Source organism: Ammospiza caudacuta, chromosome Z (genome assembly GCF_027887145.1).
Source record: "Ammospiza caudacuta isolate bAmmCau1 chromosome Z, bAmmCau1.pri, whole genome shotgun sequence".
Lineage (NCBI taxonomy): Eukaryota > Metazoa > Chordata > Aves > Passeriformes > Passerellidae > Ammospiza > Ammospiza caudacuta.
In genome coordinates this window covers 71,678,963-71,793,886 of record NC_080632.1, presented here as the reverse complement: position 1 = coordinate 71,793,886, position 114,924 = coordinate 71,678,963, and the positions used below count along the sequence as shown (strand labels likewise).

Here is a 114,924-nt window from a genome sequence, read left to right as displayed (position 1 = left end):
GGGATCCTTTTTATTTTAACACACTCATAATTTTGGATACTGATACTTTATCTCTGTTTCTACCTATTCTATACTTATTATGACCAAATTCTGCATGTGTTTACTTGTGCCTGATGCTTGGTGAATACGTACTGCTGTGTTTTCTTTAACATACTTACCCATAGCATAATAGGAAATCACAATGCACAGTCAGGCCATGAATAGAACATCTCATTTTAGGGATGAAAAATGTAGTGATTTCTGAGCTTGATATAAAAACAGGCTGTATGATTCCTTTGAGGAGAGTCTGAGAGAGCTGGGGCTGTTCAGCCTGGATTTCCAAGAAGGCTCAGGGGGATCCTATTAAGGTGTGCAAGTACCTGAAGGACTGCACACAGAGCAGGGAGCAAGACTCTTTCCATACAAGCCCAGTGCGAGGGCCACAGATGATGGGCACACACTGAAACACAGACAATTCCCTACAAACAGCAGGAAACCCTTTATCACTGTGAAGAAGCCTTGGCACAGGTTGCTCAAGAAGACTCTGGAGACGCCATCCCTGAAGATATTCAGAAGTCATCATGGTCCTGGGGCATCTGGTTCTGGGTGGCCCTGAATGAGCAGGGGTTTGAACCAGATGGCCAACACAAGTCCCTTTCAGCCTCAGTCTATGGTTCTGTCATTCTGTGCATGCCTTTCCTAGAGTCTCCAATTAAACTGAGCTCAAGTCACTCATGCTTTGTTTTACAGACTGATTTTTACATTATAGAGGTATCCATAATTGCCATTTCAAATTTTGATGAGGTATCATAATCTATTATGAAATAGATAAGACAAGTTTTCAAGTGAAAAGCATAGACGTCAAATTGAAAATTAACAGTAGCACCAAAGGAAACTATAGCAAATAAACAGAATTGTCAAGTGAGTTGATTGTAAATCTTGTATGATTAAGCAGCTGTAAATACGAAGTTACTGAATTACAAAAATTACTAGGGTCTATTGACTTGGGCATTGTTAAATGGTCCCTATGGTCATCTAACATAGTTTAGCCTCTGGTGGTTGTATGAAAGAAACTTGTCATTCAGCATTATTCTCCATCTGCTTTTGCTCACAGTTGCTACTGTTGTGGCACAACTTTCTTTTGCAAGCTTAAAATTCTCTGTTACAACTGAAATAACATAATTTTCATATTTGTTCAAAAGCCAGTCTGAGTTTTCTTGCAAAGAGCAAAATTTGCCAGCTGATATAACAAGGGATTATATATACCTAAGATTGTGAGTCATGAGAAAAAGCTGCAGTTCATGCTTGGATTTCTTTGTTCTTGCAGTCAGCTGCATCTTCTGGCTCTGCTGACCTGTAGAGGTTATACCTTCCTGCCCAGCCTACTACTTTGTATTCCTCTAACAGTTTTATTTCACTCTGCGTGTTCCTTGCAATCTCATGGCCTTGAAATCACTGACCAATATATGGTCACACCACAGAGGTGTTCAAAATGCCTGGTGAACAAAGATGCATGCTGTTTCTTCCACCTCCCAGAAACAACACAGCTCATCCCTTTGCCTTAAGTGATGAACTCTCTACTCCATGTGGGAGAGGGTTTGTGACACGATTCGGTGTCATTGTGTCTATGTCACCATCCCTTTGGGGCACCTCAGCTTGCAGTACTGTGGTAGGTTCTCAAGGTTCTGAAATTCTTCCTTGGCTTATAACTGTCTCACAAGCAAGCATGGAGTTTCCTTTCTCCCTGCCTTTTTCTGACTGGCACCAAAACAGAGCTCAGACATAACATATACTTTCAGGGTTACTTAAGACTGAAACAAAATGGTTTCCACAAAAGGAGTTACTAGGGAAAACTAAAGAAGTAATTTGCTATAGTGCTCCATTATTCCCTGGCATTCTTTGCTGTTTCCATCTAAAGCCTAGTAATTACACAGGTCTTTGGATTAAGCTTCAGAAAAGATCACAGCTTCTTGTTTCTTGGTTACAGAAAGGACTGTATTCGTAAAGGACTGGATATCAGAAGATGAAATAGAAGTTAAAATGAGATTATTTTTTTCACCCTCTCTTTTGGAATTCATAATTTAAGTTGCAAGCACCCACTACCATTTAATTATCTATTGCAGCTTGGGGATCAAACAGCTGGAATTGGATCTATGTGCATTTGCAGAGTCTCACTGCACTTATCTTGGTGTTCTGCGATGGATGGAAATGTACTCACATGGCTGGAGTGCTGTGATGGATGGAAACAGATTCTTTAGGAAGGACAGGCTGGGTGAGTGAGGAGATGGAGCTGCCCTTTGTACAGAGGAGCAGCAGGAGTGCATGGAGCACAATCCTGCAATGGCTGGCACACATGAGTGGTCTTGAAAAAGGTCTCTTCTACAGGAGACATGCTTAGGAAAAGAAGATCTGCTTCAGAGAAGACCTTCAGATCTTCAGATAAGGTCTTCAGAAGATCTTCAGACAAAGTCTTCAGACGGCTGGAAGACACTTCACTTTCACTTGCCCTCAGGAGATTCTTCAGTTCTTCAACTCTATCTGCTGCAGAGTTAATGCAGTAGAGCACAACTCAGGAATTTTCCGGACTCCACTCAAGATGATTTCCTGACATTGGTGACTGAAAATCTAAAGAAGTTCTGTTGTTTCTGTTAATTTCACAGAAAAAAAAATTGGTTGGTAATGTGAATATTGGGAGGAGCCATGACTGCAGTTAGCACAAGACAGTGTAGTTCACTGTGTGCAAATACCTGATGAGGGGCATAAAGAAGATAAAGCCAGACTCTTCTAATGGCACCCGGTGACAGGATATGAGACAAAAGGGAAATATGAGGAGACAAAAGAGAAATATGAAGAGAAAAAAGAGAAATATGGGAAATTCTATTTAAAGAGAAGAAAAAAATTTTTTGGTGTTTGGACAGTTAAACAGTACATCCAGTGTCTTAGACAGGTGATGGAGTCTCTATTCTTGGAGATATTAGAAACCTGGTTGAACAACAGCCCTGGTAAACTTCTTGTAGCTGATAGTGCTTGAGCAGGGGTTTTGACTAAGGGACTTCCAGAGATACCTGCCAACCTCTGAGATTCTGTGACGTGGGTCTGTGATAAAAATAGATTCCAAAGCGCATATCATGGTAAATTTTAGAAAAGCTTATTCATAGAGAAATTACAGGGAGGAATTCCAGCTGACAAAGTGCTCTTCCTTTAAAAACTCAGGAGCATCAGATTTCTTTAGTCTGTTATGCACAATGCCATACAAGTAGCAGCAGAACATACTCCTATTTATTCTCCCATACAGCTTCTGTGGCCCTTTGAGCCCATGGCTTCACTGCTGTGTAGAAGGTGAGCTAAGTGTCACAGTCATCTGTCATATAACTGGGACTAATGGGCACCATCAATTAATACTATTATTCACAAGCTGTCAGCTGGGGTGATGACTTGCAAACCATCAGCCAAGTATGAAGGAAATCAGTACAAAGTTAATCAGGAGATTAAGTGTTGACAATGCCCAGCTCTCCCTTCTCATAAGGCTAGGTCTGGACAAAGGAGTGAGAAGCCTGGTGCTTAGGGCAGGTGGAACAGTGATGAGCAGTGGCCCAGTCAGTCTGAGGAAGCCGATGAAGTTGTTGCTATGTCACGGTGATAGATGTAAGATGTGTGTGGGAGCCCTGCCCTGGAGCTCTGCTCAGACCAGTTCTTGTTGGCCCACCTGTAACTGAGCACCTCAACCCTTATTCTGGTTTGTTCTCTAGGTGGCTATAGATATTGGCACAATATAATCATAAACCTCTCTGTGAGAGTTCACCTTGGAAAAAAACAGCTTAGGCACTCCTGCACGTCTCAGAACAAGCAACAATTGACATCTAGAAACTTCTGGAAACAGGGTATCTGGCAGCTTGCTAGTTATTGGACCCATCTTATGATGCTAGAACTAAAAATGGAGTGTTCCTAAGTAGAAGAGAACACAACTCTAAACATATACATATATTGTGTAAGTCAGTCACAGGGCCCCGTCCATGACTGCACATTGTTGTGGAAACCTCATATCCAGTGTCATTAATTATTAGTCATTTCCCCCCCTTGGACCTTGCCATATACTGTAATCCTCACTCACTGCTTTTGTCTCTACATGGTTGCAAGAAAGCCACAAAATTGTAACTTGGTTGACAAATGAATTTTGCTTGTTTACCATGATGTGCAGCTTTTGGTGCAAAGACCACTACTGGCTCATCTGGTATGAGGTTGCCAGGGTGCACAGATTGTTGGAGACATTGACCACATCAGCTGACAGGGCAAAACCACAGCCACAAGAAGGGGTGTAATTTTGGCTTTTCTTTTTGTGCCTAAGTAAAAAACTTTAGAAGAAATAACCTCATCTGTTTGTTAGTTTTAAAAACAGGAAGAAGAACTTCTAAAGTTTCTAGATTTAATTTTTTTCTTTAGAGATTATCAGTGTGAGTCAGTCATTCCTTCTGCCAATCTGGAAGCATTCATAATGTCCAACAGTCCCTAATAATTCCTAGGGAACAAATATTTTAACCTGTGGAAGACACTTTTGTCCCTGCAGATTGTCAAATTGACAAGGCTTTTTGGTTGAAAATCAAATCAAGAATGACAAAGTGATGCTCTCTCTTTCACGAAAATTGGCTTCTGAAATACACAGTATACAGGGATTTTTCTGTACCTCCCAGGTTTGCATTCTTTGTGTTCATTATTTGGGTCCTATACTCCCTTAACTTGGCTTACATAACATCTCAGTTTGAGAAGCCACACTCTTCCCACAACAACCCCAGGGCAAACGAGGAAGAAGTAGACTGAATGATAAAATTGGGATGTGAGATGCCAACTAGGCCTTAACTGTTCAAATAACACAAAATAGATAAACACCTGAGCTTATTAGCATGCTGCCCTCTTGCTGAGGAATGAAATGGATGATTCTAAACAATAAACAACCACCCTGTTCATCTCCCTCATCTCCCATCTTTCTTGGTCCAGCAATTTCCCTTCTCCTACCACTGTAATAAATGCTGCACTAAAGATTTTCAACAACTGCTTGAGTGCCACAACATTTACAGATGAAAACCAAATTGGTGTAGCAGGGAAAAGATTGGCCAGTTTTTCCCATGAAATAGGGTTTAAGTCAGATCAATTGGCAATGCAGGAGCACTGTGGAGCTGCCATTCAGGTTTTTCATCAGGTAGCTAACAAGTTATGACCTGTAATCAAAGTAAGCAATACATTACAGAGATTCTTCTTTGTTGTATGTAATCTGTTGAAATGCTGGCATTTAACATGAGTGGGCTGGGGTACCCTGTGGCAACACCTGCCTGCGCAGCTTTAAATATATATTCATCTTATAGCCCATATATTTATGCTATATATCAAATAGAAAATCGATAAGCAGCTGGAGCTGCCTCTTTGGAGGGTTGTAAAAGTGGAGATATACTTCTTGTGATACTCAGCAATCTCTAGCGTTCAGTGAGTGTCCTGATTTCCTTTGCAGTTGTTGTAAAATAAAGAGTATTCTTCTCTTTGTTATGAATTTGTAAAACTGCAGCCATAGTTTCTTCAGGCAAAAATGCCATATGTATGTCAGCTCTTTTGTTTCTGTGGTGGTTGGTTTGTTGGCTGGTTGTTTTTTGTTTTTTGTTTTTTTTTTTTTTTTTGTTTTTGTTTTTGTTTTGTTTTGTTTTGTTTTTTAATCTCATACACTTCCTATTTGATGTTGCAACTGGGACTGCTATTGCTGTCAGCATGTCTTTCATTTATGTACATATGTACATGCACTTGCTCTACTCAGCATGTTTCAACAGAAGAGATGGTTCCAGTGCTGGCAAAGAGAAAGGTCTGACACAGGCAGGAGGAATACCCAGCTAAGAGGTGAAGTACTGCATGCCTTCAAGCCACACAAAATTCCAGCCCAGCAGCCAGGTGAGTGCAGTAACCTGCAGCTGTAGGACCTCAGACCCCAAGGATACAATGCTGAGATGGTGTCTGCTAGCTCTTTGCTGACTCAGGAGACAGGAAAGGTCCTGACGCAGCTGAACTAATCCTGTGACAGATCTCTCTTAAAGAGGGCAACCCTTTTTTGCAGGATTTTGATAATTTTTGGGGCAGAAATTTTGCCCCTGACAGGGGGGTTCATGACCCTATTTCAGTCTCAAGAAGCCCCTGGAAAGCTACTTTATAGCGAGATAAGGCACATGCAGGTCCACTTCACTGAATTCTAAAATATAGGCACTAATGATTTTCAACAGCCCTGAATAAATCTTCCTTTTTTTGTCTCACTTCCTTCCCCCCCCCTCATTTTCCATCTCTACACATATCGTCATATTTGGCTTTGTCCTCTGTTTTCTACAAAGTTCTGCAAATGTAATGTCATCTGAGGAAGAAACTGTCTGCAGGGCATTTATTTATACACAAATAACATTTTACCATGGCAACCCTAATTTTTTTCATTGTGCAGTCCTCTGTATCATGAAATAGCTTTTGAACAGCTGGGCATTCCCCTGCTTCTTCTGCAGCTGATATCTCAGAGAAATCTTAAAAGTATATTGTTACAGGCACAGAACCAATAAACAAAAGGGACACCGTTGATAGAAAAGGTTTTCTGCAGTTGCCAGTGGCTTTTGTTCATGACAATAAGAAAGAGTTACTTATTTTAAAACAATCAGTGATATTAATTGGCTTATATTTGATGTTGTAGGCCTAATTGTATTTACTTTTATATGTATACTGTAGCATCTGGTACAAATTACTGTCCATGGTGTCTTGTTATTTCTGGATTAAAAATTTTTGTTTACAATTTCTTCTCTTACCTGATTCATTCCACAATGTCCAAAGAGGATAATGGCACTTGAATGCTTTTTGAGCAAAAAAGTACTTTCTATTTTCAGAGCTAAAATTTGCAGCAGAATATAGGTAGTCTGTACTGGAACGAACAGTTTACTTTGGCCAATTGGACACTGCTCCAATGTGGTCTTCAGATAACTCACCCTGACTTTAAACCAGGTACCTTTGTGGGGGATAAGACCTATTCATGATTCCAGATGCATTCTGAGTTACATCTTTTCCTGAGCCCAGCTGCCATCCCAGGTCTTTGGGCTTAGCAAGATCCTGCTGACACTTCAGCTCTGAGATCTTCGATTTCCCTGGCCCTAAACCAAATCCTAACTCTAGCTTTATGCAAAGCAAAACTTCTCCAGTTCAAAGTATACTCTGTCCTTATACTCTATCCTGTGACCATCTGGATTTTCCTGGAATTTTGTCTTCATGGGAAAACGTTGCAATTTACAAGCTAGAGTTACACTGGTACATCTTGTTTCAGAGTGCTGTGAATTCCCCCTTTTAAAATGAAAAATACACTTGTGTTGGAATTAATATTTAGGCTATAGTTTTGCAAGTAGTCCTTATTCTCCATTTCACAGAATGACAGAAGATGGTGAGTTGGAAGTGACCCACAAGGATCATGGAGTCCAGTTCCTCACCCTGCACAGGGCACCCCAAGGGTCACACCAGGTGTCTGTACTTATTGAAATTCATCTTTTCATGTTGACCAGCAAAGGGTGTTTTTTCATCTAGATATAACTGACCCTCAGTAACAGCACACTCACAGGACGGCTTTAATTGAAGCATTTCTTTTTGTTCTCACCAGAGTAGCTGAAATATTCACTAAATTGCCTGAATCTTTAAAAGTTCTGTGGGTTTGTCCAGGAACCAAAATCTCCTTGAATATTAGTCCCCAAAACCCAAAATATGGTAACATTTCTTCCTTCTTCTTCCCGAGTTCATTTCCCAACTGCTCATCCCTAGCAGAGTATCTGGGGAATTCTAGAGCTCAGCTTTGCCTTGAGAGGTCCTCACTTGTGGTGGTTCCTGTCTCTTGCTAGAGAAGCAAGGTGCTGTAGCTTGGACTTATTACAAGAAACTCCCCTACATGGCTGCATGTGGAAAGGCTACTTTTTACTACTACTTTTTTCATCTGTAGTTCTCATGGCTGTGAGATTGCTCATCTCCCTTTGGCTCTCCTGCTTTGCCAAGGATGGTGCTATTCCAGCTCCTACCTACTGGCTTCCTTTCCTCCACTAGGCTGACCAGCCTGAAGTGTGAAGCTGTAGAAGGCACTCTTGTAGAGCTGCATTCCCTAGGATGGATCAAGCTTGGGTATTCTTGTGACATTCCTGATCACTTATACCGACTGCAAAATCCGTGACTTGAGCACCCTCCGTTGACAGAAAAGGACAGAATTTGCAGCTAAAAGCAATATCCGGAGGCCTTCAGGAGCCATTATCTGGCCAGCAGGCCCATTCTCAACCTTGTAGTCAATGTTTAGATACTGCACAGTTCAGTCACAGAATCACAGAATAATAGAATGGTTGGGGTCGGAAAACACCTTTAAGATCATCCAACCACTAACCTAACACTGCCAGGTCCTTGACTAAACCATGTCCCTAAGTGCTACATCTACATGCCTTTTAAATTCCTCCAGGGATGATGAATCAACCATTTCCAATAATCTGCTAGTTGTCTGGTTTAAAAAAAAAAAAATCATTGAACTCAGATGTGAGAAGAATTGTAAAACGTTAATTAGCTATTAGACTGAGCATTTTGTGGCAAGCTATTTCTCTGGCACCTGAATGGTATCTCCTTTTTTCATTTGGTTTTTGAAAGAGGAAGTTGCTGTTTGCTGGTGCCAGCAGAGATTTAACAAAATGACAGGTCACTGGAACTTAACTCATTTAGTAATTTCATATGCAGGTGTCATTTTTAACTGTTCCTTTTACTCTTCTTCATGAAACCACAATGTGGTAAAGCAAGAGCCCACATCGTTCCAGCAGCTGGCTTTCCTTTACAGGGAATTAAACTAGGTTTGTAAAGGTAAAGTAAGGTCCTAGTAAAATAATATAGAAATTTTAAAAAGTAGCCTGATTATTTTAATATAAGAGAGTACTTATGATGTAAGAGAGCGTTCCTGAGGTCTCTTTGTTGCCCCTCACAAAGAGTCAGCTTTACTGAGCAGTGTCTGCATGCTCAGGTTTAACTTTCCTCAGATTGGCCTCCTGGTCTTTTCCCTGCTATGAGAACCCCACATACTACAGAATAATTGAATATTTTTTAAGGATTTCTCAGCTCAGTCACTAACTAAACTCTTTTCTGTAAGCACTACCTATAGATATACATGCATCTCATATATATATACTTATATACAGCAAATGCTGACTTCGCATCTAAAGCAGATCAAGCCCTCCTGTCTGTTGCTGTGGCTCTGTATCACAGCCCTCAGCAGCAGCCAATCCTGCCAAGCTCAGTTGCTGCAGAATTCCCTTCACTGAGCCTCAGCAGGTGACACAGCACTGCCCTGATTGCAATTTCCATTCACAAAGTCATGTGCTCGTTAAGATCAGCCACCCACCCTCAGCAAGCAGCAGAGAGCTCCATGAGTCTCCATGTGTAGTTTTCAGAACATCAGTTGGTAGATGCACCTTCAGTTCTCAGAAGAGTAAATACACAGAATTGAGACACAAAAAGTTGAAACAACATGACGAACACATGCATTCGTTAGGAGTAAACCATGTTGGGCTGTGCAGAGCAGGGCATTCCAAAGTGTTATACAGAAGCAGTTCAACAGAATGTAAATTAATTTCCTCTCTGAGCCATCCCCAAAAGCACGTAGGTGTCCCTGCTTTGCTGGTGAACACGTGGCTCATGCCAGAGACAGCAGTAGAAGAGCTTTCCCCAGAGCTCCAGCTGCAGCAGTTGCAGTTTGCTCCTAAGAGTACCATTTGATAGCAACCAGAAAAAAGAAATAATACTGCCAGGAGTTTTTCCTGCTCATCCCATGGGTACATTTCTTCTCTTACCCCACCCTCAAATGGTAAACCATATGGGAGCAGAAATGTCCAGCACAGCCACTGGCCGCTAGTACCTTCTACCTTTCCAGTGGAAGTATTCCTACAGCATGAAATACTTACAGAGAATGGAGAAGACAGCAGCTGCAGAAACTGGCTCATAGGCAAGATCAGAATTGTCTGAAATTGTGAATCACAGGACACGATGGGCAAAAGACATAAGAAATATGGATATGCCAAAGCAAAGTTAGATTAGATGAACTCAGCTCAAATGATTTGTATTTTTCTTATTGAAGATAAACACAAAAAGGAAAAGATGCCAGGACTTCTGCATAAGTACACTTATAAAGTGTCATGCATGATTATATTTCAATTAAAGCATATAAAGAATAATATAATAATATTAACACATGTATACGAGAAGACTGAAGTTTGAACACTGAAAGGTACTACAAGACCCCATTTCCTTTTCCAGTCCTGATATTCTTTTCCAACTGAGAACAGTACTGGTGTCCAATGTCTGAGAACAAGTGGAAAGTTTGGATGTGCCTGGGCATGCAAAGAGGGTTTTTTATTAAGTGTATTTTCCAGGATTTCAAAGCAAACACTGGAGAGGACAGTATCTGTAGAATTGAGGACAGAATCTGCAGAGAATTTGGAAAAGCTCAGACTTCAGTTGCTGCTCGTCTCCTTCTCTGGTACTGCCATTAATCTGCAAAAATGGAGCCAAATTAATAAAAGTCAAATGGTAGCCTGTGGATTAACTTTATACTCAAAGCAAGCTCACTTAGAAATAGGAGTAGACAGGAGGTGTAACTGGCCTCCTGCCTTATGCTAGATCTCTGCATTCCCTGTCTCAAAAGGCAGTAAGGACAAAGGTTGCTTACCCATTTCCTGCCTGGTCAGGAACAAACTGGGTAAGTGCTTATGGAGCTAAACTCAGCCATCTGCAGAAGCCTTTTGTACCTCTCAAATACTCCTATATAACAATTAATGGTGCTTCTAACATTTGTTTTCCCTTGCGAGGTTGCCTGGTTAGCATGGCCTTGATTATGTTACTCCCTGATATGAAGAGGACAACTTAATTAAATCAGCAGCAGGAAAGGATGGGGTGAGATTTCAGGAAACATGAGTGAATAAGGGGCAAAATGCTTTTAAAAATTCATTATTAAGGAGAATGTCTTCTATACAGTTCTTGGAAAGGAGTTTAGTGGGCCACTGAGGTTTTACACCAGTTTCAGCAATTTTAATGCCATCTCATTCACACACACCTGCTACTTCCTTGGCTGCAGGTGCCAGTTTTTATAACCAGTTTACACATGGTGCTGTAAACTTGGGTGGCTGACATGTGAAGCTAAGCCACCTCTGCTAAGAGGTGGAATACCTTGGAAACCAGCAAGGAAAAAAATGAGGGCACGAGTCACTTCAGCTGTTCTTAGTGAGTGCTTATATTGGTGAATCATCAGCATCCAAAGGCTATTTGTGCCATCAGCTTTCCAGAAGTGGTGTATTCTAGATAATGCACTAAACTCAATTCTGTGTAAAAATAGGCATGTGTCAAAGCTGCTGGAGAAATTTAGCTAATCAAGTAATGGAGATCTTGAAATTGGCCAGAATAAACTTTCTAACTCAATTTGAAGGATTAGAAAGCAAGCATTCTTTATCTGCACAGGACACACAGAGGATCAAACTCTTTTCATTCTGTGTGTGAGGTCAGACTTTTCAAGTGGAGGTTTATCCATCATAATCATACATGTTCATTAAAAGGTGTTTCTTATCTAACGCATAAATATCACTTCCCTAAATATAATTTATACACATCCACCTCCTGCTGGAAGTCCTTTTATGGTCCTGGAGGGTAACAAAAGGGGTCTCTGGTGGTCCTATTCACTGAATGCTTTGATATTAAAGCATGGTAATAAAATGGAAGTCTATATTTTAAATACTACTGTGTGCCACCAGTCAAATCTGAAAAGTATGCTATGTCTGCAGCTCTGATTAGACAAATAAATCAGAATTTCTGTATTTGCAATGCAACAAATTAAGTGATCTTAATCCCTTTAAGATGTGAGGTGAGAGAAGGCCACTGAGGCAGTTGGCCTGGACACCCTGTCCTGTGAGGAGAGGGTTCAGCTGCGAAGAGAGGCAACTTTGGCAATATCCAATAGCAGTCCTGGACAGGAGAGGGACAGAGGAAATGGATCATCAGGACTCATCAGGGTGGTGCAAGGTTGGAGAGTGAGAGGGAGTAGCACAGCTGAAGCAGTGGAAATTCAGAGCATTCTCAAGGAATGCTTTCCCCACTTTCCCCACAGAAACAGCCCAGGATTGGAGCCAGGCCCAGCCAGGCCAACCAGCCTTGGAGGTTATCTAACCCCAGCTGAGCAACCTCCAAGCTCAAAACTGGCTCTGCTTTGAGCAGAGTTTGGACTGAATGTCTCTTGTGGTCCAGTCCTGAGCTGCTCTGTAAACTGATGAACTACAGCACTTGGAGCATCTCAGCAGCTGCTGGACCATTCTTAGCTAAAAGTGCCAGGGTACCCTGCCATGGTCCTCTGAAGGTCCGGTTTAGTGGAAGGGAAGGACAGACAGGCAAGCTGTGCTAACACGGGAGCTCTGGTGCAGTGGGAGCCCCCTCATCCTCTGCAGATGTGTTTGAGTGGTGATCTTCCTGTTGTGCACAAACACCTGACAGGGACTGCGTCAGCCAGAGCCAAGCTCTTCGAGTGGTACCCAGCGATGGTAAAACAAGGACGGGAGCGATGCGCTGCGTACAAGCTGAAACGCGGGAAAACAACACTTAATCGTACGAAAGCACATTTTCCCCGCGCGGGGGGAGGGATACTCTTCCGCAGGCTGCCCGGAGAGGCGGCGGCAGCCCCCGCTCTGGAGGGCACTGCAGCCTCAGCCGCTCCGGCCCCGGGCCACCGTCGGGGCCAGCCCCGCTCGGCGACAGGAGCGGCACGGGCCGCCCCCCGCGCTGTCCGCGGTCCCTCCCCGTGCCTGCCCCGCCTGCCCGGCCGCTGCCCTGCCCTGCCCGCGCCCCGCCGGCCGGGGTGCCCAGGCCGCGCTCCCGCCGCTCTCCGCGCCCCGGGGAAGATGCCGCGGCTCTGCCTGCTCGCCGCGCTCGGTAAGCGGCGCCTCCCGCCCGCCCGGGCTCGGGGGCGGCGGCGGCCCCCGGGCCGGGCGCGCCGTGACCGCGGCTCGTTTTGTCCTTGCAGCTCTGCGGCTCGCCGGGGCGGCCTTGCTCTCGCCCGGGTCGTGCACCTTCGAGGACAGCGCCTGCGGCTACCAGTGGGACTACGCGCATCTGCCCTGGACGCTGCACGGCGAAGGTGAGAGCGCCGCCGCTCCGGGCGCAGCTCCCCGCTCACCTTCCCGCGGCGCTGCCCCGGCCCGCGGCCGCATCCCGGGTGCCGGCGGGGCCGCCCGGTGCTCGCGGGGAGCGGCCACCGTCGGGATCCTCGCTGTGCTCCCCCTGACAACGGGCAGGCCCTGCGGGGAGGCGTCTGCGCTCCCCCGGCACTGGTGTCTCCGCAGGTTTCTGCAGAATGCCTCAGAGGTCTCCTTGCTTTCTCTGTCTTTCACATTTTGTTGGGAAAAGGTGTCTTTTATAAGACCTCTTTCTAAAAAGACCAGTCACATCGGTCCCATTCCTTACGCATTATTTTCTTTGTGCGTTCCTCATGCATTATTTTCTTTCTAAATGTATTTTGTGTTCTACTCCAAAAGTGGATGCATTTCCAGGGCAAGAGACAGTCTTTGCCAAGAGTATCTTTGCACATGTTCAATTAAGACTTTTCTCTAATTTGTAGTATGTCCAGTTCAACAGAAAAAGTGAAGTCTTTCAGTAAGTTGTACTAGACTTTACAAGACTAAATGCTGTTGAATAGAATAATCAGTTACTGCACAATGACTGATGCAGCTCTGACTGCTTGGTAAGTTTTCAGTGTGGGCTCCAATATTTGACAGAATCTACATGAACAAAAGACTAAACAAAAATATACACAGCATAGTTGTAACTGGGTAGTAAAATAATTTAGTTTTGATTATGTGTTTACAAAATTGTCATTCGTGAAGTGAAAGCTGTGCTCACACAGAAAGAGAGACTATGTGTTTTTAAAGTTTTTAAGTCCAAAAACAAGTGCCAAGAACAATGAAGAGGTGAGTACAGATAAAAAGAGATAGACAGCTTCTCAGAAACCATTAATCAGTGCTCCATTCAAAACTGGCTGGTCCAGTTTTATATTCCACTTGTCTCTCATTTGAGAAAAACTATTTTTTCCCTCTGATTCATACCCAGTTCTCACCTATGCAAAATAAGTCACCTTCATTGTTACTTTTTAGTTTACTCAGTAGGCTTTGAGAATGTACAAAAAACCCTAACTCAGAAAAGCCTGCAAGGACGTAATAATTGAAATATGTGCTTTTTCTCTTATTTGATGTATATTTCTTAGTGTATTTATTTATTTAAATATACATAGATTTTCCTGTATTTTTGAAATTTCCTGTATTAGTAGAAATGTAGTTACCATCTTTTCTATGGTCCCAGCTATGCCTCCCAACACCATGCCCTCCTAGTCTGTCTGTCTGCAAAGCAGCACTTACTTCCTCCTTGTGATTTACAGGCAGCCGTATGGTAGTGGTATTGATTCAGCTCCAAGGGACTGGGAGCTGGTGGGAGCAAAACCTGCACGAGTGGGTGTGTATCATGTTGTGCACATCCACGCTGCAGTGTTCCAGGATATAAGGACCTTTGACCAGGGCTTTGGGTCAGCAGCAGCCTGCTTTTTTTGGTGCACAGAACACAATTTTAGTTACCGTAGTTTGATCTTTCTTTACAAACAAACAGACCAGCAGCTGCGTGGCTTCTGTTATTGCACATCTCATTTTCAGAGATACATAACTGAACTGCTGTACTCTGGGAGGATGTGTGGTATACCAGCTCTCATAATAGGCATAGTTCTGTCAGGATTTCCATTATAAACAGTTTTTGTGCAGTCTGTAATTTGATCATAGCAAGACATTCTGTGCAAACATTTGGCGCACAGGGTATTCTATTAGTCTCCTCAGAAATACATTCATAGAATCACAGCTAAACCTAGCTGAAAAGAATCCATTCTAATCTACACAGCAGGTGTGCAAAACTAACCTTCCTTAGACGCTCTTTCATTCTTTTGTCTTATAAAACCATGCCCCTTTTGGCAGCACTGTGTCCTGGTATTTGCTGGTCAGTGTATGTGCCTGTGGTGATTTACTGGGACAACAGAGGAGGTTGAGAACAGGAGACACAGCTTAGCTTTGAATTGTTCAGTTTCTCCTTGCATTGCTTCAAAGTTGCTTTATTATTTTAAAATGTTATTTGTGCTATAGAAATTGCACAAATAACATTTTAAAATAACAAAGCAACTTTGCATTCAGTGGGTCTTTAACAGGGATTATGTGACTTGCAGTGCAAGTTCTTGCATCTTATAAATGTCTCAATAGTGTAGTCTTGTGCCAAACTGTCAAGGTGATGTAAATATAACTAAAACCATGCCCAGAAAATTCCACTCCATACTTGAAAGTATTTTGCCCAGTTGCCAGGGAAGTCAGCATCTTCTGATGGGCCAGGCACACAGAAAGGAAGTATAAGTTTTGCTTTTGTTTGCAGCCACACAGTCCCACTTAAATGAATGTATTTCTAAGGTTCAGCTGCTGTTTTAAATGTTTCTGGTTTCTCTTTAGTGTTCCAGTAGTTCCAGCATACAATAATTTTTTTTGTTTAATTTTAGAATTTTCATAATTGAAAAAAAATTAATTTTTAAAGTTTCGATACCTGTAACTGGCATTTTAGGGCCTATTTTAATCAAGTGCAAATCAAAAGAAAATACTCAGTGCTACAAAGGATAGCTGTTTCACTGCTAAGTGCTTTACTCAAGACTGGCCAAGCCGGCCCTAGTGAAGTGGCTGTTTGTGGGAACAGCTATAAAGGAAACAATTCAGGCATCTGTCCAGTCAACCTGTGCTCCCATAAAACCTCTGCTTCAGTGAACCCCTCTGTCAGCCTCAAGCTCTCTTACATGACTCTGAATTCAGGAATAGGACCTTCAAGCATATCAAGGTGCTTTTTTTAACTGTCAGCTTTTTCAGTGACTGGCTAGCTCAGTGTTTGCTTTTAGAACTATGATGATTTTAGCAGACAAACACCATGCAAGGGAAAACATAACATACAGAAAAAGCTGGATATAAAGTGGATATAAATTTCTGGTGAGCCTTGGGGTGGTTTGGGAAGCACACCCAGCTGAGGTCATGGCCCAGGCTGGTTAAGCACAGCATCAGGCTTGAGACAGCATGATCCCTAAGGAGCCAGTTCTGTTTTCAGTGTAGCATGGGAAATTCCATGCAACACGTTCTGCTGTTCTCTAGGATACCGACTACACAAGAAACATTGTAATGTTGTTGCTTAGGAAGAGAGCATCATTATGTAATCCTGCTTCTGAAATGAGCGACAGATCAATTTGTATGTTACCAGTGATAAGATCTGAAAGCTTTGTGAGTTTCTGCTATGCATAAACAGAGGGGACAATGGTCCATTTTCATTTCCGTGGTGTAGGCATTCCCACAGAAATGTTACTGCATTCACGATGCTTCTGAACAGATAATTTTACTTTAAGTTCAGAATACAAGACAAAGATTATACTCTTGGACTCAACCAATGGATAGGAAATTTAGGAATCACATCTATATTCATCACTACTATAGTAGTTAGAGATAGTTGAGAAGCTTGAACACCATGCTGGTTCTACTAACACCTGCAGGTGTATGGAGCATGAGTTCATGTCCAGTTATTTTGGGGCATAGAGCTTTGCAGATGCAAAGCAGCTGATTTTCACAAGAATTCACTTTTTTGTCAGGAGCATATGTGTTTTCAAGAGAAATACCAGGTAATTCTAATACATGCTGTCAAACTGTGTAGGATAAGATTCATCAAATAATATTGAGATTTTCTTTAACCAAATTGCACAATTACTTTAGATGACAGACATGCTCTGGAAGTCCAAAATAGTCTTTGAAACAAAGGAAAATGTTGTGTGTGATAGGCAGTAATCCTCAGCTGAGTAATTAATAAAACCATGCAGACCCACTTGAAACAGCAGTAGGAAACACAGCCTTAGTTCAATTGTAGGCATTCTAAAATGTTAAGTTTGGGCATTTTTTGCCAAACCTTACACTTAGCCATGGCCAGCACAGAGCTGGCCATAACATGATGGTAAGAACATCCTGCTCACAAACATTATTAGAGATAAATTTCATTAAACGCAATAACAATGGCATGTCTTTTCTGTGACTCTGGGCAATGTTTACATTTTTGCTTAGAATATCTGTACAGCACTTTGTGTGAACTGTGGGTATGTTTTATTTTCCATTGCCATTCACTGTAACAGAGACTGGTTTAATACTGCTAAAAATAATGTGCATTTTGTCTTTCAGCTTAACTCTAATGGAGTTTGCTATGCTGCATCTGCTTGCCTGGATTGAAGCACTAGATAAGAAACTTGTCTATTATGACAGCAACCTATAAGGAAGAGTGATTTTATATTGGCAATGTGCTCCAAAAGCAAGAGATCATTGTTTCATGTGTCTAATGAGTTTTGTGGCACTGAAACACTAGAGCTGTCACTGGTAGTTAATACAGCTGAATGCACCTGGCTCTCATAGGATAATTGACAGCTTCAAATACCTATTTTTTGAGTGTTGCTTTCCTTCAGAAATTCTGGAAGCGTTTATTTCTTCATATCTCATGTCACCAAGGGTACATTTTAATAGCCCACATTTCAGGGGTTTAATAATGCTTTTCTTTCTGCAGTATTTTGAAGGAAAAGAGATAGATTTCACTCAGAAGAGTGATGTAATGGATTACATTACATACAAATATGGCCATTTTTTCTTATTCTTAAAGCATATGCCTATTTTTGCCTATTCCAAGATGCTGCTTCTGTGGTGCACTCCAAACAGTGCACCAGGTAACAATTTATAGAAAGCAAGCAACATCAATAACTGAACCAGTAGCTTCAGGAAACTGAAGTTTGTCTTTTGGAACAGATTTATCACATTGCTACACATAAAAATTTTTGGAAAATAATTTCAAGAGACAAGACAGCTATTGCAGGCCATCAGATAAGTCAGGCGTGAGAGCAGCAGCATAAGGAATCTCAAATCTAAACATTGCCTGCATACCATTTAAATAGCTTGTATTTACAGCTGTGCCATATGACTTAAAATTGACCTCTTTTGATCTGAGCTCTCTGATCTTGAATGTCACATCATGTGGTTGTAATATGCAGACTAATGAAGCAGGTGATAATTGGCAATCCTAGATTTTGTGACACAGCAAACACTGTTCATGTCTGATAAGTGCTCTGTCATGCTTCATTACAAACCTATTGGCAAATAAATTAGCACATTTGAAGACTTAGTTTTCTTTCCATCTATCTACAGTACTTTCTTGTATGTTTGGAAATACATAATTTGAAAATGTAAAGAAAACATGTAACATTGCTGGCTTTGTACAATTCTTGTACGAGACAAGTGGTCTCGTGTTTGTTGTGAAATCACTGTGTATTTGGGAGTCAAGGAGACTTGCACCAGCTTCTACCTAGCTGCAGCAGAACTGGGCTGGCATACCCCAGAGCTTGTTTGCTGGCAAGTTCTCAGTTGATGTGAATTCACCCTGCCACAGGAGCTTATTGGTTTTTGGATTTCCAAACCTGTAGCCACAGCATCTCTGCACTGAGTGCTGTTTGATGGAGGGTAGTGGCCCTTAGATTGGCATATGGTCTGTTTTGCCTTGATCTGATAATTAAAATGTTGGTGTTCCTGGCCAAAGTAATTGAATTTAGAGAGACAGCTGTCCTTACTGAGGAGCAGGGAAAGAAAAAAACTTCTTTTACACTTAGACTCTCATGTTCTTCTTGTTTTCATTTACTTCTGGTGCCATTTCTCCTGTACACTCTACTTTGACTACTCAGCCACCACTCTGGTGTTAGCAACTCCTTTCTTCATACTGTTTTCCTGTTCAGGCTGTCACTGGCAGTTTAATGGTAGTACCATGTCTGAGGAGCATTCCATTTTGCTCCAGCCTATCCCTTGTCTTGCTGATCCCAGATCCCAGAATCTTACATTTTACTTGCCCAGGTGTAACGTCCATCCTGGGCTCCTGGGTATTGGCATTTTTATTGAGCTATGCCCAAATTACAGTTATTAGTGTATTTTTCTCCATCTTCAGAGGCAGGTCTTGTGTGAAAAAAAAGACAGCCAAGGGCACTTTATGTCCATCAAGAGCTTCAGCAGCAGTTGCCTGTGCATGATGACACTTGTGATAAGTCTGGCCTTTCCATTTGCCGCAGGGGAGCAAACAAAGCCCAAGTTGTTGTCAGTGAGTCACTACATGAGAGATGAGTTTCAAAGCATTCCTCTTCTCCACAGAATGGTAACGTTCTCCTAAGTGTATTTTCACATACAGCTGTTACTGATTCAGCACTTACAGAGTCAACAACTGCTGTAGTGCATTTTGCACTGAGCCATAGAATCTGGCCGCAAGAGAGGGAGGATGGCTCCCAGAAAATTAATGTTTACTGAATATACCTTGCACTTCTGACAGTAGAATTTAGAAAAAAAAAAAAAAAAAAAAGAAAGAACTGTAGGAGGGCAAAAGAGAATTTGGGAGTTGTGATGGAGGTGAAATCACCTCAGTCAGAAAAATCACTTGCGTGTAACCCCTGGCCCTGCAGATGATCTTGAAGTTACCTAAAATTCAAGTGCAGACATGCAAATCACTGAAAACTGCTAGAAATATTTTCAGCTTTCTGAAAAAGAATGGAAGATGCAAATGAACTGATGTTAAGCTTCTTTCAGGAATTTCAAGATGCAGCATGGCATGAGCTCTTTTTATCAGTAAAATGCTGTTAGGCAATATTTTGTGGTTGTTACACCTATTACAATACATGCATAATAATTTTGAAAAAAGAAGAAGAAAGCCAATCATTTGCCAGTTCATTTTTTGGAGGGAAGGGAAGAAATTTTCACTATAAATTTTGGTCAAGATCCAGTGTGAGTCAAGATCTGTAGTGAGGAAAAGTAAGCTTGCACTTGTGCTGAAAGGATGATCACAGATACTCCATAAGCACTTCTACTAGTAAAGAAGATTTGTTCATCTTGCACACGGTCCAGACTGTTAAAACTTTAATAGAATCAGCCTGATTCTCATTATATAGGATGCTGTTCAGTAGAAATATTTGGAAGCTTATTGAAAAAGTAAGTCCAAACCAGTTACAACTAGCCGGTTTTGTTCACTTTTTTTGGAGCTCTCCCATGATGTTACTTTCTGAGACGTTTCGTCCCCAGCCACTGTGTGCAAGAGCAATGCAAGCAAAGCTATAATTACTGACAGATTAAATTTACCAAATAGGGCCAAATCTTCTGTGGTTACATCTCATGAAAATATACTTTAAATAATGGAGAGATTTTCCTTTAACGTTTGTGTTTTTACTGTCTTAACAATACTTTTTTTGTTGTTGTGCTACGGAAGGCCAGACAAAAGGCCACAGTCATCCATGTACTTTTATATAATGCTTTGATTGCTTAGAATGCTTTATATAATTTGAAGAGTTTTATTGCTCCCAAGGAAAAAAGTAAGCCTCTTTTGCCCCATCCTTCACTGTGTCTCCAGACAGCCAGAGATTAACGTGTGATTATTGTAGTCCTTCTTCACAGCACAATCAAGCCAAAGATTCCTACAATTTTACCTAACAGTATAGTGGTCTTTGATTAACAGTGTATTCTACACTATATGGCTGTTTCTTTCCTCCAACACATTTTCCTTTGCCAAATGTGGCTCAAGATCAGTATTTGAGACTATTCTTCAAGTGTGAGTAATTGTGTTGGTGTACTTTGAATGCTGTTTTGAATAGATATATTCTCTGACAGAGTGTGAGCTACATGTTACTAGCGCTTCTCTCTGTTCTGAAAACCTTGTAAGTCTAGTATGAAAATAACCATGAATCATGGTAATTAGATTTCCATTTGAAACATTAGCCAAAGTCTTTTAGGAAACAGAGTGTTCACAGTTTTCAATTAGCAAACTGTTAAAATGTTTTAAGAGGCACTCTTGTGATGTGCCAAGTTTCTTCAAAATTTCCTGGCCCGCAAAATGTATTTGATATTAAAAATGCATAAAGAACTACAGTAATGGAAGGGCAGTTTACAGCTGTTGTATACAAAACCATATTGAGATACAAAGCTATTAAAGGAGGTAATTATCCATATTTCAGATGATCTTATTTTTTGGATGTTACATCACTAACAATTGATCAATACTGTGAGACTGTTGCCTTGTCTGTCCCTCATGCTTCGGAAAGATTGGAGCAGGCTTCTGTGTGACAGTGAAGTCTAGGGAAATGCTAATGCATTTGCCGCAGAATTTTACACCTGGAGAGTAAGGAAGACAGACAATTGTACCTGATCATACCTGTGAATAACCAGATTTCCCTGTTTTCTAGTAATAACATTAAAGATCATGTTCTAAGGCACTAAACAAAATTTAGATTTACTCTGTAAACACTTCTCTTTGGTAAAATTTTTAAGTGCTCCAAAAAGAACTTTCCTCTTGCAGTAGAAATCCTCGGCAGTTACATAACATGGGGAACCTTAATTGTCCAATGAACTTAATAACTCATTTGTAGATCTGGCAATGAAAATATGACTCCCTTTGCCAGCCTCTTTCATGTTTGCTAAACAGTGTTTATTCCAGCCTGGAACATGGTTTTTTGCTTTTCAGAACATACCATGAACATGACTTGAGAAGGCCCTTGAAAAAGGCTGGAGTCAGCAGGTAGGATGAGTGCTTTCTCTGGGTTAGAGAACTGTGGAATGCAGCAAACACCACTTAACATCTGTCTGTTCATTCCAGGGTTAGATGATAAGGTTGGTGCCTGGCTATAAGAATCCAGCCAGGCTTATGGAGTTATAGGCACCTGTAAGGCAAAGTCACTTCTGAATTAAAATCTTTATGGATGCTGCAAGATCTGTGAGCACTGGAGGGTCTTTTGGGAAAAAATTCCATGTTTTTTATATTGTGGCCTAGTTATGAACAGCTCAGCAGAAAAGGCCCTGGAGGCTTTGGTGGGTATGAGGGCTGGACGCGAGCCAGCAATGTGTCCTTGTGGCAAGGGCAGCTCGTGGTGGCCTGGGCTGCATGAGCAGTGTTGCCAGCAGCTCAGGAGTGACCCTTTCCCTCTGTTCAGCACTGCTGGAGCCCTGTCTGGAGGTCTGTCCAGTTCTGGCCTTCCCAGTACAAGAGAGACATGGACATAGCTGAGAGAGCCCAGTGAAAGATTGCAAAGATGATTAAGAGACTGGAGCATCTCTAGTGTGAGAAAAGTCTGCAAGAGCTGGGACTGTTCAGTCTGGAGAAAAGAAGGCTTGAGGGGGAAGTTTATATTATAAATAAATAGATGGACCTGTAGGGAGGGTGCAAAGGGGACAGAGCCACGCTCTTTCTGGTGGTACCCATTGACAGGACCAGAGGCAATAGGCACACACTACAACACAGAATGTTCCCTCTGAACAACAAGAAGCCACTCTTTCACTGTGGGGGTGGCTGTGAGGCTGTGGGGTCTCCATTCCAGCTGATACTGAAAAGTTGTCTGGACATGGTCCTCAGCAACTGGCTGTAGGTGGCCCTGCTTGAGCAGGAGGGTCTGAACAGATGATTTCTGGTGGTGTCTTCCAACCTTAACTAGTCTGTGATTCTGTGGCATCTTTGTATTTTTGACTGAAAGTTTAAAAAGCCCTACTGCAGTGGCCTTTCAGAGATATCTTCATGCACAGGAAAAGAACATAAGAATTTCTGGTTCCTTTTAAAGTTAAGAATTAAACAGAATAGTCACATGCTATGTGTATGTATATATGAAATCTCTGATCCATTTGAATGTATGTATATATGAAATCTCTGCGCCCTCATGCAAGAGAAGAAATTAGTTTGTTGTAGATCCTGTTAGATTAATGACCTCTTAGTTGTAAGCAGGATATGGAGAACTTGCTGGTTACTGGTATCTTTGGAGCTTGACTGTCATGTAGCTAATGTTTCTAATGCTTATGGCTGCAGAATTTCATGGGAAGCAGATAGGTTAAAGTGTAGAGTGCTCTGATGCATTTTGTGACAGGATCTGTTCTTTATAATTTCCTACCTTTTTAGTAATTTCCTTTTGAAAGCCTGGCTTTGCTGTGTTCTGTTTAGACATGGTTGTTATCCTGAGGAAGTTTTAGCAAAATAGTTGTGCTCCATCTAATCTTGGCAGATCATTCTGCACGTGAACCTCCTTGACTGAGACCACGGTTTTGCAGCTGTTTGGCCAAAGTGAATTGAGTTCATTTTAGGCCATATGAGAGAGTTGATGGTAAGTGGCATCATTGTTTTCTGGAGCCAGCCGGGAAGCCGATGAATGAATGAACATTGACTCTGAGTTGCTCTCAGCTCACCACTATGTTCAAGCAGGTGATGAAGCAGATGTAGATGTCTGTGCTCCCTCCCTCGCATTCTGTTTGGGAAATAAGAGTCCTTAATTCGCCCAGGCCATGTATCTTCAAGCTGGCCTGCAGCTCATTATCAGTATTTATTGCTGTTGTCTGCTCCTAGCAAATCCCATCTTCTCTCCTTCTCCTGAGTGCCAGATGTACAGCAAGTTATATTCTCTGCCTTGGACATGTAAACACTTGTGGCAAACAATCACAGTCGTTTGTGGGCTCTAGGCACAAGCTGGAACCAGCAGACTGGGTACCTGGTGACACATTTCTTCATGCTTCACAATCTTCCTGAGATATTTTTTATCCCAGGAGAATCATATTTGTGTACCCAAGTGTCAGTTTTGTCCTGTATGATTACAGTAGCACAACAGTGAGAACTGGAGTAATGCCATTGTTGTTATATTTTGCCTCTACTCCATAGTCATTAATTTTCCATTATAGAGCCTGACAGTTTGGTGTCATCTTTAACTGTTCAATTCTGAAGTTTTACTCAATACAGGCTGCAAGAAAATGAGGAACTTCTAGTCCTTCTCTGGCTTTGAGCTACAGATTGGTTTACTCCCCTAGCTGAGAGCAAATTTGAATATGGTTTTCCATTGTGTAAACTACTTTTTGATTGTGTCAATTCCTGACCTCTTAAGGAAAATAAAGTCTGTCTTGAGTGCTAGAATACACAGAGATACCGAAACACAAACTGCAAGTGCAGCTATCCTGGTGCCTGGATTTTAAAAGCTAACAAATATAGCAGCAATAAATGTTTCAAGAAATCTAGATATATTAGATATTTTCTTCCCTTAGAAGTAGGCCTTAGCAACATGATAATGTGGGCACAAGCAGCTATAAAATCTGACACTGTACAGAATAAAGTGCATTTTCTAGTCTGTGTCATTATACAGGTTTGCTTAATATTTGCATCTGCAGCTTAATATTGAGCTTCACAGTGCTCACTGATCTTCACAGACAGCCTCAAAAACTCACATCTAGCTATAGAAATGCTTCATTTTAAGATGTTGTTTTATAGCATTTCAAGTAGAGTGACCTTTAACATTTTGAATATGCATTCATGTAGCCAGGCAGTGCTAATCTAAGCTGAGCTTTGCAGAAGTTTAGTTGAAGTTCACTAACAAGCAGAAGGAATTCAAATGAATGAGGCTTTTCTAGTTCCTACACAGTCATTGCTTTGCATTTGAATTCTTACAAGATCTTTCACAGAGAAATTTCTTTCCTGGCCAAGGATATTCTTGTGTGCTTGAGTGGAAACATGAGAAGCTTTATACCAATACCAGATTGTTCTCTAAATATAGCCACTTCTAGTTATTATTTTAAACTGAGTGTCAAACTGGAGAGTTATTAGGGCGGTAGCTGTGGTTTGTTTGAAAAAGAAGAGAGAACGTTGCACAGTGAAGTTGTCTTATATGGAAATAAGATGAGTGGTATGTGTAGTTTGGACTACCACTTGTAGGTAGAAACCTGAGAGCAGTAATCAGTGTTTGTTTTTATATAAATTTGGAGTGAGTATAAAGTGAATATAAATTCACAGCTGATGGATGTTGAAGCCAAAAATAGGGTTACATGATCAATCATCCCTTACTAGCATAGGAATGAGAATCTTTTCCTGTGCTGGGTCAGCTAGATAGTTTTCTGTTAGTTAAAAAAGTTCTCTTTTCATGGTTCTTTAGATTTTGTGCTGGTTTTCTGATTTGTTTTTCTATTTTTTTTTGAGAGAGACCATTTTGTGTTTTCTGTTAGCTATGCATCTAGAAGGAAGTTTTATTGCTATGCCTATGGTTGACCTGCAGGTTAGTCCACTGTGAGAAAGCTGAAGCCCAGAGCAGTAAGAAGTCTCGACAGAAGTCCACAGACTGAAAATATTTAAACAATTCTGTGAAAAGGCCAAAACCTCCTACTTTATCTTTGAAACTTGCTGGAAAATGGAATTTTTGCCTGCTGGACATCTGCACTTGCTGAATCATCCTCATAAGGTCTTTTCTAATGCAGTGGCTGTACCATCTGATTTTGTATGAGCTGCTTTGTCCTGCAGTGTACCCCCTGGCAGGGAAGGGTGGCAGACAGAAGGGGCCTCACAGGAATGTTTTGCTCTGGCCTGATGGAAGAAGGCAGCCTGGAATCTTTTGGGAAGATGTTTGCAGGCTTTACCTGGCCAGGGAGTCTGTGCATTTAAGCACAGGCTGCTGAGCAGGTTGCATGGTGTGCCCAGGGAAGCTGCTGCTGGGTTTCCATTAGTGCTGCTGTGGTCACTCTTGTCCCCTGAGGTGCCTGAAGGTGGCAAGAAAAAGCCCTGCAAAGGCATGGAGGAGAGCTTAGGAGTGGTAGATTGTCCAAAGCCATGAATGCATCAGATAGGTAGACCACAGCATATCTGTTGAAAAGGCTGCTGAAGGAGTCCAGGTCAAAAAGGAATTGATATGCAGCGTGGAATTTCAAAATTTAACCAGTAGTCATGGCTCTACTTTCCAATCACTTTATCTCTACCAGCTTCTTATATCAGTACATTGCCAAACAATAAATCCATTTTTTTCCAGAAAGCTGAGAGAATTATAAAAATTTTGAAATGTTGTGACCTCTGTCAGTCCTCTATCAACCACTTCTGCTGCCCATCATCTCTAACTAATGCCAGTAGTCTTGTGACAGCCACAGTCTGCAAGCATCCACAACCAAAGAGCCATAAGCTGTGAGGGAGGATGGACCACTACTGTGACAACTTCAGTGAGCATCAGAAATGAGCATGAGATGGATTGCTCAGTTCCAAACTTTTATTCATTTGATGATTCCCTGGTCAGATTAAATCAAACCGATTATATAAGTAATACTCCAGATAATTGTTTTTGCTCTTTTCTCCAGTTGCAACATATTTTTAATTTTCATCTAAAGCGATTAATTAAATTAATTGCTTTTAAAACACCAACTGTAATGAACTAGTCTATACTTACTGCTTTATTCTCCTATTTCACCAGCTTATTGCACAACTGCATAATATTTAATAATAATAATGTGGAGATAAGCACGACACATAATAATAATGTGGAGATAGGCACAGAATTGAGGGCGAGAAGTGGGTGTGGACTGTAGGGGGAAATGAAGACCACCGAAAACTATCAAAGCCCTCTGGACTGTTTCCATAAAGGTCTAAAAGAATGTACCATGTGTGGTAGCCGATTCACATAGAAGGCAAGAAACTTATTTCCAGGCAGGGGTAACTTACCTGTAGGAAGGTAGCTCTGCAAAGCCCAGATGCTTGGGCACTTCCAGGACCCTGGACACCCCAGCTGGTTCAATACTAGAGCCAGGACTGGTGACATCTTTTTCTTCCTTCCTTTCTCTCTTTCTCTCTCTCCTTCTTTGATTAACATCTCTCTCCCTCTTCTCTTTTACCCTACGCCTTTATCCAAAACCCACTGTTTTGTGTTCATATAGCAGGTCAGGAACAAACACACCAATTTCCCTGCAAGGGTATAATTTACTAACAAAACTTCACCAGCTTTTGCAGACCCTCTGACTTTTGTCATTCCTTTTGACCGGGAGCCTCGATGAATCTTACAGAATCTTTCAGAAAATTTAGTTACCTACTTGCAGGGTGTATTTTATTGACCCGCCCCATTATAATTTTTTTAAAATGGAAATAGTAAAATGCATATAGCAAAGTTCTTTGCAGCATTCTTGTGTCATTACATTTTCCGAAGTTCAGAATGTGAAGAGTTTTTGCCTTAGATAGTTTTTTTGTACTAGATCAGCTTCTATCAGCTTCTTGGTACCTTTAGAGACCAGGGTTTTGAAGACTGGTGTGTGAGTTCTTGTGCTTTCTTTCCTTCCTCAGAACACTGCAGCTGTAGGGCTCAGTATTTTGGGTTACTTCAGTATCATGCATTGAAAAGTTGTCTTTTCTGAGTTCCCAATGGTTATAAATATTCCCCTTGTTTTCCAAGATAAAACTTGGCAAGCATCTTCTCTTGTGCCCTAGTTTACTCTCAGCTTCTGAGGTGTGGAGGAGCAGCAGCTCTGGGAGTTTCCCTCTGCATGCTCTGAGTCTTTCTCCTGCTTCACAGCGGAGGGAGAGGCTGGGCACCATGTCAGAAGGTTGCACTGATACCACGTTTCATTGCAAATCTCGTGTGTGTGTGTGTGTGTGTGTGTTGTGAAGCAGCTGTTGATGCTATTTGAGTCTGTAGCTTGGAGCAGAGGCTGGAAAAGACATCGCTACACCTTTTTATTTTAAAGAGTTGCAATTTGAACCCAAAATAACAGTTGTCTAGTAAGTCTAATTGCTCATTAACATTTAATAAGAAATTAATTGTCTCTGTATTCCCAGAGATGTCCATTGATACTTCTTGGATGAGCACACCTGCAGATTTCTTCAGTAAACAATGAGCTTTCTCTGCAAGCAGCAGAAATTTCTGGCTCTGCAGGGTAACAGGCAAAGCTGGTGGGATCAGCTGCAGGGACAGGCTTGAAAATCTGTTTCTTGAATTGTTTCACTATAAGCAAAAGCACTGAGGCCCTGCCAGCGACCAGCAGACATGCCAGCACTCCTGACAGAGCTGTGAGCAGCGCATGGGAGCACTCACATGCGCCCCGTGTGAGCTCCTGGCTCCCATTTCCCCTCCAGGGACGCGTGCTTGCAGAAAATACTTTTGCAGCAGAGAATTTGCTCTTCCTGGGGAAGCTGCAGACACAGAGAACATGTGTTTGGGATCGGCACTGAATGTGTTTGTTGATGCCGTATGAACTTTGGTAACGCCTTCAAGCCTTGCAACATTTGCCTTGTCTCAACTTATGAGTTATACTTCATGGCAAATATGACACTAAAAAGCATTCTCAGAAGGCGTGGACTAAGGACTGTTTTTAGAAAGACCACACAAAGCTTGGCAGATAGAGCAGAGTTATTTCTGCAGGGTTTATTTTCTGTGTAGTTTGTTTTTATTCAGAATAACTGCGAGGCACATGCTGCTCAGTTAGGCTTGTGTGTTCACACAGTTGATAGCACAGCCTGCACAGGCAGACCTCCACGCTGAAAAGCAGCAGCAGGAGCTGGGAGGCAACAGGAGGGTAGTGCCACAGTGTGCTTATTCTATGCTTTATTCATACCTGGGCATCCATCTGAGACCACTCTTGGGTACTTACTAACAGCCAGCTGGGAGGAGGTGAGGTTGGATCTGCTGGCACATTTTGGGGTTCTTTAACTGCATTGTGAGCAATACTGAAATGTAGGGTGTACATTTGCAAGGGAACTACTCCTTTGGGGTAGTGCTAAGTGCCCAGTGAGATTTAGTACACTGAGTGTAAGTTAAACAGTGTTTTATGGATTTAAATAAACTTCATTGATGTCTATTTGATCACCCTAGGGTCACAGAATCACAGAATATGCTGAGTTGGAGAGGTCCCATCCAGATCATCGAGTCCAACTCCTGACCCTGCTTAGGACACCCCAGGAATCACACCATGTGCCTGAGAGCATTGTCCAAACTCTTTGGGAACTCTGTCAGGCTTGGTGCTGGGACCACTTGCCTGGGGAGCCTGTTTCAGTGCCCAGCCACCCTCAGGGTCAAGAACCTTTTGCTGATATCCAATCTAAACCTCCCCTGACACAGCTTCGTGCTGTTTTCTTGAGTCCTCTCACTGGTCTCAAGAGTGCAGAGACAGTGTCTGCCCTTCCACTTCCCCTCGTGAGGGTGTTGAAGAGCACAGTAAGTCCTTCCCTCAGCCTCCTCCTCTCTAGGCTATTTAGGATATAAAATAAGTGGAATAAGTTCTAATAGCCTCAGTGATCCCTTAGGGGAAATAATACTAATATAATAATAAAAATATCTAATAAGAGGCTATAAACTCAATTACTTTGGAAAGTTTTGACAAGCTTTTACTTTGACTTTGACTGTGAAACAGGAGTCGGTGAGGACATCTTGAAGAAAACAGTTTCATGAGCTGGCAGGGTCAGATTTTTTCAATGACTCATTTATATCTCAGGTTTTACTTTGGTCTTTATAAATGTGTCTTATAGCTCAAGTGGGATTTGCTGAATTCCTTTGTGAGCAATTGCCCAAGGATAATACTGGATATTCACTGGAATGACATTGCAGAAAATACTAAAATTCACCAACATTCTCAGGAGCTTTTCACTTCAAAAGTAATTTAGGAAAAAAAAATGGAAATATTTGAGGCTTTTGTTACCCATAAAGTCTTAGCATCTGTGGTGACAAATGTCCCAGGGCAGCTGGGGAGTACTTGAAGGGGATGCCTGTAGGAATTCATTTGTTGACTGTTGCCTAGCAAGGGGAAGCAGAGAGCCCACCACAATGTGACAGATGTATGAAGACTGGACTGGGACAGACAGATGGCAGAGCCCTGTGCCTGGTGACATCTGATGGCCTGAGGTGAATTTAGATGTGTTAGGTGGTTCACTGAGTTGGACAAAGAAGGGTTTGACAAGCTATTTTAATAAAAATAAAGCCTAGGGAAGATAAAATATATCAAACCACAATTGTTTACAATCAACAGTTAGATACGCCATAGAAATCCAAATACTGCTTCCTAAATCTCCTAAATGACTAAACAGTCATAGCATTGACTGGCATCTATCTCTTTCCGTCCCTTATATCAGAGTATGCTCAAGAAGTTGTCTTTTGCTTTTGATACTAAGCAATCCTCAATAATTTTGGATAGTTCAATTATCCTGCTTGGAGCAGAAGCTCCATGACTGAATCATCTTCCAGTGGTTCTAGGGACTGCGACTACTTAGGGACAGGGGAGAGAATCCTAGGACATCAGCCCCTCCCCACAGAGGCCCACAGCATCCTGTAAAACACTTTGTGAATTTTATGGATATTGAGATCTTCAGTAAATTCACCACTGTTCTAGAGATTAGAGTTATATATCCTGGCACTATTTTGATAAACGCTTCCCCAGTTTTGTGGATTCTGGCTCAGTCTGTCTGTACACCTCATACACACTTTCAGTTGCTACTAGCCCCTACCAAGCGGAAATGATGTACAGGACTGCAAGCCTAGAAGCATCCCTAATAAACTGAAGCAGTCTTTGAAATAGTTATTTGATGCATGCAATTGTGCAGAACTCTAGGAAATGTTAGGCATGGCCTGGTGGTTGTGATGTTCAACATGAGTAGATGTGTTCCTCGACTGAAGGTTTTGTGATTGTGCATGTTGAATCTTCTCCATTGCATGCCCCTGGTGCAGGATGCAGCTTGCAGGGGCAGAAGATGAGTCACTGCATCTGCTTTCTTTCAGTTTCTCAAGAGTGGCCACCAAGTGAGCAGAGCAGGAAATGAGGGGCTGCCCAACAGCAGCCAGTGACAGACTCATTAGAAGGCAGTGATCTCCAGCAGGTTTTGGAAACGGATGGTGTGGCTAAGCCAGTTCCCTCAGGTGACCTGTGACCAGGCTACTGCCCACACTCATCAGGATCTGATTAGCTCACCTGTAAGTTCTTTCTATAGCCAGCTGTTTCAGCTCATGTTTATAAATATGTGCCTCACCTGTCTGCAGCTTTGTTTGCATTTTATGATGTGAGATCATTGATCAGTCCACCATGAGCCTGCCAGTGATCCCAATGATTCTGGTATAAAAAAGAATATGAAACCACTAAGCTTATGTAAAGCAGGAAACTGAACTCATGGGAGTTCAACTTCTGATGTTAGTGAAACCAAATATGTATTTCAAGTTGTTTTTTTTTTTTTTTTTTTTCATCTGTGTAGGACTGGGAGTCCAGCTGGGTATCAGAATAAATGGAATTTCTACTACCTAAGTGGATCTGTAGTTTCTCTTGGAGAGACAAGTCTTGTGGACAGAGGTTCCATTTTAGTTGATCAGATGTAGCTGGGAGAGACAGACAAGTGTTTAGGCACATGAGCTGTTTTCCAGGGTAGTGCAGTAGGCCAAGTGATTTGGCAGATGCTGAGAGAGCAGATCCAGGCAGTAGAAAAGTTTAGCTTTTATAGTCATGCATTTAGTGCATCCACATGGTTTGCAGATGCACTCCAGAAGGCCACCAGCTGAGGCTTTTTTGCTTCCCCAAGGGAAAACCCGGTCCAGGACCTCCCATGCATGCTGTGACCCTAGTCTGTCATGAACCAAAGCCGAGTCATGACGGGCAGACTTGTTTCTGGCTCTTGCCAACTCCAAAGCTTACCTGCCCTCTCCCTCCCAGCACCACTACTTCCTGTGACCAGTCTGACTGCTTCCCTAAGCCCAGGATTGCTTCAGAGCTTGGCATGGATGTGAGCACCATGGGCTTTTAGTTTAACCACTTTGGAGTACACCAAGGACATGAACTTGACTCAGCCAAGAAATCTTTACTTTTGACATGCCTGATCTTTCAGATGATGGAAATCCAGACATGCAGAAACCAAAACAGTGTTGATTGTGTTGGAGTACCTCTTCTTCTCTTTCTTAAACTCCTACTCCCCATGGCTGTTCTTGTCACTCTGATCCAAGGAGGAATAAATGCCCCATTTTAAAACATAGCAAGAAGTCCCTTGTTTCATGGTCTGGCTCACCAAATTCCTTCTGCTGGCTCCCTGTGGAATGCTGGCCTACAGTTTGATGTGGATTGCAGTTTTGATAGTTTTTTCTTCCAAGATGTTCCCCCAAAACTGTGTGGACTACAGTTAGGCAGGTTTGCCTTGGCCAGGCTGAGATGTGCTCATACCAGAGAGCACATTTTGTGCATGTAATACAATATAGAGCAATACAATACAATATAATACAGAGGTTGTAATATGTCACCTGCATACTCCTCTACATCACATCACGTGCACCTATGTAAGCAACTAAAAGGAGTGATGAGCGAAGTAAATAGACAACATAATGCAAAAGGAATGAAATTTTGTATTTTTCTGCTGAAGGAGGGATGCACTGCACCAAGGCAAGCAGCTGTGCTGGAAGAAATGTCACAGTGCATTCCTTTGTGTGTTTGCTCCTGGTGGAATCATGATTAAGCAAAGAAATAGAGCTAGTAATGGAAGATATGAGAAATGTAAACAAATAGATGCTTGGTGATTTCTACTGTATCTACTTCTTATCTTTAGTATTCCCTATGCACTGGGGGCAATGGAAACTCATGTAGGATGCCAAAGAATAAAGGAAAAACTCTTTTCAATTATTTCCCATCCAGAAATTCACAGCAGAGAACCTTGTGTCTCCAAATATTGCCTATATTGGAGACACAAGATGTTGATGTATACCAGTTAACAGAAGTCATGGAGATGTCTTTTGGAAAGAGCTGTCTCAAGGAAAATCAGAGATACCCAATAAAAACTTGGCAGCCTTTGTGTCAGCAGATGAAAAGTTGTCGAAATTATGTGATGAGTAGCATGAAAATGAGAACTGAGTGATGTGAACAGCAGTTTCCTGAGACTGATGGGTCGGTTGAAACAAGAGAAACAAAATTTGAAAGTGCATGAAAATTGTTGAGGTCATTGTGAAAGGAAAAAACCACATGCTTGTGGCCCAGAACAAACAGGAGATCTGGTGCATGATGTAAGGATCTTGGGACTTGAAGGGGAACAAGGAGAGGAAGCATCCCCAGTGCAGTGGAGCAACTCCTCTAAATCAGAATCAGAAAACAGCAGCTCAGGCTGGACCCTTGCCAGACCTTCACAGGCAAGCTAATGGATGGAGGCTGGAAGAATTTTCCAGAGTGGTAGTAGCTGCACACAGATGCTGCAGTCACAGAGCATTTCAGGCTAATTGTATTGGTTTTGACAGTCTTTCTAACAGCTGTATTTCTGAACTTCCTGAGGGAACAAAGGCCAGGGCAGGAGGTGGAGCTGGTAGTTAATTCATAAAGCATCCTTTGGGAAAGGAGACTCGAAGATTTGCCAGCCCCAGGGCTGGCAAACAGTTCTCTGGCATGGTCTGGGTGAATGTGGCAAGAAAAAGATCAAATCAATAATCTCAGTTCCTGTAGGGAGACTCAGCTTGTAAAGTAAGGTGAGCTGGAAAGAAAGCTGCTGGATGAACTGCTGTTGCCAGGTTTGTCCATTTGACCAGAGGAAAGTGGGTGGCTACCTGGCTGAACTGCCTGTGTGTTCATCACACCAGGCTGTGCTTTTCTAAAAAAATTCTTCTTTTTTTTTAACATACTACTCAGCTTTGTGCGAGTTACCTGGAACCCTGTTGACTCCCTGAAGATGACTAGCACAGGAGCAGATCTGGTGGGGTATTCAGGTTCCCTCCCTGCCTGGAAGGGCAGCCAGGTGGAACCACAGGCTTTTTATGCAAAGAAATATCTTTGGGCTTGAAACTGCAGCTGCCCCTGTAGATACAGAAGAGAAAGCAAAACCTTCACAACAGCAGTCACTGCAGATAATAAACACAAAACACCCACCTCCTGCTTCTCCATCCCTCAGCTGCTTTCACAGAGCTGCTTTTAAGAAACCATGGAGGAGACAAGGAGGCTTAAAGAACAGAATGTTCTTTCAGTGATGACAACACAGATTAGTCCCAGGGTATACCACGTAGGTTGTCTGGTGTGAATCTAACAGCTTAACAGATATAAAATAGTCTGTGGCTTGATGGGAATGAAAACAGCAGTTATACCCTGCAGCATCAGGTAGCTGTAACCATGGCACCCCCTTGAATGTCTGGGACTGACACTCTACGTTCATTATGTGTGCCAGGCTTTTCCACTCAGCCCTGTGTGTATTGTGAGTGTATCCATCTGTTCAGGGGAAAAACTGCTGCTGCAAGTCTCCCACAGGCCAAGGGGAAGGGATTAAACACTGCTCTGGCAAAAGCGGATCAGTGCTTGTGTTCTTTTGAGACAATTTAATAAGTAACACTCTGAAATGAGCTACCTGCCCTTACAGTTTCAATCAATCCCTTTTTACCAATGAAGAGAAAGAAATAGGAGCACGTATAGGCGAAGAAAATGACACTTTACTAACAAAACAAAATAGCAGCAGGCAAAAATTAACACTAACAGTCACTAGTTACGAAGGTGCTGAAATCTCACCGGCTCTCGGGGAGCAAGGGGAAGCTCCAAATGGGGAAGTGAGGGTGCTCTCCTCAGGCACTGCATGGTCTGGGAGACACGAGGAGGACACAGACAAACTCTGTCCGGTGCAGCCTTCTCTCTCGATCAAAAAACCGGGAAGGCAGGAGCTTCCCAAGCAGTTGTGGTGGCAGAATTGCTGGTGTAGCAGAGGCGTCAGCCTTTGGTTCTCTGGGTGTTGGTGCTGGGGTCTTGCTGCCTCCTGCTGAACTCCGCCGGTGTTGGTGCTGCTGCTGCCAAGCTGCGGGTGTGTTGGGGGCAGAAAGGATCTCCCCAGCACTGAGGCAGCACCCTCCAGCCCCTCCAGCTCTTGCCCCACCCTGCAGAATTCACTCGGAAACAGGCTTTGATTGTGAAATGCATCTTCTCGCGTCGCTGCTGTTGTGGGTCCACAAACCTGCCCGAAACAGCCTCCTCTCTCTGAAGGCAAGAGAGAAACTAAAACACCCACCAAGGGGAGACTCAGGCTTGAGGCAGAGCTTGGAAGCAAGGGAGCTCTGTTTGGGGGACCCCGGCTTTAAAAAGACCCAGCACCTGCTGGCCCCCTGTTTCCTGGCACACTGCCAGGTCTTGGAGAGACACTAACAATGTTGGGCACAGGTAGATGTGGAATAAAATAACATTTTGGGTTATCCACCACACTGTTGCTGCATTTTCTTACCTGCAGGATACACTTCATTATTTTGTGCCTCTGGCTCTATTGTTAATATTTCCAACTATATTTTTCTGGAGAGGTAAGAAGACTTCATAGATCTCAGAAATGTACTGCTTTTCTACCCTTTTTTTTTTTTTGGAAGTAAAATACAAAAAGAAATCCCAAAACTAAAGCCAAGACCCAAAATTGAGATTCTGAGATTCCACAGAAGGCATCAGTAGATCAAGTTTCGTCCTAAGGAACCCTGGTAACATTCCTTCCTGTTTCTGTATGGGAAATACAGAGAAAAATTAAAACAGGACTTGCAAGTGTTAGACATTTCTTGCACGGTCTTCTGTATAAATGAGTATTTAATCAAATGTAGTTCTAAAATCTTCCTGCCTCATAGTTCCTTATTATTGTTTCTCTTGGAGCTTGCTGCTTATATTCAGTTTTTCTTGTAAAGCTGTACTGTGGCTGAACTAAGTGAACAGCTGTGTCAGACAAACTCTACCAAGAGCCAGAACAAATCTGTGGTTACCCTTCCAAATTTTTACAGAGGAAATGTAACATTGAACTGGTAATTTTTTTTTTTTATTTCAGTGGATATTTGGGGGCTTTTAAAAATTTTTCTCAATGCAATTTGTTTTAGTTTATTAGCCAGCATCTGGCTTTTTTGTCTTGTTTGTGCTATTTACAGTGGAAGCAATCAGTGTAGTTTCTGTGCTCTTTTTTGGAAAAAGCACAATTTCTGACCTCAGTAGCCCTTGTTCCTTAGCCATTGATGTAACCACTGCTGACAGATCTACTGATGCCCACCTTTATGTATATATTTTTGGAAAACTTGGGTGAATGACTCATGGAGTTAGTGCATCACCAACTGTAATTGAGAAGAGCTTTGTATAGAACTGCTTATTAGAGCAGCAAGATGACAGACATTGAAACAGGAGGATTTTAAATATCTAGTTTCATCGGTGCATAGTTGCACTGAGGAAGGATAGGCTTGAAACCCAGTGTCCTAATTCCCCCTGGACTCAATGTTTTGCTTGAACATGGAGGAATATAAAATGAACACATGCTTGGTTCTGTAAAGTTTGATTCAGTTGTCAAGCAGAAGACAGTCAAGTCACATGGTAGGTAAAACATCATCATAGAAATGTGAGTAGAAAGTGCGTTACTTACTAGCCTGAGTAGTGAGAGAGGGAAACACATCTGAGTCTCCTTTCTCCTGTCCCTTGTCCTGGCTGGAGGTGTTTGCCTTTACCAGGCATCTGCTGGCTGTCAGCTGTCAAAGGTAGTTAGCAATCCCTGGCTTTTGTCATGTCTGCAGAGGTTTGTCTTTGCTCAGGAGCGAACAGGCCTCATTGATAGAGATTTAAACTAGAGGTGTCAGGGAAGGAGACAGTGTCAGGTTTGCCCCTGACAAGCTGTGGGATGACATATGAAGGTTAAAGGGACTGGGTGCAGGTGAGGGTTCTCAGTCAGTGGACCTGAGACGTGCTGGCCACACTAGAGCACATTTGATGTCTTGTGGAGACAAGCCAGGGGCTCCTGAGGTAACAAAAGCCAAGAAACACCAGTGAAATATCTCAGTGAGATTAGAAAGTATTCCTCCAAGAGGGCAGCTCAGCTGAGGTGCCTTTGCACCTCACAAACAGAAGGAGGAGGAAGCCACTGTGCTGCTGCGAAGTTATAACCTCGTTGTCCTTACTGAAACTTGGTGGGACAAATCCCATGACTGGATCGCACCTATGGATGGCTACAGGCTGTTCCAGAAAAGTAAGGGTGGAGGGATTGCCCTCTGTTTCAGGAGGTGGATTGAGTGTAAAGTTCTGTCTCTGAAGAACAGGCATGAGCAGGCTGAACGCCTGTGGGTAAGAATCAGAGACAGCAAAGAGAACCTCATGGCTGGTGTGTTCCACAGGCTGCTCAAGCGAGGGGAGCCCGCTGACAAAGCAGCTGCGAGAGGCATTGTGCTGGCAGGCTCGTGTCTGGCCAGGGGCCTTGAACTCTGGGCAAGTAACAGGACGAGCTGTGGGCAGTCCAGGAGACTCCAGCAGTGCACAGAGGATAACTTCTTGTTATAGACAAGGTTATAGACAGCCCTACAGAGGGGGTGTGATACTGGACCCATGGGTTGCCAACACAAGTTAATTTGAGCTGTCAAGATTAGAGACAGCCTGGGCTTCAATGATCATGCACTGAAGGAGTTTGCAGTCCTGAGGGATATGGGTCAGATAAAGAGTAAAGTCAGAATGATGAAATTTAGAAAAGCAAAATTCTAGGTTGTCAAGGATGTAGTCAATAGGATCTTCTGCTCTGAGGGACAATAGGAAACTGCTCTGAGGGACAAGGGAGGAAAAGAATCCTGGTGGATCCTTAAGGTTGCTTTCTGTAGAGCACAAGTACTTGCAAAAGGAGGAAAAGTTCAGGCAAAGAAGGCAAAAGACTGCAATGGATTAGCTGGAACCTGCTGGTTGAACTAAAGTGTAAGAAAGAAATCCACAGTGAGTGGAAGCAAGGACAGATATCCAGGGGAGACTATGGAGTCACAACCCAGTTGTGTAGGAATGGGGTGAGGAAGGCAAAGGCAAAGCTGGAGCTGAATTTCAAAAAGGTCAAAAAGAAAAAATAAAGAGCATCTATATGTCTGTCAGCCAGAAAAGGAAGGTCAAAGAAAGCATTTGTCCCCTTGATGAGCAAGGCTGGCAAATTGGTAACTAAGATGAGGAGAAGGCTGAGGTGCTGAAAAGTTTTTTGCCTCAACTCTCACTGTCAGCCTCTCTCCCCATGCCTCTTGAGTGAATGGACTGTAAAATGTGGCTGGGGGAAGCCACGTCCCTCAGAAAGAATTAGGTTTGTGACCACCTGAGGAGTCTGAGCATACATAAGTCTGTGGGACCTGATGAGATGTATCCCAGAGTCCTGAGGGAGTTGACTCTACAGTTGCCAGGACCACTCTCCATGATGCTCAAAAAGTCAGGTCACTCAGAAAATTACTAAGAAAGTTCAGCTTTCCTGTATTTGCACAGGAAACTAAGGGCTGCATCTACCCCCCTGTGCAAGTAATTGCTGGAAATTGCATGCTTGTGTTTCTGTGTCATCAGGCTTTTCCTAGAGTTTTGTGATTACTCTCATCTGCCTTCCTGTGATTTTGAAGAGTAGCTCTCTCTTGATAACTCCTGAATGACTGCTATAAATTAACTGTCATGGGCATTTGCAGGAGGACTGTGGCCTGCTGCAAAATGGAGCTGCATGTTACATTTTTGAGAGGCTACACTGCTGTGCATTCATCAAATTCTCCACAGACTGGAAAATAACCTTCTATTACTCCCACAAACAAGTGTGGAAAGTTGTCTGCTTTAATCTAAGGACCCCCCCTTCGCCTTGCTTTGCTCTCACAATTGCTCTGTGTCAGTCCTTGAGGTCTGCATTGTGAGACCTTCCTTTCTGCACCAATGGCCACTGCTGTTACTGAAGCACAGTTTAGGGCAAAGGCTGTGTAGTCAATGCTGCCATTCATTTGGAAGAAATTTAATGTTGGCGTTTTCCATGCTTGGTACTGCCAAGTGCCACGCTCCCTGATCCTGATTAGCAAAGCATTTGAACCTACACATAAAGCTCTCTATCAGTGCTCACATTGATTTCAGCAAAGCCAATTACACATTTAAGTTTTCAAAAGAAGCTAAAAATTATTAGGTTGGGAGTGAGAGCACTCTCTTTCCGGAGAGTTAATGAGTATGTAAAATTAATCCTTTTAGAAAAAGCAACCAACCCCCATCCCCAGTTAAAAAGGGAGTTCATGATCTTTGCTCCCATACCTGAGGTGAATCAAACAAAAGTGGGAGCAAGTGCACAACACACAGACAGCAGAGTCAAATTTACACTGACATAATCATCCCGATTGGAAATTATAAGAGGCTTTCTTTGAAACCACTATTTTTGTAGAAGAAACCTTAGTCCATATACAATTAAGTTTTAAAACCTGGCAGCCATTTAAGCCTCATAGCTGGTAATTTGAGGTCTTCATGTGAAAGTATTTTCCTATGTCAATGCTGATTTATTTCTGAAAAAAAAAAAAGAAAAAGAAAAAAGATTACTATTATAAGAAGGATCTGTTTTCTATGGGGTTTCTCTTGAAGTACAGGCTAAAACAGGGCTGAAACTAAAATTGCCAGCCATGGATTCCAAATTGTAGGTTTCTTTGTCAGTAAAATGATCCAAGTTCAGGCCAGCCTAAAAACATAGATTCTTCATCTGAATAGGATATTATCAATTACATCAATGAAAACCAAATGTGCAAGAAGCATTTGACTTCTGATGGAGTCTCGGTGATTTCCCTCTATCTTCCTGTGAAAAGGCATGCGTACCTTGGGCAGGCATATGTCAGTAAATAAATGCTGTCTGTGCTAACTTGTGTGAGCTAACTGGATTAAAGCATGAAAGTGGTTGCTACAGACTTCCTTGTAACATAGTGTCAGATTAAGTATTTGGCACACACATTAAATGCCTATTTTTAAATATTTATTCATGCGTTTATTTTTCTTTCAAATACTGCTGCAGTAACAAGTTACTTGTACTTTACCAGTTATTTTGTATCTTTCCCCAGTAGACTAAAACCAAACAGCAGATATAAAGGGAAATCATGATAAGAGGCAAAAAAAAAAAAAAAAAAATCCCTAAAAAGGGAAAGAGAATGCAGCTTTTCTGTATTTGCACAGCCCCTTTCACTGCTTAGGGCTGCAGCTATCTCCTAGCAATAATTTATCTTACATCAGTTAAACAAAATGTGCAGTACAAATGTATTTCTGGGCACTGTGTCTGCAGGTGAGAAAGGGAGCAGATGCAGGGGGCTGCTGTAACATGCAGTTCCCAAAGAACGAGGTGTTGTCAGAGTGACTGTCTGCTCAGGACTTTGGGAGCCCCATAAAGCAGATCTGCACGTGTGCTTTGCCTTGATGGGGCGATGACCCTCTGTGCAGATGATTTTTCTCTTTCGGAGAGAATACTTTAAAAAAAGCAGCAAGGGAGCTTCTGAGAAGCAACCCCAGCATGTCTTGGTAGAGTGGGAGGGTTCACGCAGGATTTGGGAGGGGATTTTTGTGCCTCAAAGATAAGCAATGTATTTAACATCAGTGTAGCTGCTGACATTTCTGAGTTATTCAAGTATTTACATATGCATGGAAATTGACAAGCTCTGTGGTCAAGTGAGATGAGATTAAAGAACAAGTTTATTCCCTGGAAAGTGATGTGCTGCTAGGTAAAGGCCTAATTGGACACAGGCCCTGACAGCACTTTTAACTCATACTTGCTGCAAGTGATGAGAATTAGGTATCAGAAATGTGATTTGTCTAATGTACATTGACAAATGGTTAGAAGGATCCTTTTCCTGATAATCTGTGGGACAACATTTCGGACATGGGTGTCCTAGTTTGTCTTACTGTTTTGTTTTGTGGTGTTTTGGGCTTTTAAAATTTATTTTTAAGTTTTCATTTTTTGTATCACTTGTTTCTGGCATTGCATTTCAGATTTCTGTGGCTCTTGTAGTCCATTTAACTCTTGGTTTTGGTATCTTAGTAGAGCTTCCAGGACCATGCATATGCTTCACTATAATTCATTTGCTGTTGTCTCATTTTTCTACACATTGTTTCTTTTCCACTTTTTTTTTGCCTCCTCATGCACTTTTAGTTTGTCTTTGCACCCTTTTATTTTTATATGGAAGGCTGTTTTAGACTTTGTCCCAAGGAATAATTTTAAAATAATCTTGGACTACTGGTATGTTTAAATGTTGCTTTACATTCTGTAATTTTTTGAATCAGCAGACTTGAACATGTCAGTTTTACTAGAAGTGTCTTTCTAGTTTTGTTATTTGAAACCAGAAGTGCTTTGGGAGTTTTTAGCTGCAATGTCTCATTTTATGTGTTGATTTTAAGCCTACATGAAAATAAAAAGTTTTGATCTTTAAAACAACTAAATATTCCTGCAAAATATTTCTCTGTGGGCAAATTGTCTTGTCAATTAAATTGTCTATCTACAGCTATCAGTTCCAAAGGGTACTACATAATAATCTGCTTTACACAGATTAAATATCTTGTCTCAAAATTTCCCATAATTTAAAAATTGTTTTAAAAAAATATGGGAGACACATGAAGTCACATTTGGGAGAGTATAGCAGGATATCAAAAAGTTAAGTAACTTATCAGAGGAGTGGTAGTCTCAACCTCCTGACCTAGTCCCAGAACTACCATTCTTTCCTAAACAAGTACTCTCTCCAGGGATGCAAAAGCAAAGACTCTGACATTTGTTATTGTGGTGTGTGTCTGTTCCCAGGACATTACATTTCTGTGGATACGTCTTACGAGGGTGAGAAAGCAGTGCTGTCCAGCCCTGACCTGTACTCCGAGGAATGGAGCTGTGTCCGACTGATCTATCAGATAGCAACAACTTCAGACACCTCACCTGATCCTGCCAGGCTCAACCTGTACCTGAGGCAGGAGGGAGAAAGTTTTGATCGTTTGCTGTGGTCAGCCAAGGAGCCATCAGACAGCTGGCTCATAGCTAGCTTAGATTTAACCAACAGCACAAAGAAGTACAAGGTAAGCCCAGTTAAAGAAGATGCCACAGGCTTTCTGGTGCAGCCTCGTGCATATGCTGGACTGCACAAAGTTCTTTTTTTAATATATGCAGACTTTGAGCCCTGTTCTTGGCTTTCATGTCTAAGGCTGGCAGCACAGGTCAGCTGAGCCCTCTGTCCCTAGCACCCATGAGCAGGGCTGGCATGAGGCAGCGCTCTGACCAGCAGCTGCCTGGAGCAGCTCTGGGGACACACGGCCAGCCGAGGCCTGCCATGAGGATGCTTCATCTCCTGGTATCCCTGAGGAGCTGCTGGTGCCAATGGCAGATACAGGAACCCCCAGGTCCTCTGTCTGCAGCTGTGCTCACTTATTCCTGCCCTCTGTGTCTTTCTGGAAGGAGTCACATGCTGACAGAAGAGTATTTCTACCCAGAAACCATCATGTTGCATCATTCCCAATAATGTCTTGCATAACCACAGCTGAGGAATATAGAATTCCATACTCTTAAATGAAGTGTGAGAATTTTTTACCTTGTCTCATTGTCCTTCAGCATGTCTTCTGTGGTTAAAGAGGAACACGAGCTCCATCTTTAATGCCTTCTGCCAAGCTCTCTCAGCAAAAGCACACCTGACTGTAAGAGGATGATGGTTCCCCAAGAAACATTTAATTTGTTCTCTTGTTTATCCTGTTTAAATATTCAAGTTACTAATGAAATTCTAAAATTGACGGTTTGGTTTATATTGTGCAGCTGGTACTGGAAGGTGAAATGGGACGAGATAAATCCACCAGTATAGCAGTTTTTGAAATCAAAATAACTTCTGGATATTGTATTGGTAAGTACTCTTCTCTCAACCCTCATATTCTCTGCATGGAAGAGAATGCCTTGTTGGCAGTTTTAAAACTGGATGGAAGATCTGGCTTTAAAAAACAGACAATGGCTTTTTCCTAATTGAAAAGTACACTGCCATATTCAATACAGATAATTTTTAAACTAAGAGTGCACAAACTAGTAAGTGGGGTTTTTTCTCCTATCTCTGTGATATATATATACACAAATACACACGCACACACACATGCACACACACACAGATATATATACATATATGCATATTATATACAACAGTGTAATTCCAAATCTATTTATTGTTCAAGCAGGAACAACAGTTATATTTTAAAATGTTTGCACTGCTTCAAATATTAGGCATAACAGCTGCATGACTATTTCTGCTCTCTGCCTGCTCATGGCTTCCTTACAAGTATCATCTTGAGGCTACAGACAAAAAACTGTGCTGATATATATATATTTACACTTACTACCATTTCCTCATGATATTTGCTAAAAACTGCTAATGAAGTTCAAGAATTCCAGTGTCTAGGAGGCTGGGAGATCTTTACATTTCTCGAGAGCTCTGGTGAAGTCCAACCAAGTTGTCACAATTCTTTGGCTCTGTGAAGGAGACAAAGCAGTTGCATTACTGTTATAAAATATTATCCTGCTTTTCTTCTGGCCATCTCTGATTTACAAGGGAAAGTTCTGCTTTGACTATTTACTACAAGGAGGTGGTGTATTTAAATCTGCTTTGTTTGGTTCTAAATTACAGCAGTCCTATCCTGACAAATGGTGAAAATACAGATTGGTTCAAAGAGGATGGAAATGAAAATTTTATCAAAAAATCATCAAAAAATTTGGATAGGCTTGCTTCTGTTTATTATGAGCTCTCAAATGCTGTGTCCAGTTTTATAAATACAGGCATTATCTGCTCTGCCATATGTGAAGTGAGGCCAGTGCTTAGCAATTTGCTGTTCCTATTTCTGTGATGAAAATATGTGCACTCAGCTGGTGGTGTCTGCAATTGCAGAATGTGACTTTGAAGAAAATCATCTTTGTGGCTATGTGAACCGCTGGAATCCTAACGTCAACTGGTTTGTTGGTGGAGGGAACATTCGGAATTCTCAGTCTATCCTGCCCAAAGACCACACACTTAACAGTGCACTGGGTAAGCAACAAATGTAGAGCAGAAATATAGTGGAAAAATCCGAGTGTGTGATTCATGTATGACTCTCATACTGCGAGTTATTATTATGTGAGTTGTTTCCATTGTGGGGTTGGGGTGGGGATGGTAAGAGTGATTTGTGGGAAAAAGGGGGGATTAGAAAGAGGTTGGGGGATTTTGCAGAAGTTCAGACAAAATTGCCTGTAAGCTTTATAAAAAGGTTGTTACACTCTTTGCTAGGATTCAAAAATACTCAAAGACAAGAGTAGAATTTTGGATGTGAGAGCTGGAAAACTCAACTTTCTGTGTATGGACTGCAGTAAATTTTAGATTCTTGTACTGCTGGTGTATATGTATGGACTGCAGTAAATTTTAGATTCTTGTACTGCTGCTCTGTACATCTGGCAGGGGTTTTCATTTCAATGACTATTGAGAAAATTGAGTAGGAAAACTAAGGTATTAAAACATGCTTGGAGAATCTTGGGTGAAACTGTACAGTTTAGAAGTCTTGTTTCTTTCAGTCAAATGTGGTACTGTTAGACCAACCCCTCAGAGACATAATGCTGGGAAAAATTATTGGAATTTTTGCACTTGCCTGGTATGAAATGCTTATCCTGTAACACCTTGCTTGGGGAAGAGATTTTTACACAGCTGTGAGGAAGGCTGTGAGATAACTTCACCTTTGCACAAGGTACCACAGCAGGTGATGGTCAGGACGTGGGGCTGGTGCTGCACACTGTGTGTCTTGCTTGATGTCTGCCTGATGCTTGTGGCAGTGCAAGGAGTCACATCTCATGAAAAGCGGGGTTGATCCTCTTTCCTTAACTCATGCCGCCGTGCCTTTTTATTTACTTCACAATTGTGTGAGTTGAGTACAGAGTGTCTCTCCAAGTCTTTGTCACCCCCTGGCACTAAAATGCCTGTAAAATTCTGATTGAAGTTTAAACTCACCACAACTTCAACATCAGACAGTGGATCAGCCTATTAAATATGTACTATGACAGGAAATGCTCCCAACTGGGAGGGATGTTTTCTTGTAGCCACAGCATTTCTGTTTCACACCAAACCCTCACTGCTGAGCATTTACTGAGAAGACTTCAAGAGGCCTAAAGTCACAGAAGAGCCTTCTTTTTGCAAGAATTGGGCTGCGAAGTTGCATCATCCAGGGAGATTGTAGCTAAACTATGAGATGTGCTAGAGCTGCAGAACAAAAGTGAAGCTGAGAACCTTGCAGGCAAGTATGGCTGAAGTCACCACTCCCTGGCAGTGGGCAGTCTGGAGGAGACCCACGGCCAAGCAGCGCTTTCCACCTGAGTGAAGCGAGAAGTGACCTCTGAAGGTCTGAGAGTGCTGTGTGCCAATTGATGTCGTGGTGCCACTCAAACTGAACAGCACAGTTTGCAGTGCTCGTGCTGAAGTACCCCTCCAGTCTGACACTTCTGTCTTCTCCAGGCCTTCTACTTGTGAGGAGCCATTTTTTGTTCATCAAATACTGTTTGATGCTGTGCTTCTGAGAGTGCAGAAGAAGAAAAACTGCAATGCACAGCATGTTTGTGAACATGGATGTGTCCTGCTTAAATTGAGATAGCACTCCCGAAATCAAAATAATAGAAGCTGTACCCTTAGAAAATCCTTCAGGTCATATTGGCTCTTATTAATGATGGGGAGATACTCTCCTCAAATGTAATGCATTTTTCTGTTGATTAACATCTCCCAAAAATCTTCTTTAAGGATTTTACATAAAAAGTCCAGTCTATGCAGTAAAAATAAGACATTTTTATAAACCAAATTCTAGATACACTAAGTGGATATCTTAAAGACTAAAAGCTATTTGACAATAATTTGATATATTAAATGAACTGCTTTGTAGAAGATGAGAAAACACATGGCTTACAATCTTGTTCATTTACTTGAATTGCTTCAGCCGAAGTTGCACTTAAGAGAGACGAAATACTACACCAAGGGAGATAACACGGTTGTTGCACATTTTTCCATTTATGAATGGCTTCCAAAATTTAGAGTTTATTACATTTCAAATATAGATAAATATATTATTTCTAATAATAATAAAGACTTAAGAAAAGAAAGAGCTAGGACTGACTATTTTGCCAAGTAGTATCTTAGCCAAACAATTTTGGGTTGTACATAGGAGGAAAAGAGAGGAAAAAAAACTTTTAGAAGCACTAAAATTTTCTAGGAAGCAACCATGTTGCTCATAGATATATATGTCTAGTCCTTTGTCATCTGCTGATACTTCTTGTACGTGGTGTTCCTTAAAGAGTGTCTTATGCCAAATGTTTCTCTGCTTCTAGGTCACTACATGTACGTGGACTCTGTGTATGTCAAACACTTTCAGGAAGTGGCCCAGCTAATCTCACCAAGGACCACAGCCCCAGTATCTGGCTGCTTATCTTTTTATTATCAGCTTAAGCTGGAAAGCAGCATTATTTTTACTGTTTACCTGAGAGACATGAGTGGCTTTTATGAAGAGATCTGGAAAACAGACGGTGCACTGAATGCAGACTGGGCGTTGGCAGAAGTCGACTTCAATGCGCCGTATCCCATGGAGGTAAAGCAACCTTCCTGCTCGGTCCAGCTGCAACTTCCAGATTGCCTCAGACATGAGTGCCAGCTCAGGCCAAGCCAGGAACACAGCAGGCACCATGCAGCATCTGAAAGACAGCCGTAAAGATGTTGGTGATCTGTGATATCCTTTACCCTTTGCATAAAGGTCAAGGAGAGATCACTTTCCATACTCATGCTTGATTTTGAAGCCAGGGGGTTTAGTGCTTGATCAGAGTATCTTGGGAGGTTGTAGAGTCTCAATGATGGGAAGTTTTTTAGCTGCTGAATAATATCAAGGTTCTCTCCGTTCCCTGTTTCTATGACTCTCTGATTCATTTTTGAGGATGCTGAATATCATAAAATAATGCATAAGAAAAATACTGCAGAAGAAAAATTTTTAAAAATACTTGAGGTCTATTCTCCACCTTAATTAGATCCTGCAGTTCATGAGAGAAAGTCCAAACTTGGGTCCTTTGTACAGTAGCCCTTAAATGTGAAAGACAGCTCTTGATGGTTATTACAATGACTGTCAAGAGTATCAGAAAAAAATTGAATATTTTATTCCCTAGTGTTTTCTAAAAAGTACCCCAAACTTAAAAGACTGAAATAAACAGTGTATGTATGTTATATACATACACATATACTTACATATATGTGTATTTTACACATATATATGTAATTTTTATATATATATACAAACATATACTCTCTATATACATACATACTTCTAATACATGGATTACAGATAAATTCTACTTGCTTTAATTCTACCTAAGTTATTTGCTAATTCACCATAACCCTGTAGACTTCCAGAAATTACTAGGGGTAAAGCTAATTTTCATGAGATATTATGTAGGCCTTTTGCACTCTACATAAAGTCAGTGATAATCCATTCAAATCTTCACGGGAAAGGAAGGCAGCTCTCAGAAGGCTTCATAATACAGAATGGTAAGTGAATTACTGATTCACTTAATATAAACTAAATTCATGTTTAAAAAAGGGAAAATCAGTCCTAGTGCTATCGATGGAAATTAATTAATGATCACTTAGAGCTTGGCAATACTGTTGTTGAGTTTGTGAAAATATCCTCTCATTTCCTGGCAGCATTCAAAAATCCATCCAGAATGTTGGAAACTATCCATATGGGAATAAATAGCAAAACACAGGATGTTGTACCACTGGGTAAATGCACAGGGAAACCTTGTGTTCAGCAGGGTATGCAACTTCAGCTCTCTCAGTTAAAAAAAAAATTTAAGAAGATTTTAAAAAGATTAAAAAATATTGTCCAAGAGGGAGATGCAGATAATGAAAAGTATGGAGAAGTTACATCAATGAAGTAACAGTTTTCAGCCCTTATAAAAAAAGATGGAAGTAGAATATGTTAGAGGTTCTTAAGAGCCATGAAGGATTAGAGAAAATATTAACTGTTCCCTGTTTCTCAAAATTTACATTGGTGTTCTAAGTTCTTAGTTACCATGTAACAGTTTTAAAATAAAGTGTACAGAGGGGTCTTTTCATAAGTGATTCAACCACAGAACTCACTTCCACAACATACCTAGATACCATTACTAAGATCAGTTAAAAAACTGATCAGAAAAATTAATGGGAAAGGAAGAATTCATCAGGAATATAATGTAAGGGAAGAAGAACTGAAAGCCTGTGATTGTCTTCGGAGCACCTGTAGGTGCTCTCTGCTGGAAAAAAGGCACTGGGCTACACAGGCCTTTAATCTGCTCAAGAAATTTCTATGTAATTTAGCACAGAGATAATTTAATAGAAATAATATTAAACCTTAACACATAAATTCTTTGGTTGCTTCGAGAGGGTGTTCTTCTTTGTTTCATCTAGCTAAAGAAGATTGCTCAGGATTCTTTCACTAGCTCTCCTAGTCTGCAAAACATCACAGGCATTGCTTTCACTGAAACGAATCTCACTCTGAAAGCTTTTGTCCTTATTTCCTTGCTTTGTCCCTGGGGCTGGCTCTCAAAGTTTTCCTGTATCTCAGACCTTTGATACTTAAGAGAAATTTTAAGACACTTCCTCAAGAGTTATAGATGGTCCTCCACTTACTTGAGGAAATTATTTTCCCTGGGAATGACTAAATACAATACATTGTTTGATCTTTGTGGTAAACAAAACACAGCAATAGCTTTTCTGGTTCTTAAATAAATTCTGTACAGGAAATCTTCCCTGACAGCTAATGCCAAGTCATGGGTTTCAATATCTGAGGATATTTACAGAAAACTCTAAAATTCAATATATTAATAGCAAAGTAATGAACACAGGGGGTTTTTAGCTCTTGATCCAGACAGATTCTAGATAAAACTGGAGGTTTAGTCAGTACAGGCTAATGATTGTGAATAGTGGTTTTGTATAATACAGTGGCAGAAGCATTACTGCATCTTTAAAAGTGGTGCTTCATAAAGCAGAAGAGCTATATTCCTTTTGGTGTTTCCTTGACCTGGAGTGAGCAATGATCTACACCTAAGGTTAGGCTCTGATTTATATCCCTAATAAGTGATATAATTTAATCAGTCCCAACACTTTCAGCACTATATGAGATGTGTTGGAGTCTGTCTGGGACATTCAGTCAGAATTCTGTATTTCAAAGATGTGTACCAAAATTATTGCTGAGTGTATGGCAGACGAATAACAACTTATTATAATTTCTAGGTAATATTTGAAGTGGCTTTCAATAGCGCCAAGGGAGGTTATGTTGCCCTTGATGACATTTCTTTCTCTCCGGTTTACTGCAGCAATCAGACAGGTATGATGAGCTCTTGCTGCTATTTATCTCCCTTGTTTCCTCCCTCTGCCTTGCCCCTCAGAACTGTCTGTCAGTATTTGCAGTTTTGGTGCTACCTTCTCAACTGACCAGCACCACTGGGCTCCTCTTCCTTCAGAAGACATAACAGCAGATAACACCTGTGCCATTCATTTTTTTGGAAATCAATTCTTAATGCTTCCTTCCCAAAGACCTTGCCTCAGGGTTCTGCAGCTGGAGTGCTGGACTGAGTGCTGTATTTGCATCACTACCGGTTTTAAGAAATTACCACTTGCAGGCTTGTCACAGAAGGAGAGGGTGGATTTTCCCAGGTGTGATGGTATGAGGAAGAAACTGCCCTGGGCTTCTCATTAATGCCAGTGTAGGCATTCTTCATGCCACATGCCCTGAGGTGTTCTACAGAGCAAAAACATGAGCTTTGCCTCCCTGTCTTCACTCCTCCAGGAGATATTACTCATCTCAGGCAGGGCGTGTCCGTCGAGTATTTGTTAGGTTTTCCCAGCAACAGACACCACCTGAATCCCTGTGACCTCTGATGTAGAGGCACTTGGCACAAAGGACATTGGCATTTGTGAATGCAGCCTCTTAAGTAGCTGGTTGCTGGCGTTTTACTCTGGCACTAAAAGATAGTCAAAAGTAGATGCCATCTTTTCCTTTGGTCAGAAGTTTGAATTTTTTGGCAAATTCTCTAAAGTGATCAATGAAAAAAGGGCTGTTTTATCCCCTTTTTATCTCAGAGTATCTGCTAGCTCTGCCTCCACTGCTGAAGTATCACTGCTGAAGCAGGCAGATGCCAGATACATTAATCATTACTAATCCACAACTCATGGCTGGGTAAATCCATTGTTTCATTATCTCCTCAATAACTTTTTGGTATTTGCTTTATTTTGGAACAAAAATCCTAAGTTATGCTTGCAGTTTTCACAGGGTTGGAGCTGCTTATCTGTTTTCTCCATTTTAATTTTCGGACAACTAATATCTGTTGAGAAATGGGATAAATTTTATAGCATTTTCTGCCTCAATGGTTGAAGTTCAGATCTAATCTGAATGGATCAGAATCTGTTCTGAATATGATAGGTTCAACTAGAACTCCACCTACTAACTTTGATTTTGAAGGTTTGTTTTGTGGTAGTTTTGGTATTTTTGTTTGAGAAATGAAAGTAAATTATTTGCTTTATACTCTTTTACATACAACATATACAACATATACTGTTTGATCCTTCAGACTTATCAATTATTGTCATCTTCAGTTCTTCTGAGTAGAAATGTTAAAAATGTTTATTTTTTCCTAGAAGTTTTGTTCAACAAAAGTCTTGATGTTAGCCAAATGGAGGAAAAGGTACCAGAGTACTTCCTCAGCAAAGGCTGAGTCAGAACATGGGTTTAATGTCACATGGAAGTGCTCCACCTGCCTTTTCTTTAACTAGGAAAGCAGAGGTGAGAGGCCATGGCTGCAGGAAGAGTTAAGACACATAGGAGGGCCTAGATTTGGCCTATCTGAGACTCAAAAGACCTCAGGCATCACTCCAAAGCCACAATTTTTGTTCTCCTAAAGCTGATAGCCTGTGTACCTGCCACTGGTGTAAAAGCTCTCTTCGTCTCCATGAAGAAAGGTCATATGTGCTGCTGTAGAGAGATGTACACAATGTCCTGTGTCTGGGCTCCTGGCAAAGCCAAAATTTGCAGGATAGCTTTGGGTTCTGCCTCTCCTTCCCCAAGCACCTTCTATAAGCACCTTCACCTCACCTATGGTGAGGCCTTTGAAGAAGTAGAAATGTTTTACTTACTAGCATGGCCCATATAGTATTTTTTCAGACTGAGGCAAGTTCTGACCCATGAATTCCATACTGCAGGTCTAGAGAGAGCCATCTGCAGGGCTGGGCAGGTCTTAGCTTTGCTTTTAATCAACTTTACTATAAATGGTTCAGCTTTTTTCTCTGCAGTATTAGCACTGTGTGAGGCGAGCTCCAGAGCAAAGTTGCCATGAGGTGGTACAGGAACTAAAAACAGTTTTGCTTATCTACTTCGAGCATGCACATGCACACACCTAACTATACAAAAGATTTTTAATAAATGCTCTTTAAAAAAATACTAAATGTTGATGTTCAGTGCACACACAGGCACATGGACGCACTCATTTTTTCCGAATAATCTTTTGAATGAAGGAGCAGATAAAAACAAATGGTCTGAATGTCTTTGTGAATTACCTATCCTGGAGGAATAATCTGATCTTAGTATCTGGAGCTCATTTGTGTTTTAGGGGGACTATGAAGCAAGGTTTCTCCTGGCTCCAGCAAAAAGTATAAGAAGATAAGACCAACTTGCAATTGAAATTTGATAGTTTGATTTCATCATGGCTGTGCACTATATGTGTAACATCTTTGCACAGGCTTATCGTCAGTAAAGAAAAGCAAGATGAAGCAAAGTATGCTTTGGCATCCTTCTGCATCAAACCTATATTTATCACACTGTACTCATCCTAACAGAACATATGCATCTTTCTTTTAGGAGCTCCTTTCAATCCTGTCAATGCAGGCTGCAATTTTGAGGAAGATCTGTGTAATTTCTACCAAGATCATAAAGATGGCCCAGGATGGAGCAGAGTGAAAGTGAAGCGCAATGTGTATAGAGCAGGAGATCACACTACTGGATTCGGTGAATCAAAACTGCTTTCTCCTAGAAGAGTCAAACTATATATAAGTTGTATAAAAGGTTAAGGTTAACCTATTGTATCATTGCTCACTCTGTTAAGTCATATCACTGCCACAATGATTAGCTTGTCTCAGTGCAACTCTCTGCCATTAAAGATCAGCACTCACAGCTTGGTCCTGTCTGGAGCTCTGGCTGTGCTTCCCCATGTGTAGAGGAGGAAGGTCACCTATTGAATAGTCAGGCAAGACCACAAATCAGAGTATCTTCACTGTACTGCTCTCTAGTTGCTGGAGGGATGAATCCAAAAAAATATGGATGTAAATGTAATAATAGGTTAATGCATTTTTTTTAGAGAGCAGAAGTGGTCATTTAGGTTTTCTAGGCTTAGAATAGTTGGCTTTTTTAAGGGAGAACATAAATATTGTGTAGTGAAACCACATGATGAAAAGACTGTTAATAAATTCTGAAATTCAGACATCTCTTTAAATAGAGTATTCATGGTTATTAATCATATGCGCTAAGGTCTCAGTTCTTTATACTTGGTGCAGCGAATAATAGGCCTTGTACCCCCCCCTCCTTTTTTTTTTTGTCTCACAGTGGTAACCTTGAAAACCCTCACTAGTTTTCCAGTGAGGCCAGCAACCCAGGGAATTTTTCAGTATAAATTTGATAAGTGTTTATTTCTGGTAACTTACCCATGTGCTAGTTTAGCTAGAAGCAGACAGGATGCTTTTGGAAAAAAATGGTTATTTCCTGTCAGAGTGTGATAATCTATTTCTTGCCAGTTGGAACTGTTTTTATAACCCAAGTCTGATGCAATAACAGAAGCTGCTTTAATAGCAAATCAGCTGTATTAATACCATATTAAATACAATAATTATGCTGTCTTGCAGGCTATTATTTGTTGGCAAACACAAAGTTTACATCACAGCCTGGGTACATTGGACGTCTGTATGGCCCGACCCTGCCAGGAAACCTGCAGTTTTGTCTGCGTTTTTATTATGCCTTATATGGGTTTTTCAAGATGAGTGGCACTCTTGCAGTTTATATTTTTGAGGAGAATTATGTTGTTCAAGAGAAAATCTGGTCTGTCTTGGACTCTCCAAAGGGAGTTTGGACTCAAGCTGAAATCTCCTTCAAAAAGCCTATGCCTTGCAAGGTAAGACTCTTCAAATTTTCCAAATTCTGAGAGGAGATTTTCCTTGCCTTCTCAGAGTTCTTTGTTATAGGATTAATCCTAAGTGAGCTATACCTGCAAAGTGAATTAGCTGGAGATTTCACCAGAGGAGTTCTACCAAAAGCCATTTGAGTCTTAGTTTCTCAGCATGCTCCACATCCTCTCATTTTCGTTTGTTTCCTATGTGAGTCATATTATCGTTGCACTCAGTTGCAGATTTTAATTAATCTAAAAAGTACTGGTAAGTTCTGGTCAAAATGGGGATCTGTTCCTTCCCTAAACTCAACTGCTGGGTTACAGTATGAAACTAGAAGTCAGTGTAAATGAGAGCAATGGACTTGAAGAATTAGCAATGTCTCCTTGGAGAGGTCATTACATTATCTCAGCACATTAATAACACATTGGTACTTGACATCACCTCCTGAGTAAGTCCTTAAGCCATTGTAATTCCTTATCTCCCCTCTTTTTTCAAAGACTGACTTTTACACAGATTTCTGTAAGTGCTACTTCTGTATTTATCCTGATTTCTGTAACAGATTTTCACTACCAGTGAGTCATCTACAGAGAACCAGATGGATCACTACATGTTGACCAGAGTGTGACAATATGTTGAACATTTGAATGAAAACTTGTCTTGCAACTCTCAGTATTCCTAAATTAAAGACAAACATAAATATTTTCTCCACTAAAAATTAGTTTTTGAAATAACAGCAGTTACTGACCATAAAAGGTCAAAAACCAGCTGCCTAACTGTGTTTACAGGCAAATTTCCATTTAAAATTTCAGTCCTAGTTGTGGGGAAGTGTTTTATGTCAGACACCTGATATCTTAAAGTTTCAATGGGTTTTTTATGTGCTTTATCCATAAAACATAACAGAACTTGTAATTCCCTTTCAAGTGTTAGAGAGTAAAAAAAGAATTTTATTAGTGCCCAGCAAGTGCATAATAGAAAATTTTCTCATAGTATCATCCCAAGATACTTGTAGAGAAGTTAAAATTACAAGCTTATAATTTACTTTTGTCATGTCCTGTTTAGGTATTTCTTTATTACTTCTGGAAGGGTTTAGTAGCATAATCAACTGCATGAGTAGTGGTGACATCTGAGCATGACTGTTAGAACTGGTTGACAGTCATGGAGGTGGCAGGTTTTTAGCATCAGACATATACATGGAAAATCTTTTCCAGCATGAATTTGTGAAGAACAATTTTTGTTTTCCTAGAAGTCAGGATATGTAAAACAGTTGTGAGGAAGCTTGCCTCCCTGCTTCTGAGTATGGAGATGTGTAGGAGGGGGAGAAAAACTATGTTTTGCAGAATGGTTTATTGGCCTCTGTCAATTCTTAAAAAACTTCTCTGGATGCTTCAGGTCTTGTGAAAGTCTTCCTTCCCATGGAAACAAGTTGCAAAAGGTTTCTGTTGAGGAGGCATTCCTCAAATATCAAAAAATATTGGGAGATTTACTGGGCTTTACATAAGTCAGCATGTGTTCAGTAAACCATAATTTAGGCACCCCTTAGCTAAATAACTGTATTTGACAGGGGGTTAAGTTCATAAGGTTTTCCTTAGATAAACAGAACAAAATGGGTGAAGTTCTGAAACATATTAAATGGAAAAGTACATCAAGGTGTATTACAGATGAGAAGGTAGCATAAAAAATACAAATATTGCCAAAGTTTAAGCATGTCTGCTTAAGGCAGAGGGTGAAAACCTGGTGTAGTTACAGGCTGTCTGCTCATAATATTTAGAACTAGGCTCAAATGCAGTTGCACAGTGAATTTGATTCTGACTTTTCCTTGCAATCTCATGTCCAGCTCTTCAGCCTTAATACTTTTAAAAGTCTTTTCATGCTTTATTTTGTTTGTTTCTTCTTTTCCAAGGCAACAGAAGGAAACAAAGTATTACTGTGTGGTACTGTGTAAACACTCAGATTAGTTTTCTGTGAAGATGTGTCTGCCTGGTGGTGAAATAGCTGGCAAAAACCACGCTACACATTTCAGTGTGGGGCAGCTGTGGAGGTGCACCAGTTTTGGCTGGTAGAAAGGAGTGGTAGGAACGAGCAAGTTAGGGACTACGCTTCTGTCTCTGGAGGGAGACAGTGCTGAGAGACATGACAGAAGCTTGACCTCGTTTGTCCTGTCTCCTGCAATCTGTCCTTATGTCTCTTGCATCTTCACTGAGGCATCTTTGTTTTATCTAACCTGTCCCATAGGCAATGAACCCCCCCTCTGCCCCCCACCACAGTCCTCATCTTACTCTCATCTCTGGACAATCCAATTTTTTTTTCCCTGTAATATTATTCATGTTCCATTCTGTTTGCCCTGCTTGTCCCATTTTTTACAAATTTTAGTTTCTCAAAAACTAATGACTTGACAGAAAAGATAGCACTGCCATAAAGTTCAGACTCTTGACACTTTTCTGCTTCTACTCCAAAGCCTTGGAGTGCTCAAGCTTTTCACAGAATTTTTTTGTTTAATAGGGGCAAAATAAGCCCTTTTTCCTAGCCTTGTTCTCGGAAATGATGGAACTGTTTTGAATTAAATCTTCCAAAATAAGGCTGTACCAAGGACCTAGCATGGAAAATCTGAGCTGAGATCATTGTGTCTTGGCAATGTTATAGACAAGTGAAAAACAGTCTTTCAGTGGAGAGAGGTGGTCTCAAAATAAGATAGGACTGCCACCTTTCCTCTAATACAGATGTAGTGACTGATGAGCCTATTTTATTTTTTCCTGAGATGTATCATATGTAGACTTGGATGGTAAGAAGTTGTACAGTAGTTTGGCTGAGCATCTTCTTGGTTACCAGGAGCCACTTTTGGATCAAGTCAGCCCATGTGGAAACAGTAAAGAGTCTCCTGGCTCTTCCTTAACAGCCGGTCAAGTCAACGATAATGTGTCCTGAAGGTCAAAATTATTTTTTCAGCCAGAAAACAATTGCTATAAAATAACCAATTACTCACATCCTTCATCTTTTTTCTTCTACAAATACTACTCCCAAAGCTTTGAAAAATATATGAAATCCATTTGATACATTTTAATTTTGATAGCATATTTGTTTGCACCAGGACAATAAAAAGATGCAGATTTTCAGTTCTTGGTTTCTGTAATGGCTTTTGCAAGTTCTTTTTGAATTATATAACTGCAGTCTGGCACAAGTTGATGGCTTGAGTTCTGTGAGCAGGAAATATGAAGCTGGCCAGCTGGCTTTAATATGACATTTTGAAAATAAAATGTTTTAAAGGCTAGGCAGGTATGATTCAGCTAAGCAAGTCATAAATGTCTATACCTACATACATATATGTGTGTTTGTGTGCATATATATTTATATTTATATATAGGTGTGTGTGTGCACATACTGTAAATACACATGCTGATAATGCTAGTGAAAAGGCAGGGAATTTAAAATCCTGATTTCCTAATTTGTACTTGCAGCATTGTCTCATTATATTGATTTATAATGTACCCAGGGAATCAGTGTGAGAAGAAAGAAATACAAAAAAAATTCTAATGTTTTTTGACATCACTTAAATCCTTCATGGTTTATTGTATAAGCCTCTTTAGGGGCAGCATGAAAACCTAAATCTGAATTATATAGATTATTTTCAGTTGATAGAATGTACTGAAATTGATCTTCCATGCCAATACATGTCAGGAAAATGTAGGAGCTAACTGGAAGAAAATTTGTCATGTCATTTGCATCCTTGAGAAGCTCACATGAACTGTGAAGCAAGAATCTACATTTTAATATTTTGTGTGCATGTGTGTAAACATGTGGGTAAACACCAGCGTGGAAAAATATTTTTCTTATGCAACTTCACAACGAAGTCCAAATACCTAGATTAAAATGAAGGTTTGAGTTCAGTTGGATCTGCTTTTATCAAATCTGCTCATTTTTGCTAGATTTGGGTTACCATTCTGAAGCTCAGGTTTTTGAAAGCAAACATCTTGTGGTTTTTATCCATCATGGAAGCTTTTGCAATATTACCTGGTAAAACAGTGCTTGAACCTTCCAAAGAGTTCAAAATCAAATCCTCAGAAAGGTAATTGGCATAACAGTCTATCCTACTACCCTATCTAGCTGTGGCTGCATTTTTGTTTTTTCATTGCTTAAGTATTCTCTTATTGCTCTTCGATGGTTTTTTCCTCACTCTCTTTACTTGAGTTTATCTGCTTGCTTTCTCTTATCCTCCGCAAGTAATTTTAGTTGCAATTGTGAGAAAGGAAAATCAAGTGACTCTGTGTTGCACTTGAATATTTACATGTTTTAAAACAAAGAGAAGAGAAGACTTTCTCAGAACAATAGTGAGAAACTTTCCTGCAAGATGCTGTGGAGGCCAATAGTAGACATATATTTTAAAAAATAACGGAAAATGGACCTCACAGTGACTGTAACCACAGTGGTCCAGTTGTGACCTCCAGTTCAGTAAGTTCTTCAGCTTTTTTTGGGTCAGACATAATATAAAAGCTTTAGTGCTGGTTTGTTTCTTGTACTGTTTTCCCTAAATATCTGTTATCACCCTGCTTCCTTCCTGGTACTTGATCTGAGTATCTTTGGACCTTTCTTCTCACATCATCACCATGGTGATGCTCAATGTTAAATTATTCTTGCATTTATTTCTCTTTGCTGGCAAGAAATCTGTGTTTCCTGCTTGTCCACCCAAGTCACAGGTAAATGACTAAACTAATCTTGGATAAAAAAACCCCTAGATCTCTGTGATCAAGTCACTAGTGTAAAAAACACAGTTCTCCAGTCAGGTGCCAACTGAAGGAAGGCAGACATCCTCCTCCTCCTCCTCCTCCTCCTCCTCCTCCTCCTCCTCCTCCTCCTCCTCCTCCTCCTCCTCCTCCTCCTCCTCCTCCTCCTCCTGTTCCTGTTCCTGTTCCAACAAAACCTTTATTGGTCTTCCCACAATAAGGTATGCACCCTAAAGAGGCTGGAATTAGCTGCAGTCTTATAGAACAGTACTGTCATTCCTTCCCTTACCTTTTAAAATGAAAAACTTCTTGAAGGACAGTCACCAGAAATGCCTAAAATAAGAATGGTAGAGTTAGTTTGGCAACAGTAGGATAGTGCTGTTAAGTGGGAACCTCAGTTCCTGTGGTGCTTAATACGTGGTTATGGAAACAGCATACTGGAAACTGAAAAAAGTTACTTAGGTTAGGAAGCAGTGCCTAAATGGCTTGCATCTTCTTAGTTGCTAAGCAAGGTGATATGTTGCATGAAATATTACACATCTCCTTTTGGAATCTCCAATCTTGAATAGTCAGGAAACTGTTTAATGGGAATGAGGATAGAGCCCTTACAGTAGATTTGTGGAAATCTGTGAGGGTGGTCAGGGACAGATGAGAATATCAGTGTCCTGTGTATATTTGTATGCAGGCAGTGTTCTCTACTGTGCAATCCAGCAAGAGGAGATGTAGGATAAACAGCCTGTGGCACTAGGTTATTTTGTTAGCTTTATGTTTCTCTTTCATTGTTTGTTTCTGCCCTTGGACAAGAAAGGTTTTCAAAAATACTTGTTCAACTGTCACAAGCTTATTACCAATGTTATCCAATTATTTATGTAGAAGCTTTCATATTACATTATTTTTCCAATACAAGCTCATTGTATTTACATGGCAAGAAACTGAACTTGCCTGGCAAGTGCCATTTTAAATCAATCTGTTTTAAATGACAGAAGCTTGCAGATGTTCTAATTTTGGCTTACTTGAATTCTTGATAAATGCGTTTCTGACTGTTTAGGCCAAAGAAATACAAGCCACTTAAAATCTAGTTTTATTTAAGCTAGCTATGAGTAATTTGGTCTACACTTAAAACATCTGTATTGAAAATCCCTGAGACAGTCAAAATGGTTTTCCCATCCCCTGTGTGGTCAGTCCTTGGCTTACATGCTTATATGTAAGCTCTTTATTTGCATAACTGACTGAAAAGTCAGGCTCCCTATCTTGTGTGAAAACATCTTGACTGCTTATTCCTGTCAGGTCACACTTTTGTTTCTAGTGTTCAAATTATTTTTTTATTTTGTAATACTTGTGTCACTGTGAAGAAGTTAAAACAGTAGCTTCTCAGAAAAAAAAAACATGTCAGACTCCACTATAACTGTTCTTCTTTAGGAAATTGAACTTTGAATGTGTCTAAGTGGCAGACTGACTTTTGTGTCTACACAGATTTACAGTGTGTCATTTAAACTAGGAATATTCATTAGGACAGAAAAAGTAAATTACCTTGCTGCAGAGGCATAGCTTGCTTTTAAGTCACCAGTTTGGACTATTTGCATATTTTTCTTCTGTTTGGCTGATCTGGCTCTCTAATTGAGCAAGATGTATACGTTCTGGGATAAACAAGGAGGAAAGAAAACACACAGAACATACAGGGATCCAAGGGAACATATAGGCATCTTCTTTTCTCCCGTTCTCAGTCCAGCTCCCACTAAACCTTCTATGGCAAGCTTCCCACTACACTGAAGGTACCTTACTGCATGTCCTTCTATTTCTTCTCCTCTAAAAGCAGATTAACTTTATAAGTGTGTGAGTTTTAATTCCTTGTAGAGTCGCTGAGTGCTAAAGATGAGAAGTCCCTTCTACCTCACCCAGTATCTGCAGCACAGCCCAATGTGGTGTCTTAGCAGAAGCTTGCTCAACCGGCCGTTTTCATCTGGCATTGCTCATATCTCATATCATCCAGGATAAGTGCTAGCAAAGGATTATTGGTATTTTGAGACTGAAGGCCAGGACCATTGATTAGGCACTGCAAGATAAACAAACCAGCTTCTAAGCTGGGGCAATGGTTTGGAAGGAAACTGACTCCCTAGCCCTGTCCTGTTATTGGAACAAAAAGAAACATGAGAGATATGTTTTATTTTTCGTAACACGGGTAACAACACTCTTCACTGGATAGTGTTTTTAATTTAGCATCCAAAATAGTATGAGAGTCCAGGAATCTCTGTTACCTAGCTTGAAACAATCAGTATGTTGTTCATCTGCCATTCTTTATGACAAAAAAAGCTCAGCACAAAGAATCCCCTATTGTCTTCTCCAAGGCATGAGATAAAGTCATAAGATTTTATTTTGGAAAAATTGACCAAGCAAATATTTTAATTCAAAACAAGAACAAATGCAAAGCAACTTGAGATTAGTTCTATTGAGACTGCAGGAAGGATTCAGAGATCTGACTTAGTGTGAAAATGAGTAGTTTTGTAAATCCAAGTTGATACAGTTTTGGTAGGTAAAGTTCAAATACTCAAATATTTTGCTTTATGACAGAAAAGTATATTTAAAACAGAAGAAGAGTGAATAAATTTGACCTGTGAATAAAAATGTTCTAGTCCATTGCTTAAAATTAAATCAAGAATGTAACAACAAAATAAAATGAGGGGACTGTAACAATTTCAGTAGATTTGCTATAGCCAGTACTGAAAACTCTGCACTCACAAGTACACGCTCCCAAGTAGAAGACTTTGTAATTTCATCCCTGAAATTACGGAGTTTGCCCATGGCAGTGCGTCCCTCAACACCACAAAAATCAAGTGGAAAACTAGTGAAGCTTAAGCTACAGATGGCAAAGCTGAACAAGTCACTGAATCAGATCAATCCTTTAGTTGTACAAAGATTACTGGTTCAATGGTCTTTGAGAGACCACAGTTATAGTTGCGATGCTTTTTAAATGGAGGGCTTTCTCCAGGACCCAATGGGTAGTTACATACCTTGTATGGAACAAATTACTGCAATCTAAGAATAAAGAACTTTATCCTGCTCCCAATGAGGTCAGTACTAAAGCATCGCTTAAAACATGACTCCACAGTGTGGAAATGTTATTTCACAAATGGGGACTGACTTCACTCTTACATGCGTGGTTTTCTGAAGATTCATGGATTTAGGGCTATAATATGTCTTTAGTTCATTACAAATGTTCACCAGAATACATTTATTAAAATTTTGGCCAATGATATTCACCCAATGTCAGTATCTTATTTATGCTTATTTTATGCTTTTTCCAAGAGATGCTACTGTTTTTAAGGGATTGCCCCTGTGTCCTGACAATGAATTTATAAAGTATGAAAAAATTTTTGTCCTGTTAAACCTTGAGGCTAAGATACAGTTCCACAGTGGGAAGAAAAGAACAAAAAAAGGTGTGAGGTTTAGGCCACCATATGCTGAGCAGTTTTGCATTCTGTGCAGGGGCACTCCTTAACTCCATACCAGTGGTAGTTTACAAGACAGATAATCAATAATAATCAGGCTTGGGAGCACTGAATTGAAGATTTTCAAAAATTGCTCCTCCCTGGGCAGCATAATGCATAAGCCCTTCCAAGTTTTTGGTGTAGTTCCTGTTATTATAAGCAAATGAGTCAATAAATACTACATAGCAAAACAAACTGGCAAAATACTATGTAAGTACCATACTGAAAGTGTTACCGAGGCTACTAGAAGAGAACGTACTAAATAATGCTCTAACAACTTTTGAATGCCATTTTGTACCCATGTGAAATTTGTCAGTCAGCATTTAACCTCAAATATGCAACTGAGGTGTTGTCCAGAAGATTAAACAGTTAGAAGTGACAGTAATCCATCTGCTCAACACAAAGGAATTGTTTTGAAAAACTCCTCCTAAATTATGGTCATAACCCCAGTGGTCAGACAGATGGTTTGGTGTAGTTAGGACAAGAAAACCACCAGCAGTGTTTTCATAAAATAAATCCTAATGTGTCTACTGTAATTCAAAGAAATCTGTGTCAATTTTGGCAGAAGGGCAACTGAGAGTCTTAGAGTTTCTTTACATTTTATTTTACTATCTCATGAGTGACTTGTATTTTCCATGGCAGAATTAATGTTTACTCAAATCAATGATCTTGGATGTTTTTATTAACCTCCACAAACTCAGATGAGCACTGTGAATCATGCATAACATTTCAAGTCTCCTCTGCTACAATGTCATGGCACTGAGTCATTTATGAAAAATCCAATTGTGTGCAGTAGTTTGAGTTCCTCTCTATTATTCTTTGCATTTTGCCACAGCCTTTTTTGTCCATCACTCCACATTACTCCTTTAAATTTATTTTTCCAGGGATAAAACCTCCTAGTTTCAGGATAAGATAGCTGAAGATATTTGAGCTGTTCATGTTGGGTGTTGGGCAAGAAAAAAACACAGCCTCAGTGAGTCATGTTTTCTCAGAGACAAAAATACTCTAGTAAAGTGGGAATTACATAGAGATATACATAATTTGCCTACAAAAGTGAGAAAATATTTTCTTTACATTGAAAACATACATTTAGTCCCCACTAGAATTGACATTTCAGTCATTGGCAGGATGTGCCAAGGCAAAGTGCATCCATTATTCCTGTTCTGTAGATTTTAAAATTATCTGTGCATTTGGAAAAAACACTTAACATTTCAGACTCTTAACAGTGCCAGGTTTTATACATGACACTTCCTTCCTGTATCACAGGTTGTCTTTGTTAGCTGGTGTAAAAGCTTCTGGGACTGTGGACTTGTGGCACTGGATGATGTATCATTGAGCCTGGGAAGCTGCCAGGCTGCTGGTAAGACCATGTGTATTTGTCATCCAACAGCTGCTATCCTTTTGAGAAGAGTTCATATACCTTCATTTTCCAAGCCTGTCCTACAGCTGACTTCATCCTATTGTGTTTCTTGTATTTTCTTTTTTTTTTCCCCAATAAGTATTGCATAAATCCTATTTTTACAAAGTAGCAAACATCCAGCAAGGACCAGTTTTTGCTCACAGGGGTACCAGCTAACTCCTAATCAATTTCAGTGACTCCAGAGCAGTTGCATATAGGTGAAAGGTCCTTTGACGGCATTAAAATAAACTCACAGTTCAACTGAGTGAAAAGTAGTTTTCAAATGGTCCTTAAGAAGCCAGGAATGAACCCTGTGTTTTTCAAAACACAGCGTAATTTTTTTTTTAGGCAAGAAATATAGTTGTGCAAGGTCAAGGCACAGCCTCACCTGAGCTGCAGTTCTTTGATAAAGACATAGAAAAGCAGTCCAAGACTCCCACTGTAGTGAGAGAAACTGAATGGTTTTCAGCAAAATTTTACCCTCTGACATGCACAGGCCAACCTCTCTGAACTCACCAAACTTCCCCTTTTGTGGCTTTGTGAGGTTTGACAATGCAACAATTGTATCCTGATTTTTTAAAAAAGTTCTCATGAGGCAGGCACAATCTATAATCCCATTCCTCTTTGGAATAAAGTCATGCCTTTGCAATGACCCTAATAGCTTTTTAATGACCTATCTTGATTGGATTTTATGCATTCAGGCTAAAAAACAGAGAGAAGTCACATGTACAAAACAAGATGCCATTTTTCCAAACTATTTCCAACAGTTGTCTTGCTGTAATTTTTAAGTAATTGGAAAAGGAACCAAAGCTGCAGAACTGGTATCTGGGTGTAGAGTCATGCCATGGCTTGTCTCTGATGGCAGCAAAATAAATGCCTGAAAAATGCCCCAGAGGTATCAAGGCTTCCTCCTCTTCAAAAGGTGTAGGCAGCTCAAAATGTTTACTTCTGAATGACAAATTAGGATTACCTGACAGAAGCTTCCTGGCATGCACCTGAATTATATCACCTTTGGTATGATCTAATAGAATTGAAATAATGAAAATACTCCAGTAATTGCAGCTCTGTGGTATGTTGTAGGCTGCAGTAGAGTCTGGTGCCAAAGGAACAGAGGACAGCTAAATGTGGCATTGATTTCAGTTCACAGAAACTCCAGTCTTTGACAATGCTCATTTATTATGCATGTTATACGTGCTGGGACTTATTAACCTGCTTGGGGTGCCAAAACAGTGAAGAAAATTACACTGGTAATTCTATAACAGTTATAGAATCATAGAATTGCTAAGGTTAGAAAAGACCTCTAAGACCATTGAATCCAACCATTAAAACCAAAAGACCTCATAAGATCATCTAGTCCAAAACACTATTGTGAAGACTAATAAACTGTTTTAAAGAATCCTAGGACTAGTGAATCCTACTTAGTGAGCTAGACTAGGGCACAGATTTCCCCAAAGATGTGAAGACATTTAAATTAAATTTTATACAACAGTTTGAAGGTAGCTTGTATAAGCTTGTAACTATTGTAAGCATTGCCAGGTAGCTGTAATTGATGTCTCAACAGGTGAGGAAATGCAATACATTACTTGTGTAATCTTTCCATGCATCAGTCTAACGTATTTGAAGTTTTAAACTATATCCTCTCCTTACAGATTTGTTGCTGCCCACTCCTGGAGAATGCACTTTTGAAAAAGATGAGTGTGTGTTCACCCAGAAGAAGAGAGGTCGTGGTAGCTGGCACAGGAAGAGGGGTCCAACTCCCACTTCTTACACTGGACCAAAAGGAGACCACACTACTGGGGTAGGTGAGTTAAATTCCACATTGAACTTTCAGAACAGAGTTTGGCAGTTAATAAAAAGTATTAACAAAATATTTTAAATGATAACCAGAAGATAGAGAAAGCTTTTGCTTTTCTATTCAGAAAAGTTACTAATCAAACGAAATAAGCCCATTACACAGGGAACTCATGCGTGGTTTTGAGAATATGACATTTAATCTGAATTATCTCTAGGCCATGTCAATAATTTGATTGTCATGTCCCAAAGTAGCCTTTTCCTTAGGAGATAAAAGAAGAGGATGACTCTCCAGATCTCACAGAAAAAGCTCCTTCCAAACTCCCGGATTACATGAATATTCCCTGAAACTGACTTAAGATCTATTTTCAGTTTACGTGGATCATTAAGTAGTCTGAGAAGTGAGGCTGATAGCTTGACTTTAAAACTGAGAGCCTTTTAAGCATGGTCTGTGAATGATTATTTCTTAGTTCATTTCTTAACAGCAAGCTGTGCAAGGGGTTTGGATTCTTCTGTATGAACCCCTTTGGGTTCAAACTTAGAAGAAAACATGAAGAATAAAAGAGATCCCACAAGCCTTTATCTTGAAAATGTGCTCCACAAGCTCACTAGTGCAAGTTCAAGTATTTAGGACTCCCATTAGCATGACGGCACAGAAAACTGCATCACCACCAACCATAGCCTAAAGCATACCCTCAGATGTACCTGCAGCTGTCTCAGAATTCCAATGAATCAACCTCTATCGGAATGCAATTCCTGGTGTAACAGCAGCTGTAGTATATTCTTCCTTTGTATTCTTTTCTGTGGCTACATATTTCAACAGATATAACCAAGTTTTAAGGGTTCAGGCCATGAACTGGTGGAAGGCAAATTCATGCCCCTCATTCCATCACTCAGATATCACCAGCTGGAGCAAACTGAAGTGTGTGAGAAGACTGAGGAGCATCCCCACATCCCATCTGCTGCATAAAGCAACTGTTCTGTTTCGAGATGTACGCTCTGCCAGCAGACAGTGAACTCAGATAATGCAGGAACTCTTCATGCAGTCCCAGTGTTCCCTTTTTGTGGTCTGTCCCTTTACCTGCCTGTCTGTCACCAGAAGTCGTGGGGGTGAGATTGCCTTCAGAGGGAGTGGGAATTCCCAAGGATCAGTTAGACAGGCAGAATGCTGAGAGCAGCAACACCAACGAGTGGACACTTGAGAGTACCTTGTGGTACTCAAGAGTCCTATTTTCTGTGCAAGCCCCTAGTGAAGACATCTCCTCTCAGCAAGGTTGTAGTTTGGTGGTGAGCAGCAGTAAAGAGAGAAGGTGAAAAGGAACATTATCTACAGCTGTAGATCCATAATTCATGCAGTGTATTGGAGAATTCCCAGGCTGGTTTGTACCAAACCTAGTGCAATCCATTTCAAATATTTTGTTGTTCACTATGCATAGAAGTACCTTCAGTTAAAAATCAAAACTTAAAACTCATATTACAGCATAATAAAATAACTTGCCTTTTTCTCTAAAGACTGAATCATATTATAAACTTCTTATAAAGACTAGATCTCTTGGCTTTATGAATTCAAACCCAGCGTTATTACAGCACACCATTATTACAGTATCTCAAATATTACAGTTCACAAATGCAGAAAGTCTGTGAATCATTAACAAAATAGTTTCAATCATGGGGTTTTTTTTTATATAATGAGTATATTGAGCACAATGAACCTTCCAACGTAATGTATCCTACTTTGCTAATATTTACTTATGTCTTTTAAAGGATACTACATGTATATAGAGGCATCTAACATGGTCTATGGACAGAGAGCATACCTAGTTTCAAGATCACTAAGAGGAACATCTGGAAAACAGTGCCTGACATTTTTCTATCATATGTATGGAGCTGGGACTGGATTATTAAGTGTTTATCTAAAAAAGGAAGGGGATGATGAAGAAATACCTTTGTGGAGGAGGACAGGGGAACAAAGCATCTCATGGCTAAGGGGACTGATAGAATATGAAAGTGATACAAACTACCAGGTAAGAAAAAAAAGCAAGAAACAGTCAAATTGGAATATTGAAATGAAGTATGTACTAGAATCCAAGTTTTGTATTGTTTAAAAAAAATTACAATAAAATGTTTAAATGTAGGTGGCATTGAATGGATACCTGAAGAACATGAAATAATGCAATATTTTACAAATGAAGTTAGGGAGGGATTTATTAAAGACATGAATAAGTTGCAAGTAGGAAAAGAGTTATGAATTCAAATGTATTTAAATGTATTAAATGCTATTTTAAAGTACTTAAATTTAGATGCTATCATTTTTTATCAGTAGTGGTAGGACTTTTTCAAGATCATTTGTGTAATTTCTTTTCCTTCAGTTGTCTGTAGCCCTGTCCAGATTTGACACAGCTACTGAGCTGTGATGAAATGGCAGCTTCTTGTAGGATGATCTTTCTAAGGGGGCACCAAGGAGAAGGAATGATACAAAGCCAGAGGTCTGTCCAAGGAGAGGGGAAAACAAAAGGCAGAGGAAAGTAGAGGGGAAGGGAGAGCAGAGGAGGGGATAAAGGGTATCCCTTGAATAGGTTGCATGGGTATTATTTTTTTCAGTCCTTCCACCATTTGGATTAATGAAAATTTGTGTTTCACTTTACAGATTATTTTTGAGGCAATCCGTGGTGTGTCAATAAGAAGTGACACTGCTATTGATGATATTCTGTTCCAGGCAGGACCTTGTTTGGGTAAGTTTCAAGATACTTTGTAAGAGACACCTGAAATTCCCAGTGCTTGTTTGTGGGTAGTGATGTTTCCCTTGAGTCTCCATTTGAATTTAGTATCAGGCTGCTGGGTTAGTGCAGAACTTTTGCCCTCTAATAGGATGTGAGATCATCCTCAGAATCTCAGCTAGTAAACCAGTGGCTGTAAACTTTTTAAAAAACACATGACAATACCATTTAAATCCAGCATGCCAATTAAATTCTGCTGTAAGTATTCTTATGTATGACAAAAATAAAAATAATTACAGTATTTCTTCATTCTTTGTATTCCAGAAGTGGAAGAAATTCAGTTCTCATCAGGCTATCCAGACAGCTTAAATGAAATTGAGTATTAAATACAGTCTGCTGAAAGGAATGAAGCACATTGAAGAATTGTATGTTAGAAAGTGCATGAACTGCCTGTTTTAAAATATGATTTAATTAAATACTGGTCTGGTTTGAATACACACCAATACATAGGAAAAACTTGGAGCACTCATGTTCCTTGCCTTTTCAATGAAATTATTGACTCAGGGCTTGTTAGACCATAATTTTTTGATACTATTTCCTCTTCTGCATGAGGTATCAGTTATTACATAAAGACTTCCCATTTTGCACAGATCATTCATTTTTAATTTTTTTAACGTTTCTGGTATATAAGTAAAAAGAGGAAATTCAAGTTGCACAATTGAAGTCCAATATTGTGTTACCTTAAATCTGCATTCAGTGAATGTTTTGTGTTGGGGATAGAATGGATTTTTGTTAAGAAAATTATAAATGCTTTGAAATAATAAAGAAAATAGTGTTAGCTACTAGTATTATCCTACAGGTTAAGTGCAATTATTCTCAATGACAAATCTCTCTGGGAAACTTAATACTCTGCTGGCAATTTTTTGTGATAGCGTATTATTTTACTATAACAAATATATTTGTCAATAACAAACTCACTTCCAGTGTTCAGTATATTTCAGCATGAGATGCTAGCCTGTGGAATTATATGAAATGAAACACTTTAAAGCCATAGGTTTTCTGGGATGAGAGTCTTGATGTTTTTGGATTTTTTTTATTAAATAAGTTTGTACACTCACAGAGAATGCACTTACACTTTGCCCAACCACAGATGTCTTGCATTTATATTAATAGGAAATTGAATTCACGTCTTGTTAATTTTTAAGGTTTTATGTATTTGTGTGTAAGGTTTTTTTAAAATTTACTATAACTTCCTAATAAAATGAAAGTTTGAGTATCATCCTATTGCTCTGCTCTATATTTCGTACTAATCAGTGTAAGGGGAAAGAACTGAACCTAATAAAGTAGCGTGAATTCATTATTTTTAACATGAAGAGAATGAAATGTGTGGATCACATGACCTAAGAAGGCCAACAAAAAGTAATCTGAACTGCTGCAGGAAGCTGTGTACGGAGTGGTAGAAATTATTCTTACAGCCACCATATCCTGATCCTTTCAGAACAAAGAATATGCTTTTCCTAACAGCCTATAAGGATCAACAGCACCTGGGATGATCTAGGCCCTTGCATCTTTTGTAAATTTTCATTTTGGTGGCAGAAACAATTGAAGTGAATGTTCAATGAACGTTCAATACTCATGCATTTATTTAACCACACAGATTGAAGCCATTTTTCGGTTCCTAGAGACTCAGGAAGAGCCAGAAGGAATTGGTATCTTATCTCCCTCTCCTAGGTACCTACAGTCTCCCTAGCCAGCTGCTTATGAACACGTCTCTCTTGCTATTATTCAAAAATGAAAGCAAACAGAAATAATGCACTGTTTCCAATGCATCAACACAATTTTACAGTTGTTCTGTAAAGTGCATGTTTTGTTATCAATATTCAGCTCAAATTATCTAAGCAGAAAACAAGTGAAGATGAAGTGGTTCAGATAATCAGACTTGGTGGTTCTCTGTATGTAAATGAAATGAAGCATGAAGTACAACTATTAGGCTCTATCTCTAAAGTTTTACATAACTCTGTCTCACTCCATCAAAATAATCAGATTTAGGCTGATAAAATAAAAGCCTAAATGAAGGACTCTAACCTGTTCTCCACTGAGTAATTTCTAGGGACCTCAGTGCTACAGTGATTTTATCAGTATTACTGAAGGAAATACTTATCCACAAGGTGTGAAGCATTGTCCTGATGAGGGGAGGGGGATGGGGGGGGAAGCAAAAAAGGTGGGGGAAAAAACTCACCAAAAAAACCAAACCAAAGAAACACTGAAGTTCTTCCCTAAGTAGGGAACATCACCTTTTCAATCATTTTTTTTGGCAGGAATTAAAGTACAGAGGGAAAATTTGAACGGTGGCTTTCATTTACTTCAATGTCTGATGAATATCAGTTCATAGAATAGGAAATTCAGAAACTAGTGAAAGAATGGCTACAAAACATTTGAAAACTGGGTATGGTGCATTAAGATTTCTCCACTAGCAAACTTCAGTTTTATGGTGAGATAAAAAAATATTCTATTAGCTCTGTCCAAATCAGAAACTCCTCATGCAATTGATTTCTGCCCTGGAGTCATATTTATTTACTTTTTTTTTTTTTCTTCACTGCTGCAGTAGCTGTACCAGAACCACAGTGGGGCAAAGAACAGTTCTTTTGAGACTTGCCATACCAGGCCTGTTTAATGTCTGAAAATTCTTCAAAAGCTAGTGAAGACCTTACAAGTAATTGCTTTGATCCCAGTTGTGTCACAATCTGTAAAATGGAAATGAAAAAACCTTGAAAAGCAGGTAAATGCCCCAAGAGGTAATGGGCTTGTATTTGATTGCCGTAAATGTAGCTTTGTGCTGGACTGGAGCCCAGCTTATCCTGAGATCAGTGTAAAGCCCTTTTATTGTCTTCCTGTTCAATACCATCCTTATTTTAATATTGGTTTTATTTTTTAAATATTGACCCATTAATTTTCATTTTATCATTATCCTTAATAATTTCCAAAAAGAGGGGGCAATTCAGATCTCATTTACACCAACAGAAATCCAGAATAACAGCTGTTATAAAATGTCATAGTTATTCTGTCTCTGTAAAGTAAATGAAATGGTATTCTGACTATGGTGTCACACCAAAATAAACCTAACACAAACTTCACAATAATGAATATTAATAAAGACATGTCAAGCCAAGCACTAAAAGAGCTGGCATTTTGTCCACCTGGATGTGAGCAGCGCTTGCCAGTGTGACTGCCCTCACTCAGGAGATGCAAAGGAGCAGCGGTGTAGGGCAAAGCCTGGAGAGAGCACGCTCCTCTGGCAGTGTGACAGACACACTGAGTCCTGTTCCATCTCTCATGTTTTGAGAGAGAAAACTTGACTCTGATCGCACCTCAAAGAAAAGACGAGCCGTCTGTTGTGATGGATTCCCCGGCCACTCAGGAGCTCTCCTGAGGCCTCAGCCTCGATTCCTGGCTCCGGGGCTCACCCTTGAGCTGCGTTCCCAGAAACACCCGGGAACAACTTCTTGTCTGACAGCCATTCTTGGAATGTTATCTACCCGAACCATTAGCCTGAATCATGGAATCACAGAATTGCTAGGGTTAGAAGGGCGCTCTGGAGATGATCTATTCCAACGCGCCCTGCCAAGGCAGGGTCATCTACAGCAAGTTACACGGGAATGTGTCCAAGTGGGCTTGAATGCCTCCAGAGAGGGAGACTCCACAACCTCCAGAGAAAGGCTGTTACAGTGCTCTGCCACCCTCAATATAAAGAAATTCTTCTCATGTTGAGGAAAGCTCTTGAGCTTTACTTTATGGCCATTGCTCCTCATCCTGTCGCAGGACACCACTGAAAAGAGTCTAGCAACCTCCTATTGGCATCCGCCTTTGCATCAATGAGATTCCGTCTCAGTCTTCTCCAAACTAAACACGCCCAGCTACTCATAACGCTGTAAACGAACGCAGGGAACGCGGCGGTGACCGGCCCGCACGGGCAGCGGAACGGGGGGCAGGGCACGGCTCCCACCCAGCCTCCGCAGGGCGCTGCGCCGCGGCCGCCACAGCAACAGGGGCCGCAACGCCCCGCCCCGCCCCGCCAGCCAATGGGCGCCGGCGCTCCAGGCCAATGAGGAGCTTTAGGGCGGGTCAGTCCCGCCCCCCCCGGGCAACCGGGCCGAGCGCGCGGCGCGGGCTCAGCCGCAAGGGGCAAGGAGGGGCGGCCTGGGGGAAACATGGCGGCGGCGTGGGAAAAGGGAAAAGCTGTGGAGAGTGGTGAATCCCCCTTCGTACTGGGCTCCATCGTCAGGATCTTCATGAAGAACTTCCTGTAAGTGAGCGGGGGGCGTTTCTTCCCACTTGAGCGGCCGCGGCCTGCTCCTTCCGCCCCGCTGTAGAGGGGCCGAAGCAGCGCAGCGGGGTCGCGCGGGTACCGAGGGCTGGCGGGGGCGGGGGTGCGGAAAGCGATGTTCCAGGGATGGTGGTGTCTTACTGGGCGTGGGGCGCTGGGAGACACTGCTGTGTGGGTTACGAGTCCCAGGGGTTGTCGGTGTCTGTCGCTTCCCTGGCAGCGCGTTCCCCGGTGCTGGGCAGCCTTGCCCAGAGACGATGGCTCCTGTCGGCCGTGCAGCCTCTCGTGCTCTTCGTCTCTCAGGCAGGAGGCTGCCAAGCACTGGAGAAGGGGAGACTGCAGAAAGCCCTTGTAAGACAGTGGCGACGCCTTGAGACCCATTAGGATGAAGAGTGTGTGGTCTTTGCACGTATTTTTTCCACCTGCTCTGTACTGCGAATACCATGGTTTTTGGGCGTATTTAGACTAGCAGGAATCGTCGGACCATTTTCTTACGGCTCCATGCTAGCCTTGAAAATCTTCAGTAGTGTAGCGCATGAGTCACGTATTAGGTGTTAATTGAATCCTCAGAGATAGTAGTTAAATCCTCCTTAAGGTTCATGTACCTTCTCTTCCGCAGGTATATGGTTTGTAATATTGCGTTGCCATTATGTACTTTGTACTCCTCCTTTTTTGGTAGTATTTCAGCTCTCTGTGTTTGGCACAGTTCAGGAATAGGAAATTCGTCAAATGATTCCTTATAAATTTAGGGTGTTAACTTGAGTTTGCCTGGATGAGTTTGGTCTCTTCCCGTAGTTACTATTGCAGCAGGCATTCTGGATGCACATGGTGAAAGATGTCTAATGCAGTTAGGAAAAAAACCCGAACACTGGGGATGATTTGATATGAGTTGAACTCCAGAAAGCTACTGCATTATCTGTTTTCTGTCTTCTTTTTGATGCATAAAATAAAATGAGATCCTGGTAAGTTTATTTAAAAAGTTATTATTCTGTTGCTGGATTTTATTTTGCGCAGTCACTGATTTTAAAGAAAGTTCTGAGTACTTTGGCTGGTGGGAATGCCTTCCATGGTGTTTCACTGAAATGTTAGTTTTCACTCTCGAGACTTTCTTACAAAATGGTATTTCGCAATTGAGTCTAAAGGAGGTAATTTTATCTGTTTAATAAAGTAATGAAATGTTTCTAAGCAAGTTCCTTTTTTTTTTTTTAAAGGTAATACAGTGTTTTAAAATTCAAAAACTTGCTGTGCTTTCCAGGACATACACTGTCTGTGAAGTACATCCAGGGCCGAACCTGAACGTGGTTGTTGGTGCTAATGGCACAGGCAAGTCAAGTATTGTTTGTGCCATCTGCCTAGGGCTGGCTGGAAAACCTGCTTTCTTAGGGCGAGCTGATAAGGTAATTATGAGCTTTTGAAATTTTCATAGTTAAGGTGAATTTCATTCAGAGCACTGTCTAGCAGAGGATGGGGGAAAGACTCTCTTCCTTGATTTACTTTACTTTTATAAAAAGTGAGGCATCTGAATTGAAGAGTAACCTGGTCCAGAGACAAAGGGGAGTTATTTTAATTAACTACTAGCTGTCTTGTATAAATTATGAAATGAAAACACCTAAATTGTAGGGCGGTCTGAGTTGACTAGAGATTTTATTTGAAGATGACTAAGCATACACGGTGGGGTAGAAAAATGCCACTTAATGGCTTAAACATTTGATAAGAAGTACCAACTAAGGGAGGAATAGACAAAGTCTAAAATAAATTTCAAAATACGTAGTACCTCTAGAAATAACATACTAATGTGTCTTGAAAATTCATCTGAAAGCATAGAGGCACTGATCTTTGATTTAAATGGAATTCGGATTGTTCTACTCTATTTTCACTTTTTACTGTCAAGATAAGTATTGATTCTGTAGTAGGAAGGTAATATCTTGACATTTTCAAATTTTTGCACTTGCTTTCTTGGATATTCTCGTTGGATGCAATTTCTCTGAGTAGGTTTGGAGCAATGAATCTGGGTGCCTGAATGATTGCACACATTCTCTTGAAGCTGCTCAGTCATAAACAAATGGGAACATGGGAATTGACTGGATGGCAATATTGTGTGTTGGTATTTCTCTTTAATTCTCATGATGTATTTTCATGCTATTAGAGTTGTCGGTTCTAGTACAGGTACTCAGCACTGTCTTTTCACTTGTCTTTGTTCCCCAAATTCACAAGAACTTCTTCCTGTCTGTGGATCTCCTGATTATAATTTGTTCAGTTTTGGAGGCTCAAGTTGATCAGAAATTGTGTGGAGGAGGTTCTAATGCTGATGGTGGAGGATAGTAGTGTCTTCCTTTGTTTTTAGTTATTGCTTTATTTTGCTTTTAATTGTGAGTTTTCAATAAACTACATTTTTAAGTAGCTCCATTATACAAATGTGTATTCTTGTAAGGTAATACATTTTATTTTGAAATAACAACTTGTAATTTAATTTTGTAGGTTGGTCTGTTTGTGAAGCAGGGGTGCATGAAAGCCATAGTGGAAATTGAACTGTAAGTGGTAAAACTCTTTCCTCATGTGCTTTTAATTGGATCATTTCCCCACACAGTAATTCACAAACTTGTGAGAAAAAAATTTGTTGTGCAGAGGTTTGTCTTTAGGCTTAATTTGTCCTTTTTTGATTTCCGCAGGCTTCGGAACATAAAGTTATTTAGTTATCACACAAGAAATAAGCAGTGATGGATACTCTTGATCTTGCTTTCTGGAGCATTTCACCTTGTCTTGATGTACAAAAAATGCATAGAAAAAGATAGTTCTGTATGGTGTCTTTACCTTTTGATTACATTTAAGGTTCTGATGATTTTGTCACTCCTGCCATCACTATGTGGTGGTTGGAATTCTTTTCATTAAAGAAAAAGGACAAAAGCCTAAGTTTTAAAACAGATTGTTCTATCTTCACTTTCTTATACTGATATTGCTGGAAGGAGGGGCTTGCCTACATTCTCACTGAAAACATCACATACGGATAGAAGTAAAAGAAAAGATCTGACGAATTCCATGTAATACAGTCTCGTAGGTAAGCTGTGGCAAAACAGAGCAACTGGAAATCTTTTGGACTTAAAATTTTATTAGTAGCTTATGCATAGGGCAATGCATCTTTTTTTGTGGATGCTATGGCACAGGTGATTTTAACAAGCCTTAGCCTAGTCTGTTGCCCTGAATGAAAGAGAAAATAGAGATAGTGACCTGATTCATAGCCTGTGTTAATTTGCATAACAATTGGCCAGCCTGATCAGAATTTTAGAGAAAATTTATTTTCTAAAAAGAAAATTTTATTGAGACAAAAAAAAAAAAAAAACCCTGCAGCAGGCCTTGGAAAAATGTCTGTCCATTTTGGTTATTGTGGGAATGATCAAGTAAGACCTTCTTTAGTGTTTGGCCAGACAAGATGTATTCAGGAAATAGGATGTCTTTCAAGTAGATGGTGCGGTTGTTTTAACATAAATATATTCCAATGTTACTTGAAATTCCAGAGAGAATCTTGCAATGTGTGAAGATTCTGTGTTTCATAGCTCATTAGACCTAGCATGTCATGGTTGCAGTGTAGTTGAGTCCTTTGTCTGATTGGTAGAAAATGTTTGAATGCAACATGTAGGATGGGAGACTGATGCTGAAGATTGCTTTTTTGACAGGAACTAAAAATTGAAGTTCTGTAGGCGTGTGTTGCCTTTGTTGAATTTGGCACTTGAAATGTAGCTAAACCCAAGTTATGATAGTAAAATGATTTTATTTTAATGAAAGGAAGGAGCATGGCTTTGTAGGTCTTTGGAATGAAGCCTCATAAATTAAAATGAGGTGATGCAGGAAGTAGTAGTTCAGTAATCAAGAAATAGGATTATGTCCCTATGGTGCTTAGTCCAAACACCAGCAGCAGATGTGTACTCACTTCATTCTTAAATGTCCTGAGGTACATGGTCACTCTGCAAGTCTATATTCCCCATCCTTAAGAGTGTGCTTAACAGGCACTAGGCAATTTTTAAACCAAAATGGTAAACCAAAATTCCAGGAGTTTGACTTAGTTGTTATTGCTACATCTTGACCAGACTAAATTTTTGAAAATAGGTATGGAGCTAGAAAACTAAATGAAAACTAATGTATCTTCTGTGGTTTTTAAAAGCAGAAAATGAAAATAAGTATTTTTGTGTTGTATGCTATTTTTTTCTCTAATTGAGTATATATACACACCTTACTGATGTATTTCTGTGTACTAATACTTAAAGATGTACTGTACCTCCTTCACACCAATTTTAAAACTTATTATCGTCACACAGATTATGCTTTTAAGAAACTGTTTATATTTGTAACGACTTTTAAGTATTTCATACATTCAGCATGAGCATCTCATTTATGTAAGTAACTTCTGAGTTAAGATTTGCAGATATTCTTGATGTTTCCTATGTGAGTTTAGTTCATCACTGAAGTACTGGATATTTTCTGAGTCATGAAAATAGGAATCTGATGCTACTGTCCCGTTAATTTATATTAAATACTTAGCTATCTCTAAATTTTAACAATACTTTGACAGTGGGTAACCTTTAAAGGTGGAACACTTTTCAGATGTTCTTGGAAGTGTAAACACTTCTTTCTGTTAATCAGGTTTAAGTCACCAGAAAATATTCTTATCACACGTGAGATTTATGTGGCGAACAACACGTCAGTGTGGTTTATCAACAGAAAACCAGCAACCTTGAAAACAGTAGAAGAACAAATTGCAGCCTTAAACATCCAGGTGGACAATTTGTGCCAGTTTCTTCCTCAGGTATGAATCAATTTTGAAAGACAGTGTGTGCAAATGGAGTGCTGTGGTTTGAGAAGATTTTGTTGCTGGTTAGCTTTAGCAGCACTGTGCCTAGTTCAGTGGGACAGCACAAAGAACAAGAGGGTTGAGGCAGCCATGCTGGTGTGATGGTGAAAGAAAAGAGGATCTGTGTGACCTTTAAAGCTCACTAATTGGACAATTTTGTACATGTTGACTCTGAAAGGAGAGATGCTGATGTTCCCTGTCTTCATGTTCAAGTAGCAGCACTTGCTAATACAGCCTTTCTGGTAATGTCAGCACTTTGTTGAGCATAGGGCTGAATGATGTATAGGATTGAATTATTTAAGAGTAAAATCATTCTAATGGAAAGTAAGTCTTAAAGGAGAGAGATTAAAGAATACTACTGGCAGTTTCTGTATTTGAATGCATGTTAAAGCAGGTCAGGATTCATGTGTAGAAAGCTAGGTTGCTTCACACTGCACCCTAAAGTTGTGACAGATTCCTTCCCAGTTCATGTGGATCATCAGGAATGATACTGAAAGGAAACCTTATCAGAGCCTATTCATGGGGTTATTGTTGAATTCAAGAAGACAGAAGAGCATTAAAGTTTAGAAAGCTAATACTGCAGAAATAAAAATATGCTAGCTGACATATCGTTCATTTTCACCTGTGTACAGTATTTGTTTGGAACTTCCAGCATACTCTGGTAAAACACCTTTTTCTTTAAAAGAAGTTTTTCTCTTTAGTACAGTTAGTTCAGTCAATATTACAGTGTTGATAGTTCTGGTTTATTTGTTCTCTCCCAGTGTACCAACAGCAAGCACACTTCTTGCATCAGTCTCAGTTTTGAGCAACTCTGCTCAACAGAGTATTTCAGAGTATTTCAGTATTTCAACAGAAATACTTAAATAGCCTTGTCTGCCAGCTTTGATAATAACTTCTATGTGGCTTAACTTTCCTATTAGTCCTAGTATTTATACTGCAAAGGATTTATACTGCAAGGCTGCTTCAACATCCTGAGAAGGAATTTTCTGGAAGGCTTGATGACTACTCCATGAGATGTCATTAACTATGACAGAGTTATTTAGCATAGAATAAATCCAGTATTACTGTATTGCACTGGTCTAACTAATCCTATATTTTTTATAACTTTTTAAAATTTTGTAGGACAAAGTTGGAGAATTTACAAGATTGAGTAAGACTGAGTTGCTCGAAGCCACTGAAAAGTCCATTGGTTCTCCGGAAATGTACCAGTTTCATTGCGAACTGAAAAATTTCAGAGAAAAGGAAAGAGAACTAGAGGTAAATATGTTCTTTAGAAAGCAGTGAATGTAGGAAAAATGAAATAAATATTACCCTGACATGTAACAGAATTAGAAAGTGGTATTTATTTACAAAGTCTGTGGTGAGTTGATTTTACCAAATAATCTTCTTCTCTCAGAACTCATTCACTCTGACACTCACATGCTTGTAAGTATGAAGATGTGTGCAAATGGTCCAGACCCAAAAGATGAGAAGTGCCTGTTGTCAAGTACTCCTTTCTTTGGGATTTTTGACTGGCAACAACTTTCCTAGACAAATATTTTTGTCTTCTATAGGTCATTGGCTTATGAATTAAAGCATAGTCCTTTGCTTTAGTGTTGCTCACTTCCTCGAAAACAAAGAGACAGACAAAAAGGAAAAGGACTGGTGTTCCGGGAACAATGTCTGTCCTTAGCCATACAGGCCATTCTTTTAATCCTTTGTTCTCCTGTTCCTGTTGTTTTGGATGGTTCCCCTCCACTTAGTGCCGTACTAAAATGTCTCCTCTGATGGTAATTTTCTGCTTTAATGTACATGTGAGATGTAGACTATTTTCTGGGAGCTGTTTAGATACTGTAAAACCTGAAATTATATATTACAGAACTTTTTCAGAGAAAAAAACACCTCATTGGAGAAAATGAAGCAGAGGGTTGAACGGTACAAGCAAGATGTTGAAAGATACCATGAATGCAAGCGCCATGTAGACTTAATAGAGATGCTTGAGAGGAAAAGGCCATGGGTGGTAAGTTTAATTTCCAGTGTCTTTCTCACTTAACCTGTTTTCTTTAAGATTGTGAAGTTAGAAATAGGCCAAAAGTTGCTTTAGAAGAAGTGTGACTGGAGTAATTTGAGTATCATTGCTTAATGCTTAGTGCAAGCAGGCCAGTTCTTGAAATTCTGTTCTTGGTCTGACTGTGATGTTTGCTTACATACCTAGCTGCATAGGTTGCTTCAAGTAGTTGTTCAGGCACCTGCACATTTAGGGAAGCCAGTAGTGCAGGCCAAGAAGAGTAGTACTCCTTTTATTCTGTGCAGAGGCAACTGGTTTAAGCTCTAGACAGGTCTGCTTGCTTCTTCAGCTGTAACTTTTTTACAGGTTTTTTGTTAAAATTTTTTAGCGGTTATATTCCTCTTAATTTATTAGTTGAAGTTTAGTGTGCATGACAGACATGTCACTGAATTTAAGTTGCCAATCTCAAAAATATTAGCATTTGAGCAGAAAAATATTTAAACACATTTGAAAGAACCTAGAGTAAAGAGCAGGTCATTTAAACAAATCAAAGTATTTCTGAGGAACACTTTAATACTACCTTAGTTTAGTGTTGAATGATTAGTCAGATGAAATGATTCTAAACAGCTCAAACTGATGGAGATTACACTTTACTGAAACAATATGTTGTTTGCCTTGTTTGCAAGCTTAGAGTTAATTATATTATATATAAGTATAAAGTTAATGAAATGCAGATATAGAACTTCCAGAAAACTGGATTTACTGCTCGTGAAGAATGCAGAACGCTTACTTTTGCAATTTTGCATATAATGAAGCCTCATATGGCTATGCAAAGAGCATTATGGCCTTTGCATCTTGAGCAACTGGGAATCCCATCACTGCCTTCAAATCATCTTGCTAACAGCAGGGGGATTTAGGAGTAGCAGTTTAAATAGATGGATGGTGGTAGGTATTAAGGAAGTAGGGTATACCTTCTGTGATGTCAGTACTTTCTGAATGGTAGGATTTTTTCTACTACATGTGTTAGCCTGGTGTTGCATAATAAATGTAGACTGATGCTTATTGTTCTCTGCTGTAAGATACTTGCTTATACAGAGCTCTAAAGGCTTGCTGGACACTGATAAAGGAAGACTAAGCTAATGATTTTATCTGCTGTCAATTAAGTTGCCTTCCACAAACTAGAGAACATTGCTATTAGTTATGTCATACTTAAGCAAGTTTAGTCAGACTTTGATTAAACACCTTATTTCCACTGCTGTCTTCTAGACAGTTTATACTGCTCAGTATGTTAAAGGCTCTTAGTGGTTGCACTCAGTTCACTGTAACTTTTTGACCCCCGAATCCATGGAAACAAGAGTGTGCTTTGACACCTTGGTGGAGTTCTGATTGACAGTACAGAATCAGTAGTGTATATTAGATTGACGAAAAAGAGAAGAGAACTGAAGGTAGATGTGCACTTTGAAGATGCTGAGAGCAGTGACTATAGGGAAATTCTAATAAATTTTAACACAAGATCTTTCACGTACTTAATTTACATTTGAAATCGAAGGGCATTGATGTAATTGTTTTACTAGGCAGAGGATATCTGCATTACAGGCTATAATAAAATTTTACATTCTGTTGCTGTTTTGTGATTTGTTAAACTGTGACAGAATTTTTAGTTTTCTCTTACATTGCAAAAATACCAAGCTCTTTGTAAGAGAAGAATTGCATTGTTCTGCAAGAGCATGAGTTGTTTTTTTTTTGTTTTGACCTAGCACTGTTTAGTCCTTAGAATAAATTGATGGGTTTGTGTTTTAAAATGGGGTTTACTGAAACTGAGAATAGTATGGGAGTTTATTCATCCTTCTGTTGTAGTAAAGACTCGTTAGCTTTACTAAACTATTTAGCTGCTATTTTCCTCTCTGGATTTAAACCAGATTCTAGGGATTGGAAGTCGATTGTAATTAATATACTAGAAGAGTAAGAAGCCCATCAGTAGATAGAAATGTAGAGGAGCGATGTCTACGAAGTGTCAGTATCAGGTGGCTGCTTCAAATCTGAAGTGGTGATTTGATGTGAAGATATTTCATTTGCTCTGTCCTCCCCTAAATGCAGATTTCAACTTGAATACTAAACACACCTACCTGTTGAATTTACCTTTGTAACCAAGCAGAATAGCTACACCTGAAGTTTTAAGTCAGCTGGAAGGCAGATGTATAAACACTGCATGATGTTGTGAAATAGAGAAACAGACAGCCTGGAAATATGATAACTCAAATATGACATTAGACTGTTTATTAATCACAGAGGAAAAGAGAAGTCTAGTGATGTACTTTTTCATGTTCTGATCACTGTTGAAGTGCATTTTAATTCTGAAGACTCTACTGCTTTTTACCTGAGGAAGATTTTTTTGTCAAGTGATTTTTTTTTTCTAGACAGTGACAACTGTTTCTATATATGGAGAATTTTACACCATTTTCACATATAACTATGTCTAATAAGTTTTTGAACATATACTTTAGGTTCCATAGAACTCCATAGTTCCTAGAATCATGTCATGTAGTTTTGAAAATGTGTTTTGGTCGAGCTGCGTCCATTCTTCTTTTCCTCTCCTCATGTTTACAATTAAGAAAAACATTGGTTTAAGATGCAAACATCTCTTGAGAAAGCTGGAATGCTTTCAGAGTTCTGCAGGTCTTTAGTGGAGTGCATAATTACAAGCATCAGTTACTTGAGTACAGATACACAAGATCTCTGTATTTTGATTGAGTCAGAATTTCTTAAAATATTAAAAGAATTTGCTGTGTAAAAATTATGTTATGACAGTTCTGTGGAACTTGCTCGTACTTTATATTTGTGGAATCTGAAGTGTAATTGTACGTGTGTGCATTTGCTTTAATCTTGAAATAAAATGCCTTATTTAGAGCAGAGCTGAATTTTAAGCTTAATCTTTCAGATAAGTGAAAATATAATCCTTTTATCTCTGTAAGTTTGTAGCACTGGCTACTGACTGTACTTCACAGAATTGTGGCAGCTTTCATCAAATACCTTTTGACGTTATGAAAAAGATACTGTCAAGAAAGACCTTGGATTTTGTAGCCTAGGTTGATTTATCTGTGATTCATCAGGTTAGTTAAGTAGCTATGAAAAAGTGGTAGCACATAAAGCCAATTCACCTGTTAAAATTAGTCTTCATGTAAAATTATTATTATTACCATTACTGTTACTGTTGTAATATTAACCTCCATGGCTTGGGATAACTAGGCATATGTTCTGAATTAGGGGCAAAGTCAAGCAGCCTTCCCTTCCTCTGTCCCCCTGCATACCTGAATCTACTCCTCTCTCTGGACCTCTGAACATCTTACTTTTTTTCCTCATGAAGCTTTCATGGAATGTATGGTTCTCTTATGTTTCTTAGTTTGGAGGGGCTGGGGAGAGGTTCCGCTTCTTTTTGTTCCTTCCTTTTTTAATGTTTTTTCTCTCCAGAGAGTATAACACACACAGAAAAATCACTAATAATGACTCCCTTAGCTTAAACTATTTCTCTACAAAATTCCCATCTTCTTGAAGTGGAGGTTCTTGGTCACCCTACTGCTTACCATCTCTTTTCTCTCATGAATGTATCTTGAGTTAAACTTCCTGGATAGCAATGGCTTTGTTGTTTGTGGTGTGTGATGGAGTTTTTTTCCCCAAAAGTATTTTGTCTCCCCAAAACTCTCTCCCCTTGGTTTACTTCAGCAGTGTCTGTTACTTGCTCTGACAATCTGTCCAGCTTGTTTTCTTTTCTTTCTCCCAAAAGTGTCTGTCGGAAGTGAAGGGAGACGAGCACATCCTATTGATGGTCATTGGTCTCAGATTTATTGATCCAGCTTACATACTTTTATAGTAGTGTTAATTAAGCTCATACATATTGCAAAAGCTAAGCTTTTGGTTACAGATTACATTGGTTACAGATTACATGTCAACCCCTCCTTTGTGGCTACGTTCTCAAAATACTTGTGATTTTCTTGTTGAGGCTAATACTTGTTTTTACATCCTGCTGTTGACTACATTCAAGGGCACCATGTTTTTCACCGTGTTTTTCTTGTTATTTGCTCAAGGACGCAGTGTTGTTGTTTTTCTTGTAAGGAAAAAGGCTGAGAACTTACTGCTTACAGCTGCTTTTTACTGCTTAACCAGCTGTATAAGATCATGGCCTTTTTTCCTCAAGCCACGTCTGCACAAAACTCTCCACAAGTGTCTGTGGTTATTTGCTCCTTGGCTTTTAGACTCCTGTGTAAGTAGTCTCAAACTATGAACAGAGAGGGGCTAAGGGGTTTTTTCCATGATCCCAGATGAACTTGGAGACAAGGTAATTGCAGACAAATGGGTTGTTTCTTCTAGTTGATTGCATATTATTTAAGAAGTATTAATAATGTGTCCTTGTTCATTGGGGACTGAATGATCCCTATAACTATTTGTCATTTGAACTAGTAACAGTATTAATTACATAGTTGCTGTAATACTAGTTTCTGAAAGAGATATTTTTCTAAAACTCATGAACAGTTAAATAAAACCTTTGGACAGTATAAAACTCTGCAATAGAATACAGCAGTTTTTAATTGTTTTACTTCAACTCCTCCAAGGAATATGAAAATGTTCGTGAACAGCATGAAGAAGTGAAACAGTGCCGAAACCAAGTTAAGAAAGAACTGAAGTGTCTGAGAGAATTGCAGGCCCCATGGACAAGAAAAATTCAAGAAGCTGAAGAAAATTTAAACAATCTGGATATGAAAACCAGAGATAATGTAGGTATTGAAGTTCTTGTTTAACATAGGTAATATTTCAGGTTCTCTCTGTTCAGCTTTGTAAAATGTAAAGTAATAACCTCTTTTTTCCTAGTGTGTCATAATGATGTTTCAGCAGAAATTTTCCTGAAGCACCTGTGCCCTTGGTTGTTAGTGCCTTCTCTGTGTCTGTTCAAGGAATATATTCCTTAGTAAACCTTTAGTAGCAGTTCTTCAGTCTGCTCTTGGTTTTGTAAAAGCAAATCTTTAATGTACAATAAAGAGAAATTTTAAAATCTGCTAGGATATATTGTTTGTAGTTTCCCCAAGTTAAGTACTTCCATTAAATTAGATGCCTGTTTTCATCTGTCCTGTGGTTTGGGTTTGTGGGATGTTCACTCCTCTTATCTTCTTGAAATATGGTTTATTTAAGGTAAATTACAACTTTGCTGGCCTAAAAGCATTCCTCTAATATTGAGCATAATTGCATAAGTAGGACTTCATTTTTTAATTAGACAGTAATCGTTCATTAGTTGTGAATATTTTTATGCATAAGGGATTTTAATGGTAAACCTACTTATATGTTACAGTTTATGTAACAGCTGCTCTTCCTGGGTTTATGAAAAAAATATTATTTCCATATGGAAAATAAGAGTACTGTAATTTCCTGCAGGATTTTGACTAGTATTTGCTATTCAGACTGCAGAAGTCACTGTGTATAAGCTGCACAAATTTGTAGTGGATAACCAAAGTTAAATGATCACATGAGAATGTTTGTTGGCTGCAGTGAGTTCTGTTTGTAGAATGGGGGTCTGAAACTTCAGTGGCATTTAATGCACTGTGAGTTAATAAACTAGTTATGTGCTTTGTCAAAAAAAAAAGCGCCAAAACACACAGCCTTGCCCCAAATAAAAAACCAACCCAAAACCAGAGCAGAAAGACCAGACAAAAAACTCCAACAGATTGTTGTTCACAACATTGTTTTTGTTGCGATAAATGCTACACTAACATTAGGAAGTACTCAAGTCCCTCATAATTACAAGAAAATTCTTTGGTACAGTAATTAGGTTTTGTCTCCTACAGTATTGCAAGAGTTTATTGTGCTGTGAGGCAAAATACCTCAGTGTTCCAAAATGTTGCAAGTCTTACTGCTGTTGCCTTTTTTTGGTCTGGTTGGGCTTTTTGTTTTGAAGGTTTTTGTTGTTTAAGGGTAAATGTACTTTCTTAGGGAAAAGTTAACATCTAGAAAATTGAAGTTGATTTTCATAATGCAACAATGCCTTCATGCTTGTGAATTGATAAAATTTGTTCTCATTGCTTTGTCTTACTGTGTTAGGTTTTACCCCTATGTATCAAACTATTCTGTTTTTTTTTGAACTGGGAGCAGTTCTACTTAATCATTGGTACCTCTTGGAAGTATTGGGCTGTATTCACGTCATAGTAATCTTTTTTGTTAAAGGTTGTACTTTGTTTCTATAAGAAACCTAGGACAAACAGTGATCATTTTAGTTTTAACTTGCAGGGAGCTTGCTCAGCATAGGCACTTCCTACAAAACAGTGGAAGAAAACCTGAGAGAATGTTCGAGATGATTAATTTATACTCTTGAATCAGCATATTTTTCTTGTTGAGTAAAGCTTTCATATACTGTATATTCAAAAGGTTAACTGTGTGCTAATTAATTATTAATTAATGAATTAATAATAAGTAAATAATTTATGTCTGGAAATTGGATTAGGTACATTTGTTCTACAGTATTCCAGTAGCCAAAAATACAAGAAGAAGGAAAGAGGATAAATTGGAAATAAGTAATTTATAGAAGACTTATTGAGATACTCTTAATACGACTTTCCAGTGAAGAGTTACAATTTTGTATTTTATTCATAACTAATAATATTCTGTATATAGTAGTATACTATGACGCTTCCAGAGCTGTTTTTTCTGGTGTTAAATGATATGTTCAAGTCTAGATTAAATGATTATAATTTTGTCTTGAGCTCAGAGTCCAGAATTGTGGAAAAAGATGTAAGGGAATGTATTATATATTTTGTTATGGCATTAGCTATTTGCAAGATACCAGGCAAGTTAAGAAGATCTGAGACATGTATTGCTGCTTTCTGGACTTTCATGAAGTACCTTTTTTTCAGCTGCTGAAATGGATTTCCCTCACACATACTTTGAGACTTGGGCTGTTGAAATGTCTTTGAAAAGGAGAATCAGTGCTGGTTGCACTGTCAGGAGATAGTTTTGATGTAGTATGAAAGTGCAAGACTTAAGCAGCTTATAATGGCTTTAAGCTGCTCTGTCATGATTAGTTCCTCACCTTTTCATAGACTGCTTGAATTTTTTGTAACTTAAAATTCTGTCTTTGTACAAATGCAGGCATTTGGCAAGAATTTCACAGGTGAATATTCTGTGAGCCAGAAGGAGTTGATTAGTTTCAATTTGCCATTAAAGGAAAGCAGTTTAATATTTAAGTCTGCTCTATTCTGGATACACAGACCGGTAGGGAATATAATTCTCTACAGATCCTTTGCTTGAGCCTTATATCCATTATCAAATAACTTTAATTCTGACTGCTTCTTGAGATCTTTCTCTTAACATGAGGATATTTATGTGAGAGCGGAAATAACCACACCTTCATTTTGTCTTTCTTGAAGTTTGTTGGCAAAAAGCTGAGTATGGATTTGTAGTTTTGTCTGGAAGGAGCTGAACAGCAAAGAAAGGTGGAGTAATTCTGGGAATTATATTAATATATCCAGACATGGTATTACTTTTTCTCCTGTTTCTGTGTGTAAAAACCCTTTCAATTTCTGGATTAGAATAAAAATTTTTAGTAAGACTTGGTGGTTTGAGTGTGTCATGTAGAATGTGGAAAAAAGAAACTGACCCATTTTATAGGAAAAGTTTGAAATGGTGTATTTTCAGAACAGTTTCTTCAGGCTCTTTAAAGGCATTTGAACAGAGTTAACTATGTAATGCAGTTTTCTAGCAATATTTAATGGTGTAAACCAGTTGTTTTTGGTTATACAATGAAAATCATAAAGACAATTCTAGCTGTTTGTCTGTTCTGTAGATAGGTCTATCTAGAAACATATAACTGAAAATACAGTGGTAACTGAAAAACAGAATTCCGGTTCCTTAGTAGTGCCCCAATTTTGAGAGCCTTCAGAACCATTTTGTGAACATTGTGTATCAGTTTCCTGGGGAGAGCTTCCTCTTCAGGCTGCCTCTGTGAACTCTTTGAAAAGAGCATCACAGAATCATTACTTCATAGCAGTCAACTGCAAGACCCAGATGTATTTCTTCTGTGTTGACTTCATGCAAACCATCTGCACGAGTCTTAAAATTTGGGGGCTTTTTTGAGATTGGGGTAGAGAAAAAATTCTGCATAGTTTTATTTTCTCCTTTTTTTTAATGCATCTTAGTGTTTTCAGTATGACTTTTCATAGGAAGACATCTCTTCTGCTGGGAGTGCTGTGTTGGTTTCCATGTCTGCACTGGAATTTACTTGCAATCTTTCTATCCTTCTGCAGTGTTCTAGTATTCTCTTCACAGTGCTTCAGCCTTGAGGGTTTAGGGAAGGAGGAATGCAGTTTTCAGAGAAAGGATAGTGTATTTCCCCTGTGTTCAGAACTCAGCTGTGTGAATGCCTGGGCAACTTGACCTAATAAAATCATGCTCTGAGAAAGGATGGGACTGGGTAGTGCCAAGAAATTCCTTCCAACCTATATTGTTCTTCTGCTTTATAGAAGCTGAGCATAGAGAAAGAGCAGAGACATGGATGCCTACACGTGAGCCAGCAAATTGTCAAGCTCAGTTGTGTAGGATCTAGCTCTAGCACAATGCAGTTCAGAGGTAGGATGACTTGGACAAAACCTGGTTTGGCCATCCTGTGCCTAGGAGCTTAAGCCCTGCTTGCTCTTTAGTATCACCTTTCTTTGCAAAATTTGTTTGGAGAAAGAGGCAAGAACATTTTATAGTTGTAGGCATCTGAATGTAACATTTTCATTGAAATCAGGGATGGAGGTATTTTAATTTCAGATTAGGCGCTTCCTCTCTATGTCATGCCAAAATTTGCAGACCTATAGCAGAATGGTTGTGAACAGTACAGTATGAATGCTGTTATGCAAGTCTTGACAAATTGCTGAAATTATACATGCTACAGATACAGTTAAGAATAAGAAGTGGGTAAGGATGGCTTTGCCAGTAGTAAAATGGGGAGTAAATACTTAGTTATGCATATACAAGATGTTCTTAAAAATCTGACTACTTTTTACAAATATAACTGAATTTATTGACTGTAAATTTAAATATATTGCTGTATGCAGACTGCTGAAATCAGAAATATTTCCCAGAAATGTAAAGAGAAACAAGATGCTTTGGAGATGAAAGATAAACAGGTAAGAGTCTTGCTGACTTTTCTTGGTGTTTGTTTTTGGTTTTTTTGTCTGCTCTTCTGTTAGCAGAGTGGCAAATTTCTATGGAGATCCTGCAAGTGCTTGTACTCTTCCCTCCCTCTAGTACACAGTGTATCTTTAGAACTCTATCAGTCAAACAGGAATTACTAAGAGAGAGGTGTATACTGCATAAATTATAAATTGCCTACTAAAATAGACTATGTGTATATATTGATTGACAGAAACATATGCACACATGCCATTTGTGATAGGCTTTGAAAAGCTGCAGCCTCTATAGTGTGAGAAGTTACACTGTAGAGGCTGTAGGTTACTGCTTCTAAAGATATTCATATTGCATCTTGTAAAAGGAACATCCTTTCAAGGCTGTGAAACAGTCTCATCTATGCACTTGATCAAGAAATGCATAGTAAATGAAATGTATAAGGATGCAAAGTCAAAACTTCTAAGTTGTGTTTGGGCTATAGATTTTACTTAATCATAGACTAAACTTCAGATGTATTAAGCAACTGTTAGTTAATTAACCTTTAAGGTTCTGCTTTTGTGAAAATGAAGGAACTTAAAAAATTGTTTTATAGGCATGATTGTATTTTTGCTTATGTTCTACAACTGCTGTAGTGCTATTGGAACTGTGTCATAGTGCTGTTGGGACTGTAACAGACTCTTGGGGTTTGAGTGCATGGTTATGTAAGCATTTAATAGCAGTTACACAGGTATCCTAGGTATTTGTTGTAGGTTCTGTATACCAAACTCATTTCTTGTTTGAAATATTCCAAATTTTTAGATTGAAGAAATTAATCAAGCATTCAGAATGAAAAAAGATGAAGAAACAAACAGGCAGAAGAAAATATATCAAACTCAACAAATAATAGAAGAGTGGCAGAGTGAGCTGGATACAATGGCAGTCTGTGAGAATCTTCAGCCACAAATTGATGCTGTTAATACTGAGCTGAAAAAATTACAAGAAGAGAAAGCAAATATTGATAACAATGTTAGTGATCTAAGAGCAGAAAAAACCAACCAAGAGCGGGAAGAGAAAAGTAAGTTACTTAAGGTTTTTCTTTGTCAATTTATTTTATTATTTTAATGCATCTGCTTGTACAGAATCTCCTTATCCTGCTGTAGTGAAATAATTCAAGGTGTTTACTTCAGCTACTACTTGTAGTTGGCCTACATGTATAGCAGTCCTCTCTCTTGTTAACAGCTTTATTAAAAGTAACAACCACTTTCAAAATTGAACAAGAAGATGCAAAATTAAAAATTGACCTTAAAACTATCCTTCAAGGAATCAGTATTTCTGATATCTGAGTAAGGAGAGTACTTTGGCAGTTGGGAGGTTTGGGGGATTTTTTGGTTAAAAAGGAAGGTCTGTAGTTAGCAGATTGTGAAAAGCAATCCCAAACCTGATGGAGAAAGCAGTTTGCTTTGAAGAGACAATATTTTAGATACTTCATATATTTTATGTAGTATGTTAGCTGCAGATGCTGCAATTCTCCTTCTTAGATGAACCTTAATTCCAGAGTTTCTTTACATTAGTCTGGGATTTACAATTAGTCCTTTCTAATAAATGAAATAAAATTTAAAAACTGAAGCTTGACAGCTAGTGAAGGTGTTATATACATATTCCTGAGTGCATGTTGCTCATTTGCACATACCTGTCTGGCAGTCCAAGAACCCTAGAATCCAACAAGAAACTGAGATAGGGAGTCCAGGTGACCTAGGGAAGGAGACACTATATTTTATCTTGAGTAGCACAAAATTCTCAGGTTCTGATCTCTGTCTCTTCTGAATAGTAGATGCTTTCATACACAGTCTCTTGTCACACATTTTGTTTTTTGCTACCATGAAGTAACAGATATTTCACATTACTAAGTCCTACTGTCTCTTTCTTCTGGGGAAGTTTTTTTTTTTTTTGATACAGAGGTAGGACAAGTCTTGAAAAAGCATACTTCCATGGCAAAATTCATGTGTTTTTACTGTGCTTACCATATTTTGTTAATCTTTTGATAAGTTTTTAATTCTATTTTAAGCTTTTATAGTTTTTTTTATTTCTTCAGAAGTAGCAGCATCTCAATTCTGGAAAGAGAAACTTAGTTCTTTCCATTTACCAACAACCTTAGTTTTGGAGGAGTGTAGTCACTAGATACCAGAAAATGCTGGTTATAATGTGTACTTACTGTGGACTCTGTTTAAGACACTACCTTAAATTACAGGAATAATTGATCGCCTTGGACAACTTAATAATATAATGCATGTGAAGGAAGAGAAGCTTAAACAGAGGTTCCGAGACACGCACTCTGCTCTTTTGTGGCTCAGAAACAACAAAGACAAGTTTAAAAAAAAAACTTGTGAACCCATGATGCTTGAAGTAAGAAGATTTACTTGCATACCACTCTGTAAACGGTTAGATTATGTATGTCTTGCAAGGCTTCAAGAATGACTGGGAGACTTTTGAGACACATCTTGGAATGTACTGCCAAGTACATACAGGATATTCATAATTAGAATTCCATAGGCAATGTTGTAATTGAGTAAGGTGGGATGGCTCCTTTCCTCCACAAGAAGATGCCTGTTGCAGGCTTCCTCTGTGGTGCAACCAGTTATTATCCAGTCTTACTACTTAAGTAGTTCCTAGTTGCTGCTTAAAAAAGCAGTTGCCAATTGAGTATCTGCCTTAACAGCGCAACCTGCTCAGCTGTGCTTACTTCCCTCTGTGATCTCGGAGTAGTTTTTTTGTTTGCTCTACTCAGCCATCTAGAGACACAGAAATCAGTTGCTGGTTTTGTTTTGTGTTTTGGTTTGGTTTGATAACTTAAGTATGATCTAGAAATAGCAGGGCTAAATTTTCAAAGAGGATATTACATTTTTTAGTTCAATACATGCTTGCAATATATGCTCTATGTAATGTGAAGAGGATGAAGATCTCCAGTTGCACTTTTCAGAATTGCAAATTTACTTAATATATTGCTACAATTTAAATTAGTATATCAGAATATTTATATGCAAATTCTTACACTTGGTACATGTACTAGGGCTGTTCAAAATTACTTTTGTTTAGAATAGAATCCCAAATATTTCTTGTTATCATTAGAACTTTGAATTCTCCCTGAAAGACCACATCAAGATCGCTTTATAAATGCTTCAATAAGGATATCTTTACATACGGCCTCATTAACCTCTGTGACATCAATTGATGTGTGGATTTGTTTTCTCTCTGAGGTGTAACCCTGCCCATTCGTCAAGCCCCAGGCAGCTGCTCACTCACTGCCCCTGTTCAGAATTCAGTAGAGAATCAGAAGAGTAAAAGCTTAGACAGCTCATGGTATAGACAGTTTAATAGGGAAAGCAAAAGCCATGCACATGAGGAAAGCAAAACAAGAAATTAAGTCACCATTTCCATGGACGGGCAGGTGTTCAGCCATCTCTAGGAGAGCTGGGCTCCATCCTGTGTGACAGTGACTTGGTGTCTTGGTTTTGGCCAAGGACAGGGTTAAATTTTGGTAATGCTTGAGAGAATGTGTGGCTGAGAGGATGTGGCCAGACCCTAATTTGTTCCATATAACTGCACCTCTTTGCAGGGTGAGCGGTGGAAAGAGACTCTTGGTGTAATTTTGCCTTTCAGGTTGGGAGAAGTCACAGTGGGCAGTCAGCATTTGTTGGGGGTGTAAATTGTTAGTCTTACACCTTTAATTATTGAAATTTCTTTCTTTATCTTATTGCTCTTTCCAGTAAATTATTCTTATGTCAACCCATGATTTTTACCTTTTTTTGCCTCCAGTTTTCAACTCCATCCTGCTGGAGTAGGAGGCAGGGAGGGAACATGGGGAGCAAGCAGTGCCATGATTTTAATGGGCCTTCTAAATTGAAGAATGCCATTCCTAAACTATGACATTTCGGAAGCCATCACTCCAAATGTACCTTCTTCCTCTCACATTGTATACTGAGGATGATGATCTGGAATATCCCTTTGGTCAGTTTGAGTCACCTGTTCTGGCTCTGTTTCTTCCCAGTCTCCATCATCGCTGCCCTACCACTGTGGCTACACAAAGAGCAGAAGAGGCCTTGGCTTTGTGTAACCTGTGCTCAGAGATGACAACCATCTCTGTATAATGAACCCTCTGTTGAGCACAGGCCCAAAACACAGCCCCATACTGGCCACTGTGGAGAAAATTAACCCTACCTCAGCCAAAACCAGTACACTTTGGTATTATGTAAATTAGTCTGGTGTACTTAAAAATTCCAGCTTTCAAATTGCTGTTAACTGTATCCAGCCTTTCTCCATTTTGAGATTATTAAATTGTGTAGTTCTCTGTAATTTTGCCTTTGTGTTTCATGTATAGTGACATGATGTTTAATTACTAGTCAAAGTCAACTGAAAACCAAAAACATTAACATTTCATTCAGATTTGGTAGGCTTCATCCATTTTAAGTATGTGGGGCTTTTTTCTTAGGTATTCAAATGCACTTCAGCTTAAGGAGTGTGATGTTTTCTGTTGCTAATGGAAAAACCCTTACTAGTGCTGGAGCAGAGCCATTAGACATAAGATGGGGGTGGTTTCAATTGTAAGGCCAGGATGGAGCGGGAGAGGTGGTATGGTGAGAGATGGTGGTAACTCCAGGAGTGCTGAAAAAGGATATGGATGGCTAAAAATTAAGCACAGTGATCTGTGACTTACCATAGGTTTCCTCGCAAGAGAATTGGTTGAAAAAAAGGCAAAGAAATATATTTTTAAAGACATCGTTCTTGGTTTCATTAAATATATGTGTGGATATCATCTTGATTATTTGAAGTGTTTTTTGGGATGTTAAGTTGAATTGTATTAAATCACTTGCTCATTACCTTTCTTTATTAGATCAATATGAAAGACAGTAGACATGCAAAATATGTTGAAAATCACATTTCATCCAATGACTTGAGGGCTTTCGTTTTTGAGTGTCAAGAAGATATGGAGACATTTCTGGTGGAGGCAAGTTGGCACCAATTTTGGAACTTCATTAAGTACTGAAGTAGGAACCCTGAACTTGGGAGGCTAGCGAGTAAATCTGTATGATAATGATAGATACCTATATCATAACAAGTGGATAATGTGTAGTGTTCAAAAATTTTCTTCAGAATTAAGGTTTCCTTAAACCTTAGACTAACTGGATACATGTAGGACTATTAGAAGATGTGGTTTTTTTAGATTGTCTTCCTCCTTTCTTCCTTCCTTAAGGCAATAATCACTTAAGTGGAAAATACTGTGTACAAGAAAATGGGTAGAGCAGAAATCTACAAATTTAGTACCAAAATTTTCCACTGCCCTTTGAATAAAGAGGCAGGAAGCATCTTTTGTGACATGCAGTGGTCTAAGCAGCAAATTAAGCTTGTGTTCTCATAGTTCTCCTGTCTCCTGAATCAGTGAGAAGATTGTTCCTTTTGAAAGTCAGGCAGATGATGCAAGAGGAAAAGAGCAGAAAATACGGTATTGAACTGTCACAATATTTCCCAACTACAGTCAGCACAATGGTGTATTTAGTGACAGACTGTCCTGCAGTTTTTGAAGACTCATCCACTCTTCATGGAAACTTACCACTTTTTTATACCTGAACAGTAGTAGTGATATCTGAAGTTCTGGGGGCATATCTTGCTTGTGTGGTTGTGGAACTCAGTTCAAGGCTGCTTTAACCAGCTCAACGGATCTTCACTTATACAAGTAGCTCTTTAGACTGAGCACTTGGCCCTGGGTTTCTTTGATTGCTTTTATTTTCTCTAGCATATAGTATTTTCAGGGACGTTAATGGAGTTTGCTTTTAGAGAACTTGGTTATTTCTGAGCCAGAGTGAATTTGTAAGTTCTTCCAGAGGTCATCAGTTGAAAATAATTCTCACTCTGAATCCGTAATTAATATTTTATTTGCACATGGTTTATTTTTCTGGTCTTTACCAAATAATCTAATATAATCTTATAATAGGTGCGTGATCGTCAGAATCTAAGAGTGAATGCTGTATGTGCACCTGATAAATCATGTGCTGAAATTTTACCATCCAGACCTATTGAAGAATTACAGTATGTATCTGATTATATTCGGATTGTTTTAAATGCAGTGGGTTTGTTTTGTTGCTATATATTAGAATTTTTTATGCAAATCAAATTATCACCAGTTTAGTTCTGGGTTAGTGGGACTTCTTTCTGACCCTTCAGTAACTTCAGCTTGCTTACCTGCTGAATTTGATTTGTGATGCTTACTTTATCTCTTCTCCAGCCGATACGGATTTTATTCATATTTACGAGAGTTATTTGATGCGCCTTCTCCCGTGATGAGTTACCTTTGTTACCAGTACCGTGTTCATGATGTTCCTGTGGGAACACAGAAGACCAGAGACATGATTGAAAGGGTAAAGTATCTGAAGAAGCATAAATGCACCTGTGGTGTGGAGTTTTATTTCGGAAGTTGTTTGGCAAGTAAACGTAGAGAATGCAAAAAATTGCTTTAGCAATTTTATTTATCCTTTTTGTTTGCCTTGTAGAAGTGGGAACACTTCATTATGGGCTAACATATTGCAAGACATTTTAACAAATTCAGTCAGCCTAATTATTTGCTAAGCCTAATTGACAGATTATAGCTGATGCTGCATAAATAAACTGAGCAACATTTTTAGTCAAATATAACTTATCCTGTGGAGGCTTTTTGCTGTTTCTGGTGTAGTGGACATATTTTATCTTTATGTATCTTGAGTTGTGGTAAATCTTTGGTTATTTATACTATCCTTTTTGATATGAAGCTTGTAAGACAAGCAGCTCTGGTATTTTTATGCCTTCTTTTTTCCTACAGACACATTTGCTTGACTAATGCATTACAGCTCACCTTATGGTTTCATCTATTAATTCTTTAGTACTTTGTTTCTTTGTTACACGGGATACCTGTGCACCATGTTAGGTATCTGAAGTAAATACAATCCTTGTTCACTATGCAGTACCAATGCTAACAAATTTTCATTGGTGTCTGTAATATCTTGACAGTCAGACTTGTTTAATTAGTTATGGCACTATACTCCAGCAGTATCTCAACAGTTCTTTGCTTACCAGTCTGAATTACAAGTGTAATGCTGCATTAAACTTAGCATCTTTTTGCAAAGGTTGTTAATAAGTAGGACCTGCAGAAGCTGAAGTTTTTTTTACTGTGTTTATCAATCACACTTGTTCCTTGTTCTGAAAAGTATTGCCTTCAATAATGCTTTTGTCAGATTAATATTTTTCTGTATATCTTAGGTCATACAGGAAACCAATCTGAAGCAAATTTATACAGCAGAAGAAAGATATGTTATTAAAATGTCTTCTTACACAAAACAAACCATCACTAGTAACATATGCTTGAAGGATGCACAGTATCTCACTAGTTCAGTGGATACAGAGGAAAGAGGACAGTTGGAAAACCAGCGACAGGTACCAGTGTATTTCTGTAACTGTGTATGTTGTGAACTTTTAGCCGTTTTATCATGCATTAAGCAGAGCCTGCATATGTTAGTATGGCATGCAGTAAGGATGCTAGTGTTGCATTTTCTTTTGTTTCAGAACATCAGTAATACGTTAAAGTCATTGGATGCACGTTTGACTGCACTGTTCGAGAGACAGAAACTTCTGGATCTCAAGGACAATAAACTCAGGCAGGAGAAGAAGGCACTTTTAGAGAGAGAAAACCGGAGGAGGCAGTTGGAATCAAAAATTGGTGTGAAGTATGATAGGTAGGAAACAAGCTGTTATCTATGAAAAAATCTACAATATCTATGTTATAATTTTAAAAGCCGAGATATTTTTGTTTTCTCTTAATACAGCATGCTTTTACCCTTAAAAAGTAACCAGTATTTGAGCATTAGATACAGGTGATAATCAAGACAAGAAAGGTGTTTAGAAATTATGACAGTATCTGAGACAACATGTAGCAATGTTCCAGATGACTTTCTGTGATAAAATCATAGGATTCCAGTTAAATATCACTGCATGTATTTACTCAAATATTAGATTATTGTTCTAACTTTGTAGCACATATCTAGATAATGCCATAATGTGTATAAATGGTACTAAGTAAGCATGTCAGGGATTGAGTAAGGCCCCAGTTGTGCATAGTATCATTCATTACATATGTTTTGTTTTTGTGGGTCTGTGTTGCTGTTTGTCATAAGAGGTGAAGTCAAGGCATTTTTCAACTGGTATTTCATTTAAGCACAAACTCCCAGTAGGCAGTGTAGACAACATTAACATCCAGTTTGGACCTTTCTTGTTTTAACCTAGGCACACTGTCTATCAATTCTTCTACTGTGTACCTCATAAGAGAACTTTGTTCCATCCTGTCAGTGGTTTCTGTTGATACAGGGCTGTTATTAGTCTCTTGTCTATGGTGAACAAACAGAGCACCTCATCCTGTGCTGTAGAGTGTGTGCTGTAGCCCCTGACGATCTTGATTGCCCTCCGGGTGAGATTTTGCACAGTGGTCCAAACTGTGTGCAGTGCTAAACAGAGAGGAAAAATCACTTAACTTGTCTGTGCTCCTATTCATACAGCCTGGTTTGCTGCCAGGGTGCACTGCTTGCTTATGCACAGCTCATTGTCCAGCAGTGCTTCAGGTTCTTGTTTGTAGAGCTTTGCTGAAGTCAGTCTGTCATGAGCCTATATTACTGCCAGACCCACTGTCTTCACAGGACAGGACTCTGCATTTGTCTTTGCTGAATCTCACAAATGTTCTGTCAACTGCTTCCCCAGCTTCAGTAGACCTCTGTGAACAGCAGGCTTATTGCTCCCTCCCAGTAGTTCAGTGTCTAATAACTTAACAGCAGGGCCCTCTCTTTGCTCTTCCATGTGCCAGTGAAGGAGTCCTAAACAGGATAGGATCCAGAACATAATCCTTGGTACTGACTTCTGGGCAAGAGAAAACAAACCAAGGGTCGCCATAGAACCACATTTTTTTACCTATTTAGTCTTCAGTTAATCCAGACTGTGGTCTTGAAATTCAAATGCATGAGTGGTGTGGGACACAGCACTCAAAAAATGAGAGAAATTCGTCAGGATCCAGCAGACTGAGAGGAAGATGAAGCTTATGCAGGTTAATGCTCCTCCCGCATGAATCCAGTAGTGGGGCTAAGCCTGACTTCCCACTGGACACACACAGAACACATCTGAACAGCTTATGTGTATGTAATTACACACTGCACAGCAGTCATACAGAGCAACTGGACAGATGCAACACTGGTGGTTGGCTCATGTTTGTACTGTGTCTGAGCAACATGAGATTACCCATAGATATGCACACGTGCATTGTCTGTGCATATCTGTGGGCAATGTGGATCCCGTTGGCCGCTGGTTCCAGACACTCTGAATCTGCGCAGTCAGTACCCCTAGACCTCAGTCTCCTGAGCTGCTTGTACCTGGAAATGCAAACCCCTGAGGCTGTAACCCTGCTTCTGTTGGCCTGTAGAGACTGCCTCCCTCGCCCATGTGTGCCTGCATGCTGAACTGGCTGTGACTCTCTAGTTTCCAGTAGCTCATTCTGTGGTCTTTGTTTCAGAGATACAGAGGTAGCCACGACTCCCCCAATTTGCACCCCATAGCCAGTACTCCTGTCATCTTACCCATAAGCACATGCGTGTGGCAGCAGTCTGTGTCAGCCAGGCTGATCCTCCAGTAGCCATTTCTTCCTGCGGTGTCACTCTTAGTGACTCACTTACTGTCTTGGCTCCTGGGCCACTTACTGTCTAGTGTGCTTTGGTCTTTATTGGGGATCAAACACTCTCTTGCACACTTGTACCATGGTGCTGGCAGCAAGGACAATCACATCATCCCATGGTACACTTGCTCTGGTCTCCAGCCAGGTGCAGCCATCACAGACAAGCAGGTTTCCCCCTCTGACTTGTGATTTGACTACAATTGCTTGCACTTAGACTTCCAAACATGTGAGTGCCTGAGTAGAAAGCAAGAAAAGAGGGAGGAATGGAGTTGAGTAAAAAGTGAATGTGCCAATTGGGTGTGGCTGGACAAGGGTAGCAACCAGCCCACTATTTACATCTAAATGTCCCTCTTATCCTCGTATTCCTCTGTTTTCCTATACGTGTTATTCTCCAACTTACCTAGTTCCTCCCTTTCCTCACATTTTTTGCCCTCCTAAATATGTAATAGTAAGAGTCTTGTGCTTTTCTGCTGGATCCCATAATGTTTATTCTACAGCACAATGTCCAGCACTATGCTGTTCTACAGGAGATGCAGAGGACTGGGCTGGGGGCTGAACAGCTTGGGAGGAGTCTCAGTGACAGCAGCTGATAGTGGCTTTTTGACTGCAGAGGTTGAAGGACTATTCAGTCAGGGACAGTAATGTTACCCTCTACAGACTGAGGTTTCTTTTGACACTGAATTGATGACTAGTGAAGCTGGAGGACTTGGCCTTTAGGAACAAAGATTCAGTGCACTCTCTACTGAGATAACGGCAAAATTGTCAGAAACAAGACGTCTGCTTATGTTATATAATTACTTTTTTATTTAGATATCTTCTATATCATAAATAGGAACACAGTTTTGTCTCCTCTATATAATTTTTACACACTGGTGCTTCAAAAAGATATCCATGTGTTCATGAGCTTCAGTGAACAATTGGTAACCCTGGTGAACCTTCACAGGACTTGGCCAGGAGTGAGGCTGCTCAGCCAAAGTGATAAATTTGGGTTACTCAGTATCCCACAAATACACTGGCATGTTTGGTGCATTCCCAGTACTGCTAATGCAGACAGAAATGCCCACTAAAATGTGAAAGAGCCACAAAACCACAGGCTTTCCAGATGAACTGCAGTCAGTGGAGAATAAGTGATTTCTTAAAGAGGAAGGAAGCTGGAATGGTGGTGTGACTGTCTCTTTGCCAGGAGAGCTGTTGCCAAAGGTTGTGCCACCACTTAAATTAAGGTAGGGGACTGCTGTTGGAGTCACAGACAGGCATGTGTTCACTCATTTTCTGTGTGATACCCCTGTAGACTTACTTGACAATAGTATTTTCAGATACTATTTTTGCATTTCAGAGCCTGAAATTACATGAGAGCTGTATCATTGCCTGGAGGAGTGAATTTTTGGTTTATTTCAGTTACTTTTTTGGTTGGTAACATGACCTGTAGGTGTGGTTCTTAGGGACATAGTTTAGTGAAGAATCTGGCAGTGTTAGGTTGGTGTTTGGACTAAATGATCTTAAGGTCTTTTCCAGCCCAACCAGTTCTGTGATTCAGTTGTGGTGCAAGAAGGCAACCCTCCTCAGTCCAAAGGGGGCCTTGGGTGTTGACTAGATTGATTGGTTTCACACCTGGACACTGGTATTGAGACTGTCCTGGGACAGGGTGTCCCTTTCTCTGAGTCCTGAATTTGCATTCCCATCTGCTCCCATGGCCCTGTGCTCCTCTGAGCTTGTGGAAATGGGCATTTCATGGACTCATGGCTCATGTGGTAGGCCTGGGTGTAGCCAAGATGCAGGGTATTATTTGGACTTCTGGCAGCTTCTGTTGTCTCTTTTGTATGTGTGGAGGTGAGCTTCTGTCAGGTACCCTAACAGGAAGCTAAAATTGACGTAAGTAGCAACGGCTTGGTCTCAGTCATCCCATTGTTTTACAGTTGGTTCATGAGGTATGGCATGCCCTTTGTAAATGCTTGATGAATCTCCATGATCACCTTTTCCATTATGCCCCTAGAATTGCTTCCTGAAGGGACTTGTTTTACTGTTTTCTCAGGGATCGAAGCGAGAATGACCAGTTTGTAGTTTCCTGTATCATCCTCTTGGCCTGTTCAGCAGTTTTGAAAAATCTCCAAATGCTTTGCAGCTCACTAAATACCATGGTTCCTCTTCCATGTTCCGAAGCTCTATAACAAATGAAAACTCTGTTTTTCTTCACCGAGACAAGGATGTATTTATTTTTTGGCTAGACTATGTAACAAGAATTAAGTAAACTTCCTGAACTCACCTGTGTTGTATTGTTACAAAGAGGTATCAGAAGAAGAAAAGTTCATTCCTTACACTGATTTTTTTTTTCCTCTGATTTGAAATTTACAGAAGTAAAGGACTATGCTTGCACAATGATGCTGTTAGTGGCCAAAAGTGGAGTTTCTTTAACTGCTACTTGTTTTGTCTGTTATATTTCTTTGGTTTAAAGTGCATAGGCTGGGAATGCGTACAGTATGTTTGGAATGGTTATGATTATAAATTCCTATTCTTGCTAACTGTTGGTTTGTCATCAAGTGTAGGAACATTTGTGTTTTAGTATGATTTATTTTTAATCACAATGAATCAAATATTGATTCCTCCCATAGTTTAAGACAGCTGGAACAAGATGCTATTGACCTAGAGAAGGAATTTCAGCTGGCAAATGTAAAAATCAAAGAAATAAATAAACAGAAAGCAGAACTTGTTACTGAACTGATGCATCTCATGAAGGTATGTATTTTTAACTTGGTATGTGTTCCGCTTTTGTGAAGAGTCCAGTTCTTGTAATTTCAGTGGGAAGCCTGCAACATTTGTTACTGTCAATGTTTTCAAGCTAGCTTTCCTAATTATTGAATAATATTAACTTTTTCCATTTTTCATCTCCTAATTTTTTTTAAGTTGGTATTTCTGATAATTATTTTGAAATTGCTTAAGAGAATTGTAAATGAATAGCCTTTTTTCTCTGCCCAACTTCATACTGTAGAAACTTTGTGTTAAAATGACAAATAGTGAAGAACCTTAGCTCACCACTGTAGTCAGATGCTAGCACTCTCAAAATTTCATTTTGTAGATCCCCTAGAATCTACAGTAGAAACTTTTTTCCCTTCCATTAAGGGAGAGGATTAATTTGTATTTATGTGCTGATCATAAAGACATGATAAACAGTTGCTTTCAATGGCCTATAATTGTGACTACCCTTTAGACAGTAAAAAATGTGTTGATGGTTTTGAAGCCTCTGGACTGTTGCTGAGGCTGACTTGTTTGAAAAAAACCCAAACGTTTTAATGTCAATGTCATGAAACCAGATTCTAGTGATCATTAAAGTCTGTTACGTAACTGCCCAAACACAGCCTTGTTTAGTTGTCATGTGCTGTTCCAGTTAAGACATCAGATATAAGGGTTTCTGTGCAACTTGTCAGTCAACTGCACTGTCATTACAAGATGTGTATGCCTTTTGTGTGTATTTTTGACCTTTTCCCTCCCTGTGTGGCATATGACGTGCACCGATATCCACCTGCTGGATTATTCTCTCTGAGTAACAATTGAGATGGCCTTAGCTCTTACATTTCACATGATAGTATATAGTGAGAAGGGAATGAGAATGGGGCAAGGGAGGGTTGATGTAAAATTGTGGGTTGAAAGTAGACGTGTATATGTATCTACATATGTGTATTTATATCTATTTGGTGGAAATTATATATGTATCTGTAGATACTTAAAAGTACATGTGGACTGTACCTCTTAAAGAACTTGGGTCACCACTTTTCATTGAATTTGACAGCAGTATTGATGACCTGAGCACAGTGTGAAATTGTATGCTATGACTAAAAGGATGGGTATTTTCTAAAGTAGTGATTATATCAGTTTTGAGTCTGGTTAAAAAAGACCTACTTTCTTTTTCTGTATGTAGAGGATCATACCATTGAATGTCGACAAAGTAGATCTGGCTTTTCAAATGACCAGGGTGACTGCTAAGAAGAACAGACTACAATCAGAGTACAAGGCAGGAACTGTACAGCTAAGAGCTGCACAGGTAACAATATTTATGGATATTGGGATATCTACTATGAAAATGTCTCATTGGGAAGCCTTTATGCTGTTGAAAAGGATGCTTCTGTGTCTTTGTTTAGAAGTGGCTGTTAGTACTGCTAAATATTTAGCCTTGATTTCGGTGGTTTGACTTCAGCCTCTTCATTTAAAGCAGAATACTAGCTTTGCCATCCTCAGCTGAGACAGCTAAGCTGCTGTGAAAATGTGCCACTTAGTCATCTTATCCTGGATCCTTTTATCGTAGTAAGAAATGTGTAAACTTTTCTTTGTATAACAAAGCCATGAACGTCATGTCAGTAATGTGTATTGTCACTGGGAAACTCATGTAATGTTTCTACTTGTCTCTGCACGCATCTTCATCATTTAGGGAGAAGCTTGGGTTGGTACATAGTTAGATATCTGGTCAGATTGGTAGACAGGATTTGCGATTTGTAACATTCTGATAATTCTTAAAAATTGCCTCCTTCCTAGTGAATGGCATGTGAGTAAAGTGGAGTCCCATTGAGGCCCCCTCAAGAAACCAACAGGAACATTGCCACATACTTTCTAATATATAGAAGAAATAAGGAATCAAAGCTTGTGTATTTATATTTGTCTAAATTTTATTTTGTATGTGGGCATTGACAGTAAACTGGCAAAGTTGAGTGAAAATTGAAAATTGACTTGCTGAATTGTCAGTGCGTTTACTAGTACATGCTTGATATTAACATCAAATATCTGTTGCTTTCTAGTTTTTCTGTCACATACTGAAGTTTCTCCTGCCAACTCTATATTTTCCTTTTCACTGAAGAATTTTACTTACCATAATTTGGATCAGGCATGTTCAATCTGTTGAATATTGAATCTGTTTCAGATTTTAAGTGCCTACAGATCAACTTGAACTCTTGTTTCATGCAGCTCTGCAGACCTCCCTTCAAGTGGGAGTTCTTTATACAATTGAGAATTGAGATTCCCCACTTCAGTTGATTCAGAATTGATTTGGGCTCTGAAAATGATCAAATACATAAAATTTACACTTCTTGTAGAAAAAAAATATGGGTGACTCTCACAGGATCTTTTGCCTTCATTATCATGTCAGAATATTTCAGATGAAGCCATTTGACTTTTAAATTTGTGGGGTCCAAAAAACTATTACAGGGCATATGCGGATATCCAGTGGAAGGTAACTGTTGTGCTGTACAATAGCATTTATGCTAATTCAGTATAACTTGAAATCTTGGCTGGAAAGAAAAGGGAGGATGTCCTCCCTTTACTGTTTTATCTGTACAGCTCTAATGCCAGTCCTTGCAACCCTCCTCTGCAATGGACTTCATGAAGTAGAAGAGATGGTCTAAAAAAGGCCTCTTCTAAAAGCTTTCCAATCTTTCTGAAAGCACCAACTCAGTATAGAAAAATATTTTTACAGTTTGTTTGTGGAGATTGTGAAATGCTTATCTGTAATGCAAAGATCTTTTGTGTAGTGCTTAGTGGAGAGGGAGGGAAGAACAGGGTTTTTTTGAGTTTATAGCTGCTGAGAACAGGTAACTAACTTGTGTGAGATGATCACTAATGATCATACCCATTATTACAACTTCTGTTGTATTTAGTAAATAATAATCAGTTACAGTTACAGAAAGTAATGTGAGTGACTGTCAATGTCTATGTCCTATTTTTAAATCTGTGAAACAAGTATTTCTCTAGCTGTGTGATTTCAAATGAAAACTGAATTTTTTTCACCACTGGAGGGCTCCTATATTTAGCTGAAGTACACAACAGTAAAACTTGGGAAGATAACTCTTGAATCTACATGCACACTTACTAAGCTGAGAGAAAAGAAATTTAGGTATTTCTGAAGAACTTGCTTTTGATCCGTTTGCCTTGGTATCTGTTGACTTGATGAGCAGAGATGTATAATGAGTTTTGGTTAGTTGAAGCAAATTGTTTTGATATTTTAATAGTCTGGTTTCACCTACTTTTTCTCTTTCGGATGTTGTTTATTGCTAGTGTGCTAGAGTTAGCTCTGGAAATTCACAATAATACTTAAAGAAGATAGTGGTGATTTTTAAAAATATCTTTTAATATTTCTAACAGCAACGTCTTCATGAACTGGATAATAAGAAGCAACATCTTTATGACAAGTGCAGGGAACTGATGAAGCAGGCTCAACACATCTGCAGATTGCGTCCAGATCAAGATTTTCCAGAAGAATTTCAAGTTGTATGTACAAAAAGAAAATTTCATGCATCTCTTGAATTTCTGACTTCTCCTGCAATGTATTTTTTTTTTTACTAGAAGGCTCCTAGTAAAGGATTATGTGTACTTCTGTTACTCTCATTAGTCTTTTAAACCACCTTTGCAATACTGCTGAAATACCCTTTGACTACTACTTTGTTTTGTGCACAGGGGAGAGAAATTTAGACCCGTGACTTGAATTGAAATCCAGAGTCTTGTGTTCACAGAAATAAAGAGAGGCCATATTTTTCTACCTTTCTGCTCTAGTGGAGCAACATCAAAGAACTGAGTTCTGAACCCAGCCTCTTAGGAGTATTTATTTGCATGATTTATCTAGCATAGTCCATGTCTTACACTGAATCTCTGAGTATCTGTGCCTGCACAGTTTAGACAACTGAAGAGCAACTGATTATGTCTCATAATTATGTAACCTTCCAACCTTCTTTCTCGGTCCAGAATAGTTAGTGGGGGAATCTTGCTGTGTTAAATCTTGAGTATCTGACACCCTGATTGAAAGTAACAAAATAGTTTATGGTTTATCCAGTTGTGGGGTTTTTTTAAAGAAAACTTGAGCCCTTCATTAGTATTGCTTTGTAACGTGCAATACTTTGTCTTGTAGGCTTTTCAGACTCTTCCAAACACATTAGAGGAAATTGATGCTTTTCTGAATGAAGAGAAAACCAGGGCTTCCTGTTTCACAGGCCTCAGTAGTTCGGTACGTTCATTGCTTTCCCTCCCCCTCTACCCACACTGTACTTGTTTCCCACTTTCTGCTAGATCTTTCAGTATAATAAGCTAGACAGTATGAACAATGTGCTGTAAATGCCAGATTCTGCATCTACTCTGATTTAAAGTAGGTTCTTTAAAAAAAAGGTGTTGCAATAATCTGAGAGAAACCAAGTTTTACTGTTTCCTTGCTTAAAATTAGAAATCTGTTTTGTTTAGTGTGCAGTGCAGTAGTCTGCAGTTATGTTTGAACAGTATTGATGCAGTGTGGTATTTTTACAGTCAGAGTTACAATTAGCAAATATTTTGCTGACTGCTTGTTTTTTGTTCTGGCAGGTTGTTGAAGAATACAATAAGCAAACACAAGAAATACAGCAGTTAACAGAGTATCTAGAGGAAAAGAGAAATGAGTTGAATAACTATAAGCAAAACATTTCACAGGTAATAGCTCAAGTTACTACTTTATCATTATTATAATTCTATGTTCTTGTAAGAGTGTATGCACAGAAATAAATGGTAACATTTCAGATTGTTTTGAGTGTAAATGGAGATGCTAACTTCCCTAATTACGATGGTTTTTTCAGTGTAAATGCTATTTCTAAGGGAAAATTCAGGTCTTAAATTGATTTTACATGGATATGTCTGTTTTTAGATCAAAGAAAAATGGATAAACCTCTTGAAAGTGATGATTGAACAAATTAATGAAAAGTTCAGTAAGTTCTTTAGTTCTATGCAGTGTGTTGGTGAAGTTGATCTTCATAAGGAAAATGAGGTATGATTGATTTTTCATATAACATGCATATTTTCTTGCATAATGTTTTGATCATATATTGCTAGAGAAAAAAACCAAGTTGTTCTGTGGAGATGTTTTTTTTAAAAGCACTGAACTTTTACTCAACACTTTCAGTGTACTAGAACGGACTTATCAGTCTGATTGAAGGCAAATGAGTCTTTATCCAAATGACTAGGACTTCACCTCCTGGCTTTTGAAATTGGCCTGCAACTTACAAAGCGTGGTTAGAAACACTGTATTTACTTAGCTGTTACTCAGATTTATTAAGCTCATTATTTAATTCTGAATTTTCAGCTAACTTTTGTCCTTTATTATCATCTAAATATTCTGTTATTATACGTTGAATTGATTTGCATCTACATGTAGTTACTACTGGAGCCTGAGGCCATTTATGTGTTCTGAAAGCAGCTGTCATTTGGCCCATCCTGTTGCCTTCTCAGTAACTTTTATAGGTAGGGTTTACCTCTGGTGAAGAGTTCAAAGCATCAGTAGAACTTGGGGAGAAGTATTCAGTGCAGTGAACTGGAGAGGGAAATTTGGTAGTTCATTTTAAATTGATCACTGAAATGATGATGTCAAGATTCTCGTATGTTAACACATAGACTGCACAGTAGTGAAATTTAACACAATTTTTTTCTGACTTTTATTTTTTTGTTGTAATTTACTCAAGCAGCTTTTCTTAAAATAGCAGTGGTAGTTATTACTTAGGGCAGAAGAGTGACTGGTAAGGCTCTTTATATGAACTACATAAAAATGTTTACCTGTAGAATAGTAATATTAAAAAATAGAGCATTAAAACACAGACTTTTCAGGTCTTTTGACAGTTACCTCGACAGATCTATATTACACAAAAACTCTGTTTTGGATAAAAGTAGGTTGAAAGAGAGAACACAGAAGGAACAGTAAAGCTATTTAAAAGCAAAAGGCGTGTGGAGTGCCTTTCTGAATCTCTTCTTTGGAAGGTCTTGCTTTTCTATAGCAAAGATGTCACAAATAGTTTTAAGAGATTAGCTAGCAGTACTGTGCCAGTGAGTAAAACTTCTTTCCTCAAGGGATCAGTGGTCACAGTCTAGAAGGGTGAATAATCTCTTCTCAAGTTTGCACTCTTTGGTGTTCTCTGCAGGAGAATCTTTTGCCTTTCCTGTAGATAAGAAGAGAGAGACTCTTGAGGTTGACTTACTTTTTATTAGAGATATTTCTGTGACACTGAAGTTCAAGCCTCTGTTAGTCTGCCTTATAGGAATCTTGAGGTCTGTGGATGTGCTTGGTGACACTACCTGCTGTCACCATTGGATAAGAAGAGGAATTGGACATTAGGAGGAACTTCTTTACAGAAAATGTAATTAAACATGGAGTGGACTGGGGAGGAAGGTGATGGAGTCACCATCCTTGGAGATGCTTAAGGAACGACTGGACAGAGCACTCAGTGCCGTGGTCTGTTGCCCAAATTGGTGTTCAGTCACAGGTTGGGCTCTGGTCTCAGAGGCCTCTTCCAGCCAAAGTGACTCTGTGATACTGTGTGAAATACTGGGTTCTTTCTTAATGTTGTAGCAGAAGCCTCTCTTCCTCTGGGAACAGTCTGACTTCTCTTGGTAACACAGTTGCCAGAATTCCTACTGCTAGCCATGATAACATTCACATTCCTCGATTCACTACAAGGAGTTTTGAGCATCATTTTTGTCAGGTTTTGGAAAATCTCTCAGTTATACAAACGGGTATTCAAAATACACAACTGTGTGGCAGTTGTCAAGGTCTGACTGATGCCATTGTGGCTGTGTTTCACAGCAATCTTTTTAATTTGGTTTGCTAGCCTGTATTTTCACTTTTTCAAACCTACTTTTGCCAATGCATCTGAAATTACAGTGGGCTTAGAGACCTTAGATTCTGGGGTTTATTTCTCCTTACGTGAAATTGTAATCAGAACAACTCACAGAATAACAAATCAGTTGGAAGGGCTCAGAAGGATCATCAAGTCCAACTCTTAAGTAAATGGCCCATACAGGGATTGAACTCGCAACTTGATGTTGTTAGTATCATGCTCTGACCAACCAAGTGAACTCTGTGGCCACTGAACACAACTTCAGCAATCCTAGAGAGTCCTCTGGAGATTTCTTTTTCATCTTAAGCATGAATGCATTTCATTTTATGGTCCTTCTTTTGAGCCACATCTGTTATCCTGATAGCTTGCATCATTGGCTGAGGCTGCTGCCAAGTTCCACTTTCCTGTTAAAGAAAAGCCAGCACTGGAATCCTCGTGTGTGATTTTCCCATTGAAGTATAAAAAGGAAATGGCTGTCCTGGATTTGGACAGCAGTGGTTGATGGATTTTGAACTGCTTGTACTTAAACAGGTTCAGATTGGTACACAGCCTACACACACACCATTACTCCACTGTTCAAATTGATAGTATCCTAAGGCGCTTTTTTTTTTATGAATGGGATTTATAGGGGCATTGCTTTCTTCTTTTTCTGTCCAAGATTTTTATTTTCTTCTTGATATTCTTCCTGCATATAAAAACTTTTCTTAACAGGAATTAATAAATCATAGTCATGAAAAGGGAATGGTGTTGGAAATTCTGTAACAAAAGTAGACATGGAGGAAAAGAATAATTAAGGAAAACAAATGAAATAGGATTAATATATATAGATGAACCAGAATTAATATCTTGATTTTAAGTTGATCCTGAGTAGTTGATAGACCCATGTACATTTGTATAAATGCCCTGTAATTTGCATGTCATTGTAAAATAAGCTATAATAAAAAGAAAATGAGTTTTAAAGTACTGGCTTTCACAGGAGGAGTATGAGAAGTATGGAATTCGCATTAGAGTCAAATTCCACAGTAGCACTGAACTTCATGAATTGACTCCGTATTATCATAGTGGAGGTGAGAAAACTGTTTCCACTATGTTATACCTGATGGCTCTGCAAGAACTCAACAGATGTCCCTTCAGGGTTGTTGATGAAATAAATCAGGTGAGAATCAATGGTGTGGTGTTGCTCTTTCTGTGTACAGATGCTTGTGACATAGTGGAGAGAACAGACTTTTTTTTTTCTTTTCAGGGAATGGATCCAACAAATGAGAGAAGAGTTTTTGAAATGGTTGTGGAAACTGCTTGTAAAAAAAGGACATCTCAGTACTTCCTCATTACACCAAAGGTGTGTGGCAGAAAATTAAATAGGAAGCGTAAAGTGTAGGAGAGTGGAATTTGGTGTGATAATACACCAATAAACACTGTATAACTTACCTGTGTTTTACCTAAGAAATTTGGATTAAAGAGAGTATTTGTCCATTTTAAGGACAGTCAGGCAAGAATTCAGACAACTTAGACCAAGGCTCATCTCAGAAGCCTCTTCTGGAGTTGTGGCCCCCACTGGAAGTATCATGTGTTAGCCACCAGTGGACAGGGTTACCATAGAAAAGGCTGTAAAAGGTAATGCCTCTGTCTAACACAAAATTCAGACTGTAACAGAGGCCAACTTCCAGACTAGTCAGTTGAGGACACTGGAGGAGGAGCAGGCTAGTGCTGCTGACATCAGAACTAGAGGAGTCCCACATGATTACTTGAATAATTTTCCTGTATTAATCTGAGATTTAGAGGCCTGGAAAAGATGAGATCTGTGTTCTGAGAGTGACCAGTTTAATGGTACTCCTCAGTCAAAATTTAAATAAAGGCAGTTAACTTACTAGTCATGCAGTGATGCAGTGCCAAGTCTTGAAAGGGGTAAATAAGGTGGCTGTCCACCTGCGCCATTAACAGAGACTAATGTTATGTTGAACTTGATCCAAGACAAATTGAAACAGTAAATATTACTTGTACACCAGGGAGACAAGCAGTCAGTAAGTGTGCTGGTTTTCATTAAGATGTCACTCTTGTATCGCTTTATACACTGTATTTTAGAAAATCTAGCTGATACATCCTGTTTTTTCAGTAAGTAGCAATGGAAGGGTCTGAGTAAGCCCCCCTCGTAGCATTTACCTTGCTGGAAGGAGATGGAAGGTAATGCTTGCTGTTCCTCCTGATCTTGCGGTATGCTTACCTCCGTGCAGTTTGGTCGTTTCCTGACCACATTACTTCTTTGTTGCTCTGTGTTACGTATTCCCTTTTGTCTTCTTGTGATTCTTATTGAATCAGGTTTTCCATGCACTCTCCTGCTTAGAGAAAGAACAGCATGATCTGGATGTTGAAAGATAGCTCAACTAACTAATGCTTCCCAAATTTAAGGAGTTGCAGAAAATTGCTGTCTGGGGTCCAGAGTTTGTTGTGAAAGTTGAGTGTGTTGTCAAATTACTAAGAATAGAGACAGGCAAAATTTGAGTCTGCAGAGCTAACCAGGAAAGATCAAAATTAAAATGAGAGAGCATAATTTAAAAAATCTCCAAACTTTAAAAAAACAAAAAAAGTCAGCATCATGGTAATAGGGAACTTGAGGACTATGTTGCAGCATTATTCAGCAACAAGAAACAGGGTTATGAAGAGGTGGCTGAAGTGCCTCCTTCCCTCTTTCCTCCATAAGCAGCTGACATGACAAGTTACAATAGCCCATCACAAGAAAAATTAGTGAGAGAGCACATTGTGTAAAGGTTGACTTGATTGAGAGTGTTTGTGTGGGCTGCATCAGAGGGTCATTATAAAGGCTGCAGAGGGTGGGCTGAGAAAGCCAGACTCTACTCTTCATGGCTTACCTGCAGTTCCTGTGTGACAGTTTGTCTAACCAAGCCAAGTTCCATGTGTGTACCCAGTGGATACAGGAAAAACTGCAACCCTGTTTTTCAGTGTGTTGACACTTCCTGTGGTTGTATTTTTAAGCAAGCTGCAGAGGGAAGTGGTATAATTTAATATGCAGTAAAGTTGATTGGGAATACTGTATTTTGAGTAGTTGTGATCAACTGTCATAGTGAGTAGATGAACTGAATATGTTCTTAGAAGTGGGTTTGAAAATTAGTGTTTTTAATACAAATCTGGTGAAACATTATGTTTATTAAACATACAAATAACTCCCATGTTGGGAGTTAATCCTTTTTTCACTGTAAAGTGAAATTCTGAATAATCTTAGGTTAGGTAAATTTTATCAAAACCAGGATTCATTTCAGTACAGACAAACAAAAAATTTGTATTTAAGTGAGAAAAATCAACAACAGCATCTGGTGTAATGCCTAAATGACTGGGGAGAGGGAAGTGACAAGTTGAGCATCAGTTGCAGGGCCCAGAGAGTGGTGGTGAATGGTGTCACATCCAGCTGGCGACCAGTCACCAGTGGTGTCCCTCAGGGGTCTGTGTTGGGGCCAGTTCTGTTCAATATTTTTATTGACGATATGGACGAGGGCTTAGAGTCTTTTATTAGTAAATTTGCTGATGACACTAAATTGAGAAAGAGTGTAGATCTGTTAGAGGGGTGTAGGGCTCTCCAGAGAGATTTGGAAAGGTTAGATGCATGGGCAGAATCAAACGGGATGAACTTCAATAAGTCCAAGTGCCGAGTCCTGCACTTCGGCCACAATAACCCCCTGTACCGATATAAGCTGGGGACGGAATGGCTGGATAGTGCCCAGGTGGAAAGGGACCTGGGGGTGCTGGTTGACAGTCGATTGAATATGAGCCAGCAGTGTGCCCAGGTAGCCAAGAGGGCCAATGCCATCCTGGCCAGTATCAGAAATGGAGTGGCCAGCAGGAGCAGAGAGGTCATTCTTCCCCTGTACTCGGCACTGGTGAGGCCTCACTTGGAGTATTGCATCCAGTTCTGGGCCCCTCACTTTAGGAGGGACATCGAGTTACTTGAGCGTGTCCAGAGGAGGGCAACGAGACTAATAAGGGGCTTGGAACACAAGCCATACGAAGAGCGACTGAGGGAGCTGGGGTTGTTCAGCCTGGAGAAAAGGAGACTCAGGGGCGACCTCATCACTCTCTACAACTTCCTGAAGGGTGGCTGTGGTGAGCTGGGGGTCGGCCTCTTTCTCCGGGCGACAACAGATAGAACAAGAGGACACAGTCTCAAGCTGCGTCAAGCGAGATGTAAGTTAGAATTAAGAAGGAAATATTTCACAGAAAGAGTGGTCAGATACTGGAATCATTTACCCAGTGAGGTGGTGGAGTCATCATCCCTTGAAGAATTCAAAAAAATACTGGATGTGGCACTTGCTGCCATGATCTAGTTGAACAGTCAGAACATCGGCTGGACTTGATGATCTTATAGGTCTCTTCCAGTCTTGAACTTCTGTGATTCTGTAAATTGTTCATCCTGAGCACTGCTTATAATCTGTGGTTTGCATGACATCTTTGTCTGCTAGGCTTGTGTTTGGCACAGTTTGGATTATCGTAAGTATCCAGCTTTGGCTGTTACACTTTAGAAAAGTAGTACAGGCGCTGGACTTACTCCAGAAGGTAGCAGTGCAACTTGTAAGTAATTTTGATCATTCTGAGTTTCCACTAATGGAAATTGCTTAGCTCAGAGAAGGACAAGGCTAAAAAGAGACACAGATTTACTTGGGTACAATTATTGTCACCTGTCCTGCCCTGGAGAAGAAAGGGAAAAACATTATTCTGTGCCCACAGAGGAGTGGAGGTATTCTCTGGATACAGTAAAAAAGCAATGAGGTTGACGGCAGCAGGAAGGTGCAGATTAGATATGAAAATTTTCCTCTAATAAGAATAGCCATGCACAGAAATTGGCTGAAGAGTGAGTCCCTTTGAGGGGGTTTCTAGGAATAAATACACTTCATTTCTCAGGTTGTAATCCTAGTATAGTGATATTTTTGAGATCTCAGGTTTTTCAAAGATCTTATTCAGCCTTTTTAGATAATGGGGAACATCTAGCTATTTTGACTTTTGTTTCTGTGTTTTCCCACCAGCTCCTGCAGAATCTCACTTACAATGACAAGATGACTGTGCTGTTTGTCTACAATGGACCTTTTATGCTGGAGACATACAAATGGAACCTAAAGTGCTTCAAGAAACGGCAGCGGCGCCTTTCAAACATAACTGCATCTTAATTCTGCAGAAGTATTTTATATATCTTTATTGAAACATCTGGCTTTCAAGAATTCAGAAATTGTCAAAGAGGAAAACCCTCAAAAAATTGATGATTGTGAACTTTGGTTCTTAAAACTTACACAAATGTTTGATGGATTTGAAATGCATGGTTTTCTTTTTCAAGTCTTCCATAGTGATCATTTTCTCCAGATAACCTACTTTTCTCAATTGTAGGTGTAAATAAAAAATTTCCTTTTTTTTTTTTTATATTCTGTCAGCTAATGCAACATCAGAAGTGCATGTAATTTTTCTAGGTTATCCTGGACTTATTCTGTGACTGTTGGTTTTCTAGAAGTTGGGGATATTTTTCCAAAAATTGGGATTTGCTTTTGGTAAATAATTTCACTTTACCTCAGATGTGGGTATTGTCCCATTTCCCTATTGAAATGCAATTTCTTAAAATTACTTCGCGTGATCTGTAGAAAGAGTGGTTTGTAATGGTTTGTTTTGTAAAAATAAACCTGAAATTAATATAAATAATATTATTATATGAATATATTATTGTTGAGGAAATACTTTGTCTCAAAATTAACAAATAAATATAGTAACATTTCATTTTGTAGTGCTCTAATAAAAAGGTTTTCTTGCAAATCTTTTAGCAAGGAGGCCAACAGAATTCCAGGTCTTCCTGAAACAGTGAGCCTAGTGAGTTTGCAGAAGTAAAACTAAGCAATATATAACTTCTTGTGTGTTTATTTTTCTAAGTAAAACTTCATACATTTTGGGTGATAGAGAAAATAGTGCTGCAGATTTGACATGTAAGTTTAAACCCCAGGAGGATTTTACAAGGGGTCAGCTGCATTGGAGTGACTGTACAGTCAATTGCTTTTCAACAGAAAGCCATAAAAATGTTTAATAGAGTGTTGGCCATAAATGTTAAGCATTTGGAAATGTATATTACAACAGCATGTTGAAGACCTAAAATAAAGTCCTGATTATTAAGTTAACTATTAAATAAGTAAAATTCAGCAATTTGGTATCTGCTTTCAGTGGATGTTTTTCTTAACAGCATCCTGGCAATTAACTTTGCTAGTTAAACTGGTATTTCAGGCTTTGATATTCATGCATTCAAAGTAAAATAACCCACTACAAAATAAGAGCTAGAATCTGGCAGGTTTTAGGTGTTAAAGAGGAAGTATTTTAACTGTTCCTTTGAAGAGATAGATGAGCCCTCAGTGCAGCAGAGAACCACACATTGTTGTTACTGCAGGCCAGCGTTAGTCAGTGGAGTTGTGTGACTGTGAAATGAGCTCCTGGTGCAGTTTCTATGATGATTAGTGTCCCAACACATGTACTGAACAGAAGATACAAAAGTGTGGAAACTCAGGCTGTGATCTGGAGTTAGTTTGGGAACCAGAGTATCTTTGACATAATTGAGGCTACAGGCCTGTCTGTCTGTCCACTGTATTGAAAGCTCTTGGTTTTAGAAGTAGTCTTCAAAATTATCTGTTACTGTGGAGTTTGTTGCTGTTACTGTTCATTTTCCTATCTCATTGCTGTTAGAAGTATTCTTCAAAATTTTCTGTTACTGTGGAGTTTGTTGCTGTTACTGTTCATTTTCCTATCTCATTTTTGTTTACAGTAAATAGTTCTTATCTCTCAGCCTGTGATCTTTGCCTTTTGTGCCTCCAGTTCTCTCCAGCACACACTCCCCCTGCAGGGGGAGGGGAAAATTGAACAAGAGAGCGGTGTCTGGTTTGGAGAGTCTTGAGGAGGCAAAAACTGGGGAGTGCCATTCCTAAACCAGAACAGATTGGCACAGTGTCTGATGGGAGGTGTCTGACAGAAGAGCTACAGCATGGGAAGCAGGGGAGGGGGAACCTTGGCACTCTAGCTTCTCTGTAAATAACTGAGCCAGAATTATTCACTTGTTGCACACTAAAACACAGTGTCCAAAATTACTTTTCCTAGAACTTTTTGTAATGGAAGACTTTTTCCCCTCCATACCTTGCTAATTAAGAATAAAACCACGATTAAGTACACTATAATTTGTGAGAGAATGGATATGTGGAAGTGAGTTAACTTCTCTGCTCCAAAAAAAGTTCTTCACCTGCACCTGCCTAAACATCTGAAAAGCACAACATTTCTATGCCATTGCGCCCAGACTAGGCTTGCCAAAAGCCATGCCTCTGGGAGGCTCATTGATACAGTGTCCTTTGCATGTTGCAGTAGCTTGGGTGAAGGGCAGTTCTTGTCGCAGGGGCTGATCTAGTAGTTGCTATAACCTCATTTTACTTTGATGCTAACTTCAGCCCCTGACAAGGCTGAACTAGTAGGGAGAGGGGAGGTAAGTGCAGAAGGACAACATTTTTAGCCACTGAAAGCTTTTCAGACATGACTGTAGCAGTGTGGAAAGCCAGCAGGGAAAGCATTGAAGAATAAGGAGCAGTAGCAACAGTAGAGGCAGAAGTAAGAGAGGTGAAAAGCAGCACTAGAGCAGCCTATCAGCCTCTCCTGTGGCTCAGCTCTTGCCAAGTGGTGTAATCCTCTGACACCAATTCCCATCTTTATGCTTTCCACCAAATTCCTCCACTTTTTCTCCACTAATCTGCTCCTTGGTTACTCTTGGAAGTAATTCCCCTGTTGTCCAGTCTATCTTCTGCTGATTTGTTACCCCCACTAGGCCTGTGGGGGTTTTTTGGCAGTTATACTGGTTTTGGCTGGGATAATTTTCTTCATAGAAGTTTGTATGGGGTTATATTTGAGTTTGTGATCAGAATGCAGTTGGTTACATAGGGCTGTTTTTGGTACTCCTGGGGAGTGCTTTGCACTGCATTTTTGCCTTTTCTGTTTCTCGCGCTGTCCTGCTAGCACAAGAAGTTTATAAGAAGCTGGGAGAGGACACAGGTGGGACAACTGACCAAAGGGCTATGTCATGCTGTGTGACATTGTCCTCAGCAGTAAAAGCTAGGGGAAGAAGGAGGGTGTCTGAAGTAACAGCTGTGTGTGGTGGAGCCCTGCTTTTCTGGGAGAATAGCTGAAGACCTACCTGTCTGTTGATGGGAGGTAGTGGATGACTTCCTTGTTTTGCCTTACTTGTGCACACAGCTTTTGCTTTCCAAATTAAACTTTTTATCTCAACCCAGAAGTTTTCTCACTTTTACCATTCTGATTCTCTGACCCATCCCATAGCGGGAGAGTGGGCGTGTGGCCCTGTGCTGCTGCCCAGGATTAACCCACAACAACAGCGTGTGTTGGTCTCAAAACATGGTGTTGC

The 114,924-nt window shown here is 39.7% G+C and overlaps 2 protein-coding genes across 6 annotated transcripts; both read left to right on the top strand.

The window, feature by feature from the left end:
* The first annotated feature begins 12,473 nt into the window (after positions 1–12,473).
* Positions 12,474–68,157, top strand: MAMDC2 (MAM domain containing 2). 2 transcript variants are annotated; one of them, XM_058823848.1, is made up of 14 exons: positions 12,474–12,630; positions 13,046–13,159; positions 41,377–41,642; positions 42,370–42,454; positions 43,481–43,618; positions 45,928–46,184; positions 48,854–48,947; positions 51,474–51,620; positions 52,511–52,776; positions 62,238–62,331; positions 64,020–64,172; positions 65,926–66,185; positions 66,809–66,893; positions 67,203–68,157. In XM_058823848.1, exons 1-14 carry the CDS (start codon positions 12,474–12,476, stop codon positions 67,262–67,264), a joined length of 2,178 nt encoding a protein of 725 aa, XP_058679831.1. In that variant the 3' UTR covers positions 67,265–68,157. The 2 variants fall into 2 exon arrangements, with proteins under 2 accessions (XP_058679831.1, XP_058679832.1); XM_058823849.1 differs by lacking the exon at positions 12,474–12,630 and adding an exon at positions 12,892–12,954.
* Positions 68,158–71,032: 2,875 nt separating this feature from the next.
* SMC5 (structural maintenance of chromosomes 5) lies at positions 71,033–113,188 on the top strand. 4 transcript variants are annotated; one of them, XM_058823424.1, is made up of 24 exons: positions 71,033–71,181; positions 72,458–72,599; positions 73,681–73,733; positions 75,838–76,000; positions 77,168–77,302; positions 77,904–78,044; positions 82,640–82,801; positions 87,110–87,181; positions 87,981–88,236; positions 89,410–89,564; positions 92,050–92,163; positions 93,148–93,242; positions 93,439–93,571; positions 94,446–94,619; positions 94,749–94,918; positions 99,504–99,627; positions 100,808–100,930; positions 103,018–103,143; positions 103,778–103,873; positions 104,221–104,325; positions 104,537–104,656; positions 107,473–107,652; positions 107,740–107,835; positions 111,527–113,188. In XM_058823424.1, the coding sequence occupies exons 1-24, from the start codon at positions 71,087–71,089 to the stop codon at positions 111,665–111,667; spliced, it is 3,171 nt and encodes a 1,056-aa protein (XP_058679407.1). In that variant the 5' UTR covers positions 71,033–71,086; the 3' UTR covers positions 111,668–113,188. The 4 variants fall into 4 exon arrangements, with proteins under 4 accessions (XP_058679407.1, XP_058679408.1, XP_058679409.1 ...); XM_058823425.1 differs by lacking the exon at positions 87,110–87,181; XM_058823426.1 differs by lacking the exon at positions 92,050–92,163.
* Positions 113,189–114,924: the final 1,736 nt, after the last annotated feature.

What these genes read in the sequence shown, in the direction of transcription:
- MAMDC2 (XM_058823848.1), top strand. Translation starts at nt 12,474, where the DNA reads ATGTGTTTGAGTGGTGATCTTCCTGTTGTGCACAAACACCTGACAGGG. An exon ending in GGGAAGCTGCCAGGCTGCTG is followed by an intron (nt 62,332 to 64,019) that starts GTAAGACCATGT and finishes CTCTCCTTACAG; the next exon opens with ATTTGTTGCTGCCCACTCCT. An exon ending in CCAGGCAGGACCTTGTTTGG is followed by an intron (nt 66,894 to 67,202) that starts GTAAGTTTCAAG and finishes TTTGTATTCCAG; the next exon opens with AAGTGGAAGAAATTCAGTTC.
- SMC5 (XM_058823424.1), top strand. Translation starts at nt 71,087, where the DNA reads ATGGCGGCGGCGTGGGAAAAGGGAAAAGCTGTGGAGAGTGGTGAATCC. An exon ending in TGGAGACATTTCTGGTGGAG is followed by an intron (nt 92,164 to 93,147) that starts GCAAGTTGGCAC and finishes ATCTTATAATAG; the next exon opens with GTGCGTGATCGTCAGAATCT. An exon ending in CCAGAGACATGATTGAAAGG is followed by an intron (nt 93,572 to 94,445) that starts GTAAAGTATCTG and finishes TGTATATCTTAG; the next exon opens with GTCATACAGGAAACCAATCT.